Below are 144,179 nucleotides of genomic sequence, written 5' to 3'. Positions count from 1 at the left end.
AACTAGGCTCGTCGCAAGACATTTTCTTTGATACGCAAACTTCAATGGAAGACATTCAAGTGCAAACACAAAATTCGTTTGAAATTCTAAGCTACAATTCTGATGATCAAGACAGCGAATCAATAGCATCAGAGCTGTCAGACTTATCAGAAATATCAGAGTACAAACTAATAAAACCAACCGCCCTTGTAGAATTTCTTGAGGAAATAAAAGGGTCCAAAAAAGTTATAGAAAGATGCCAAGAATACTGCGAAGATACAAAACTTCTTGCGAAATCATTTCAAAATTTACGCCGATCTTCACTCCTCTCCAATCAACAAAAAATGCGTGTTCAAAGAGTTCTTGTAAAACTTCACATGTTCTTAAAGACTCAACGGTCAACCCAAGTCAAACCATAGTTAATGGATCACAAACTCAATAGAACACTTCTTAACCTAGCTGTTACACTACTCGTGATGAGCTCTATATCTGCAATCACATGGAATGTTAACGGCTGTCTTGACCCACTGAAACGCTACAATATCTTCTCACACCTGAAATCAAATCACAACAACGTCGACTTTTACTTTCTTCAAGAAACACATTCAACTTTAGTAAATCAAGCTCAGTGGCAACTAGTTTGGCGCGCACCGATTTACTTCTCACATGGAACAAGTAGCTCAGCTGGTGTGGCAATAATGCTAGCACCAAATAAACAGTACAATTTGATCGCTTGTAATAACGTAATCGATGGTCGCCTACTACATTTACACTTAAACATCAATAATCAGACCTATCATCTTATCAATGTCTACGCTCCAAACGATGGAGAGGAACGTTTACGCTTTTTCACACACCTTAAAAAACTCGTTAGTAGCATTGAAAACGACACAATCATCATTGGTGGAGACTTTAATTGCACTCTGAAACCAGACTTAGACAGAACCTCAGAAACCGAAACTCACCTAAAATCATCACACTTGCTATCATCAATAAATCATCGCTTCAAATTGTCCGACGCCTGGCGTCACTTTCATAAAAACAAACGCAACTACACTTGGAAGCGGGGGGAACACAAATCTCGAATCGACACCTTCTATATAAACAAAGCCTTGACAACAAAAATAAAAAATGTGTCCATAGCTACATCAAACAACTTCTCAGATCACTGTATAGTTACACTCAACCTCTCCCCACAACATGTATGCAACAAAAACCCCGTGTGGTGCCTCAATACAAGCATACTTGATGACGAAGACTACTACAAACTTATCAAACAATTTTGGGAACAATGGAGAAATGAAAAAAATAGGTTCAAATCTATTCAATCTTGGTGGGATATTGGCAAACATAAAATTAAAGAACTAAGCAAACAATACAGCTTCCAATGCACCTTAAAACGGAAACATCTAAAACAAAACCTCCTCTCCGAAAATGAAAGACTAGAACCCCTTCTACATGAACATCCTACACTGACTGAACAATTTAATCAAAACAAAGAGATCCTTGATGGTTTAGCCAAGATTGAAACAAACGGAGCAGCTATTCGCTCACGTCAACAACATATTTATGAATCTGATACAAATAGTAATCTCTTTTTCAACATCGAAAAACACAAAGGTCAACGTAAAACAATTACTCAACTAAAACGCCAAGATGAATCAATTACCGAAAACCCAAAAGAAATACGACAAATTACTAGAAATTTTTATGAACAACTTTTCCTACCAGAAACAACTTCTGAAAGTGCCCAAAAAAGTATCCTCCACAACCTTCCAAAATTGAGTCATGAAAAATCAGAATTCTGCGAAGAACAAATTTCTTTTGATGAACTCACGTACGCCCTTAAACACATTTCTACAGGCAAGAGCCCGGGTATTGATGGAATACCAGGAGAGTTCTACAAAAAATTCTGGCCTATCCTTGGTCATGACCTCCATGAAATGTTTTTGGCCTCAATCTCGGACGGTATCCTTCCTATTTCCTGTCGTCGTGCAGTCATCACATTACTACCAAAAGCTGGTGATAACTCGTTACTTAAGAACTGGAGACCAGTAAGTCTATTGTGCGCAGACTACAAAATTTTTACGAAAGCATTGTCTTTCCGCCTGCGTAGCGCATTAGGAGACATCATCCATATTGATCAGAGCTATTGTGTACCTGGTCGTCAGATCTACGACAACATTAGTCTAGTCAGAGATTGCATATCTCACTGTAATGAGTTAAACCTTCCTTTAGGTGTCATCGCTCTAGATCAAGAGAAAGCTTTTGACAGAGTGCACCATGGGTATCTTTTCAAAGCTCTTGAAAGTTTCGGTTTTGGAAAAAACTTTAGAAACTATATCAAACTTCTATATACTAATAGCGAAAGTCTCGTTCGTGTCAACAATACAATCACCAGCCCAATTCAATTTTTACGTGGGATAAGACAAGGGTGTGCTCTATCAGGACAACTATATACAATCGCAATAGAACCTCTACTAAACAAAATAAGAACCGAAAGCAATATTACAGGTCTCAAAATACCACACTCTGAAACCGGTAAAATAAATCTCTCTGCCTATGCCGACGATGTTGATATATTTATCACTCGAAACGACGATTTCTCAAAACTACAACGGTGCCTCTTAATATACGAAAGAGCAAGCAATGCACGAGTAAATTTAGCCAAATCGAAAGGTTTGTGGGTCGGAGAATGGCGTAAAAGAACAGACCATCCTCTTGGTATAAATTGGAACACTATAGGGTTAAAATTTCTCGGCACTTATTTAGGTAACACCGCAAACCACATACAAAAAAATTGGGAAGAGAGTATCGACAAAATCAAATCTAAACTAACATGGTGGTCCAGGTTCGCTCCAGCGATGTCATTTCATGGACGAGTCACCATCATAAATCAACTGATCGCTACCAAACTTTTCCATCGAATAGTTTGTCTTAGTCCACCACCAGCAACAATACAGGAAATTCAAAGAATATTCCTCGACTTCTTCTGGCAGGGCAGACACTGGGTATCAGCCGATCTAATTTATACCCCTCGTCAAAACGGTGGGCACAATCTAATACACATCCCCAGCCGTATTAACGCCTATCGTTTGCAATATATTCAAAGGTACCTATATTCCGGCCTTAACCACCCCGTTTTCACCTTTACTAACTACTTTTTCAATCGTATTCATAACCTCCACTACAGTGAAAAACTCCTTGCCATAAACATTCCCCAAATCACTCAAAACATTCCAAACTTTTACAGCGATCTTTTGAAAACCTGGACCAGTACCACAATAATAAGGAAAGACGGACCCAATACAATAGAAACTATCCTCGCTGAACCACTCTTTCACAATGACCTTATTAAACACTCTCTACATAACGAGCCTCTCATTCTTAAGCACTTTATCGATGGTGGCATTACCAGAATTGGCCACCTGATCGACAATGTGAACAAAAATTGGAAAACGATCGATCAACTACATAAAAAGATATCAATTCACTCTACCAGAATACTCGAACAATACATAAATACTTTAAAGTCTTCAATTCCAGCTAAATGGACAGAAAAAATAAAAATGTCTTTCCAACAAGACGTTGACCTTAACGTAAAACAAAACGTATCTCCAGACTACTTCGAAATAGTGTTCGACGATCCTGAACAAGACATCCTTCTAAACTGCCCGCTATATAAAACTGCAAAAGGATCAATATACAAATGTCTCATTATGATTAACTTCTACACTAAGAACCGAAGTCGCATTGACACGGTCTGGAGAGACATCCTCTCCATACCAAAAAACGTTAAACCAGATTTCAAATCCTGCTATACAAATCTTACTACGAAACTTGAAGGCGATCTACAATGGAGAGTGTTACATGGGGCGTATGCAACAGGTAGTTTCATGCATAGATTAGGCATCACCAATACTGCAAACTGCGTATTCTGTAATGACAAAGACGATCTTCTTCACATATTCCTCGAGTGCCCTCGTCTGATACCTCTTTTCAAACTTCTCCGTAACATCTGGCACAAACTTATGGGAAGTGAAGGCAAAAATATTCACTGGTGGTTCGTTTTAGGCCCACCCTTTCACAAAGGTCGCACTGATAAAAACACTCATGCTTTACTGAGCTACATCCTCACTACAGCTAAAACCAGCATTCATATCTCGAGAAGGAGGGTAATCAATGAAGAAACCAAAGCTTCGAATATCGACGTAAACAAACTATTCAAAACACGCGTGAAACACCGAATTTCAAATGACTACGTGTACCACAAAATTTACACCAGTATCAATACCTTTGAAACTAATTGGTGCATAAATAATGCAATCGTTTCGATCGAAGACGAAACACTTGTATTCGCCGATATCATTAAATAATATCAATATGTTCGTTATTTCTCTGCTCGTCAGTACTGCTTCCCGACAACCGTGTACGTGTACCTCCGTGTATTTTGTTTACTTTTATGCCTTGTTTATTATTATTTTTATTCAGAGAACATTCACACACACTCTGCGCAATTGCTTAAGTGGCCTGTACATTTGCATTTTAACCTACTCTTCTGGAAAAAAACAAGCTATCACAACCAACTCAGCTGTTGTCTCGAATCAACACAACAAATGTATAACTTTCACCTGCTGTCAAGTACAGGCCACTCGCTATTGCGGCCTTGACCAGAAAAAGCTCTGGGCATCGTACTCCTCACGAGGCTGTGCCGACACGTTGAGATTTGTTCCCCCCTCCCACCTCGCCCTACCCATGGAACTAATCGTAACTGTCACTGCAGTCAGCCTAATGGTCGGCAGGGACACACATACTTACCATTCTGCTTTCTTACGGCTCAAGTCAAATATTTGGTTGTATATATATATATATATATATATATAGAAGAATCGTTGGATGTACATTGGAATACACAATGCCGACAACTACAATAAACCTGTCCTTTTTCAACACGACATGACTTGAAGTCATGCCCCCATATAATTAAAAGCTGAAGATTACAGAGCCAGCTGTATATACAAGAAGATTCCTTAGATGTACATTCGAAATAATGACAAGTTTCATGAACACTTTCTTCACAATTGTCAATTTGTTTTGACTTGAACCCAAGACTTTGAACATTTCTTTCCATGCCATTGAAACGGGCACTTTGTTTATTCTTTTGTAAAGTATTTTTAACCAAGTAAATAAAGGTTTTTGTGAAAAGTCAAAAAAAGTCATCATCATCATCAACATCATCATCATCATCATCATCATCATCATCGTCATCGTCGTCGTCATCATCATCACAACCATTACCAGCACCACTACTGCCAGCACCAGCCGCATCATCCACCAGCAGCAGCAGCAGTAGTAGTAGTAGTAGCAGCAACACCACCATCATCATCATCATCATCATCATCATCATTCATCAACTGTACATCGGGTGACCAAAGGTTTTCTGTCATTGGCGAGTGCAGCAATTTGATCTACTCGCAGCATGCTGCATGCCCTCACAATCCCCAAGTAAATGCTCTATGCATTTGAGATATGGTGTACATTGACTCCGTGACAAGAAGAAAGAAGAAACAAGAAATTAAGGAGCAAGATGAACAAAGTAGCAGAACACAAATAGACATCAAACACAGATGAAAATCTAGCAATCAAATAGGTAGGCGATGTATGACAGTTAAGCTAACTATACGTATAGTGTGAGAGTGAGTTGATTGTGAAATATTAAACTTATAGTTACTAATGGATGCAGCAGTTGTAGCAAATGCAATCCATATAAACGGGGTTTCACATTTTGAGTGAATACTTTTGAACTAGATGATGGTTTTTACGATAACTGTGTGGACAAGTCACGACCACTTGTGAACATAATACATTAAATGTTATTCGGTACTACAATATGCTTCACAATATACACGCAATTTGATTGAATAACAACCTATTTGAAATATACCCCCTCCCCCGCCCCATACTGGCCATTTAATCTGGGTTAATGTGCCATCTTCAATATTCCGTCGAAATTACTCTTTAAAGAGAAATGTTTCAACGTTTTAATTTTATGTATAATTTGAACAATGGTTGCCTTGCCCATTCTGAACGATTGTGCTGTAATTACTTTGAAGTTGTAAAAACCATGTGCAAAATTATGCCTACAATATCGTTACAGACATTTGACGACCCTGAACGTGAATAGGTAGCCACAGCATAAGCATGTGCGAGAAAGGAACGGGATTCTTGGCGTAAGGGATATATTTAATAGTAACTTTATTTACATGGCAATATCACACTTCTTATGGATGAAACACAAATCATATAAACTATATATATATATATATATATATATATATATATATATATATATATATATATATATATATATATATATATATATATATATACTATTACGCTCTGCCACTGCGGTATAGAGCACTGTCTTAGCAGATTGATACTCACCGAGTTATATATATATATATATATATATATATATATGTTGAGGGTAGAAGAAAATCAAGTCGGGTTTTTCGTCTCTACAAGCCTGTTTCGTGAGTAAATCACTCGTCAGGAGATGTTGATGTACTGAATATACCTCGTATAAATCGTGTGGTGTAAGGCGGGATTTACCTAGGGTGTTGAGTGGTGCTTTTGTTTGTACAATAGGTGTCAATTATGTGTGCGATGGGTCAGGTGTTACACAACAATGTTTTATTTCGATGGCGACAAGAGGATACAAGTTCATTTCGTTTATTTAATGTGGATAGTTCGGGTCGGCAGATAATAAAGAACTTTTCTTTGTACAAACAAAAGCACCACTCAACACCCTAGGTAAATCCCGCCTTACACCACACGATTTATACGAGGTATATTCAGTACATCAACATCTCCTGACGAGTGATTTACTCACGAAACAGGCTTGTAGAGACGAAAAACCCGACTTGATTTTCTTCTTCCCTCAACATATACTCCGCTCTGCGTGCAGACGTATCGAGCACTGTACTACGGACAAATCTTACCACTGACTTCCTATATATATATATATATATATATATATATATATATATATATATATATATATATATATATATATATATATATATATATATATATATATATATATATATATATATATATATTGGTAGTACTGGAATTCTTTCATGGTTGTAACTCGGAGTTTCACGCATTGTGCGATCATCAGACAACTGTTTTCTAGTCTCTGGATGTGCTGTTTATATAGAGTGCAGACAACAGAAATATCATCACTATTGTCTGTGTAGGTGGGTCGGTGTTGTGTGTGTGGAGGTGTTGGTTGTTATTGTGTGAGTTATTGGGTGCGGACACCTCCACACACACAACACCAACCCACCTACACAGACAATAGTGATGATATTTCTATTGTCTGCGCTCTATATAAACAGCACACCCAGAGAGTATAAAACAGTTGTCTGATGATCTCACAATGCGTGAAACTCCGAGTTACAACCAAGAAAGAGTTCCAGTACTACCAAAACTATTGCGCTCTGCCACTGCGGTATAGAGCACTGTCTTAGCAGATTGATACTCATCGAGTTATATATATATATATATATATATATATATATATATATATATATATATATATATATATATATATATATATATATATATATATATATTATTATTATTATTATTATTATTATTATTATTAATCTTTATTTATTAATCTCGATAACTCCATAGGTTATTAAACCTCTTTTCGTGGAGGTCGAGATAATATATATATATATATATCCAAACTTCTTTTAGTGATTAATATACCGTTTCATAACCTTATTATGATGATGTTTTTCGTTCTGTTTTTTTTTCAAACTTACATCATAGTTTGACCACTTGACGTTTTTACATGAATACATCACTTGCTTGGTGGGGTTGATGAAAGGTATGCGTATATTGGGAATGAAACTCAAAGTGCAGACGTATGCAACTATTTTAGTAGCCTAACTATAGACGTGCAGACTAACGCTATAACACTATTTGTTCTATCACAGGGAACCTTGCACACTCCTGTAACATTCAGATACCTAGGACAGGGTTGTGCATATAGCTGTACCATCTTAGTGGAGCCACGGAGGCTGTATAAGCTATGTGTACAATATCCCTGTAACAACTCTGGCCGACACACTAGGTTTAACATACCTAGATTTTACAGATGTGTAACTGGTATGCCAACATCACTGTAACTTGGATGCGAAAAATAGCAATGCAGCATAGGTTTTTACAACATCCATGTACAAGAGCTTTTTCCCACAACCATGTACCAGCTATGCGAGCATAGCTATAACATGGTATTTCCCACAGCCATGTACCAGCTATGTTACCATAGCTGTAACAGCGGTATTTCCTACAGCCATGTACCAGCTATGTTAGCAATGCTAGGCGGATATGAACAACAGGGTTGGTACAGTGTGTTATTTTACCATAGCTGTTACATGTATGTACACGAACTATGTACCAGGTATGCAGTACACAAAACATCATGGCACAGGTGCGGTATTCCGCATCCATACAACAGGCATATTTCTCACAACCATGTACCAGGGCTGTGGAAAATTATACCTTGTAACGGGACTTGAGGCACACGTAGTACATAGCTGTGCTCTTCTTCCTATCACTAGGATGTGGCCACATCCTAGCACTAGGATGTACAAATCCTAGTGCTAGTGCTAGGCTGACATTTTGATTATTTTTTAATTTTCGCTCAGTCCAACATTATTAGGCCCATCCCCGCCTCACGTAGTGCAAAAAATTAACATAATTTAGAATAGAAAGCAGTCAGTTTCCCATGTAACCTTTCAGGAAAACACCTAACTGTGGTTTCATTAATGACGTCATTGCAGGATTTATATTTAATTATTTTTGACCAATCACGCTGTATGGTGGAATGCCATTCGAGACCTGTGTAAGTGAAGCGTCAGAGTAGACTTGTTGGACAAAGCGAAAATTCATGAACTCAAAATGTCAGTTAGGATAGCGGAAATAGTGTTGTGACGTTAGTGTTACACGTCTAGAGGTGGGTTGCTATTTTAGTGTATTCTTAGTTTCCCATGATTTTGAAAATTAACTTTGGCAAGAAATAAGTAAACAAATAAATAAATAAATAATTTAAAATAAATTAGAGGTAGACACCATATTTACTACCGGCCACCGTCTCGATTGGACCTCCAATGTTAATATTAATTATCCACACTATCTCATTCTCTCCACAACTCTTTTCACTTTTACAACAAATTGTCATGTAAGAAGGTGCATCGTCAAGTTGTACGATCAATGGTCCTGACCAGGTCAAGCGGCGTAGACCTGATCACCATATTCCCTTGCATGTACTAGTTTCTACTACAGTGCCCAACAACTATAGTACACGCATACGCCATTTCCATACAACATGACGTGACGTTGACTTTGTCGGGGATTGCAAAGAAATGTGTTTCTACCTTCGAACTGTATCTCTGTCATCCTGCCAACTGCATCCTCGTAATCTTTCTTCTTCAGAGTGCCTACATTTAGACGGAGGTAATCATTGCAAAAGTTATAAAAACATCTGTTGTTTATAACGTTAAAATGACATACCTTTGATAAAAAAAACAATTACTACTAATGTTTCTTGTCAATTAAGATGCTCGCTAGCAATTCATATACTTTAGTATTGCTCTATAACATTAATATTTTGTGTAAAAAAATATACGTATTATGTCAATAACCTTCAATATTGAAAGCTACAATCTAAAGGCTGGATATACTAATATTATGTTTTATTCATGTTCTTCAAGTTATTATATTCATATTATAAAACCCATATTTATAATTGAAACACATGTAATTACTATATGTTTACTTCTGTTTAGACATACCTTGGTTTTCAATGGGAGGTATCCCACACAGTATTCTATATACTCCATTTTCTCGTTTACTTGGACGTTTTCCTTTAGTGCGCACCGGCACAGTTAGACTGTCTATGAGTACTAAGAGCAAACGAAGATACAAAAAAGATGTTTTCAAAAGAAAACGAATTAAACACCACCTCCATTTACATGTACTCAGTTGTATTCCACTGTCCCATGGTGATGTAGCAAAGTCCTTTCGTGTCAAACTTATGCCAAATCAGCTTTCAGGTCGTCATTCACTATACATTTAACATAAAATTGAATTAAGACCGTATTGTAATTTGTGCACATTATTCAAAAGACTGTAGTGTTTTAACACACAGCAAGCAGCATAATCTACTGTTTAAAAGCTCCATACTGTACTGTGAACTTACTCATATTTTCCTCATTGTTGCAATTTTTGTACAGTTCAAAGACAATATTGAAATGACGAGCTTTCCCGAAGAACCGAAACCAAAATGGATGCATCCAGGATTTATATGATTCTGGTCGTCTTCCAACTAAATCTGTCTTCATTTCGCTGTTAAGACCGTCCCATACTCGATAGAATCTCGTTGATGAACGGATATTGTCTGCACAGACTTCTGACGCGTTGTTGCTGTTGTTAACGATGTTAGACTGCTTCCGTTGGAATGATGTTTTCTGTCCAGCGCATTTCTCCATGGGTGATTCTTTATGATCTATTTCCATTGGTCTGTTGCAGATTACTTCTTTTAATTTGATGGCATAATCGCAATTCTAAAGAGAAATGAAGCATGGACATAGTTTTTGCATAAATAATACACATAAACACACAAGTCTCACATTTGTAGCCAAACTTGGTTACAAGATCTAGAAGCATTTGAATAAAATAAGCTTAAATTATGAAAAATATGTTTTTAAACGACTTTAAGTAACTGTTACAGTATATAATTCCAACTTCAGTACTGTCATTCAGTGATGCTTGTATTCCTAATGTAGAAAGACCAAACATACATGATATTAAATAGACACCAATATGTCTTCTTGGACAAATACTTGAACAATAAAATGAAAGATGTTATTCACTGTTCTAATCACCTATCGATTCCTCGTTCTCGCGGATTACGACTAAACGCACCCATAGGCTACGATTTCACACATGACGGTTGAACTCCAGTTAGGCAAGTCCAAATCCATCATGAAACATATCCCTTTATGATTGGTCCTCTCTACCTTCCTCTCTTTTCAATAGCTTGTAATTTTTCTTTTACCTATTTCCTAGGGGACTAGTTACAATCAAAGTGAAACATTAAAAAGAATCTTAGTAAGCGTCTTTTTGAGAGGAGGGATGCTATTCAAAATCCGCCAATGCGAGGAATCTAGGCTACTGATTAAATATACAGTGGAAACCTTGTAAATAGATTGTACTGTTTTTACTATTCATGGTTAAATTTCATATCTTCATACAAACCTTGAGAGTAAAATCATGATGGGCCAGTTCATCTGTATGTTCATACTCTTGAATACCAAGTACAATACAGTGATCTGATTTAGGGTGTGGATAATGTGGTGTATGGAATCCTGTACACACAGGTCCATCTGGAGCAGAGACGATCTTCAACCTGGGTCTCTTTTCTAAACATGAAAACAAGAAACAATACTTTCTACGGAAAGTTATCAATTCCTACGGAAATGACTTGCATATCAGTGTCAATTTAATTAACCCATGCAACTTCTGCCCCACCTACAGAAATGAACACCTTAAAACCTGTAATACACCTTTCATTAAAGTATATATCCTTATTTACAAGATCTTACAGGGTATTCGAAAGCAGCTTCATATTTGTTTGATTGTGCTTTTTTGATAGCGAGGTTATATATGTTTACTAAGGATTAAGAAATTGTACACAAGAGGTCTTTAAAAAAATATTATCTCACTAAGTAAATTATGTATATTTACAAGGTATACAAGGAGCACGGTAACATATGTAAGTCACCTAATCTATATCAGACATTCCTCTCAGAATATAGGAAGTTTTCGGTATTTCACTTGAAACAGGGAATATCCCTTATTCTCAATGGACACGATTACAAAATTAATTTATCCTCACGGTAACTGATACGTATCACGCCAAAATGTAGATGTCACAAAACTTTGCGCATTATCAATCTATCTCCTCCTTGTCTTTGGTTTTCAACAACTGGCGTTTGAATGGTCTTTATCTCAAGTTCTTCCATTAGCAGTAGCTTATTACTAAAGACATGCGGATTATACCAGACCAATCTTTCATTCAGAGCAAACTTTTTTATATCTGATCTAGTCTAGTTCCTGACGACAGTACTCCGATTTTACACTATTTTATCTATATAGTCAATCTAGTCAATCTCGTTACTCGAGCACAGAATTCTGTGCCCCCACTACAGCATTCATATAAACATGATGACGTTGTCGCGTCCAAACATGATTTTAGACTGAAGGTGGAGCATGTAAAGTTCTGTCGGGCATTTGCATATCATATCAGTCCTAGAAACATGAGAAAGGTAAACTACGTCAAAACAGCTGTACCAATGAATATTTATGGTCAATGAAGACATCCTGTGAATTTGTGATGGATAACTACTGACATGAGCCATTTTTTGGAAGGGGGGGGGGGTGAACCACAATTAATGCATTGAGTAACGAGATTGACTAGACGTAGTATGAAGACAACAGTGTGTACAATTGGATTACGGTCGTCAGGAACTAGACTACTATATCTCTGCCTGCCACACAACAGTAATCTAACTAAAATGTTTATCTAATTTCGACATCCGCCTTGAAGTGGCCCTGATAATCTGAAATTTGCATTTAGTGTCGACTAATTTTAATACTTTTAATTACATGATGGTATATCTAGCAACTTCGAACGTGTACCATTCTATAGGGGGAAGAAGTAATATTTCTTACCTGCTATTTCGTCTTGGTGATGGCGTCCTATGGTGGACGAAAGATAACGACTGTTGTCTGACAGTGCAGAAATAAAAGCAAAACACAGTATGTGTTTTAAGGTTAGCGTAAAATGACGTCATTAATATGATTGTGTATTTCACTTAGTGTAAATTAACTTTGTGGTTCTCCCTTATTTTATTAAAAAATAACAAAAACGACAAGTTTTATAAATCCTAGGTTGACTATAAGTTACTATATCGTGGCCTAAATAATTACGTGACTATTTGGTAGACTTACAACACATACAAGATCATTAGACATGTGACATACCGTTAGTACTTAAGGGCACCTTCAGTAATTACATGGGGGGGGGGATCAAGTCCGATCTGCGGTATAATATATGACACCCCCCCCCCACTCTATCGTGCTAAAGTCGTTGCTAGGACCAATTGTGTTTAAATATTTTCATCAATGCCTGCAGAATATCACCTCCAAAACATCCCCACCAAGTTTCAACCCCATTCACCATGCAGTTTCAAGATACAAGTTTTTGACCAAAATTGAGAGGGATTTGTAGACCTAAATTGCATATCGCTGATCATCACGTTGTAAGTACAACTTCATCTACACATCCCATTAAATTCCTTCAAATCTACTTGGTAGTTTTGGAATTATAGATTTTAGACACATTGTTATACCTAATTTGCATATCACTTATGGGATGATCATGTTATGAATATTTCTTAATCTAAACACCCCTAGGAATGTTCCCACTAAATTTCAGCCCGATATGCTTAGTATTTTTGGAATTAAAGATTTTTGCTAAAAAAATACGTAATTTATACCTAATTTGCATTTGCCTTTTGGGATCATTATGTCAAGAACAATTCTTAATCTAATCACCCCTAAAAATGTTCCCAACAAAGTTCAGACCGATCTGCCCTGTAGTTATCATATCATGGCAATCAGTCCAGCGGTTTTTGATTTTAAGTTGTTTACACACACACACACACACACACACACACACACACACACACACACACACACACACACACACATACATACACACAAACAGACAGACACTTTGTCAAGCCTATATCACTACCTTTTTTTTTTAAACATGGCCCTCCCCGAGGACCACTTTGTAAAATGTTATCCCCTGGCTCTAGATCTACAACACCCTTCTGAAGGATTCCTAACGAAACATGTTTAATATTGATGTGGCATTGACATTATAAAACAAACAAACAACAAAACACAAGCATGCAGTGAGACGGACGGACATACATACATACATACATACATACATACATACATACATACATACATACATACATACATACAGACAGACAGACAGACACTGCCAGACAGACAGACAGACAGACAGACAGACAGAAAGACAGACAGACAGACAGACAGACAGACAGACAGACGGACAGACTGATTACTAAATGACTGACTGACTGACTAACGGATTGGGTAAATAACTAACTGGCTAATTACCTAAAAAAACTTCAACTACATTAAATTCTCAACAACATTGCCATATGTAAGAACTCTTAATCAGAAAGTTATTTCATACCAGACTCCAGGGCCTCAGTAAATCGATTCCAGAACGTTGAATCCCGAGTGTCAAGACAGGTTAATGGCTTGATCGACTGTGGAATATCACAGTCCTCCAGTATGATTGGAACCAAACACTCCATACCCATGGAGATATACTCTTCAAGAGCGAGAAGCATTTCATATTCACACCACGAACTGTCGCAAAATGCTTTGGACAATACAAATACAGTCTTGCTACAATCCTGAATAGACGATATTACATTGTTTATCTTTGGTTTCCCGCCTAAATAATCTCTGATATCCAAGAGGCAATGAATACCATGATCTGTCTCTAACGTTTCAACCATGTTTGTAACTTGCACTCTGTCCGTGTCACTGTAGCAGAAAAATATATGTTTCGTATGCTCCATCTTACCTGTATAGAATAATAATATGAATATAGAGCAGCTGTAAGTTTTAACACATATACATACATACATACATACATACATACATACATACATACATACACACACACACACACACACACATACATATACATACATACATACATACATACATACATACATGCATGCATTCATAAACACACACACGCACGCACACGCATATACATACATACATACATACATACATACATACATACATACATACATACATACATACATACATACACATATACATACATACATACATACATACATACATACATACATACATACATACATACATACATTCATAAACACACACGCACGCACACGCATATACATACATACATACATACATACATACATACATACATACATACATACATACATACATACACACATACACACACATACATACACACACACACACACGTACGTACGTACATACATACATACATACATACATACATACATACATACATACATACATACATACATACATACACACATACACACACATACATACACACACACACACGTACGTACGTACATACATACATACATACATACATACATACATACATACATACATACATACATACATACATACATACACACATACACACACACACACACACGTACGTACATACATACATACATACATACATACATACGTACATACATACATACATACATACATACATACATACATACATACATACATACTGGCAGCGAGCCAGAAAAAAACTCTGAAATGGAATACTATAAACAAATTCATAGTCTCAGTCTTAAACAGTTCTCGAACGAACCATTGTAACACTATGTGCATACACTGATAAGAGAATTCGGAAGGAAATGACTAATTCGTATGTAAACCACGTGCGTATGCATAACGCAGAAATCGAAAGTAAATGCAACCGAGATGTTGACATAGTGTATAAGTGAACAGAGTTGGAATGGAAAGACATCGACTCTGAATAAAGCAGACTATTTTGACGAATAGGCACTTCAGTGATGTGTACAGACAATTTGAATAGAGAGCAATATCGTTTATTTTACGATTACTTTAGAAACAAACTCATACACTCTGACCCCGTGCGTAGGCATAAAACTCAAATCTTCACATTGCATTGCCGCATTTAGTAGAAGCGTAATCTTTAAAGTATTTCATATTAGCAAGTTGTACGCACAACGTACAAAAAGCAGAACAGACATTGACATATTAAATAATGTTCAAGGAGATTGAGGTATCCTCACTTACAGCCATCAGAAATCTAATGATCTTTTCAAAGAAATTCGCTAGCTAACCTATGGCTAATGGATTGTTATACTACTCCTAGTAATCTTATGTTGTACATGATGCAAGACAAAATTTAATTCCTTGTAGTCTGTATATCATGTATGTTATAAACAACATAATGTACGACTGTCTTTATATTATAAGAGTAGTTATAAATCTTGTTATAAAGTTATAGTACTCTATATTTATGTCAACCACGTCATAGTAAATTCGTTCTTACCATTCTTCACCGCACCTAATAAAGATGGCGTTCGCTTGCAGTCGTCGCCAACAGTCCGACTCTCTGAGTGTTATTACAGTGTGTCAGTTTTCTATCCGATTTGATTTGTTTATGTTCTTCGGCGCACGTGGATCACTCTTATGATGTTATTTAAACTGATTGTGGTGACTAACTCCAACACCTGTCAGGTCCTTGCCAACCGTAGGTTTCACCATAGTCCACAACTATGTAAATAACTGTGTTATGATGACTCAACTTAGGGTCGCGTATCTTTCATATGCAAATGTCTAAACGATGACGACACAGCAGAAGGGGAAATCCCAGCCTTGAGGGTAAGAAATGCGAACGATTGAGACACTTAGGCCTAATAATCTGTAAAGGCGTTTTGGGCGTTATGTGGGGTACGGGTAGGGATGGTGGTGTTCGCGGATGTGTATGTGTGTGTGTGGGGGGGGGGTCGCAATAACGTTATAATTCAAAAAATAATAAGGCAGCGCGGTAGATGTATAGAGTACACGAAGAAGCAAGGTGTTTTTAACGTCTCCCTGCATTATTCTTAGTTAGTTTTCAATCATCTTGGTATGACTTTCCTAGCTATTTTTCTCAAAATTTGAACGAAACTTAGATATCCATACCAGCTGAATAAAGTTAATGTACAGAACCAACTCGAAATATTATTTATTCTGATATTAATAAGTGATTACATAATAATTTGACCTTCCAAATATCTATTTTCCGTACTTCAAATTATTTTAAAACAAATATACACACAAATAATTGTACAAAAGTATAACACAAACTTCCCTTACGAAGGGTAAGGACTGAGTAATTCTAGCTATATGTGGATGTGACGACATCAATTCTTACATTTATCATGGTCACGTGACTGACACGAATATATATATATATATATATATATATATATATATATATATATATATATATATATATATATATATATATATACGTTAACAACAATACATGGAGCACTAATATTATTCAAACAATTCCATCTGTTTGAAAACAAAGCAATAAATATCGACCAATCGTATCAAAGTATTTCCATCTGTAAATATCTGTAAATGTGACGAGTAGTATAAGGTCGTAATTTGTACACTTAATTACGTATTCAGATATAATTGAATAAACATATATGTATTATATTTCATCTTAGCTTTCAAATGCGGCCACAGGAAGATTAGTGAGATTGATGACAATGTTTCATGTTGAGATAAACACAATACAGATAACATAGACATCCCTTATGTTGTATCTGGGCTGTATTTTGTTATAGTGGTATTTGTTTTTGTTATCATTAAAAAAAAGTACGGAGCAGACCACTGTGTGATGGATGTTTGTGTGTTATCTTTATTGTGTCTATCTCAACATGAAACTTTGTGACCAGTCTCACTTATCTTAATAACGTCCAATAGCATTTGCAAGCTAAGACGAAATCTTCCCTAAGAGCGCAATAAATTCGACTTACTGTGACTGTGTCTTTGTCTACATGTAACATTCACATAACCCGATATAATCAATCATTTATGGTTGATACATTTATTTCCTCCGACTTCAAGCGTCCCTTTAGCCTAAACATTTTAATACAACGTACATAAATTTAAACTTTGGTGAGAAATCTTATTACAATAATTGCCTCTGAATGATTATTTGTATACATTGACGCAGTGAGGCACGTGAAACAAAGGAATCGTCAAGTTGGATTGTGGTGTTATAATTCTATCATTTCTATTACACCAGTATGTAGCCATCGTACATTAACCCGATACTGTAACTTCGGTGTGGATTAGGTGTCTAGTAACTTTAATATATATAGATGTTTCAAGGTGTTTTCTCCTTTGGCATTAACTATTTCTGTGGCCCTCACCAGATATATTATCCAATCAACCTCCTTTTTGAAATGTAAATAAAAATGTTATCATGTTTTATATCTGGTGAATAAACAATTCAATTCAAATTCATGATCAATGGAACCTTTAACCCTGACCAAATGTGAGTTTATCCAGTGTGTGCCAACTTACGATTATGTGTAATTCGAGCTGCCAAGTTGAGTGCTTCCCCTTATCACGAGTTATACCCCGAGAGCGCCGTCTATTCCACCCGACGACAACATAGTATTTTTACAGTGGATTTAACAAAAAAAATATCATTGAACCGATAGTTTTCCCATACTCCAACACAGGAAACTGGAAGGTTGTCAAAACTTGTCAGGGTTATATGATTGATCGACCGCATAGGGATACTCTATAGCTTTAAATTTACTCTATTTTTTTATGAATAGTTGGTATAACTGAAAAAAAACGGTAACACATTCACGATAAAACTCAGACATGTGTAGACACAGACACAGACACACACGCACGCATGCATGCAGCAAACGCATCCCTCAAAACATCATGTAGAAAAAAATAGCCGTTAATTCACGTTATCACTTGTTAAATAAGCAATGCAGTTTATGTTTTATCGCGTTGTTTCGTCAGCTCAAAGTCCTCCGTTAACGCATATAATCTGTACAGATCAATAATTTCATCATCGTCCAAGTCTTCAATAGTGCATAACTTATCCTCCGTTTCATTGACAACATTCTCCACCAGTGCACGTGCACTATTGAGACAGTCCTCTCTTGGCAATAGCGGCAGAACATCACATTTAATATTACTGATGGTTATTCCTGGAAAATATAAACAAAAGTGAATAAACACTAATGGTTTATAAACAATGTCTCGGTAGCATTTCAAGTGTTAGGAAAATACAGAGGTTGACCTGATTACTTGTCAACAGAAAAGACATAAATATCTTGATTATTACACCCATCCATCCCCCCCCCCCACACACACACACACACAAACACACATATCCAATGTCCCTGACGTGTAAATGAACAGATCATCTCTATGGTACAAGATATATACCGATTACGTCATCAGACATCATTTTGGCCTGCTACTACCGCTCGTCCAGTATTCGTCCTCGGATGGTATCTAAATTTCACTCTCACTGCCCTTCTTCTAATAATACATTACTATATATGGAGACTAACATTCATGATAGGGGTTCTGTCAACAAACTAGTACAAAAGGTGATATTGTACACTCAGTTGATTTTCCTGAATGCATGTAGAATGGCAATGCCACACACGATAATAATATCATTCTATGAATTTAGTACGGCTTACCCACTTTGTTCCGTATAAACTTCTCAAGCTGTCGTTTTACCGAGGCGTGATGACTACTATCTGCATAATACCATGAAAATAGTTTTAAGTTGGGGCGGAGTACAGTACACTTCTTTACTCTCGTGACCCGGAATCCCTGCAACACGTTCCGCAATGACCGTGGTCCATTCTTCTTCTCTGTATTTTCATTTGCCTTTGAGTCTTGCAGTTTACTAGTATCTTCCTGCTCTAGATCTGCTTTGCTTTCTTCCGTCGCTAGTCCATCAAATAATTCTGGAACATCGTCACTACATAAGAAGGCTGTCTTAAGTACTTCATTCTCCTTTTTGGTGCTAATGAATGACAAGTTTCGTATCACTTGTACTTCTTGGTATCCTTTCGCAGTTTCTTGCTCAATCTTACTTGACATGAATGGGTGTTTTGCCAGGTAATTACATATTATGTCTTTTGAATAATTTTCTGTAGCCTTGTCGCCAACAACCGCTTTGAAACGACTGCCTCGGCATTGAGGAATAAATGGAAGAAATTTGATATATTTCCTCATTTTCTCTTTTTGAAATTCTGTAAACTCATCATGAATAGAGAAGCAACGGTTCTTTGCGACAAGACTTAAAGCTGTTTCATCGTTGAATTTCCAAACAGTCTGCCACGACTTTGCAACCAACTCCTTGCCAGGGAGGTCTTTGGACCACTCGTCTCCATATATCATGATTAAAATTGAACCTAATGGTGACAAAAAATGAAAGTATTGTGATCAATTGATGAGAGATATCTCTGATAATCATGACATACCAGTCAAATGTTATGAATACCGATTAAATAAAAAAACAACAAGAATATTTTTGAAGAAACGTCAACATAACGTCACATATATAAACAACAGGAAGCTTGGTAAACAAAGGAAGACTTCATTTGTGAAATTCTACAGGTTGCATGAGCTTTTCAGAAAAAAAATTATCAAACATCGTCGAAGCTGTTTACACGTACGTCCAATACGTTTAGTATGAAAACATGGGTAGTCATGGAAAATACTTCAGACATGCTGACTCCTTCCAAATTAAAAACTACAAACTACACCAGGTATAACCTACTGAAGTTCAAACAAAATCCGTGGTCAGAAGCCAGTGAGAGTTGGTAGAATCTGTTAAAAAATAGTATGCATGCTGTTACTGTTTTAAGACATTAACTAAATACAAAGCCTACACGGTGTAAGGGAGCCTTCAGTATTTACAAGAGGGAGGGTCGGAGGAATCAGGGGGTGGGTCACATTTTACAAACCTATTCTTGGGGGAGGGTCATATTTTGCATTACAATATTTGGGGGAGGGTCACATTTTAAAATCCGTAGTTTTGTGACCAAATTGAAGATTCAATTATTCTAAATTTGTTTTGTGTGTTTTGATATGTAAAAATGAGATGAACACTCAACATTTAGTTTTACGAGTACTTTACATGCCTAAATACAAAAATAAAAATACATATTTTGTAAGAGAATTGTTTAGAATTTTGTTGAGTGTACCATCTCACTTTATCCCACACACTGTCCGTGAATGTTGTTGTTAATATACGATGGTGATCATAATCATCATCATCATCATCATCATCATCATCATCATCACTGCTACCATCACCATCATGTTTTAACAACAACATTCACGTACGTACAGTGTGAGTGATGAGGTGAGATGGGTACACTCAACAAATTGCATCGTTTTATTAAAAAATGTTCTTACAATATATGTATTTTAATTTTTTGTATTTTTGCAAGTACAGTACTCGTAAAAATAACTCGAAACACACAAAACAAATTTACAATAATTGAATCTTCACTTTGGTCACAAAGCTACGGATTGTAAAAGATGACCCTCCCCAAAAATTGAAATGCACAATATGACCCTCCCCCAAGAACAGGTTTGTAAAATGTGACCCCCCCCCCCGATTCCTCTTGCCCCCCCTGTAAATACTGAACCCTCCCTTATCATGAGAATCAATAAAGGTTTACCTTTAGGTTTTGTCTTTTCACGGTAAAGCATATTGAGTTCATCCCAATGATCGACGTTAGGGTCGCGTCTTTCCGGAGTTATTAGGGTACGAGTTTGACGGGAGTCGATGACGACTATAGCAGTGACGGTGTAGGCACTGTCGAGTGTACGTTGGTTTACTCCGTCATAATCCAATACTTCAACGGTGTCTTTTAAATCGTCATCGTCGTTAACTACGTCCGAAATGGATTGTTGGACATCAGCCGAGGCTTGTTCGAAAGACTTGAGTTTCCAGTACGTATAAATTATGTTTTTTCTTTTCTGGTGTGTCGGTTGCCATTGTGGTCTGTTAAGAATTAAAACCACTGTTATGTTATAACTGGAAATGACGTATGCAATGAAAGAATTTGTAGGCGGATACATCAGAGTGCGGACTTTGAGATAGAGGCAGTGCGCGCGTTGTCGAGTTTGCAGACATGGGAGTTGCCAGTAACGCATGTGACTGGTAAACATGGACTTTGAGTCATGAACAGTCCGACTTTGCGGGTATTGTTTGAAATACAGTTGAGGGCAATATGCTATACTATCGTCCCTTAGCTTAAACTCGTGAGGTCCACGGCGTACGTCCGAGTGGCGAAGCCGCGGGAAGTGAGGGACTTTCTCACTTCTCGCAGCTTCGACGCTCGGACTGCCTTCGCTCTTCGTAGTCACGGGTCTGGCAGCGAGACTAATTGTATCCCAAATCATGCACTTGAGGCGCACGGGGGCGGTTATCGCTATTATTTATAATCATTCATTCCATTTCACTCACCTCGAACTACATCGAAAATAAAAGAAAAATCGTTCATCTCGATTAATGCACTTGTCCGGAAACGATCATCTTACCCCTTTGATCATTATATAAAAGTGTGTTTACAATTATCTAATAAGGCCCGGAATGAAAATAATTGATCTGTTCCGGTTACCCGCCCCACCTAGTTTTTCACTGCAAACCCTAAACCTTTTTTTTTTTTTTACATATTCGAGAAAAAATAATACAATCGCGAAAAGTGTGAAGTCTCACCAGAAATAGCGGGATGGACACATAAAACTGTTCTTCCGAACTGTAATGGTTGTACATCTGATAGGAAGAAATGCATAACACAAGAAAGACCATTTGAAAAAATAGTGGAAAACTTGAACTAGATACTCACACTATAAAAAGGTAATAAAATAAAAATAAAAAATCTACCTACCCTACATATTCTAAACTTAAGCGTAATCGGAACCACACAGGCTTAATCAACTCCGTAAACTTGGAGTTGCATCGATGTGATAATCAGCTGAGTGTGCTTTATGTCTGTTAAAGCATAGCGAAAGTATAATATGCTGTGAGCTATGACGATATCGTAGAGGTAGAATATTGTATATTGAATATTCTATATTGTAGATCACTTTAAGTAATTTTAAGTTTTTCCATAATTTACTGGTTTGGTAATCTGAACATACAAATCAAATAAGGCTTTGTAGAATTGTTAACATTTGCAGCAAAAACATTGGTGTACTATAGCCGTGTCAAGTTGTTGTACGAAAAACAAGTTTTGAGCAAAGCCAAGACCATACTAAGCAACAATCAGTACCCCCTTCAAGTTGTACCATCCCGTCGACGTCGGCTATAGCGTTCCAAAGTTAAACAAAAACAAACAAAAACAGAGCTAAATATTTATTCATTCCGAAAGTAATTTCAGTAATTCATTGTTCTATTGTTTTAATGTGTCTGCCTTTGTTTTAATTTGTGATTGTCTTTTCATTTGTAATTAAAACTGTATTTATCGTACTCTCGTTATTGTGACCTTGTTTTCAACATTTTTTCATGTATGGTTTTTATTCTCTACTGTCGCACAAAGAAATGTTGGGATAATAAAGATATACCGAATTGTATTGTATTATAATAGATTGTGTACAGAATGCAGAATACAGTTGTTGTTGCTATTATACTTGTACGTCACAGTAATGACATCAACGGGGATTTCCATTGCATCAACATCGAAGATTTACATAACAATAACTCCATTTTCTTCGTTCGCACTTTTGTCAATAGATCAGTGTGTCTCGTTCGTGCAGACAGCGTCGTCTTTCAAATGTCACTCTGCCCTTGGAAGTATCACCGACTTTCACCCTATGCCACATTTTAAAATCATGTCGCGCTATTAATTTGGCTTTGACATACGTCGATGAAACGCCAGAGATCGATTGGGAATTTACCCAAACTGAATATCTGTGTAGTTTTGACGTGATAGTTGTACAACCTAAGCCGATCTGTGCGATACTTGATATGGCGGAATTCAAAGGGAATGGTGAACGCAACGTTCAATACAAAGTTGGCCAAGGTCAGTACGTCTTTAATATAATACATTACTCTGTGGTGATTTTCAAACTTGGAATCTGTGTAACTACACGGCCATCTTTAATCACAAGATCTTATTTAACACGTGATTTCTCAACATTATGATAGTGAAGGTACATATTTTGCACATTGAATAATGTACAATTTTAAAACATTACAGAACTATGAATACACTCTTTTAGTGACCCACTATATAGCTTGTCAGATCACGTCAAAGTAATTGTATTATACACACTTTACAAGTAAGAATAATGAGTTATTAGGAAATGGTTTGCAAAATAAAAGACTACATAGTCGGCCACAGTAAATATAGTTTGACATTGTCTCTACGTCTGAAAGGGAAATACCCCTCCGCAATCTGTAAAGAAAAGGAAAGTACCAACCTAGTAGATTGCTACGACGGGGGATCCCATATAGTAAGTGCAACTGAGGCCATCAGAAGGGAATGAAGACAGTGCATTCTATATGAGAGCTCGCCTTCTGATTAAAACTAAGCGTTTATGTTCAATTAAAATTATTATGAAGTAATAAGTCATATATAAGTTCACTGGAAAAATGGTTAATTTCCACCAGCTGTATTATTAGACAGTTACGCATCTAAGTACATTTGCATGAGAAAATCTATAAAATTATGATGAGTGTTGCCATGGTAACAATGTTTTGGAATAGTGATAGTCCTAAGTATAATCCATTTGTGTTTTCCACTTTCGTCTATATTAATGTTATGTCGTAAATGAAATAAAATATTCTAAGCGCACGAGTTCAAATTTATGTGGATTAACAAGTGGTCGTCTTTGCTGCGTGTCACTAAACATGTTATTTGAATATATTCACGTGTGATGTGGAATTCCCCGTCGTAGCAGTCTACAAGATGGGTACTTTCCCTCTCTAGGGTATTTCCCCATCCAGACGTATAGACCTTATCAAAATATATAAACTGTCACCGATAATACAGTCCACTTTTTTTCAGTCTCATAAATTTGAACTCAAGCGCTTACATTTTTTTACAACAGTGGTTACCATGGCAACACTCAACTTTATTTTATATATTTTCTCATGCAAATGTACTCAGATGTGTAACTGTATAATAATAGCTGGTGGATATTTAACCATTTTTCCAGTGAACTTATATATGACTTTTTTTTCCAAATGCATTAAATTGAACATAAACGCTTAGTTTTAATTAGAAGATGTGCTCTCATATAATGCAATGTCTTTATTCCCTTCTGATGGCCTCAGTGGCATTTAGCTTATAATTGATTATTATGAACAGATTTGTAAGTCAGTGTCTTATATACAACTAAGTAAGAAATATGTTAATGTCTTTACACATATACAGCTCCTGAGATTGGTGTGTCCGATTTCTCATCATCTGCAGACGTTACGATAAGTTCCAAGATCTTCTTCTGTTACTGTTATAATGATAGGTTAAAAGTAGAAAACATCGTCGAAAATTTAGAGATCGAGTATGGTATACCATGTCTACTTGACGTCAGAGATTTTGTAGCTGGCCCACCTATCATCGACAACGTGCTAAGCGCCATCAGGAACTGTCGTAAAACAGTACTCGTACTATCGCAATCATTTTGCGACAGTGAATGGTGTAAATACGAGATGCTTCTTGGTCTACAAGAAAATATAACCAAAGGGTATACAGTGATGGTTCCCATCGTACTAGAAGATTGTGCTATTCCAGACCAAATTACTCCACTGACCTGTCTTGACCTCAGCGATGAGTACTTCTGGGGTCGGTTTGTTGAAGCTCTTACGTCAGGTATGATGCACATTTATACGAAGAAAAGCAACCGTTTTGTTTGAGATTTGTGTGCTTTGTATATATGTGTACTGGGATGTTTAAATCAACCTTCAATATCATTCATTCGTTAAGACATGCTTAAAAGACTGGGTTTTAAAAAAATAAACATAGACAAACAGGTAGGCATTCAGGCAGACTGACAGACAGAAAAGCATGCATGCCCGCATGCACACTCATACGCACATAATACACACATACATACATGCATGCATGCATACATACATACATACATACATACATACATACATACATACATACATACATACATACATACGTACGTACGTACGTACGTACGTACGTACGTGTACGTACATACATACATACATACATACGTACGTACGTACGTACGTGTACGTACGTACATACATACATACATACATACATACATACATACATACATACATACATACATACATACATACATACATACATACATACATACATACCAACTAGTCTATTGGCTGTCTGAGTGACAGAATTGATATGTGAGTCATGATTATAAAATATGTCAGTTATTACAGATAACATGTCGACAATCGAACACTGATAATGCAATACATACCAAATGTCTATTAAATCGTCTGAAATGACATTCAACCTTTCTTGTATCATTAGATGGACCGACTGGTCAAAACAAAATAGAGCACCTATCTTCGAATTCATCCTGGAGAAAACAACATCAACAAGCAGGTGAGATTAGTTGTTTTTGACGGCCAATGTTATGTTGGATTAGCATGACAAATAAAGGTATGACGAGTGAGCAGTTGTCAGACAGAGCTATAGACAGAGACAGAGCTATAGCAAAAGTTCTGCAAAAACAATGATGTTATCTAACCCTTACGGATACATTCATATTAAGAGAATACTAATGTGGGAACCTGGTATTGGATCAAGGGCTTTTAATAACTTTATTATTTGTACTGAAGAATTAATATGGCAGGCAGATACAACAAACGTGGAATATTATTGTTCTTGCATTGATTTTAAAGATTCACCATAGAGATCATGAGTTGATCTATCACAATCTATAGAAGTACATTACTAGGTTGATACAAATACCTCTGAATTCATTTAAAGTGTCTTCAGACATGTCAAATATTGTGATTTCTGCAGTATACTTATGCTTGATTCATCTTCAAAGACAAACGTTTAAATTACTCTAAGGGCAATGTTTGCTTAACAGTCAATAGATATAGAGTGTGTACATTTAGTGACTTTATAGACAACAAGTAAAATACAGAATTGCACAATTATCTTTAGGTTCATACTGTTTTTCCGTATACACCATTTAAAATGTATTCAAATATGTTCCAAATCAATTAAACAATTAATGTGTCCATATTGCATTGTTTCAGAAAAGAGACCCAGGTTGAAGATCGTCTCAGCTCCAGATGGACCTGTGTGTACAGGATTCCATACACCACATTATCCACACCCTAAATCAGATCACTGTATTGTACTTGGTGTTCAAGAGTATGAGCATACAGATGACCTGACCCATCATGATTTTAATGAAAAGGTTTGTCAATTCCCAACGATGTTATAAGATGTTGACAACATGGTCTATTTAGCAAGTCATTCGGACTTCGGATCGGAGATTATATTTTGCTTTTCGATTTTACACACCACTCCTTGATACATTCTTGCTGGAGTGTTATGTGTTTTGTTCACTTAATTTAAAAAAACATGTATTGCGGTAATGTTTATTCAAGGGGTGGGGCATGATTTCTCATAACTTAACTCTATTAGAGCTATTTGTTATGTTCCCCACTATTGTAACTTTAGTGTTTGTGAAGTGTACGTTCAATATTCATACATTCTGCAATTATACCATACCAAGCACCATATTACAACTTAATACAACCACAAAGTAACGCGACACAACGCAAGACAACGTAAGGGAACTCGACGACACGATACGACACTAGACAACGCAACACAACACAACACAACACAACACAACACAACACAACACAACACAGCGCAATGCAGCGTAACGCATCGCAACACAACACAATATAACACAACATAATAAGTTGGACTGTAAAAGGAAATATTCCATTCATGAAGTTTCAGAGTTACACAAGTTACGAAACCACAATAATAAGGATTGTGCGTCCCGGTGTGTGGGTGGGATTGAGGTGTGGATACGTGTCAAATGCTCTGACATTTGCTGTTATTCAAAGAAAGAAGAGAAAAAAAATACCCAATATTATGATAGTGATGTACACTTTTTTTTTGCAGGATTGTGAATATTGTATAAAACTATTGCAAGTAACAAGCTCGACATCAACTTGCCTGGATTCGTGTTCGGCCGATCAGAGAGAAGTAGTGCAGCATCTTACTACCAACTCAACGCCATCTTTTAATGTGGAAATTTCCAAACATTCAAAGATATCAGAGGACACCAGTGGACAGCCTGCGACTGTGTCCTCACGCTTCTACCGTATGTGGGATGGAAGAAAGCACCAAGGAAGTGACGAGTTATTATATGTGGGATCTGACTTCATGAAACCATGGATGTGTACCTATTGGTTCCGGTTCTTCGGGAAAGCTAGACTGTTTGAGTTGACCTTTGGCCTATTCAGAAATGGAAAAGATGAATCTCCCGGTACGTGTGATATGAATCAAAAAAATATAAGGGGGTGGGGGTTAAGTTTTCGAATACATTTAACGTATATTAGAACATGGCGGTTAAAGAATTTTAAAATAAGTTGCACAGGTTGTGTCACGCACACGGATGTGAGATTTAATCAAATCAGACGTCTTGAAATGACTCAAGGCGTAGTGTCCAACTTAGATATGAATTGCAATATGTTTTGCATCTATTATGTATCTCTCGAAATGTCAAGTTTCTATAATGCTATGTATGTTGTGTTTCTACGGTGCCAAGGTACTCTTTGAGCTCCAGCCCCCGATTCCATCGATCTCTTGCCCTGACACCTGTTGATCATGAGCTTGTTGACATAAATCTTCTTGTATCCGGTATCGTGTTGGCCAATGTGCATTGATTTCGAATGAAAGTACCTCTCGACTGAGTGACTCCCTGAGTGAAGTAGATACCAGCGACTTGTAGAGGAGCTGTAGTAACAGTTGTATTACTCTAAAGTTAGCTGTGTAAAATAAAATAAATGGAAGTAACTGTCTTGAAGGTAAATGTCTATGAAATATACTAACCATCTGTACATGCATAAAAAAGACAATGGGTGTCACACTAGTAATCACGAAGAAAATATATTCACGAATGTACTACTTCTATTCTAACAACAAGCTTGATTCTTTGACGAGTAGTTAGCAGGTTAACTATCACAAGATTTACTCCGATATTGCTTTTACAGATATGGTCGATAGTCTTACTGTGGAAGTTGTCACAAGAGGAAAACGACCAATTAAAGCCAGAAGTGTTACAAACAGTGTAGTTTTTGGGATGTCGCTCATTGATCGTCAAGGTAAATACACCAATTAAAACAGTTTAATATTGTTCGATATCGGGAAGAGAACATTCTTCATAGCCTCAGTAGTCATTTCTTTGCAGCAGAGTAAACAAACAGAATCAATTTTAAAGCCTAGTTAGAAATCACATAATACATTATGGATGGTTTTAATCTCGTAAAGTGTTCTGTGGGAAACTTGTCCTTTCATAAACTTTCATAAAGTGAGAAGTGAATAATTTGTTTTAATTTGGCAGACGATAATCAAATGATGAGTTATGTAAGTGGGCGCTTCATTTCCAATTATCATTTTTTTTGCTCGGACTCTGGGTATGCTTTTTTTTTATTCTTGTAAGTATATTATATATTTTTGTATCAAAATTTAAGACATTAAAAACAAAAGATATGCTAATAAAGAGCCCCCTTACTTCAGTGTACAGTGTACAAACTTTGAACATCAAGCTCGTCTCTTTGACGAATTACCCTGTTAATTATCACAAGCTTTACACCGATATTGATGAACACTGAAAATTCATGAGTACAAAATGCTATACACTTCAGTATGAAACAACTGTCATGAATATTCAGTGTTCAACCATTGAATAATGTATTTCTGCTACCTCCAATGATGCAAAAGCCCACAGCAAAGACACCCTATAAAGACACAATATCAATTTGATTCTATGCTTGATTGTAGGTGATGTAAAATCATGGAATGAATCTCCCAAACCCATATTTTATGAAAATGGGAAAGAGGATGCATACTTGGTGTCAAGAGGATGTATTTTGGGTTGGGGGAATTCATTTTGGATGAAAAGCATTCGGTGACGTAATTTTTATCGTGACAAATATGCCACGTGTTCGTTATTATTTGATCACTTACCTGAATGGAGCAATTTCATCAAATTAATTATTTAATCAGATTAATTAATTCATCTTCTAATTATCGTGTCATTGCTACTGATTTAGGCATCTTTAAAAAGAAGGTTTACAAGGATGTTGTTAAAGAAATCTATCAAGCAACATTTACAGGTAGGATGTATGTATGTATGTATGTATGTTTGTATGTATGTATGTATGTATGTATGTATGTATGTATGTATGTATGTATGTATGTATGTATGTACAGATATATGTATATATGTATGTATGTATGTATGTATGTATGTATGCATATCAAGAACTACACTAGATATTTGAGAAGAATATATCATATTAATGGCTCTGATAACATACGATGTGTTAATGTCAGCAACTATATTTTCGTAGGTGATTGGAAAGAAATGGACAAAAGATTTACATCTATATACAATCATTTCAAAGGAAAGTCTGCTGATCTACAAATTATACTTCTTTGTCAGGTATGTAAAATTTCATAATCACAAAGAGTAGCATCTTAAATTCTCCAAACTGAAATCTAACTGTAATTTGGTTAACAGAAACTAAATTATTTGTGACATTATTATAATATTTCCTTTTTTCTATCTTTGCAAAGAGAATAGATGCATATGCAACTCATGTTTGTGATCTGAAACTAACAAGACACATGGTCCAGAAAGCCAAAAAACTTCTCCCAAAGGCCGAAAATAAACAACTCTTAGAGGCGAAGATTTCTCAGACCCTTGGGTATGCTTACCGAAAACATGGCCAATTGGGTAAAGCACAAAAACATCTGGAAAGAGCTTATCAGGTAAGGGAACATATATCACGGGACTATGTAGTCTCTGGTCGGTGAACTGTTAATAGTTCTATGAGCTATCAACATTCAACAACGATAATGGAATAAAGCAAAGTTTAAAAAGAGCTCAAAATATGATCTCAATTGATTTTGTATTATACGAAACGTAAGTGCAGCGTTACCATGGTAACCAATAACTCAGTACGTGGATGTAAATTGATTTCCTTGTGTAAAGAAAACTACACAGTCTAGGAATATTGAAAGTTCTTGAATTTTAGAAAATAATATTGCATATATGGAATAATTCAGATTGTCATTTAAGTATTTACCTATGATAATTCAGAGTTGCATACACATGCATATATTTACATACATAATGTGTATTGTATATGTGTCTAATTATAATCGTATATTGTGTTGATTTAAGGTATTCAACTAATTCTGATCAAACTTCACAGGCAATGATGCTCGTCAAGCCTTGCTTCTTCCGGGGTGAATGCCTATATCATCTAACGATTTTGAATTACGAAGCACTCAATGGTCAGACAATTCCTCCTGACCAAGTGTACAAGGTTGGTGGCTAATGTCAAATTTTTTGGATTGGAAGTCATCTTACTAATAATATTATTTAGTGAAACTGTTTGTCTTCAAGATCTCTGAATTTGTGTCATCATTTAAATAACCCGGAGGTAAACTGAAGATAATTGTTTACGAAATAGATCATACAATAAACAACAGTTACTTACGGATTGATCGCATGGAATCGTACGATCATAATCATATTCGTATTCGTATTCGTATTCATATTCATATTCATATTCATATTCATAGTCACGTTCATATTCATTTAATGACGAATTCTCCAAAGAGAACATTCTCAAATTAAAATAGAGCAAATAAATGCGTGGGAGAACAAATTAGTTACACACACACACACACACACACACACACACACACACACACACACACACACACACACACACACACACACACAATTCAAACATACGTTAGTTACAATTCAGAAGTATCATGTGATCTAAAACGATGATCCTGTAGTTATAGACATGAAATTTGGCTTCTCCAGTAATATGGGTATATTTTTAAATACTTATTTTATATATCTAAAAGTCATAAGCTTACTTTTGTACTTTTTTTCCAGGATATATTATTTAACGTTGATAAATCCATTGACTTGATGCAGTTAGAATCCAAGATGGTTACCGCAGTAACACTCCGTGTAAAAATAAAAAAGGCCCAGATTCTTGCTGAACGATCTCGTAATGCGCTTTGCTACAACCAGGGTGACACACAAATAAACGATCACCTGAATTCCGCGGAAAATCTTCTTCAATTGATCGAAAATTGTGACGACTTCCAAAACAATTCTTTGAAATATATTGAGTGCTGTTTACTCCAAGGAAAGGTATCTGTCTGTTTAGGGAAGGGGATGTTTGGTATGGCAAAGCGTCACGCTTCACATGCTCTTGATATTGCAGAAGAAACGGGATTTGACAAAGAAACAATAGCAATCACAAAGATACTAACTGATATTCAAGCAAAGAGTGCAGTTGAAAAAATCAAACCAACTTTAGAAATATTGGAAGATTGTTTAAGCGATGGGTATTTCGGTGACTGCAGCTCAGGACCGGATGAAGATCAAACGAGTTGTCGTCAGTGTGAACTGAATCATTTGTTGTATAGGAAGAAAAAAACACTCATCAACGATGAAAGCATAGGTGACATGAACCTTGCAAATTGTAATATTGGACAAAGCAATTTTAGTATCGTTGACTCCCAAAGTACGAGAAATTGCAGTGATGACGACAGTTCTAACTCATGCACTAGCACCTTCAGTCTACCATTCCGTAGTAATACCTCCGGTAGTGATATCCCAAGTACATGTAGTGAATGAATGTCAATCATCCAACCATTCCCATATACATGTACAATAGAAAACAGTTACGTACCCTGAAACAGAATAACGTCTGGGTCCACAACACTTTAAGTACAATTTTTTATCATATTACTTGAATGATGTATATCACCTCATGCAAAGTAAATGTAGCGATTTTAGTAAATTTTCTGTCAAAGTTAATCTACTTTTGTTCGATAATACTGCAACATATATGGTTTACTAATTCAGATAGATGAATTTTCATTCAAAGAAAATATTTCATCTAGTATATATTTCAGTTGGTTGAAAATAAATTTAATTTACAAATTAACAATTACATTCTTCAGCTGTCACAGTGGTACTTCCGATACATTCAATTTCGAATTTACAATATTTTTTTTATCAAATGAATGGCTGTGCTAAATAAATGAGATAACACATTGTGAGATATTAGCCCGTTACGTGTATCAGTCGTATAATGCACTGCAGTCTCATCATGACAAACGAGATTCGTGAGGCAAATATGAAGTCAGGGAAACCATAGCAACATTATCAAATTAAACAAAAACAGTCTATTTACACGCATTAATTGGCCAAGCTAATGTTTGCCGGTGTGTTAGTATAGTGTGATTTACATTAGGAGAGTTAAAAAATCTCGCGATGTGGCGCTGAATCTATGGGTGCGATACTATAGCTCTCGCTATTACATGTATAGTAAGCTAGCATCGAGAGACGAGGACAAAGGAAACCACACGAACGAAATTCATAAGAGAGCATCGAGTTTACAAAACACACATGGTTTGCGGTTCGACTGCTGACTTCTAAAATAACCAATTTACACCTGGATGAAAGCAATACACACATACAGATTGAATGAAGAACTATTTATTTCATAACAACTACACACAATCACAAAACAGTGAGAAATGGTATTTCCTTAACTTAGTTGGATCTGATTTAATTTGTTAAACATTATTTTACCATGTACTGAAATATAAAATATACGACAATTTATCCCAAATAATCGATTGAAAATTACATAAATTAGTTACATCAACACAGAACATAGTTCCTTATAAGTTATAACTGTAAAGTATACAATGAACAGACTGTTCCTGTGCATTGCTCACAAGCTCTCACGATGTTATACTTCAATACATACACTCCTGGAATTATGTACCACGACATAACTTGATGCAATTAAAAACGAGAGTATTGGCTTCTCAAGGGTGGCACTCTTCTTTGAATGTTCTCCCACCGAGAATTGAAGAACATCCTCGGGAAAGGTATACTGATACTGCCGTAGCATTTGAGAGTTCTAAAATCTCAACATTTCATTGTTCAAGTATCATACCTGAAATTGCAGGGTTTAAGCTATCATATACGAATAGTTCACCAATATCATACACTTGTAATATGCTCACCAGGACGAATTCATAGTGTCTGGAATTATCGTTAATTGTCCGCAAGTCATGACGTCAGCACAGTTCAACATTGGATGGTGTTCTATATGTAATCAATGAGTCGACAGTCATCAATTGCGGGTACAGTATACGACATACACAGCGACAGTCCTGTTTGTCAGCTCAACACGATTGATATGATATGAGCAGTCCTCAGAAACAGTCACACTCTCTCAGAAGAGCATAGTTCACAGTGAAAACGTAGTACATTTGTATAATGTACTGTTATGCATATTTCAAACGCATCGCAATGCATACATACAGTATCATTCACAATCACCACAGTTCAGCAACTCAAGTTGTTCACTTGAAATTTGCAAAATCAGATTTAAACTGAATGCCTCCCGTAAGGGAATCACTAATTATGCATATAACTCATTAAACTAAAAAAAAAACTATGGTAACAGGCTTTGTTTTTTGGACAAGCGTGCTTTCTTAGGTTAATGTATGTAAGAGTGTATGATACTGCTTAATGCAGTCTTAAGATATAGCCTAATTACCGACAATCATTAATCATGCAAATTATTCATTAACACTGTAAGGTACATCAACTAACTTTATAGGACATACACAATTTGTTATGGTTAATGTATGTACTGAATTGTATTGAAATTGAAGCATGCAGTCGTAAGATATAGCCTAATTACCAAGAATCATTAATTATGCAAATTATTCATTGACACTGTACGGTGCATCGACAAACTTGATAGGACATATGTGTTTTCTTATGGTTAACGTATGTATTCTTAAGATATAGCCTAATTACCAAAAATAATTAATTATGCAAATTATTCATTAACGCTGTAAGATACATCAACAAAATTTTATAGGACAAATGTATGTTGTTATATTTAATGAATATACTAAATTATATTGAAATTGAAGTATGCAGTCTTAAGATATTGTGTAATTATTGATTTCATTAATATGCAAATTTCTCTAATTTAACATTAACAGATTTGGCTCAAAATCTAATCAGGTCTAGCTATTACCCTAAAAATTATATATTCCAAATTTCATTACAATTGAGGCAGCCGATTTTTAGAAAATGATGACACAGACAGACAGACAGACAGACAGACAGACAGACAGACAGACAGACATACATACATACATACATACATACATACATACATACATACATACATACATACATACATACATACATACATACATACAGACAGACAGACATTCCCCTTTTAATACCTCCCGTACCCTTACAGGAGGTAATAAATATGGAATTCCACATAATCACAAAGGCATAAGCAGTACTTTAGAAACTAATATATCAACAATGTCTTTAACGATTGTTGTAAATGTTTAGATAATTATAGAATTCAATATATTTTGTTGATAAAGACACGCGTTTTTAAAATGATTATTAAGTGACATACTCCAGTCTTTGGGGTTTAATGAACGTGAAATGAAGAGTGATGCTTTAAACTAAATTAACCCCAACTTTATATGGTGAACCATTCATAAAATTGTCAAACAACACAACAGACTCATAATGTTTATCGACCTTTGAAAATAATATATACAAAGGCAAAACTTCTAAAACTTCTACAAATTTTAATATCTTAATACTTTATTTTAATATTTTAATATCTGTCAAACTCACCAAGGTTTCAATTAAACCGAATGTGCGAAAATCCTAAAAGAACACTTCTGTATTTACTCTTTTTTCACTTTACTGACAATTAAAAAGAATGTGATATACTGATCTAGCTAGTGTGAAAATAGATATAAAAGCTTCAATATCTGTATTTGCTAATAAGAATACAGTCTTGATATCCATAGTGGTAGCTCAAATGGCTAGAGTGACCGGCTTAGAATCTGTGAGCTACTTGTTGGAGCCTCACCACTGCCGATGGTAGTTTTGTTTCCGAATCATTGGATAAAATATGAACCCACAAATTTGTCTCTATAGACTTGAGTTAGGACCTGGTAGTGAAATTGATACACTGTGGATGCTTAAATAGTACACCTGTCATAGATGTTTGATTCCTTTATTTGTATTGGTTACTGTCATTTTGGTTTAAGACATTGTTATTTATTTAGCCAAGCTAAGAAGTCTAGAAACCATGTCTCCATAAGCCTGTATATCTGAACTGTATGGCAGCCTTGGTGATTCATTCCGTGTATATCTGGAACGTGTCATATCCATGAGAAAGGCGCGATTGATTTTACCCTAGGGAAAAACCATATAAGACAATAACATGAATTAATCGATGCCATACAGTATTTGCATAATTGCGCATCAGGATTTGCGTTATGATTATCCACTTTTATTTTTATTCTAGATGATTTTAGCTCGACTAGTCAATCTTCCAATTATTCGAAAGTGAAAGTGTACACCAAAAGTATTATCACAAAATCCTTGGGAGGGAACAGTGACATGAAAACATTTACTATAACAATGTAATGTACAAGTACTCGTACTCGCAGTGATGAACTTCTTGTGTAACTATGTACGTGCCATCAGTAAATAAAGTTAGTTACTTTAGAGTTGCTTCATTATGACAGATGTTGCACATTTATTCATAAAGATCTGTGATAAATGTAGCGATCACAAAGAGACAGTCAGTTTAATTCTTTCATGGCTTGCAGTTTGAAATTGGCAGTCCAGTATCATAATGCACACTGCTTGTTGTTGCAACTTTTTTAGCCTCTCCATGTCCTTTAAAGTAGAGCTACTACTACTTAGTACTAGGGCAGTAGTCAATATGTGGTAAATATATGATTGTAGAAATTTAACACATACGTAAAGTTAGTCATACATAATAGTTTGGATGTAACACTTGACATTGTATGGTCGGTATGACCGATCGAGGTGAGATTGTGACTTATGTGAGCCCCTCGCAACTTTAGAAACAGAATACCATTGATAATAGATCAGAGTTGTTTTATTGATATTTCGTCCTGTTTTGTGCTTAAAAGTAACATTTTTGTTTAACGTTTAAAACCATTTTATTACGTTTGCACCATATAACCCCTACGTTTTGCACTGTGTTGGTAAATCTAAGCTTCTCCAACATGATATCACGGCCAACAAGATCAAATTGCCCCAACAAGTTTAGCGTCCACACTAACTAGCAATAGCTCCCAGTAGTCAGTATACACTAAACAATAACATTTTACCAAATAATTCATAGCAAATATACGTTGGTGTATATGTACCCAATAAACTTACTTCTGTATTAGTTGTTATCAGAATACTCTTTTCACAGACACATCCATGAATGATTTTTCCACCATGTAGAAACTGCAAGGCCTTAGTTACTTCAACGGCTATGGCGTGAACTTCTCCATTGGTCATCCTTAAATTCACTCTCCCAATGTGCATGGATAACGGTGTGTAAGTTGACGATCCCTCTAACGTAACAACACGGCTGGTGGGCATTTCTTCGATAACCAGAGAAGCTATTATAGGAATCACAATACAATATCGCTTGTCAGGTCAAGTGTTGCGTTTTTTCTGTTTTAGCTAAATTATATTTGGCAAACAATATACTCCAAGTGCAAAAGCTGTTATTCAAAAGGAGTTTTTTTTGAATTTGCAATATAATTAGTATTGATACATGTTATGGTATATCATTCCGTTACTTTAACCTTTCCGAACATTGTGAAATTACCAACCACATTGCTAATACTAATTACTTTCATTTACACTATGCGTATTAATTGTCGTGTTTCAACCATGGGAAACAATTCAAAAATACAATTCAAAACTAAAACGATAGAAAGAGACACATGGGTAAGGTATATTAGTGTATTAAGTGAAAAAAACAACCTCTAGAGACATGAATATTCATAGTGACAAGTACAGGAAATATGGATAGACAGCCAACGGAAGCAGCCTAATTTATAAACTTACCCATCAGGCTGACAGGTTGAATTGCTTCTGGGTTGGGATGTTGTACTGCATTGGTGGGGGTCTTCTTGAAGTCTATCGTTGATATGGTATATAGGATTGGATTCATAGCAGAATTGAAAGGTAAAATAAAGACAGCTGTCCAAGCATAAACAATACCAGGAACTGTGACTGTATTAGTCAATGCCAATATACCCATGATAGTGATCGGTACCCAACAACAAAAGTATGTCAATACAATCAGTGTCATACGTTTAGCTATGGTTGCTGCTTCTTTGGAACTTTTAGATAACTTTAACCCCGAAGCCTTCCTTGATCGTCGTACAGAAACGTACATTGACAAATAACAAACGAAAATCACAATGAATGATAGAAAATTCAACACCAAAAAATAGTGATAGAAAACTCCCAGCCAGGAGTACGTTCATTAGTGAGATGCAATGACAGACAGACGACTGAACGACCATAGAAAGACTCACCAAAATACGGCATACCCACCAAAGGTACAAAGCTAACCACAGCAACTAATATCCACCCGACGACAATCAAGTACGCACAAGTTTTCACTTCCAAGTGAATAAATTTGAAAGGAAAATTAATAATCACAAAACGATCTATGGTCATCACCGTTAAAGTGAAGACAGACACTTCACTTGACTTGACAATGTCGACAGAAACCCGGCAAAACAGCACAGGGAACTGCTTCGCCAGTAGTCATCGTGTTGTATGTACTCCCCTCTGTAGCACACGTCTGCTGATGCAATAATCATGAGATAGATCCCCATCAATAGGTCTGCTACACCAAGATTCCAAACCAGGAGATTTGGAACATTTTTAAGATCATTTTTCTTAATCCGCCATATTATGACAAAAATGTTGCCAAGGAACGCAAGAAGCCCCAATATCCAAATAAAAGATCGTTGCATCGTGTTCGCCATAAGGTCCTCACATGATGAGAAAACGTCAGCATCTGGAGTGCAAACATCTACTTGGTGATATTTTCTTACGAGACAGCAATACTTGTAAGCCTCAGTATATCTGTAAAGAAGTTCGAATTATAAGATATATCAAACTATTGCCTAATGTAGATCTCGCCCATTATCCTCATCAAACTGGTATGTACAAAATTTGCTAGACTGTCGAAAGTCGCTCGCGCCTTTTTTTCCTACGTTTTATCTAAACTTAAGTCGTCGCCGCGCTCCGATCCGGCGCAATACTTCTATAATTGCATACTGATATCGGACGGACACACACACAGACAGACATATCTAGATAGACAAAAACACCCCTTTCTTAGAGGAGGTAAAAATGGAATAGTCCACACATACACTCACCGTCATATTCGCTATTGAAAATGGTACATGCCATATACATTGCGGTAGACTTTCGAATAAATTATGTACATACATTAACGATGACAAAAATGATAGCAAGTTGACTTACATTTGCTTTAAATTCTCCAATGGTTTAAACAACGCTAATGACTGTACACTGAACAGATTACCAGTTAAATCCCTGAAAATAAGAACAGTTGGCATTTCTACTTTTAAACGTTATTTTATTGTATAAAAAATCCGAAAATAAACTAAAGCATTTGAAGTATAAAGTTTCATATATGATTAGTACTTATGATACAAATAAACATTTCACACTTACAGTAAATGTAGTTTGCCAAGGTCATCAAAGGTACATTCGCCTATTTCGATTGTTAAATTGCTTGACAAGTACGTAAATAAGATTAAAGTAAACAGTCACGAATAGGAAATACGACTGTTGAAAAAAGAACATTTATCTACAAAAAGAAACAGACTAAAACTATTGTCGCAACATCTTTATAGACGCTTTTCCAGGACATTGATATAATTACACTTACAGTAGGGTGGCATTTCCGATAGTGGCGTTTTTCTTCTCCAGAGCTTACATTTTGAGAAACTTGCAATATTTGATTACAGGTTAATTATATCCGCATAACTGAGACACTGATATCATCCCTTACTGAATATATTATATTGAACTATAATAATTAGCTTTTATCTACATAGTATGCTGAACGCTTGGTTTCAGAAGAATACATGAAAGTATTTGTAATGACGTCATCTTTTGTTTATTTCAGTTAAAATGAAATATAATTCATTCAGCCTCGTTTTGACAACAAATCAGCCATGACGGTAGTTTTTTTGCATTTGTTTATTTTTTATATAGTACCAGACCTGCTGATAATAATTATAGAATGCAATGGCAGTATACATAATGTACTACTTACAATTTTTGGAGATTTCGTAATCCGAAAAACATAAGTTCAGTTAATCTTCTTATCATATTGTTTGTCAAATCCCTGGATATTCAACAGAAAATAAAAAGTCACTAAATAAATTATTAAATATCGAGCGAAAATTACGAGGATAGAGTTTTCCGTGTGATAGATATATAATCGCCGTCAATCAATGTTAGTGTTACGTCATGATAAAGCCTAAGAAATGGTTTGCTTCCGGTTACCCAACCCCACCCAGTTTTCCATTGCCGACCCTAAACTTCGTTTACGTATTCGAGTAATAAATAAAATCGCGAAAATGTTGAATCTCAAGACAAAATAGTGACTATAGAAACTGACCAACTTAAAAAAAAAATAAAACTTCCTCCACGCTGTATGTACATCTCATGGGAAAAAATCAATACCACAGAGACCATATTGAAAACAACAGAAAACATAACTACCTGATGAACTAGACACTCACACATAAAAAAATCTACCTACCCTACCTAGTCTAAAATTGCGTGTAATCGGAACAACACAATTTGTTTTAGGCCTAAGATTGGTATGATAAGATGTATTCATCTATGCAAATTATCATAAACCACAGACAAGCTAACACAGCGATATTGAGCCGACAATATTCCAATGGTTCATAAATGTTGTCTATGTGTAAAATAAGTGAAGCTGTGGTTGCCTGTTTCCAATATAGGTGCGACAGATTAAAAGTTAAGTATCTATGATGAGATTTAGTCAAAATGTAATTCGGTAAAAATGACAAAAATCATAGTTGAAAATACCATTGAATTAATATATCAATGGAATGTGAGAGGAGCTGTGGAGGAAAATATGATATCAAATGATTTATACCCACAGGGAATATAAGTTCATCAATTGTCTGAAAGCCATTGTTGGTATTCTCTCTATCCCATTGTTTGATATATTGCTGAATTGATCAATAAAATTTGTTCAGTTCAGAAAAGTAAAAGTAATATAAACCTTTTTGCAAAATATTTACGAAGTAATAACCAGATGGTTTCATTGCACACAGCGATAAATCCAAAGGTAGATAAACGGACATGTCTGTAGTAGGTCAAGCGAAGATCCTGCCTATTATGTTACCAATCATATCAATGTAAACGTAACCACACAACTGTTGACTGGTATGTGTTATCTTTACTTATACAGACTTGTTGCTTGAATGTTGCTGGATATGTTCCAGGGGCGAAATTTATTTGATGTGTAGCTTCACTTCATTCAATTTTTACTCCCATGATATTTGGAGCTCTATTTATCGAGAGCTAAGTTCTTCTAAAACGTCTTAGTACAATTCTGGCAAATTGAATAAGAAAAAAGCAAGAATAAGAAGGACCAATGAAAATAAAAATGAAAACTCTCTTCTAAAACACTTACAGTTCTCCTAGATATTGGCAAGTATCAAAATTCACTTCGGACATATTCAAACCATTTCCTGTGAACGTTCTGAAAGATAAAAGATAAACCGAACTTACTCACACAGATATGTATAACGTACTAAAATATACATTCTTCCACATAATCACTGTCTGCATTGATATTAATAAGTCTAACACTATTTATATTAAGTTGTGAGTTCTACTTTTCAATGAACCGTGTATATTAGTGGGCTAGCAAGGAGGTGATATTCCCCTTTGTCCGATTTTGCACAATGGACGTCACACTTTGTGGAAGTGGTTGAGGTGGAATATTACTAATTGGTTGGTAATATTTCTTTGAAAACATTACGCTACTTTTGTAATGACGGTAAATGTTTTGACATCGTAATGTACAAATAATAGCACCAATGATAACAACTTGAATTTGATAAATAGCCTTATTTCCTTTAGAAGACAGGTTCTCCTTAGCAGTTGACCAAGAAAGCCTTGAAGAAAAGAGTATTCCACGGTAATTATAGTGTTTGACAACATTTACCAACGATCCCCTATAAAACCATTTTTCATACTTTTTAAGAATATCCCCATTCCTAAAAACCATAATTTTTGACTTGTCTAAATTTACTGACATAATCCAATGATTACAGAACAATTCAAGTTGATTCAATTTCCTTTGTAAATATATAGACAAGTCTGCAACATCAGCGACGCCATCAACATACATATTGATGCCTAGATTATTGGAATCATTATTTACAAAAATTCCTCCACTGTTACTCTTTTTCATGTAAGCAGTGAGCTCATTTAGAAATAAATTGAAAAGAAGAGGGCTAAACATACACCCTTGCCTTGTGCCAACCTTACAATTAAAATAATCAGTTAGTCCATCATTACAAAGAACACAAGATTCATTATTTTCGTACATAGATCTAAGAACTTTCAAAATGTTTCCATGCAAGTTATAAAATATTAATCTATGCCACAGGTACCTGTGGGTTACACGGTCGAACGCTTTAGAAAAGTCAATAAAAATACAATACATACGACCATTTTAACTAAGATTGCAGTGTGAAAATATTGTCAATTGTGCTGTATCCCTTTCTAAAGACAGCTTGCGCTTCTTTGATTATGAATGCTTCATCCGCCTAACTTACTAAACGCTTATTAATAATTTTAGTGATAATCTTACTCATGGACGATAACAGAGAAATCCCACGAAAATTATTAACTTTGGTCAAAGGACCTTTTTATGAAATGGATGAATTATTCCTTTTCCCCAACTACTAGGAAATGTACCTGTTTTAAGAATTACATTAAACAGATCACATAAACATTGGTGGAGAATATCATTACTGTTTTTGAACATTTCATTTACAAGTCCATCGGGGCCTGGTGACTTGCAGTTTTGTAGATCATTAATACACTTGCTGACTTCCGTTAATGTGATTTCTCTATTGACATCCAATGGTAAGTTAAGGTTACATAACTCACAAAAATTATCAAAATTAAGAAGATCTTCTGTAATTTTCCTATCAAAAGCACAATCTACAGTCAGTGGGGGAGTGTTCAGTAATTCTTTAAAATAATCTAACCATACTTTTGAGCCAATCTTGTCGGTTGGAAAACAATTTTTTCTAGCACCTCTAATTCCTCTGATATTTTTCCAAAACTTAGAAGGGTCATTTGCATTAACTAATAAAATGTTACGCTGTTTTGTTTTGTACCCTTTACTTTGGTTCTACAAATTATTTTATAACCTTTTCGTGCTTCAATTTATTGTCTTAGGTCACTTTGAGCATTTGATCTACGGTAGTTATTTGATAGGTCAAACTTCTTCTCTCTTGCAAATAAACAATCTCTATCCCACCACTGTTTATTGTTATCACTACAACCCCCACGTTGTTCATATCCACTAGATATCATCATGCCAGCCCTTGAGTAAATCTCAGTTAAAGTATTCAGTGCTTTGTCTAAGTCAAAGCATTCTATAGCCTGATAAAACACATGATGCAACTGAGTGAACAAATCATCATGTAATCGCTGTTGCTATGGGTGAGTTCCTGTTGCTAGGCATATTTTCCTACATATTTTGAATCTATTCATTTACCTGCTGTTGTCTTTGTAACATGCATCATTTCGCTGTTGCTAAGGACATGTTCACGGTTGCCAGGCTCATTTGTGTCCACATGTTTCAACAATAACTGCAGAATAATTCCAGAAACATACCCACCACGTTTCAACCCCATTCACCACGCAGTTTCAAAATATAAGTTTTTAGACATTTTAAACCTTATTTGCGTATCGCTGATTGTATCATCAGGGTGTGAATACAGCTTCATCTACACATGCCCTGATGCATTCCCATTACGTTTCAGCACAATCTGCTCCGTAATTTTGGAATGGTAGATTTCTGACCAAAAAGACAAATGTTTAGCTCTAATTTGCATATAATTGATGGGATCATACAATGGAGAACAAACAGAGTAATCGTACAGTCTACAATTACAAGAAAGCGGACTTTGAACATCTTCGTCGTCTACTCTCATGACATCGTATTTTCGATTGCGATCAAATCAATTCAAACCCATACGATTTTAGAAGAGATTCAAACGATTTAAAATCTCAAAATTGTATCGCAAGTAATGCGAAGATAAAAAAAAAATTAAATCAAGCGATTGTAGGAGTGCGAATTTGACATTTACTTCCAAATACTATGTCAGATTTCCCATAGAAAAACAATGGCCATGTTCTTTTATCACAACTGAAATTTGCTCATGTTCAACTTTTTCAAATGCGCACTAATCGGTCTGAAGATTCATAAATAGAGACCAAAGAGGTTTTGTAAAAAATCTCTTGTTTTTTAGATTTGTCATTTTTTCAAAGGTCTACACTGCAAAACCACATAACTTTAGTAGCAATCAACTTCTGTGACTAGAAAGAATCAACAATCGAAACATTATACTTGGTTCAAATTATTACTAGTAAATACATTCTAGTTTATATCATTAGAGGCATTTTGATATCGACTTGTAACAGCAGTTGAGCTCCGTTTTATCAAGGGCTAAATAGGCAATCAACTTGAACCCAGTATAGTCTCCAACATCACTAGCATTTTCACTATTGTTGCTAATTATCGTAGGACATGACACCTACATAAAAGCCAAATCTATCTATCGAACATGGTAAAATCGTCATTGAAAGAAGATTCATCACTCTCAGATTTAGTCTGATGAGTATCAAAGTCAGAATTGCTACCTGTTTACCATTGCTTAGTATACTAACTGAGACGAAACCGTCCCCCCTCTATGACGTCGTAATCCCCAAAAGGGAGAACAATGGGCAGTGTAACTTCAAGTTCATGGCTGCTCAGGTCGCCGCTGGTCGCCAATATTAACTCTGTTTTTCTCACTTATTATGTTTGAATAGTCAGCTTTCCATTTACTGGTTATGAGACGTATAAAGAACATTCAAGGTTGCGGTATGGGGCATTTTGAATCACCTTTAAATTAAGTGATGTCAGAGTTGCATCTTCCGTTCCCCTTCGAGCTTTGTAAAGCACCTAAGACAGTCGCCTGACAATAATTTCCATGAAAATCAGGTTAAAAATTAACTACCACCCAACAAAGATTGTTTTTTTCTTTTTCTTTAAAATAGACTGTACAGTAAAGGTTTTAGTGAGGTTGGGTGGGTTGTTGGTTGGTTGTTTAGTTAGTTAGTTAGTTAGTTAGTTAGTTAATTAGTTAGTTAGTTAGTTAGTTAGTTAGGTGGTTGGTTGGTTGGTTGGTTGGTTGGTTGGTTGGTTGGTAGGTTGGTTGGTTGGTTGGTTGGTTGGTTGGTTGGTTGGTTGGTTGGACGGATGCTTGGTAAGTGTTTGGATTAAAAATGCTAATTATCGTCATGTTTCATACAAGGCTGATTCACAAAAAATCCAGGCGTCAAACACCTTCGCATTTTCTGCACACATTTTTAATTTGAAAAGTTTCCTACACTATACAGACATCGGCGATTTTTTTGGCTATAAGCAGCTTGTCATAGTTTCTGTTAATTGACAATGATTCCCCTTCCCAAAAAATATAAAACAACAACAACAACAACAACAACAACAACAAACATGGTGTGGGTTCCGGAATGGGTCTTAGCAGATATCGTTATTCATTACATACATACATACATACATACATACATACATACATACATACATACATACATACATACATACATACATATGTATTTGCCAGAAGTCGAAACGAAAACCAAATCGACATATCAAGTGAGGAAAAGGAATTAGTTAAGTAAATACATCGGCAATGAAAGGTAAATAAAAAAATAACTTTAAACGCTTGGCTGGACCACAAAAAAAAATAGTTTGTTCAAACTAGTCGGGTTTGTGGCCCAAGGAAAACATGTACAGTTATGTATATACATATAACATAAAACTGCACACTGAATATCCATGATTCCTAGCTAATAATTTATTTCGTTCAGATAAATAGTTACCCCACGCCCTGCCCCTTAAAAAATGCACTAACTTCAAGCCGGCCAAATTGATGACATGGTATGATGACACCAGAAAGAAAACACGTCATTCTAACACAAGGGTATTAACTCATCCCACATGTAACCTTCTCTCATCTAGCGAATGAGGGGACGGGGAGTAAATTTGTATTTCGCGGAACTAGTCGTTTGAACTAACGTGGAGAACGCCGGACAGACCGTAGTAATATGGTGTCTCGGGATAATCACAGACAAGTAAGAAGGGTGGGATAATGAATCACTTTGACAAACCGAAGAGAGTAAACAAAATTAAAACATAAAAAGGAACGGAAATAAATGAAAGAATAAAAAAGTCGTAACTGAAAATATTTAAAATGACATATCCGCTTTAATGAAAATTAACTTCCGGATCCTGTCTAAACGGCCTAATTTGTAGAGAATATCATGTATACTCATAGCAAACCAGACATGTTACTCTTCAACGTCTATAAGTAAACAAGACACTTCATGACACACATACACTCATATACATATAAATAGAAATGCTGTCACTGTGGCAGAGATCAAACCAGAATTATTTTAAGGATTATATATAATTGAAAGTCAAAATATATTTTTGTTAGAGTTTTTTATTTTATTTTTTAAATCTAAAAAAAAATTTCAACTTTTTTTTTTCTTCCCAACTTTTTTTTTTTTTTTTCCCAACTTTTTTTTTTTTGGCCGAGTCTGCTGACCAGCGCCTGTCACGAGTACGTCGTGCTCGTGACAGGCATGTCCTTCGACATCCATTACAACGTGTTTCGGCGTCAAATACCTTCGAAATTGGTCGCTCAAACATTATATAAGATCTCAAAACTGTTAATTTACGTGTGATAGTATCTGTTTTTTCCAACAACCGCGACTTCAGCCGCGTACACACATGTGTACCGTCACGTTAAGGTTATCGACCGCGTGTGTGATGTATTACATGATGCAGTACGTAGGACACGATCCATGTGCAAAGGGTAAAGGTAGTTAATCTAAAACAACCAAAGTTTGTTGCATCAATAACAATTACATTCATTCTTGTGAAACTGACCAGAATTGAAATAAGATGGTACACTATACTGTGAGCGTGAGCAAAACAGCTTTAGGAACAAAAACGTGAGGAAAAGCGAACGCGTATTTCCAATGGGTCAGGCAGGTACTACTTCTTGTACGAGCGCACATATTGACGTCGACCTGTTGTATTACGTATCAACCTAAACAAGCTTTTATCGCCTTGTTATCATTGTTGTTGTTGTTGTTGTTGTTGTTGTTGTTGTAAAGATTCAGTTTACTTCATCGTACATTGTAGTATACATTCTCTCGGTGTTCTGAGTACACATGCATATATCATGAAAAGTTGAGAACAACACGTGACCTACGTATGTAATACAGCAGGTCGACGTCAACATGTGCGCTCGTACTAGAAGTATCTGACTGACCCATTGGAAATACCTTTACCCGTTGCACATGGATCGTACGCGGCTGAAGTCGCGGTTGTTGGAAAAAACAGATACTATCACACGTCAATTAACAGTTTTGAGATCTGATATAATGTTTGAGCGATCAATTTCGAAGGTAATAAGAACGTGTATTTGACGCCAAAACACGAGTGTGAAGCTATCATCATATTCATATTCATCTTCACTTTCAAAAGTTGACCTCCACGCTCAATGTGAATATATGACGAATAGCTTCACACGTTCATCATCAGTAAGATTCGAAGTCTTCCGAATGGGTACGAACACGCGTTCGGCAAATCACATATCCTTAATTGACATGTTGAAATCATGTGATCGTAATTACTTTCCCTTGATTTGCGTGGATTTTCATGCTTTTTTTTTATTTTTGCCAGAGTATCAAAGTATTGTCAAAGAAAAAACTAATTTGGATGTTTATGCCTTTCCCATATCTTTGAAAATGAAATATCAATATATCATATGGGTGTACAAAACACCTATATGAGTAATGTAATAAAATACGGCCTGGATGGGTGTATTTTGAATCCGTGACATCAAGTGACAAGGTGTTATCACTTGGCCACTTAGTGTCATGGATTTTTTTGATTTCCCGCAGTGCCACTATCTTTGAAACTACTTAACACTTAACACTTACACTGGTGAAATTTATACAAATTGTCAAAATAGTGTTGTCAAGACCACAATTATCACAATGTATATAGTTCCCTTGATAAGGGAGGGGCAACGCAATTGATTGTAAAAAAATATGGTCCATGACAACAATAGTTCATGGTGCAAATTGGATACTCTGGCAAAAATAAAAAGAGAGCATGCAAATCCACGCAAGTCAAATGAAAATTAATTACAATCACATGATTTCAACCTGTCAGTGAAGGATATGTGATTTGCCGAATGCGTGTTCGTACACATTTGGGAGACTTCTGATGATGAACATGTGAAGCTATCATCATATTCACATTAAGCGTAGAGGTCAACTTTTGAACGTGAATATGAATATGATGGTAGCTTCACACTCGTAGCCGAAACACGTCGTAATGGATGTCAAAGGTCACGCCTCGTACTCGTGACAGGCGCCTGGTACGAGCACGACGTGCTCTGCACCGGCGCCTGTCAGCAGACTCGGCCAAAAAAAAAAAGTTGGGAAGGAAAAAAAAAAAGTTGAAATTTTTTTTTTAATAATTTAAAAAATAAAATAAAAAACTTTAACTAAAAATAAATTTTGACTTTCAATTATGTATAATCCTTAAAAAAATTCTGGTTTGACGAAAAGTAAAACAATATTCTCAAATAAATGAAAACTTATTTCGATTAAAATAATGTGAACATGGAATAAAAGTACATATACTGTTAAAATTAGTTTGTAAGTACGAAAAATATAAAATACTACAGCTAAAATAAAAAAATACTTTTGGCCTGAACGGCTTCCCATAGAGAAGGCACGTAAGAAGTAGGTCATATTATGGCGTTTCATTGGGGCCTTTATTATGTACATCTTATTTGACTCGCCTCGACAACTTATTTGGCAACTCGACATCTTATTTGACTCGCCTCGACAACTTATTTGGCAACTCGACATCTTATTTGATTCGTCTCGACAACTTATTTGGCAACTCGACATCTTATTTGATTCGTCTCGACAACTTATTTGGCTCCTCGATAACTTATTTGACTCGTCTCAACAACTTCTTTGGCTCCTCGATAACTTATTTGCCTCGACAACTTCTTTGGCTCCTCGACAACTTATTTGACTCGCCTCGACAACTTCTTTGGCTCCTCGATAACTTATTTAGTCAACATGTATGACGTTCTCTTGTAGGCGATATTTTAGCATCCCTAGCTCCCCTTCAGTAAATATGTGCTCTCTTGCGCAAACGTCACTTCGCGTCATACAAAATCTGCTGTTACGTCAAAGAGCGTCATCAAAGTTTTGTGTAGTTTTTTTTGAAGAGTGACTGGTGGGTCCTCACAATGTTGACCCGGAAACGCGGAAGTAAATGTTATATAACCAAAGTATACGTTCTAAATATGTTGGAGAAAGAGATCAAACAGAGCTGTCCGAGAGGAGAGAGGACTTAAATGGCTTACCGCTTTATCTCGAGAAGGAAACAACAGAGTATCGGATACGTCACGCGTGTCTAGTCTGTGGAGATTACATGTACTTTGTCACAGGTAGAGAAATTTAAACTTTATCTAAATATTCAATACGCTATTTATTATTTTATTATTTGTTGTGATCCCGTCCATTATTACTGTCTGACGATCGTTCTGTGTACGTTCACGGTGACACAGCACAGTCAGTGTCACTTGTGAGCTAATAGTTCTATTCAGGCATCGTCATATTCAAAATATACCGTCAGCATTGATAATAGTTTTGAATATCGTAAATACCAAATAACACCATTACTTATGACCCATCACCATTCTTGAATAGGATTAAGGGGTCGGTCAGTTCCTTCGGCCTGGGGGTGGGGGGAGGGGGTCACCCTGTTTTTGAAATTGGCAGTGGGGGGGGGGGTCATGCTGTTTTCAAAATTGTGGATAGGGGGTCATTGTGTTTTGGATTGTGATGGAAGAAAAAAATCCTCTTTCTACAATGGCATATAGCCTTGTCTGAAATGTGGTACATGTCAATATTTGTTCTTCTCCCTGTTTCTTACATGATTTCTTTAATATTCCTTATTAGTTCACGCATAACAATAAATATACATATACATGTATTACCTAGCTACCACACTAGTTACAGAACATGTCATGTAAATGCTTGGCTGTTTCACAATCAGTGCTTCACTTATATTGCACTTTGGGGCAAAAGTGAACTTGAAGGTTTTGTAATGGTAATCTTCATAGATAGTTTATAAAAGAAGTTAATCTAAAATGTTCCTTACTCGTCACTATGAACTTGTCAGAAGGGATTAATACACTTTCTATTTTGGACACTACATGTTATTGACACTACAAATCACCACATCTCATCAGATTCCAGTTTCTATTATACACTTGGTATGACAATTCCTAAAGTTCTCTAACATACCAGTGACTTTACTGTACATGCAATATTAATGCCACTATACCAATGTTACAGGGCCATTTTTATGTGACATGGGAAACTCATTTAAAACTTACATTTACGTTAGCTATTCGAAGCTTGGAAATATTACCTCAAAGGCAATGAATAACCTAAACATTGTCTTAATAGAAGCCAAAAACTGCAGATCTGCCAGGGGGAAAACCCCAAGGACTCCCTCACCCCCAGAGGCCACTCTTGCATTCAACCAACAATCAGATGCACCAACAACCTGTCATAATGGTATTGAACTTTTCTTAAATATTTTCACCCAATTGTAATTTGAGATGATATTGTCTTTTAAAGATGTGAAATGTTTGCCAAGGTAGTCTAACATTGCCTTAAACTCCAAATCTCCCCTACCAATGATACTACCAGTAGATGTGCTGACCTTTACTACATGTATTTAATGATGCCATTTAACTGTTTAACTTTAAGAACATATTTCAACCCTATGTAAGTTATAAAGAATAGTTTCTGATACTTGATGGTACTGTCTTGTAAAGCATGGATTGAGTTATTGCTTGAAAGGGTCTGAATAGCCTAAAAAATGGCTTTTATAAGAGTAAAAATCCTCCAGGGCTTCTAGAGGGAGACCCCCTTGGACACCCCCCCCCCCACATGAGATGGACATATCCCAGTCTCAAGCTCTTCCCCTCTTACTGTCAAGATGTAAGTAAAAAACCTCCAGGGCTTATAGACCCCATAGGACCCCCCTCCCCCCCAATGAGATATACATATTCCCTGCTAAAGTTTTCCCATACCTTTCACTGTCAAGATGCTATTAAACTTCTATATATATATATATATATATATATATATATATATATATATATATATATGGGGGCGGGGGGTCAGCCTGTTTTTGGTTTTACAGATAGGGGGGTCAGTGACTTTTTGTCGGCCCAATTTAAGAATCCCCCCCCCCTTCCAGGCTGAAGAAACTGACAGGTCCCTAAGCTCACAAGTGACTTTAAACTGTAATCATTAGCACATTCCTGATGTTGACTAAATTGTGTGTTTTGTTTAACTGTTAGTTGTCAGCCCCAACAATTTTGGTTGAATAGTCTGCACATACTTTAGTGTAGTTACACGAGTATTATACTGAGGCTCAGTACAGAGTGCAATAGTGGCAAATGTTTGAGTGATAAATAACACAAATTATTATGATATATGTCATCAGTGACTGAAAGTGAAATAGTGTTTGGAAGTTTTTATTTTTTCGAACCAACAATTTTGTCTTGACCCTTTTGAACTTTTAAGGTCATGTCCCCAGATAACCAGCTGTGAAAATGTAACGAGATTAATACATGCGATACTGAGCTGCCAAGTGAATCTGTTTACAGGGACATGATGATGATGAGTGATAAATGCCAATGTTGTTATTTTGAGTTGTTATTTCCCTTTCCATTTTGTAGAGTGTAAAGTTGTAGTAGTGTTTATTTTCATTTTTCAATTCCAAAATGTTTTACATTCATTGCAGGTAATGCAAGCAATAATATCCAAACTGAAAGTTGTCAAATTGAGAAACATGTAATTCTACTTATGTTTTTTTTTTAGCCGGGGGGGGGGGGGGGGGGGGGGGGGGGGGTGTAAAAAGTGACCCTCCCTCAATTTTCTTTCTCCAACAAATGACCATGCCCTGTAAAAAGATTTTAATGAAAAACATTTTTAACTGCCTCTCTGTGGCATAGTTGTTAGAGCTCAAGATTAGTCGTCAGGAGGTCCTGGGTTCAATCCCACTGGAAACAGATAATTTTTCTGTAGTAAGATCCCACCACATTGATAATTTTTAAAGGCATCACAGTTTGTGTTTGTATCAAAGCCTGTGTTTTGATCTATTGGCTGAGCTGAAGGCCGGAACTACCAAAGCCTAGATGGAGTGCACAACTGACAACCCCAGGGCTGATTGGTCAACATCTCAACTCCACCACATTATTACCAATATCTTGTAATGTTGTTCCCCCATTACTACTGTGAGACCCACTCTGCTCCTCACACCAATTTCCATTTTCTAAACTATGGCCCTCCCTGAGGACCCATTTGGAAAAAGTACCCCCCCCCCCCCCCACACACACACACCTTATTATTTCTTAGGGCTCTATTACATAGCTATTCTGTCACCAATTTCAACTATTGGTTCCTATGTTGAGTGTTTTTTTCATGTTCATTTTGAGATTAAAAATGATGACTCAACATTGTTCTGTTTGATGTTTTATGTTGACAGGTCAGCCTTCAAAGTTGTATTACTCGACAAATCCAGTTCCTTCTCTACACATGAGACATACAGTGTCACAATCCCCATCCACAGGCAGAATGGAAAGATATGAACAAACCATGCAGAGGTCAGAAAAAAAACTCAGTGGACATCAGAGAGGTTCCCTTCTACATATTTTCCAGCAATAAAATTAAACCAGTAGCGAGTTTAATAGACACCGAGACTTTAAAAGAGGGACATCGCACCATTTCAACACAGACAGTGCAGTGGTACAGATATTTCTCATGCAGAGATAATGAGACTTTATATATAGATATTAATAATTTGAGAAATGCACCGAGACGGACTCAACAGAATTTACTGTTTTTACTAAACCATTGATGCTAATAATGAAAAGGTGAAGTTTTATACCGGACTTAAATTTCACGACAATAATGACTATTATATTCAGTCTGGTTGAAAGGTACATGTACAGTATTTACTAAATTTCAATAAGTATTGTTGGCAATGACAAAACTTGGCTTGAATTTTTGATTAGCTTAAAGCATAATTAGAATCGTTTGTGGCAAAGTATCCTGTTTCATCCTACTGCACTTCAGTTTTGTATCCTTTCATGGATGCTTCTTCAGGCTGACTGATGACACTCGTGCCCTTATAGAGGTTGTTTTCATTACTTGTGTAGTGACTCCTACTCACTCACTTGTATTCTCTTTGGCTGAATGAAGAATTAAAAAAATCTTTGGGAATTTATAAGTAATGGCCACCTATGCCTGAGTCCACTGTATTTTGAGACCCACATTTAGTAATTAGAGTCAACTAAGGGTAGCAATATTTGAATAAAATTGGGCATACCTATTAATTTGTGTTGTTTTGAAATATATACAAGGCCAAAGTACTAAACACCTATCACATCAGTATGTAGACATAGTAGCTAAGATGAAATGTAAGTCACCAGGCGTTCATCTTATAAATAAATATTTCTAGTTAATCACAGTTGTAGTTGTTGTTCTAAATAACCCCTCATTATCTCCTTTTAACTTTCTATTTTCACTTGTGGCCCATTGTCTTAACTTACATGTACACACAGTTATACATATGAGCATGTGTCCATAGGTGGATGCATGGTTAGTATACTCCTTTTTTACGGATTTCTCTACAAAATCATTGTTTCAACCACTATATTTCCATCATTGGTCTCACTCTTAGATAATATAGTACTGCCTATGTTTCACATTTTACTGGCTACATTTAAAATTAGCTACATCCCTATGTACATCCATCCATCCATCCATCCATTCACCCACCCACCCACCCATACATTACATTACATTACATTACATTACATTACATTTCATTACAGTACATTACATTACATTACATTACATTACATTACATTACATTACATTACATTACATTACATTACATAATGTATAGAAACATGAAATAAATCAAATTGAAAATTATATTTTAATATAAAAAACTTGCATACCCAACAAGGTAAGTATTACATCAGAATATTACATGATCATTCACAGTCAACAACAGTAACACATGTCAAATTCTCAGGATATAAAGCTGCAGGGCAGCAACTCAATATTCCATTCAGATGTAATGAAGGAGTTTACACAAGACTGGATCTTTCAGTCTACAGATCCTCAAGTAAAGTACTGTAACAACAGTGTAGAATGTGCTGCTCACACTAATATACTGAGGATAAATCATATGAATTCAAATTGTCCACCATCTTGATTTCCATAGGTTCTTCTTATAGAATTCTTTGAATACAGCAGATTACCACTACCTTGAACATGCTAGACTGTTTATAGCATGGAAACGGTATGATTGCACTAAAGAAAAGCATACACACATATCTGCTTTATAGTGATGTGACTAAAATACACAGGAAAAGACTCTTCAATTCTTCAGTCAAGCTATTTTTGTCTATAATCATACACACTACCTTAAAGTGGCCATACATGGATGAGGATTTATTTTGAATTGTTAATTTATGAAACAATGTTATCATGGCTTCCTTCAATGTGAAATAATACTGACCAAGTCTATGTAAGTCATTACATTGTAAAAAGCTAAAATAATGTGTAAAAAGTTTGATATTGTACATACAATAACAAACATGTTATACATTTATTAATCTTTCAGAATTTGAGTTACAAACAAAGGACTTAACATATGTTGTTTCACATTGTTTTATAAATTTAAAATCCAAAATAAATAGCTAATCCTCATATCCATATGGCCATTTTAATCCAGTTCAGTGACTGACATGGGTAGAGTTTCAATGATTATCAATGACTGACTATAATATATACTTTTTACATAATGGATACAGCAACTGTCTTACACCGATTTTCATTGATTAACTAACACATACTCTTTTAACTGGATTCATAGACTGGGATTCAGAGACTGACATACACTAAGTTTCAATGATTGTTCAGTGACTGTCTGACTTGCACAGAGTCACTAATAAAGTAACCAGTAGGCATTGTCCCAGTCTAGTCTACAAATGTAGCTGTTTTTGATTTTCACAGATGCCTCAATTCAAGCTAAAATAATAATGCAGCTAAATTGTTACACACAAAAAACAACTTCTTACAAATAATCACCACACAAAAATATGCAAAACACAATTCACAGACATGTCTGGTTTTGCATAAAAATGGGGTGCTTTAATAACCAGCAAGATCAGAACTAAATGTATTAAATTGATTAAACAAAGCACTCCACCTTTCTATTACAGTGAAAAATGGCAGAAAGGTACTGAAAACGGTGAGCTAGAAAATGATAAAACTTTGGAATTGCAAAACTTGAAAATTGTCTGTACACTGAGTAACTGCAACCCTGGTGAGATTGTCTGTAGACTGAGCATGTGTAACCATGGCATGATAAGATTGCCTGTGGACTGAGTAACTGTGACCATGGCAATAAAATATTGTCTGTACCCTGATTAACTGCAACTGTGGTTGCAGTTAATCAATTATTATTGCAGTTAATTAATTTTGGTTCATCTAAGGCTTGTTTAACACCATGAGCACAGCATTCACCAAGACCAGCCATGTAATCAGTGAGCTGCTACTATCTTTCCACCAATCTCAACAATCACTCATGGATTCAGTGGTTTCTTTATCAAGTGCTGACAATACAGGACCTAAAATAAATAGATATTTTGTTAGCAGGTTACTACAATACTGATTAGATATTTTATGCCTATATCAAAATAAGCTATGGTAAAATATTGTTTCTATTCATCTATGGCATGTTTATTTCTGTTTCACATGAAAACACTTGGCACAGTGAATCTCAGTTTGTTTTACTCAATAATTTCTAGGACGAGAATCTCAAAATCAATTAAGATTAGGGACAATTGATTTATCCTCAATATTATCATGCAATACAAAAACATTACAATTAATCAGCATAGATTAGAGATGATTAATTATATAGACTTCTGTTTATATTGTGCATGGAGTGCAAAGCATATTCAAACACTAGACTACACACATGTATTCTATATTTGTTTCTTATAAAAGTGATGTGATCATTATGGGATGTACGAATGTGTGTTGAATCAGTGCCAGCTGTTTGTGTATACATATGACATGTATCTTATCAACATGGTTTTTTTTTTTAAATGATAAACAACAGTGTGATACAACAACTAAGTGAGTTCGTTAAAGGTATATTATCTGCAACGGGGACTATTTTTTTACTATTTTTATTCTTTTTTTCAATATGATTTTACTTTTACACATGGCATAGCATGTAGAATGACCTCGTGTTCAAAGCCAAACAACCTTCCATAAATATATAAAATGATTATTAAAGAATATTAACTACGTTGCTTTTAAAATTGTAAACATTCAAATGCCGCGCAAGAATACATCGACCTTTAAACGACCTATGACGTCAGTGCGGTATCAAAGTAGACTGCGCATGCTCTATTTCTCCACGAGTTATGTTGTTGTCAGAGGAGAGTTGAAATTTGTTGATGACTGGACGTGACATGGCTTAGCAATTTGCGATGCCATGGCGCGGCTAAAGCTAACTGGAAAGAAACGTGCTCGGATTCGGGAAAACGAGGGGAAAATTAATATTCGAGGGGAGAAACATCGTTGGAAGGAAACAGTCGAGATCGCAAGGACGGTAGCAAAATCCCCTGATCGGCAGGTAAGTTTTCACAGAGTTAGATTGATCACAACTGTATGTTGTTGTTTTGACTGAAAATTTGCTGTAGCGTTAGTTTCGATTTTTGAGTGTTTTCATCATTTTTTCATACAAGAACTAAGAAATATTGAAAAGTATCTTTAAGCCATTCAAAACAGTCAAAATAGCGATGTATCACGAAATGTTGAAACGGGTAATCGTACCTACAGACTAAGTAAGACCATGGCGGTCAGTTGTGAATAAGATGCCTCATTTGACATGTCGCGTTGCTAAAATTTGTAGCGTGCTCTCGCTGTCTCTTTCAAAATGTTAGTATGCACAGAGTTACTTTATCATTTTGACAGCATTGAGGTAGTTTGAGACATCTTTTGGGTCATGAAGGGGTCCCGTAATTATATTCAAGTTTGGAAATGTCAGATTTTGGGGCAGGCACATAGGCATTTGTTTCCCAAGTTATGTCTCAATATTTCTATCAGAATACAATAAAATGTCGGGAGTATCGTAATATTGACGTTTTTAGCCATCTATATATGAAAGGGGTAAATCACACTTGTTTCTGTGATCGCACAGGTTCACTCGCTGCGAAAGAAGACACAAGGTATGAAAGGCAGCCACCATTACCGTACATAAATGATAAACATGAACTTTCAACCGGCCGTTGTAGTGGGCAAACATTTCGAACATTTTACCTTCCGTCCCTTCCTAGTTCCCAAATTTAATAATCTTCCGATAAATCGTTGTCGTTGATACAATCGGACCATGACTTCCAAAGATATAGACCGATTTCTGACGCCATGTAGGGGAATTGGAGCAGAGAATTTTTTTCTTTCGCGGTGAGTGGACCTACGCGATCACAGAAACAAGTGTAATTTTACCCCTTTCATATATAGTTGGCTAAATATGTCAATATCAATGATACATGTATTATCGACATTTTATTGTATTCTGATAGAAATATTCTGAGACATAACTCGGGAAACAAATGCCTGTGGGCAGGCAATGACATAATAACTGGGTCTGAACTTTGTATGCAGATCGGCTCCACACGCTGGGTTTGTTTGTGCTGGTGTAGTTTTCCAGAGGTCTGAACGATAGAAAGCTTCTTTTTTTTTTAAATCAAGGCGGAAAATAAAAACCCAGTGTTACAATTATTGCAATTAATTTTGAGTGAAAACCCCAGAAATATAAAAAAGCTTTGGAAAAGTAATAGAAATAAGAAGTTGAACACAAAATAAAACAAATGCACTCTATTTCCATTTCAAATTGATTCATAATTATCAAGTTTGCCTATACTATAGCTCATGGATCTATTCTTTCTACATATGGTTGAAAAATTATCTACAGAATACTTTCTTCAATCAATCAATCAATCAGTTCTATATTACACATATTTGACAACTGGTCTAAACATCCAATACATACATGATGTAACATGACATTAAATTCACTTTTGTATGCTCAGAATTTTCATCTGAATCTATTCGGGTAAGAGCCTCCTTTTAATAAATTACAGTGTACAGTCTAATGTATAACTATAAGGGTGCTCGACATAAGACAGTACTAAAAACTGGTGAGGGGCTACATGGTACTTGCAGCCCCTCACTTGTTTTCAGTACTGGTAAGGACAATACACAACAAACACATTATTGCTCTATAAAATATGACACTATCAAGCCAACGGTGAAGTCAATTATACTTTGTGTTTAGACATCACAGGACAGCATGTGATGGATGCAAGTGGATTTCCCTAATTTTGGTATTGTATTTTAAAATAACATGTTATGTACATTTGTATACTAAGAATGTCCACCATTTGTTTGTTTCAAAATAGGAGCTGCTGGTACATGTCTTCCATCAACTGTAACTCAGCAAGAAATTGTTTCAAGTAAAGTAAGGGAAATTGAATGTATCTGAGATTTCAATGGAATCCAAATTCAGGTAATGCATCTGGAAAATTAGTATCTGTATGATTTCTACTGTCCTTGGATGTGAAAAGAGGGAAAATATAAATTGATATTTAAAAAAAAAAAAATTCACTGCATTCACAGTAACGATGACTAGTAGTTGTGTGTCGACACGTCATGTGTGTGTGTGTGCGTGTCTGTGTGTAATTATGGTGTACAATGTCACATGTAATCGTATGTAATGAGGTATATTACTGTTTCTACCACACCAGATATTAATATCCATATATAATGTGTTATCAATTCTTGTGTACATTGTAGTGTCTGAGAGGTGAGAGTACTACATCAACAACTGTCTTGGGAGTTGAAGGAATCACAACTGGTGATGATGGAGGTGAAAGAGCTGGAGAGGGTGGTGGCGGTGGTGATCAAAAAGAATGACAGTAGGTAATATTATAAATACATTTTGCTTTGAAGTTTAATGGTTTTCTTTTCACATATGCAACTAATAATTTCTTTACCGTATTGATCTTGCTTTCACTTTGACCAGGAAAAGTGGAAAGGGAGACATATTGGTAGCCCTAATTGCCACGACAGGGAAAGTCATGCGAATAAGAAGGGTGAACTGAAATAGCATGTAAGTAAAATAACACAAATCTACATACAAATTCTTGTTTACTGTCATGTTTTTGAATATGTACAAGTTATAGAAATAGTTCATAATTGTACAACATAAAGTATATATGTTTGCATGCATGCATGTTGTCATATTTGTGTGTATACATTCATGTCTGGTGTCCAAGTCAATGTATGTTATACGTATAATATGTGAGTATGTCTGCATATATATGTTAAGTGTATGTTCATATGTATGCCGTATGCTATGTGTATATATAAGTGTATGTATGTATGCATGTACGCATGTATGCAAGCATGCAGAGACATACAGAAAGACATACAGATACATGATTCCATTTACATCCATATTTATGTATACATGTATGCCCATGTGTCTGTAGCATACCAGCATGTATACATAACTGTACATACACATACAGTTTGTACACATGTATGCATAATGTTTACACATACATACTCAATGATATGTACGTATGTACGTACATACGTACATACATACATATATACATACATACATACATGCATACATACATGACAAACACATGTACATGTCGTTATGTATGTATCATGTTTAGGCACTATGTACATATCATATGTATGGATGTATGTGTGTTATCACTGTTTATATGGGCATATATGGTGTAAAGTCAATATGTATAATATAATACAAGTTTTTACACATATGTACAAACATACTATATACTATACAGACATGCATACATACATTAAGTGTTTTTGCTCAGGGCGGTAAGTAGGTAAAATCAAACAGGGTTCCCATCTCATTTCACCTTTGTTCAAAACAAAATTACCATAGACTCTACAGGGAAACAAAGCCATTTATACCACTTTCTTTTACCAAGGTTCCCCAATATTAGCATACATGTTGTAAACACTGCATGATAAAGACAAAGACGTTCATAATTTGATCTATCCATACACATGCATATTTATATATACATGTATTCCTATGCGAGTCTGTGAATTTACCATACAAAAGTTACATGCACATTATACATACACACATGTACATCTTTTGTATGTCTCTATACATGCATGCCTGTGGTGTGTGTGTGAATGTATGGTGTATGTTGACTGGACAATCAAAATGTATACAGTGTACACACACATATACACAACCATACACGTAATATATAGATGTTATACCCATTACTTTTGCACCCCTATGTATAATATTTGCACATACATGGCTCGATATATGGATAGATGGTTGCATGGATAGATATATGTGTATACATGGCTAGCTGTGTATGTATATATGTATGTATGTACAAATGTATGTATGGATGGATATATATATATATATATGTATAGATATATGATGGGTTGATTTGGGGTGCTATATTGTCTTAGTGATAAGTAATCAGATATCACAACAACAGTAATAATTTCTTTCTTTTTATTGTAACTGTAGCTGTTTGGCAAGACTAGAACAGAAGACGTCTGTATGACTATGACATCTGAAAGATCAGTTTTATCAGGAAAAAAAGCTGGTGGACAGACAAGGAATGTAAAGGGAGATGGAACTGGTAGTAAAAGACCCAAAGTGACTATCAACATCCCCATCACCTAAAGCTTCTATCGTACAAAAGAAAATTCTAGAAGATTGAATATGACCACTAATGAATGGTCTTTCCTTGTATAAAGTGAAATAAGGAAAGACTTGTGCAAAGATAAAATTTGTTACACAACAAAATCACATACAAGACCAGCACTCAAATGTTGTTTATCATGACACTCTTATCAGTTTGTTTATATATCTTAGAAAAGTAGTACATAGTAAACTGTTTGCTTGTCTATCACAAACTCAAATTTGTATATCAAAGTTGTCTCATTGAAGAAGGCGCAAAGTCAACTGTATTCAATCAATCTTTGTATCATCGATCAATAACAATCTCGGCAAGCCTTCTCGGTATCCTTTCAGGGTATTGACCAAATGGATCAGGGCTGTTATCCCCAAATGCATACACCCAGCAATTTGGGATGACTCGTCTGTCCCAGATTTTGGACAACTAAGCTGCCAAATGGTAAATTGGCTATATGAAGCAATGTCTTTGTGTGGTACCATCAGTATGTCTCATCTGTGAACTCTTGTCAAGGCAAGCACAATGACATCTGGTGAAAGAACAGAAAAATTAGATTTGTACATTGCCAGTGTTTCATGATTTCATCATAGTCATAAACTCAATGCCCAGTGATGGTTATTCTCAACCTATGTGAGAATGTTTATTTTTATGAAAGGTCAAAGATGATGTGTGCTGAGCTGATGTGATTTTAGAATAATACATGATTCTAGATACTGATCCTCTGTATAATTGCATTCCTGTTACCCACAACAAAGTAGCTTTTATGGTAGTAACAAGTAATACTAGCTCTCCTATTTATGTTTTGAAGACTCAGTGACATAAATATACCATGTTTCACCATCCATTGATTTGGCATTGTAAAGCTTGGGTTTAAAGCCCACCAAGTAAATCGATATAGATTGAAAGGCTCACAGCATCAGCATATTGCCAGACTAGTCTCATAGATTATTATGAATATGTTAACAAATTACAGATGTTTGAAGGCCCACTTCGGTTCACTTATGGTTCCACTGACTATTGCAGAAGTGTAACAGGTTGTATCTGTAGTACTAGTTGGTTTCTATATTTGGACCAAGATTTTAATGTTTTTTGTTTACCCTTGCTAACATGCTTGTAATAAAGCCAGTTTGAGTGGGATGTTATGCATGCATCAGCAAGTGATCTAACACACAATGGTAATTGCTGTATTACATTGCCTATTAATACACTGGGGAAAAAACATTTCATGACCAATATTTACAATTGTGGACAGCATTCAACAAGATAATGAAACATGATGACATACCAAGTATGGGACTTTGTATTCATGCAGGGTAATAACATCCAGGTTATGTTGCAACAAGTATGATGTCATGGTTGAACATTAGACCTGGCTCGGTCGCTGGCTATCAACCTTTCTCGCCATCTTATCCAGAGACTGTAATTTCTCCACTGAGATTATTTATTTGAGTCTGAAAGAGTAAAAACATGATCATATATATCAACACTATTTTCATGCTAGTATTTAGTGATGCCATAATTTGATTAAAATAAGAGGAATTTATTTATTCCTATAATTGGCATGTAGTGTGACTTGTCCTTTCTGTTCTTACTGTAAACCTCAGCTTGAGAGCTACTTTCAAATATTCTACTCACTCTCTATCTTTATTTGTCAGTCCCTATCTGCAATGCCTATACCACATTCTGTACAATCGAACTAAATCTACCAAGTACTTCTACTTTAACTTTAATACTACTCCTACATGTATGTGCTATATGTACCTATATGTAACAATGGAATCACTTTCATTGGTAAATTCTCAACAACTATTAGGGTAATGAAGGTACACATTTGAAATCAATAAATTTAGTGATGGCCTTTACAGGGAGAGATCTGGCACTGGACTATAACATATACATGTACTTGGAGTTAATTAGCCGACAGGGCTTTCCATCACAGTCTTGATTTGGGCGAGAAACAGCATCACCATGAATGTTAGTGTCCTCCTCCCATGGTGAGCATTCTTTTAAAAATGATGACATGCTAGAGGCCATGCTGTTGAGGCTAAAATTTCAAACCATACACATTACTGAAAGCCATAGTATATTATCAATATTGTCTTCAATTCCCATGAAGAGATTTAGGGCATAAACAAACACATTCTCGGGAGTTGCCCAACTCATGATAATTCAAAATAGGTTTTAGAACTTATTATGGTGAAGCCACAAGAAATGTTGGAAATGCACTTGGTAAATGACTCTTGGGGTTAAACTTTAGCTCCCTCCCCATCAGCCGATCTCAATTTTCAAAAAAAAAGCACATTCACCAATTTCATCATGTCCCCATTTTCTAATACGCCCCCCCCCCCAAAAAAAAAACAACAACAAAACAACAACAACAACAACAAACAAAAAACAATCTGCTGATACCCCTCAGGAGCAATTGATGCTGGACAGTAAAGATCTGAAGATATGACTAAATGATTGATATAAATAATGAATGACATATTGAATAATTAGTAATCCAACTGCAAAAAATTATATGTAATGTATAGTAAATAAGTCTTTACTAGACTGTACACATATTTTTTGAATTCATAACATGTATAATATGGAAATTTGACGGAATATGTATTTCTTCTGAAATAATCATGAAAGAAATCTGCAGTGCACATGTTCCAGGCCATTTTGTTTTCTTTTTGGTGTTTTCATTCGAAATATTGTTCACTGAAATTTAGTTCGCGTCCGGGGGATAATACACCAATGGTATTCAGTACTTCTACATTGGTACATCTCGACATGCAGTACGCGTTGTTGTGTTCGAGGCATCTACATGTAATATTGTATGCAGTTCATGGACTGCAAATTTGTTTTCACATGGATTAATAAGTATTTAGTTCAGCCCTTATTTCTATTGATCTGTTAGTAATATCTTCACTCTCCGGCGTCAAGTGTTCATAGTTCTGCTAGTAATTGTATCTCACTGTTTGCGACTATACCTCAGACCACTAAAAAGACACGGTGTGTATCAAACTTCATTGATCGCCTAGCTGCAATAATTGTAGTGTTTGCTGCGATTTTGGGGGGCTTTTTCGTCTGTTTTTGTGCCTTTTTGTGTTCCGGTGTTTATTCGGGTTAAACATTGTAACACGAAAAGGCACACAAACAGATGAAACATCCCTCAAATCACACCAAACGCTGCAATTATTGCAGCTACGGAACGCCTTGTCACTCACTAACTGCAATCGGCGTGACACCGGCGTTTAGACTCTTACAAAACGCAAAATTAATGTGGTTTATACTTACATCGTATTCCAGAGCATCGCCGTCGCTTATCCATGCCATTGTAATACATATTTCAGCACTAAATCAGTCCCAAAACCACTTGGCCTGGCTATCCCACGCGTTCCGCCCGTGTGACCCTTAGCGCTGTGCATGTCATTGTTGACATCTCGTGCTGGCACGCTCGCTCAATATATCGCGTAATGATGACATCACTATCACATGACTTGCCTCTATCGATGTCAACAAGTATGGCGGGCGGTTTGAAAAGAAGTAAACCGGCCGAATGTTTTACAGCTCCCTAATGTCACTTTGGAGTAATATTGACGACCAGTAGACAGGTAAATTTTCTAATTAGATGGATTGGACCATTTACAGTTTAGTTTTAACGTATTTTTCAATGAAAGAAATTACCCAAAAAAATAGTCCCCGTTGCAGATAATATACCTTTAAATGTGTGCTACATAGCAATGATGCTTCTTTCAACTTCAAAACTGCTGGCACAATGTAATACTTGATTGGGATGTGGGAAGGCGGAGGGTGGTCCTTCAAAAATAGTGTCAGCACCTTCGTTGACATTGTGAAGTGACGCTACATATACAAAATGTATGAGGAATAGTATATAAATTCTATAGTTTATGTAAATATAACCACTGCACTTCAAATTAGTTTTCAATTGAAAACATAGGCGAAAATCTTACCTGTGGCAGTGCCTCGCTACAATTACTAGTAGTAGTAGTAGTAGTCGTCGTCGTACGAGTCGTAGTTCATTGTGGACATACGAACGTAAACACTTCTTTCAAGTTTCACCCATCCTGACACAAATTGATTGAATGCCTCTAGGATATTCCACAGATCGATATCTGATTATTGATATAAATATGGATAATGACGATGTGTCTTGTATTGTGAGATTTGTGATACTCTCGAGCAGCAACGTATGGTTTCTGAGTGGGGGTAGGACCAACTCGGCCCATTGCCAACTCGTCCCATCGCCAACTCGGCCCACGTTATTGCCAACTCGGCCCATTCACATGCCAACTCGGCCCATTTACATGCCAACTCGGCCCATTCACATGCCAACTCGGCCCATTTACATGCCAACTCGGCCCACGCACGTCATGACGAAAATGTTTGTGTCATTTAAAGCCAAGGTCTTGAGTCGATGACGTGATAATATCAAATACTAGTAATATTCATATAATCAGAGAAAAAATCCTTTGCTCCAAGCACCGACATCGGTATACTACTACTACTTGTAAAGACACTATGGATTGACATACTAGTACATATACAATGTAGATCGCATGAATTTACTGAAGGGGTTGAGGAACACAGGACTCATATCGATCAAATGAAACAGGAAAACATTAATTCTGTGTTCACTATACACGATGCATGCCATTTCCTAGTCGCGCTTGCATACAGTTTGTCGTCCCTTCGGTGTTGAGGGTACAGTAACGTAGACCCATTCACCGTCGGCAGGACGGGCTACCATTACCTATCTACATGTATTTCAATATAACAACGTGTCCGTTTGACGCACCGTTCACACCACTGATATTAACGCGATTTGACTCGCCCCTTTTTTCAACTCTCCCTAATCATGGATGTATTATCTTACTAATACATCCATGCCCCGACACGGGCTCACCCGAACATCACTATGAGAGATCGAAATTTACATGATTTTTCGCTGGTGGTGCTCCTGAGATATGTGACTGATCACAACTGCTTACGGGTTTGGAGGCGTGGTTCCGGGGTAGTCTAGTTCCATGCCCCCTTTCTGCCGGGGATAGGCGTGTCGCGCTGTTTACAGGATGTGGTACATGTGTGTCATGAAATCTTTTATGAATTGACTGTAAGATACCATTGACCTTCCGAAATGTACTACACCGTACTACCTTTTCATCTAATATGCTGAGATGAATTATCTTGTAACTGATCACAATACTGATATTCAACCAAAAAACTACACTGTTATATTGTTATTTGGGAACGGAAATAAATGTAATAGTAGTGTTTTCAGTCACGGGATTTTCTTGTCTGTGGTACAGGGAGGTGTCTACATTTCCTGTTTATTTGTGTAATTGAGAGGACGATGAGCGACGCTAATTGAGTAGGTGTTAAGTGCCAGTTGTCAAACGCCTTCATAAAACGATATACTAGTACTGTATTTTCAAGTGATGATCAAAAATTTGAAATGGGCAGACTTTTCAGTTTTCACAAACTATTATCGAGAGAAAGAACGGAAAGTGGACGAATATCATACATATGGTATTAAAAGTTTTTTTTTATGTTTAAAATTGACTTCCCACGAACAAGTTATTGGCGTTTTAATAGGTTGCCGCATTTCTTATTCGGATCCGGTTCGATCCGCCGTCAATTTGTCAAGATTGTTCAATACATAAGGGAAAAGATCAATATTTCATTGTCTGAAAAAAACGAGAACAACAAAGTTCATTTAGTATGGCGGGGGGGGGGTGTTAATTTTATATTGAAATTGTGTCAGTTTATTTTAATGCATACAGATGACTCGACCGAAGCCTGTCAATCATCCGTAGATTAGTCGGCACACCGGACAGTTCGTTTGCCTTTTGACACCATTTGCAAATGGTCAAAGTTATTCAACAACTTGACACTTTAAAGAAAAAATAAATTAACTTTACCACCAATGTTATATGAATAGTTATAAACCTTTATTTATTTTCTACGAGATAAAAGCATATTGAAATGTCTCCATCAAACAAACCGAAACAACATAATTCCAAAATAATCTGACACACTACGCTTGATCGTTTCTCATTCAACATGTAGCTACCCGATACGGGGGTCTGCTATAACAGCCTACGCGTGTCGATCGTTGCTAACTTTTAATAGTTCCAACAAACCATGGAAGTAAAAGCGCCTTGTACTTCCATGGACAGGCCAAGTTTCACGAAATACTTTAATTTCAACAGTCGTCTTCCCAACGATTAATAAAAAAAAGATCAACCCATTTTAGAGTGCATGTCGTGTCGAAGTGGGCGATACGTTAGTAATAAACGCAATCGTTTATTTCAAAGTGTTTCGGTTTTGAAGTTACAATCACATCGAGTTGTACATCTTGACTACTTAGTATTTACGAATTGACGAATAGGGGACAAAATATCTATAGTCAAGTTGGCAGAGAGTGGGCCGAGTTGGCAGAGAGTGGGCCGAGTTGGTGGGCCGAGTTGGCAGACGGTGGGCCGAGTTGGTGGGCCGAGTTGGTAGACGGTGGGCCGAGTTGGTGGGCCGAGTTGGAAATGGGCCGAGTTGGACGTGTCTGAGTGGTATGCATACCGTCTGATGTATTTCCGGGTCATGATACAACGGTACCTCTAGCCTACTGAAAAGTATTCGAAGAATAATACATGCCACATTTGACTCGACTCCTTTTTCTGATGCTCGATAACTTATTTGGCATGGTAAACATCTCCAGTGACTTGGGGTGTTCAAATTAGGTCTACCAGCAGAACGTGCGATAGAGTACTTGAATGAGATGTACACATGGCGAATATGCAGATGACGACTCAAATAAGTTGTCGAGGCGAGTCAAATAAGTTATCGAGGAGCCAAAGAAGTTGTTGAGGCAAATAAGGTATCGAGGAGCCGAATAAATTGTTGAGGCGAGTCAAATAAGTTATCGAGACGAATCAAATAAGATGTCGAGTTGCCAAATAAGTTGTCGAGACGAATCAAATAAGATGTCGAGTTGCCAAAGAAGTTGTCGAGGCGAGTCAAATAAGATGTCGAGTTGCCAAATAAGTTGTCGAGGCGAGTCAAATAAGATGTACATAATAAAGGCCCCAATGAAACGCCATAGGTCATATATTGGCAGCTTTGTACACGTAGAACAAGTTAACGACTCGATAAATTCACAACAACCAAAATATGTGTGTACGGGAACCGAGACCACACTAAACCAAGATCATCGATAAGAAAACAAAACACAAATTGATAATCCACAAACACAATAAAATGTCAATGTTTTTATTTCCTTAGTAGGCATCAAGTTTTGTATAGTCAGGATGCATGGGCCTGCCTGTGTGTGTGTGTGTGTGTGTGTGTGTGTGTGTGTGTGTGTGTGTGTAATTTATCATACTTATCAAAAACGTACAGGAAATCCCTAGTATGCAATCATCAGTTCTAGCAATGCCAGAATACACTTGTAATATTATAGAAGGCACGCATTGACATTAACATTATACTGGAACAGTTTAATCGAAGTTGTTCGTAAGTATTTTCTCTTTGAGTAAAAAGCTTATAAACTCAGCATGTGCCAGTTTAATACTGTCTCATAGTGGTACACTCTGTAACACTCTCTGAAATCTGTTTAACGTCATGATACTAATCCTGACATCATAGGGTTGCAGATATATCAACTATTAATAGTTGATATATCTGTGTGTTAACACACTGGTTAAAAATTTCTGACATGACAACCGCCGAATTGGAATCGACCATGTATTGAATTACAAGCCACTTGCCTTCCCCGAAGTTCAACCATCACGACACGACACCAGGCAGCCATTTGTCCAAATTACCGTTGGCGTGCTTTCATATTGTTTATATATTTGATGACGTCATCACTGTGTCCTATCTTTCCAAATAAAGTCTCCAGTGCCATCACACAGAATGACTCCCTTACAAAGGAATGTTCATTTTATTAAATTTCCCGTCACCCGATACAACAATCGCTACAATAGTTCATAATATGAGGGAGTTTCATATTGACAAAATAAACCAAAAGGAAGTATATAAACCCAGCAGTTTACACGTTGTTGAGCACGCAGACCCGTATTGGTGCATCAGTCAATACCATTTGGTAATAAAAGCGATCTGGTAACAGTGTTTTGTCATTTATGGTCAAGAAATACTACTACTAACTCTACGAACTGTGACTAAGATCCTAGCAATACACGACGACGATATATATACAATATACCCCAAAACGCTGGCAGTTTGTTCCTCTGTGTGGCCGAAGAAAGCGCATCTGGGCTAAGGCCGTACTTCATTTAACTCAATACAGGTTGGTAATGTATTGTCATATTGTTAAATACGACAAACAAGATATCAATTTTACGTTAACTGATACGAAATGCTGTGATGACTTTTTTTTGTTTGTTTTTTAGTTTCTTTTTGTTTTGCTAACATGACATTATGCCGTACGTAAGATATGAACTTTGTAATGACATATATTGTGTTTGTGTTTATCATACAAGTGATCATATTCAAACTGCAAAATGAGTGTGCTATAACTTAACATTGTTTTGCAATTTAGGTGTGATTCAATATTATGCTCGTTGAAATCTCTCTCTCTCTCTCTCTCTCTCTCTCTCTCTCTCTCTCTCTCTCTCTCTCTCTCTCTCTCTCGTATTTTGACTCGTCATTTATGTTAACTTATATGAAGTTTCCTTTAGCTGTTGAGAGTATATATATATATACTCTGCCACTGCGGTATAGAGCACTGTCTTAGCAGATTGATTCTCACTGAGTTATATATATATATATATATATATATATATATATATATCCTTAGTTTTGTGTATTAAACTGTATACTTATATTCTTATATTCTGGTCCTAACGTAGCACATAACAACGCTTCATCACTAATGGAGGGTACTGATAACCCACAATACACTAGCAGAAAGCTCAAATCCGATGAAAGTTACTCGTGTAACGACAGTGTATTCGTCTGCTATAACAGTGACGACAGAGAAAGAGTATTGGAGGTGGTCAACCAATTAGAATCACAGCACAACATCACGTGTGACTTGGATATTCGAGACTTCATGGGAGGTGTCTCAACTGTCCAAAATGTTTTGATGTGTGTCAAACGAGCCCGTAAAATTGTAATCGTGTTGTCGAAAGCTTTTGTCAAGAGTTCATGGTGTGAATATGAACTGGTCCTCTCTCTTGATGAACACTTCTCACGAGAACAAGATATTTTGGTTCCTATTTGCTTAGAGGAATGTGCCATCCCAGACTCCATTGCGCCACTAAATATTCTTGATACCAAAGATCCGTATTTCTGGAGAAGATTCCTTTGCAGCCTACGACCAGGTGAGTTATCACTATATTTTGTAGTATATTTAAAGAAGAAAGCAACTCCTGGAAATAAAAGGCATTAATTTTTCATAAACTATGGATTCTGGATCACCTACAGTTACCTTCGGATTTCAGAAAAACTTAAGTTGATCTTGTGCCAAAATAGGGTCTTGTGCTGTGGGCCATATCACCTAAGAAATGGTAATTCATAGTAACTGTTGAACAATAAATATGCAAGAATCCTAAGTGCTTATTCCCTTCAGTGTAAGAAATCTCTCATGACTATTCATTCCTCTACCCATTATTCAATTATGACATAACGATCAAGAAGTATGTATGCGGTATATAAAACGAAAATTAGTATTCAGACATGAAAAAGAAGACTTATGGTCGTACGATCGAGTACACAATTATATGTACGTATGAATACCTCTATATACTTTGTTAAAATACTATTTTTCGTTTGTGTTATAGATTATGCTGATTTCAAAAAGAAATGCGCTTCTTCCATTGTGAAGCATGGTTTTTTGCAAGATGGTGATGGTAAGTAGCTACAAACAAATCAACATTAATAGCTAATGTGACACTAAAAGGGGCTTAGTCTGAAACGCTATGGTTCTTGCGTAGACACCTATATTTAGTAGTGAAATATCCATGCACTAGTCCAACTAATACTGCAAGTATGTTGACTAACATCTGGCAACAAGTACACAGCTGTCACCAGTGATTTAATTATGGCGTGTATGAACGTCATTTTGACGGACATTTTTGGATCTGTACCAAGAAATTCGAAAACGACAATCTCACTCCCTAGCCTCCATATAACATATATTAATCCACCTCAAGCTGTGCCGACATAGAGATTTATTTCTAAATAAGTTTTAGTGTCTTCTGATGTAATGGTTAATTGTAAACACTGACTCCAGCCAAAAATGGGTAATGAATTATAGACGTTTCCATCAACGATTCATATATGATTGACATCTGCAGATAACTTATTTTGTCAAAATGGTGAGGAATATTACATGTATTTAATCATTAAACCACAGACGGACAGATTGGTTATTAGGACGTCTCTATAGTTTGATTGCAAAAAACGTTGCCGCGACCTTAGACAGTGATAATATGCTCTCTAGTTCAATGTATTCGGTCTTCAGGGTACAAACATAGCATCTTATCAATTTTCTTTCCAGAAAGAAGTGGTCCAAACTTAAAATTGATCTCAGCTCCAGAAAATCCCGTCACCACAGGATTCCATACACCACATTATCCACACCCTAAATCAGATCACTGTATTGTACTTGGTGTTCAAGAGTATGAACATACGGATGATGTCATCCACTGTGACTTTACAGATAAGGTAAAATGGGGTCAAGTGTGATCAAATCTGACAATTTGTTGTATAAATCAATTTAATTTTTATCTCTAAACCTTTCCTGATGTCAGCAAGCTTTCTCAGGCGGCGAACAAGCTACTTATGTTTTATGAAGTATATATATTCTCAATTATCGTTCGTCACTGGAATACTACGTGTACGTAGGCTTGCAAAGGTCCGTCCCGAGTAATGTTTTCTTCAAATTGGCTGTTAAAAAATAATGCATAGCTATGTGTTCCCATGACATGTGGTTGTTCTAGCCATTCTTCAATCCATAAAACTACATATTTACATAGTGTATTCATTGAGTTCATTAAGTACAACCCCAAGATGTAGGTCAAATGAGTGACTCAGTTCTGCTTACTACGATTACAAAAACTTAACGGAAATGCCACTCCAGGAATTTAAAATAGAAACATGTTCATAAGTTCTGGAGAGTCATTTCATGGTTTTTTTTTATCTCACCTACAATTACTTGCAATTTCGGAGAAACATCAAGTTGTTTTGTAAACACTGAAGGGAATGAGCACTCAGGAATTATGAATATTCATTATGCAACCATGAATATATTATTTCTGCTGACTGGAAGAAGCATCTGCGTGCCCACAGCAAAGATACCCTATAAGGGCATACAATCAACTTGATGTTTTTTTCTGAAATCTAGGTGATGCAAAGTCATGAAATGACTCTCCAGAACAAATAGCTTATGAAAACGTCGCTATTTCCAGGAGTGGTGTTCACCTTTAACAGCATCATATTGCGTTCTATAATTATGAAGGATATTCTGACGTTATTATCTACAGTAGAAATAACGAAAATACACTCAGGATTCTCGTGTTTAGGAAGGGGTGAATATGGGGTGTGTCTCTTGGTGTGTGTCAGTGTATACATTATGTATATGTCTATGTATACATCGTATATGTGTGTGTACGTGTGTACTCGTGCGCTGTATTAAATGACATTACTTTTTTCTGCATGGCTAAACCAAATAGTCATTGTGTTTCTCGTTACTCTTTATAGGAGTGTGAATTCTCCATAAAATTACTGGATGTTAAATTAACGCAAGAGCAAACATCGAAACCATTAACATGGGGTCAGACACAAAATGGGTCAAATTCACCAACCCTTACTTCATCAAAGTTCTACCGTGTGTGGGATGGTATAGATAATTCCCTGAGTACTGGCGGTGTCGTTGAGTTATCACAATGGCTCACGAAGCCATGGATGCATCCATACTGGTTTCGTTTCTTTGGCAAATCTCGGGAATTCGAATTATCCTTTGGTCTCTACAAACGTGGGGAATCTGGTGAACACGTGGGTAGGTGTGAACAATTTGTCCGAAACGTTATTGACGCATTGAACAGAGAAAACAGAACGTGAAAACGAGTTGTCAGACTTTCAGATGTATTAGTTAATATAACTTCCAAACCTGTACATATTGTACGCCTGCCTGAAAACTCAAAAGGATATGTGTCGATAAAAGGTTGAAAGATTTCAGTCTGCAGTGATTTGGTGTACCTGGTTTTCATACAGTTGGCAGCATATAGGAGTTTACATGGGTCATGTGATTGATGAATCTTGTTCTCAAATGACATGAAATTATTTTTAAATGAACAATAGTGGGGTTATCACTAGATAGATAGATAGTATATTTGCAATAGAGGCCACATGCCCAAAGAGCTTATACAACACAAAATATACAGTTCAGAAAAAGTAATAATGGAAGCACTGTATGAAACGTAGGTTCTCATTTTGAAAGAATAATAAATGAAACATGCGAGCTCATTTAACTTTGTGACATTTTGTGAGCTTACCAGTGATATAAATTCATCAAATGAAGGGTTTTCATAAAACCATCTTGGGAGGAATTTCCTTCTCAGTTCATCATAACGAGGATAGAATGCTAAGAAATGATTCTTACAATAACTTAAGTTTTCTGGAATGCTTTGGTGTCTTCCTTTCTCAATATTCAAATCATGAGAGGAACAACGAAATTAAGACATTGCAATTCTAAATTTACATGGATAAACACAACTTATAAATATGTCTCAGGTCGCAAAGTTGACTAGAAAGATGAGTAAGTTCGCAAGTTTTGGGGAGGACGTTATTTCATCATGCCAAGTTTGCATTGCATAGTCTTTTATTATTTAGGTTAACAGTGGTCGTTATCTACTCTATGTATTTCATTTCAAGATATGTATCACATATTGGGTAAGCATACTTAAGCTTGAAATGGACCCAAATAGATACCCACACAGATGCTACTTAATGTTTTAAAAGATTAGGAGAAAATAGGGAGATAAAAAAAGTCAATTGGGTTTACCATGTGCACAGTTTGTTATTTCGTTTTGGTTTTGGACACGTGTGGTTCAATCAGGGGGTTGTCTCAACCACTGATTTTTTAATACTATATTTTTCTGGGAAAATTGTAGTAAAAGCAATTCTTCATAGGCTTATCAGCCTAACAAAAACAAGACTAAAACCTATGCAACTCCGTTACCTATCGTCAGTTTATTTACAATAATGTTCTAGACAAGTGTACTTGTTCCTTACGTTCATCTATATTATAATGATTATCTCCCATAGATTTAGTCGATAGTCTGACTTTACAAATCGCCACACGAGGAAAGAAACCGACAAAAGGTAAACAAGAAAGTTATAATACCAGAGTGATGCAAATGGTGCCTTTAATTGAATGTAAAGGTGAGTATAATTCTTTGATGGTAGTTATATTCTTATTTTTGGTGTTGTTGTTGGTGGTGGTGGTGGTGTTGTTGTTGTTGTTGTTGTTGTTGTTGTTGTTGTTTTCCTGTGTTCCGTTCTGCTATATGTGATCTAAGATAAGTAACACGTGATGTGATGTTTGTCATACATGTGCTTGCATTGCCTGTTCTGTGCTGTTCTATATATTGCTGTTCGATGCTGTTCTATTTATTGGTGTTCGATGCTGTTCTATCTATTGCTGTTAGATGTTGATCTGTGTGGTGCATATGTTAAAAGTTTCCTGTGTAATATGTAGCATAGTAATATATTTTTTATTTTAAAAAAAACTAAAATGATATTGCTATTAAAATATTAATAATATCCCATGTGACTAGTATACAGACAGGCAGAAAGACATACAGATGGACAAACAAACAATCAAACAAACAGACAGACAGACAGACAGACAGACAGACAGACAGACAGACAGACAGACAGACAGACAAACAAACAGACATTAGACCATTGCTATAGCATGACTGAACATCATACTTCGGTTTTGCTGAAAGTGTGTTATCAGGGAACCTTATGGAGTGTGTAATCATGGTGCCATAAACAAATGAATTCTTGACATCAATAAAACAATGAAATTCTAAAAATAAAAAATAAAAAACCTAATATATTACTAATTATAAGTACATATCTTTCCATGTTGGATTACATTATAAATTATATTCCAACAGTTATTACTTGTAAGAATCAGTATTAAAATGAAAATATTATGTAAACGTCTTCATTGTTTCCCATTTTCTGTCTTACTTACTTTAGGTCTGTTTGATAAGAGGATTTATAAAACCATCGTTAATTCTCTCTTTGACATGCATGCCAAAGGTAAGATTCTTTATAGAATTCGATGATGAAATATCTAATTGTGTTTTCCTTCGGTATTTGGTTTCTTGATATCACTTTTAGACTTTGCTACTAAAACTCTACAGCTTTCCATTGCCACTGTCATCTTTTATCATGGCTTCCAACTTGAACTATCAATATGAAACGACATAGACCAAGTCTGTGTTTGTAACTCAATACAGTGCAAAAAGCTAACAAATGTGTTAGAAGTTTGTTATTGTACGTACAATAACAAACATTTTATACATTTCTTAATCTTTTATTACGTATAGATATTACGTATACTCATGATGAAAAAAAAGTTTTGTCACTACGAATCTAATACGAGGTATAACAATATTAACACTCCTTCGATCATTTCTGTTACCTTCGGCTGAAAGAAAACATCGAGGTATGCTATCAAATTGTTCTCTCTTTTTAGGATATTGGCAAGAAATCGACCAATGCTGTACAAATATATACGAGTACTTTGAGGAGAAATCGACCGATTTCCAAATACTTGCCCTGTGCTACGTGAGTATCATTATTGGTTTTGTAATCGTTCTATGTGAATAAATCATCTCATCAGGGAATATGCATTCAATTTTAAAGCTGCACTAGCTGCAACAAGAACGTTTTCTTTTCTTTCTTTTTTTGGATTTTTTATTATTATTTTATTTTTTATTTTATTTTATTTTATTTTTTTTTTTGGGGGGGGGGGTAAAACACTGTTCTGTTATTATAAATCAATTGTAATATCTTACGCCTTGCACAGTATAGAATCATCTGTAAGTATACATAGTTGTGTAGTAGTATCCACAGTATAGTGCGATATATTGAATTGAATTGAATTAAAATTGATTTCCCACAAAGAATTAAACATATAAATAAGAAGTAAAACATTAACATCGATTTGTGGGTGAGAGACTAGAATATAGTTTTGAGAAAACCAATCGAGCCTAGCCACTCGATTTCAAGAGTGTCAATTGCATATCAAATTGCATATGTATTTCAGTATAAAACAAAAGTAACCACCAGTCTGAAAAACACAGAAATATCGTCCTTGTCTATGCAAATATTTGTATTATGCTTACTGTAGTCAAGGCTTGCCCTCGTTTCATCACGACCTTTCATTTGCAAACGAGACTACACGTACGCGTCAGGCAATTTTTGTGGAAGTAACGCCTCGCCATTTTCGGTTTCGGTATACGCGGTAATTTCCATCAACGTCTTCCTGAAATCACAAAACTACTGATGAGGTACAATTTTACCTTTCTATATCACATTTGGTAAAAATAAAATGTTATTTTCTTTTTCTCGCTAACAGCAATGTGGCGCAAACTCAACACACGAAAACAATTTACAGACGATAAAACAGATTGCACAGAAGGCTAAAAATCTACTTCCAATGGCGGAAAACAGAGAACTACTTGAGGCAAAGATCAATCTTCATCTGGGATATGCTTATCGTAAAAATGGGAAGCTAGGGAAAGCTCAGGAATACATCGAGAGTGCATACCAGGTATGATAGCTTACCTTTACGGAATGTTCTAAAAGTAGTTCTACTACTACTACTACTACTACAAGTACTACTACTACCACCACTACTACTACTACTACTACTACTACTATTATTATTAGTACTACTACTACTACTACTACTACTACTACTGCTACTACTACCACTACTACTACTACTACTACTACTACTACTACTACTACTACTACTACGACTGTTACATGACCCCCATCAAATCTAGTGCCCCTCACCAACCATCTCCCCTTCTGTTGTATTGAGTCACGATTTAAAAAACAGAAGAATATTATTTCAGGCTTTCATCAGGCAATTACATATCACGAAACCATAAATTAATTCGACAGATATTTGATATATTTTTTCCACTACAACCATCCACAGTCATGTGTGGACTGTGACTATGTTACCAAACAGTGAGGCAACCGAATTGAAGCATTTGCTAGTTCGAACACAAAATATACCACTACTAGACAAGTCCTGAAAAGATAGTTCCGTGCTCATTACCGTACTCCATTTCATAATTTGTACTAAAACATATATACTTTGTACTTTCGACGAAAGAAATTTGGAGAATAAATGTCATACATTTTGCAACAAGGTTGTTAAATCACGTCCCACATGTTACCGTAACTGAGCATTCGCCATGTACGTATCTCAAAGAATCACTCTGATTTTCTGATCATGTGATCTCGTAGACTAAAGTAACTTTCTTACACACATTCTGAAAGAATACATGTGTCATTTCCATGCATGTTTTTCCTTAAACAATGATCATTTGTTGATTAAAACTCACCTTTGTTTCTAAACACATATATAGGGAATGATGTTGGTTCGGCCCTGCTCTTTCCGAGGTGAATGTTTATACAACTTAACCTGTATCAACTATGATACGTTGAAGGGACAGACAACGCCCCCTGAAAGTCTGTTACAGGTTTGTACATCTACCTTTATTTCCGTTACTCAGGCGGAGTTCATGATCTCATTTGTAGGCTGAGATTATGAATGTGTCAGTTTGAGTTTAAGAAAACTTTAAATTGAGCGTAATCAGAACCACGCAATTAAATTCTAAAAATAACGTTATATAAGACCTAATGAAAAAAATTGCGTGGTTCTGATTACGCTCAATTTTAGAATAGGTGGGTAGGTAGATTTTTTTATTTTATTTTATTATATATTTTCTTTCATGTGTGAGTGTCTAGTTCAGGTTTTCCATTGTTTTCCAAATGGTCTCTGTGTTGTTTATTTCTTCCTATCAGATGTACAGCCATTACAGATTGGAAGAACAGTTTTATTTTGTCTCGGAATACGTAAAAAAAGGGGGGGATTAAGGGTCGGCAGTCAAAAGCTAGGTGGGTTCGGCTAACCGGAACCAAACAATTATTTCTTTAGGCCTAATTGTGTGTATGGGGTAACGAATGCACTGTAACAAAATATAAGGATGGGGTGTTTAAAGAAATTATCTTTTACATACACCTTTTACTTTAAAAAAAACAACAATTTTTACGATGTATTTTGCGATATCATCCGAAGAGTTGCAACATATGCAAAGTTTGAAATTGTGTACAATTGTTTTCAATCCACAGAATTTACTGTCAGAGCTTGATAGATCGATTGATCTCATGACGAGTGATTCAAAAATGACCGTGTACGTCAGGCAGCGAGCTATGATTAAGAAGATCCAGATGCTAGCAAATAAAGCATCGTTCGTTGACAAAGAACGCCTCGGCCCGGGCCTTCACGACAAACAATCTATCGAGGACGCCAAACAACTTCTGCAGCATATCGAATTCGATGAAGAATTTCGCCAGTATTCGTCCTTCAATTACCACGAGTGTTGTCTGATGCAGTGCAAGGTGTATATTTACATTGGGATGCAAATGTATGATATGGCAAGACAGCAAGCTACTCTGGCTCTGCAAATGGCAGAAGACAACGAGTTTAATCAAGAGACCAAAATGATTCGAAGATTGATTAACAATATCCCGGCGTGTGGTGGTGCTGTACAGATTCCCCCAACAGCTAAAGGCGCTGTCGAAGCTATAAATGACTGTATTTTCGACGGATACCGGGCAGACAGCAGCACAGAGAGCGACGAATCATAAATGATTCTATACATCTATTCAATTTTTTAATATTATTTTCGTTTTCATAATTTCATATATATTAAAGTGAGTGCGTTTTACATATTTACGTAATATCTAGAAATTTTACTATAATAACATTGGAGACTTTACATAGGTATTCGAAAAACAAATATCGTCCAAAGGAAAAACAAAAAGACCCACAAAATCTATATTTCATATTCAATCAATATTAACCAGTTGATGGTATAAGAAATACAAAACTTTCCAAGTAGTAAATATTATCACGTGATATTATACACACGGGTACAGTAGTGTTTCACGAATGGCAAATTATTGAGAATCTCAGGAATATATTTATCTTCCAACCAAAAGGGATGGGCTTCAATACACATCAGGGGCGCGTTCGATTTGCCCAATCATGATTGTGATTTATCTGATGACGTCATTTCTCATAACGAGGTTGTAAACAAAACGCCAGATTACTAACATGTAAACATTTTTAAAAGTTTCTCACATTTCCTATAAATTTAAATGATGACATCATCAAAATGATTGCAATGATAAACAAATTATCATTTCTCACCGAACACAAATTTATTTACGTCATGCTTTCCGTCATTTCCTACTTGCCGCCAGCCACACGCACGTGATCAACTTTTATCACGTTGTCCGCCATCTTGTAATCACGTCAATCGGTTCGGGACATGATTACTGTGATTACAAATCATGATTGTGATCGATAAATCTTGATTATGATTGGTCAAATCGAACGCGCCCCTGGTTTGGAGTAGACTTGCTAAAAGTCTGTTGTTGTTTTTCATTCTTTATGTGAATAAAATATTTTAATGTGTGTGAAATGACAACCTGATTGTGAAACCGCAGTTGGGAGATGAATTGTAACTGGGGAAAATGAAAAATAAATAAAGTTGAGGACAACGTTTTCCTTTTTTAAAACAAAAACTGAAAACATAGGGAATAACGGCAAACCTAAAATATTTGAAGATTGTAAGACCTAAAATATATCTGGCGGGAATGGTGCCAGTCTAGGATAGGATATGAGTGGATCCGGAAAAGGGTAAACAATCAATTGAGAACTTAGAAGTCTTGATAGAACACATTTATATAGTTATCAATTTATCCATATAGTAATGTATCTATATCGAATATATTGTATTTTATATGTTGTGTATATTGTTTATATTGTGTAATTACATTTATTTTTAAATGGTTTAAAAAGTTGTGAACAATTTTGTGTAGATATGACAAATTTAATGACAAATTTAAAGAAGTAAATACATGGTATATTTTTTGGACTTTATCACTATTGTGAATAGATGATTAAAATATGTAATTATACATAATGAAATGAACCAAATGAATAGCTTTCCTTACTTATCGGTCCATTCGTAGGAAGACTACACCATCCATCAATCTATGCCATTCCATTCATATCAGCAGGTATATCGTCCACCTTTCACTAGCAGATCAAACAACCAACCAACCAATTCATTCATTCATTCATTCATTCATTCAGTGATTAATTCATTCATTCATTAATTCATCAATTAATTAAATCATTAATTCATTCATTCATTGGTCTGTCGGTTGGTCAGTCAGTCAGCAAGTCAATCGATCGATCGATTGATCAATCAATCAAGCAATCAATTAATCAATCGATCGATCGATCGATCAAATGATCAAAAAGACGAACAATCAATCGCACGTTTTTAGCACATTTAATTAATAATTCATCTAAGCACACATGAAACAAAACAAAACGGGAAAGATTCTAATGATTCCACTATTGAACTCCCCCCCCCCCCCCCACACACACACACAGTAGCGAAACGATATCGAAAGTCAAAAACCGAACACAATAAATTGTTATATGTGCAATCCATGTACACGGTACCTACACGGTTTGTTCATTTAAATGCCCACCTGGAAAGTATCAATTACATGCAAATAGAGTCGCATCCATGACGACGTGCCATGTTTCCGACTCGTACAGTCGACGATACGAATGAGTGAGTGAAGGCTTCACAAAGTTTCACCATCATCGAAGACATTCACAGACATCAAAGTCTAGGTAAGATTACAAAATGTACAATTTTTATTCTAGTTATACGAGAATTAGTTGTGTGCACTGGATAAATCAACGTAGCATAGACATGTATACTGTTTAAAGATATACAGTTGTAAGTACGTCCTGAAATAAAATAAATAAATATCAGGGGGAAAGTTTGGTTGAGTTTGGAAATATGCAACTTTGTCACTACAAGTGGAAGTAAATGATAATTCAGATATACGTACGATCAAAGTAGTACTCTTTTATTCCTGGAAAAAGACGACAAAAGTGACTTTATGGAAACACTTTTTTTTGTTAGTTGACGTATAATTTATGCATACGGCATACGCCATAGTACCTAGCCTGTGTGACCGCCATGGATATATACTAAAGCAATCTGACACTGTAATTCTATTTAATCATCAACAATAGAAAGTTAACAGCAAACAAAAGTATCACTCTCCTGTCTTGATAAAGTTGAAAAGATGCTGATGATATAACACCTTGGCGATAACTGTGTTCAGTAATCCAGTCCAGCCTATCAATTACATTTGTAAACATATAAGAAGTGTACCATGATAGTTTGCTACAAACTGTACCATGTGTACTAAATACATCGTCAAGTTGTGAGCTTCGAAAAAATACAGAATTGGATTCTGAATGACAGAGCCCAGAACAATGTTCGTCAGGCAGTGACTCGAGCAATAAAGAATGTTTCGCCTTTAGTTATTACACAAATTACTTACCATCTTTTTCATTAAAGGCAATGTCTATATATAGTAAAAAAAAATAATAGCGTTCCATTATTACGTGTACTGCAAGATACGTCGTGTCGTTCCGTCCTCATCATCCCCGGATGTAATTAGGGCGCCCGGTAACGACATACATTACAGTCTACACACGACGTCGTCTGAAATATGCGTAGGATGAAATCGTTTTCTGAATCCTTTGGAAATGGTTTTGTAAGCTTGTTCGTTGTTATGCTATACCCTTCTAACTTGACCACGTAGATCAGGTTACAGTATGATTGCCGTTGTCTCTATAACTCTGTACGTTTGGTGGAATCAATATTTGTAGTGAAAACAGTTAAGGTCAGGTATTCATGACTTGCAATGTATTTGTTTTTTCTTGACAGTAAACGTTTGCCGATGGAAATGAGAACGTATTTAATCTACTAATTAGATGTTAGTCCCCAATATTTCTGTTCGTTCAGTCAATGAAAATTCTAGTCACCTAAGGGGCCTCCCTCTCTACTCGTCTATCGACTAGTGTAACAAATTTGAGGGGTAACCTCTACTGTTAAGGTAACCCTCCTCCTATGTTACTCTCTCTCTCTCTCTCTCTCTCTCTCTCTCTCTCTCTCTCTCTCTCTCTCTCTCTCTCTCTCTCTCTCTCTCTCTCTCTCTCTCTCTCCACTCTGTACACTCTCCACTCTCCACTCTGTACTCTCTGTACACGGGATCGACTTGGACTTTTAGGGAATTAGCTCAGACTACACACAATGTTCATGGTTAACCTGGATCACTTGGAAGTGGCCACGGAGCAGATCGAAGCTCCTGACCTCGGACTGTCTCTTCCAAAAGCTGAATCCATAATTTTATTATTCCACTAAATTCTTATAAACATAAAATATACAATACTCAAATGATTGGGTGATAAAGTAATCAGCACCATAAATGACTAAAACGGAAGTATTGCCGTCGCCTTAATTCAATGCAAATGATATTGGCAAATATGAAAACTAGCTAAACAATGTGATCACGTCATTGTTCTTCCAACTGTCTGTAATCAGTCATTATTTGACACTGTTGATCTTATAATAACTTAAAGTTGTCATCTTACAGAAGAATACTATTCGCGATATGCAAACATTTGTTCTAAGTATTAATTCATGACAGCTGAGAGTTCACGGTGACCTCGCAAAACATCAAAACTTAGCGAATATCAAAAAGTTGTATTCTGTCATCCGTGACACTATCACCTTTTCCCAAAGTGTGGCGTCCCCGCCACACATTAAAATATTCAAAATAATTGGCCTTCATAAATGAAACACTTTCTATGGTTTTGTAAATCGACAGAAAAGGAGAAAAGCACAAGCAATTAAAGAAGTTAAACTTGGAATAGTATGGACGTCTGCTCATTTCTTGAAAAACGGTCTGGTTTCGAGACAGGCAGTTTACTTTCAAAGATTGGAATTGCAGCGATTATCTTTTTCAACATTGACGATAATGCGAGTGGTTATTCAAGAAGTACCTTTAGAGTCATACAGCTCCTCTACCATACAACGTCTGGCCAGACTATACAATCACTCACACAGCCGTGCCTATCTTTTACCCAGATAAAAATGAAACCCTTTTGATTTTTGACTTGTAAAATCTATCATACAGGTACTCTTCAATGACAACTCAAAATCATGAAAAAGATGACATTTTCATTAAACAAGTGATGTCATTCTTTTTTTGTGAAAAAAACAACAACTTTACGTCGTGTACGATTGAAAAAAGTTGGACTAGCAGTTATCATACGGATTTTTAGCATCTGGGGAATTTCAGAAATTCTTGCGGAATTTGAAAAGAATTTTTGCATAGACAATAAAATACAGCTCATTTCGGTCGGATCTCTATTTTACACTCAAATTTGAAAATCAAATATTTATCTTGTACTGCAGATTCAATAAAATACTATATCAACATGGTTCCTTCCTTTACTGTGTAGGAACTTTAAATCACACAGTCCGACTCAACGTGTGAGCAACGCATTTCTGTAGCGTTTTCGGCTCACAATAACTCAGAGTCAATAAGACTTCGGAGTTTCCAATACTCCATACTTCAAGAAATATTCTTATTAAAACTAAAATTTCTCCATAGATAAATCATCAATAATATTCTTTCTGCTTGTACGCGACTGTTGAGGTGTAAAACAGCATCACTGAAATGGTTGTGATAAGAAAATAGATTTCAAAAGTGTTTGTCGTCAAACTAAATCGAGCATACAATTATTATTTCTTACACATTTCTCTGTACACACAGTACAAAAATTGCTGATCATGAATAGAAATAAATTCGAGGAATAAAATAATGTCAATCTTTAGCAAATCTCTACTACCGTATGATTAATGAGTTGTTTGTCCTTCAAAAGTCTTAAACATGTAGTTCACACGCGAACTGCTTCGGTCTGCATCAGCGTCCGATACGCGATATCTCCAATCGCACGGCAGCTGTTCGGTCCCCGTTGAAGGATTCACTGCTACAACGTTTGTCAAAGTCTCTATCGCTGTCTGTTTATTCACAATTCCACGTTTTGAAACACAATCCCGCCTTCTGAGATGTCTTAGTCCATCACTGCAATATTTACGAGTTCTAGTTCGAGTTGAATTCCCACCATTGCAACATAATCATTAAAAGTTTCCTTTCGAAAAGTTCTCGAGTCATCGATTTGTCACTCACCCAGCGGCGTTGTTTTTTTTCTTCTCAAAGGTTGTCAATTATTCTTCATAAAGTTTAAATTTGTCTCATTACGCACACAATGGTCCTTCTAGTCCAAGGCTGGTTTTTCCACCAATTTAACAAATTTTAGAGGGTTACCTCTTCTGTTAAGGTAACCCCCTTCAATGTTACTCTCTCTCTTCACTCTGTACTCTCTGTACACGGGATCGACTTGGACTTTTAGGGAATTAGCTCAAACTACACACAATGTTCATGGTTAACCTGGATCACTTGGAAGTGGCCACAAAGCAGATCGAAGCTCCTGACCTCGGACCGTCTCTTCCAAAGACTGAATCCATCATTTTATTATTCCATCAAATTCTTATAAACGTAAAATATACAATACTCAAATGATTGGGTGATAAAGTAATCAGCACCATAAATGACTAAAACGGAAGTATTGCCGTCGCCTTAATTCAATGCAAATGATATTGACAAATATGAAAACTAGCTAAACAATGTGATCACGTCATTGTTCTTCCAACTGTCTGTAATCAGTCATTATTTGACACTGTTGATCTTATAATAACTTAAAGTTGTCATCTTACAGAAGAATACTATTCGCGATATGCAAACATTTGTTCTAAGTATTAATTCATGACAGCTGAGAGTTCACGGTGACCTCGCAAAACATCAAAACTTAGCGAATATCAAAAAGTTGTATTCTGTCATCCGTGACACTAGTACTCGTAGTGAGAACCCTTAGGTCACGAGTATTTTCCGACTGAGTGAAGATATTCAAGCATTCATTCACTAGTTTACAAGTACTTGTGCTGCTTCTAGGGACTGAAAACGCGATCGACTCTCTCTTGTTGGATTCGCAATGCTGGGAGGACTGTTCAACATGGCTGCTCGACCATCCTTATTACGTAAGACTCTTTGTCCGTCAAGATTCAACCCTTTCAAGTTCAGACCGCGAGGATGCAAGGCAGGACTGAAACATCCAAAGCCAAGGTACTGTATTCCAACGATTATAACAAATCACCGTGTCGAACAATCCCCAAAAAGACTTTTTCGAACAAGTATACTACGCCAGTTAGGTGAACAGAATACTTTCAATAGTGAACCAAAACCTATTCAAAGTTACTTCAACCATCGTACTTCTAGTTTTCAACCACCTGTTGCCAAACGAGAACCTGTACTTGTGAAAATTCCAATGACGTCAAGCTGCCTTGAAAAACTGCAACTGAAATCTGCTCTCTGGAATGCACGTTCGATTACCGGCAAAATCAGCGCCATTGCAACAACTCTACTTGAGGAAAAACTGGACATTTTAGTCATTACTGAGACATGGCTTAAAGATCGTGCTGATCCCACCATCGCAGATTTTCACTCTACCATAAATGGCTATGTAATTCATCATAAACCTCGGCCAAATAGGAGAGGTGGTGGAGTAGCTGTGATCGCACGCTCAAACCTACAGGTTATCGAAACACGATCTGCCACCTTTCAATCTTTTGAAGCTATAGACATTACCTTTAAATCTGGTAGTCAGTTATTACATATTATTGCTATTTACCGACCTCCCAAATCACCGAAAAACAAGGCGACCATCAATGACTTCATCACCGAATTCTCAACTCTTCTTGAAACTTCTATACCTTCACCAGGCCATCTTGTCATTGCCGGGGATTTCAACATCCATGTTGACGACACATCATCACCGGATACAGTCAAATTCGTTTCGTTGTTACAATCGATGGGTTTACAACAACACGTCCAAGGCTCAACTCATAAAATAGGCCACACTCTCGATCTACTAATCACACGGACATCAGATCAAATTATCCACTCTGTTAAAATCGGACACCTTATGAACTCTGATCATGATCTGGTGCAATTCGGATTAAGTGTTCAGCGACCATCGCACAATAAGACTAAGATCCTGCGACGGAATTTTAAGACCATCAATGTCGACGATCTGCGAGATAAAGTTACGTCAAAGCTTGTGGACTATCCATGTAATGCTGACGTCGAATGTCTGTCTAAGTTTTTTCATGATGGTATCACAGAAGTCTTAGATAATCTTGCTCCTGTCACTGAAAAAACCGTGATCGACAAAGTACGCGCCCGATGGTATTGCGAAGAACTGTTATTGTTAAGGAAACAGGTGCGGCGGTTGGAAACAAAGTGGTGTCGTACAAAGCTTGAGATCGATCGCCAGAATTTCGCGGCAAAGCGACATGAATATTTCCGTAAGTGTGATGAGCTGAAAGAAACGTACCATCGGACCCGAATACAGGAGGCTGACAGCAAGAAATTGTTTAAGATTATTGCAGAGATGTCCAATACTAAAGCTACCAACTCAAACACCTTGCCTAGTGACATTCCTTTGGTTGAAATTCCAACTCAATTCATCAACTACTTTGAAAATAAGGTATTGAAGCTACGCGAAGGACTTGGAACTCCTTGCACTGATCCCAATGACAACTTACCAACCCACACGTTTACACATTTTCGTCTCGTTTCACCAGACGATGTCACTTCAACAGTTTTGCGATCGCCATTAAAAACATGCGACCTCGATCCACTGTCAACAAACTACGTCAAAAAATTCATCAACACTCTAGCTCCCTTCTTGACCCATTTCTTCAATACGTCGCTTTCTTCCGGCACAGTTCCTAGTCACTTTAAAACAGCCATCATTCGACCACTTATCAAGAAACCTGATCTGAACAAGAACATCTTCAAAAACTATAGACCTGTTTCAAATTTGTCATTTCTATCCAAAGTCCTTGAACGAATCGTTGCATCGCAATTAAACGGCTATCTCAGCAAATATAAATTGTTTACAAAATGCCAAAGTGCATACCGTGCCAATCACAGTACTGAAACTGCTCTCGTACGCGTACACAATGATATCATGCTTGCCTTGAACGAAAAAAAGGATGTTGTACTCGTCATGCTTGATTTATCAGCCGCATTTGACACCATTGACCATGAGGTGCTTCTACATAGACTTGAATTTCGGTTTGGTATCACCGGTACAGCCCTGTCTTGGTTTAAATCGTATTTATTGAATCGTAGTCAACGCGTCGTAGTCAACTCCTGTACATCTCCGAATTCACGCATGAAGTACGGTGTCCCACAAGGTTCAGTGTTGGGCCCGTTACTTTTTACATTGTATACTGCTCCTTTAGAAGATATAATCCTTGCTCATGACCTTGATTATATGATGTATGCAGATGATAGTGAAATTTATGTAACATGTAACACCCCCAGTGACATAGTAGTATCTCTTGAGTCATGTGTGAAAGAAATTCGTTCGTGGATGAAATGTAATTTGCTAGCACTGAATGATGATAAGACTGAGGTCGTCCAATTTTCGTCACGTTTGAAATCAAATGCTATAGAATTAGCCAGTCTGCGAGTTGGTGACCTCAATATCACTCCATCTGTTTCCGTTCGGAATTTGGGTGTTACTCTAAGTAGCGATGGTTTTATGTCCAACCATATCAGTCAGATATGTAGGAATGGCTTTTTCGCGCTTTCTAGAATTGGCAAGATTCGCAGATTATTAGATAAGGCAACAACAGAAAAATTAATCCATGCATTCGTAACATCTAGGCTAGACTACTGTAACAGTCTCCTGCATGGTATCTCGAAAGACCAGCTTGCTCGCATTCAATCCATCCAAAATGCAGCCGCTCGCCTTGTCAGTCGCACTCGCAAATTTGATCACATTACCCCCATCCTAGTTGATTTACATTGGCTGCCAATTGATGCACGGATCAAATTCAAAGTCTTGTTACTTACGTATAAAATTGTACACGGAATCGCACCATTGTATCTGAAAGATTTAATTGAGTTGTATGTCCCAGCTAGAGATCTTCGATCATTGAATACATTACGCTTAGTACCACCAAGAGGCAAATTCAATAGAATGTATGGCCAAAGAGCTTTTTCTGTCTGCGCTCCTGCTTTGTGGAACCTTTTGCCCCTAGAAATTCGCACCGCCGAAACGGTTGATTGTTTCAAACGCCATTTGAAGACGCATCTTTTTGTGCAATATTTCTGTTAAACTCATATTTTACAGGTACATTCATGATATTTTCCCAAGGCTTTTAATATTCGACCTCATTCGTAATTGGACATGAATTTCTGTTTTAATTTTTTTTTTTGCTCTTAGCCTATTTTTGATATGTTCTTACCTCGATCTCTTTTTTATCAGTATTGACTGCATTTTAATTCCCTTTGTTTCATGAACATTAATTATGTTGTTTTTTTGTGTGTTTTTTTTACTTTGTTGTGTACAATGCACTGAGACGTATGTGTAGTGCGTTCTTTAAGAATTAAATAATAATAATAATAATAATAATAATATATATTAAAGAATAATATAATAATGAAACCCCACCAAGCATAATGTATGAAAACCGGAATGGCGATTTGGAACGTTTTGACTCGTATTTCGAACACTACAGAACCAGTGACGTAAACACGGTTTGTCGTGACGTAGACAACCAGGGTATATAATCTATATTTTCTGTTCAAAGAGAATATGTTATCTTGAGTATGGTGTAAATAGGACTATTGACTGACACAGTTTAATTAGGATAGAATGTGTCAGTCTGGTGACGATAGTCGACTGAGGCTGATCGAAAGCTTTGAACTGCTTGTGTGTAATAACTTCTGTAAGTTACCTGTCTACTACGCTAATGAATAGTTTGGTCAGGTAGAATTATTATTACAACATCAATTCTTACAAATATACCCATCTTTTGTCGTAACTCACTAGTACCCATCTTTGAATCGGTACACCTTCGTAGAAATACCCTGTACGTACATACGCAAATATTTGTACTGGTATTCCCAGCAATCTAATTTGCATACGTTTCTTAGATGATGCCAGACTTTCATACATGTACATGTTGTGTCACGTGATCAAATTTAGACTGTCCCAAAATGTCACTCTTGGACTGTGTACATCGTAACACAAACACGTCTGCAATATGAACGTGAAGATCAACTAAAAGTTAAGTTATGTATTTCTCGAATCAAGTTTCAGGTGCTAATGACAATAATTGTGAATGTTTTTTTTTTCCATTTTCACTTTAAATAGATCATAACCTAATTTGACGATTTCACATCCACGTTTGTCATTGATGCCATTACGATGAGTTGATTGGTCCATTGATTCAACACTGTAGCCAATCATGACAGAATTGATTTGTGACGTCAGCAACAAAGAACTTTCTGAAGTCCCCCGCGAAATCTTTAGAAACCATGACATCGAAATTCTGAATCTTGAACACAATAAGTTGTCGACCTTGCCGGATGACATCCTTAGACTTCGAAATTTAGAAGTACTTATTTTAAGAAATAACAATTTTGAAATTATTCCTCCGGTTATTTACAAACTGTATACACTTACTGAGTTGGATATTGGCGGAAATAAACTGACTTTTGTCCCATCTGATATCTATGGACTCCGACATCTTGAACGACTTTATGTTGATGATTGTCATCTAACGAGATTCCCACTCGGAGCAGCAGTTTCAGCAAGGCAGGTCAAGAACGGCAGCACTGCAATAAGCACCCTCGAAGCACTCACCTTGCAAGCAAACTCCTCCCTTCGTTTCTCACTCGAACCAACCTTACCAGATCATGTAAAACGGCTAGATATTTCGGAAGGGAACTTTCAAAGTATACCATTACAGATTTTTAAATTGGTCAGTCTTGAAGAGCTTTACGTGAGTAGCAATTCTCTAACTGAGCTACCCCACTCCGTAAGCGCCCTGAGGAAACTGAAGATCCTGTGGTTAGATCGCAACGCGCTGAAAGATCTGCCTCCTGGTCTTGGAGAGTTGGAACATCTAAGAGAACTAAATGTCCGTGCAAATAGTCTGAGAACGCTTCCCAATGAAATGAGTTCATGTCGAAAACTAGAGAAGTTAAATCTAGGCGAGAATAATATAACAAACTTGCCAACAGCTGTAACAAAGCTCACAAGATTGAAAGTCTTAGGACTTGCCGGGAATAGAATCCGAGACGTGCCAAGTACCATTAGTAATCTTCGGAGGTTAGAATACATCGATTTGAGTGGGAACCGTCTAGCTGATCTCCCAACCAATATCTGTTTGCTAGATACGCTCAAGTGTCTTCACCTACATCACAATACCATCGAGGAGGTACCTCAGGAGATCGGCAAGCTTGTGCACCTGAAGTACCTAGATCTGTCTGCCAATCGTCTTGATAGATTGACGTCAGCAGTCGGTAAGCTGAAGGAGCTTTGTCAACTTCGTTTAGACAACAACGTCCTGACAGATATCCCAAGCGATATAGCTGAACTTCGACAACTCAGAGAACTCGGCATCAGTAACAACCAATTAGTCGAGCTCACCGATGACATTGTTGAACTTGATGGACTCAAGAAATTAGATGCGTCTAATAATGACATTCGTAGCCTCCCTGTAGAGTTCAGCCGACGTTTACGAAAACTACAAATGGTTAATTTTGACGGTAATCTTCACTTCCAAGCGCCCTCAATGGTGAGTGCTAAAACCCGACCAGTGACCGACAAAAGCAGCAAACCTCGACCCACTGTGAATAGGACACTAACTATAACTGAACACCACGTGGAGAAAGTAACACCAGAAGATAAGATGCCAACAGGTATGTTTAACAAACTCATGATCACTGAGGGCTTCTCTGGGATGAGTCACTCACTGATTTGATTAAAGAGTTGACAAATTAGTGCAGTATGAAAAACAAAGATCTTTTAAAATTTGAACCCCCCCCCCCCTCTCCGCCACCTTTCACAAAAAGTGGAAACTACTTACCTGAGTTAACTGAAGATTTCAGTCCACGTTCATTGGATTGGATACAGTAATGGAAGGGGTCATGTGAAATGGAAGGTGAACACTTTGTTTGTTGTATGTTGAAGTACTATGTAAAGAAAAGATGGAACAATAATATTAATCATAAAAATCTTTTATTTTGTCAGATACAAAGGACAGACAAGATGAATGCCATTGGGATTGGATTGGTCACATAATTAGAGGTGTTGATAATGGTAAATCTTATGCTGATACTCCCTTAGCCAGCAGAGATGATAATTTGGCAGTGAGACGAAGTGAGTAACTTTAATTTTTAGTACATAGGTTCACTTTACATATGAGAGAGACAGACAGACAGACATACAGACAGAGGCATACATACATACATACATACATACACACACACACATAGACCGACAGACAGACAGACCGACAGACAGACCGACCGACAGACAGACAGACAGACAGGCAGACAGACCGGAGGGGATTGTGTGCGTAATCATGCTTTGCTTGTTTCTTTATTTTGGCGATTTCTCGATTTCGAAATGTTTCCCACAATGTGATATTCAAATATATTAGGCACTAAGCTTATAGCATATTGTTCTAATTTTACAGAGAAGAAGAGAGTCCTCAAACGAAGGAAGGAAATTATAACTCCGGTGGAAGAAAAGAAACCTGGTAAGGGATCTCCTAGATGGAATTCAAGTAGACTGAGGTGAACACTCTTAGTCGGGAGGACTAGTAGACAAGTAGACTAGATATTTAATATATTTTGTACCTCTCACACAAATGTCACAATAGAATCGGAATGACAAGCCATGACGAACGATAATAAGTTAGTAGCAGGTAGGAAAGTAAACGGATGACATGGATTGCTGACATTTTGAGAAACCTTACATTTGATTGGTTCACTTATTAAAATATGAGTATATTAATGTACCTATCTGTGTGTCTGTCTGTCTATCCGTCCGTCCGTCGGTACGCCACTCTGTCTCTGTCTGACCGTCCGTCCGTCCGTCCATGTGTCTGTCTGTCTGTAGCAAATCTGCAAAGTTAATATCCATTCCTAGCGTTCTGTTCTTTCTATATATACTCTATTGGAAGTATCGATCGCTGTTTTGCACTTGTATTGTAGAAAGAACGATGAAGGAGATAGAGGCAGCTGATCGTTTAAAGAAAGATCGAGAAGATGAACTTGCAGGAATCATACCAACAAAAGCAGACAATACAAAGGGTATATGTATAATTACATATTATATATGTATATATCCGTGTGTATGTGTGTTTGTTTGTGTTTGTGTATGTATGTGTTTGTTTGTTTGTTTGTGTGTGTGTGTGTGCGTGCGTGTGTGTATGTATGTGTGTGTGTGTGTGTGTGTGTGTAGATTTTCACGAACCTATAATTGGGGCAACCTGTTGGTTCATGAGTGAGTAAATAAAAAAATAAAATAAATAAATAAATAAATAAAATATGTGCATGTATGTATGTATGTATGTATCTATGTATCTATGTATCTATGTATCTATGTAGTCATGTATGTGTACGTGTGTATGTGCGCATGCGTATATGCGAAATGCGTTTAAGTGGGTGAGTGAGTGAGGGAGGGAGGGGGGAGGGAGGGAGGGCGGGAGTGAGTGGGTGGATGAGTGAGTGAGTGAGTGAGTGAGTCAGTCAGTCAGTCAGTCAGTCAGTCAGTCAGTCAGTCAGTCAGTCAGTTTGTTTGTTTGTTTGTTTGATTAACTTGATGAACTATTCTCCTAACTTGTACTAATTGCCTCATTATTATTTACTGCAGAAAATCTAACGAAAGCCTGTGCTTATCTTGCGGAGCATTTAGACTCAAAAGAATGGCGGCAGTTTGGAATAAATCAACTCAACTTATCCCACCCTGTCATCAGTGCAATTCTCACCGACGTACCAAAGGACGAAAGAAAGCAAAAACACAGAATGCTACAGCTTTGGCGTAGAAGGAACGGTAAATATGCCACGTACAGAACGCTGGTGAGAAGACTACGAGATGCCTCGTTAGAGCAACTAGCTGACGGTGTGATGGGGAAATCAACTGATATAGCGAATATATAGACCTGCTTAACCTATTTCCGAAGCTGTGTTGTTGGGAACAGACACAAACAATTCACCTTTTCTTGCCTTTAACTGTTAGTTTGGTGTGATAGTATTAATTGTGTACCAGAATTGAGAAGCAAAGCAAGTGATTAATCAAACAAAACAGTGAATCAATCGATCGATCGATCAATCGCATGACAATGAAGTAAATAGAATGAAGTTTTAGTATTGTGAGAAATGCACATATTTTCCCTTGTCATTTTGATGATGTTGAATACATAAATATAGAGAGTACACTATGCTCGAGTATTAAACCCACAACATAGCTGGCAGCATACATGTACGTGTTTGCATTTGTAATGTGCTTAGGGAGGAGATAACTTGTCTGCCTGGATATTTCTTGAGGATTCAACAATAGAACGATGCTATTCATGTAATTATGATTTGTTACTGCACCTACGTCACACTTTCGATGGTTATAATATTCACTGGTTTGGGGGGGGGAGATATTTGAAAAAAACAATACAATGAGGATACGGAGAGAGAGAGAGAGAGAGAGAGAGAGAGAGAGAGAGAGAGAGAGAGATAGACAGACAGACAGACAGACAGACAGACAGACAGACAGACAGACAGACAGATAGAGAGAGGGGCCGGGGAGGGAGGGAGAGAGAGAGGAGGTGGTACGGATCGCCAGAGAGTCTGGAGAACATTACAATTTAGTTGATGAGTGTTGTTTGTGATGTATGTGTGATGTATGTCTGCGTTAAATATATATGACTGAGGTTTCCAAACATAATATAAATATATAGCAAGTTCATCAGTAGTCGTGTTTTTATTTCTTTTGTTTTCACCTATTCTTGTGCATGTCAAATAAAAAAATATTTAAGGTTCAAGCAAGATGTTCAAGTTGTAAATCAATTAATTAATTAATCAATCAATCAATCAATCGATCGATCGATCGATCGATGGACCACCCACCCACCCATCCATCCATCCATCCACCCTCCCACCCATCCATGAATTCACATCCGTTCAGTTCGAATAAACGTAGTACACTAGATAGATAAAGTGAATTTTGAAACCGCCCCAAATGTAAGGAGAGTATCTTTATCTCTCACTCTCATTTTTGTTTTCTCAGTTTCTACACATTTGAAAGTTTGTTTTACATTGTTTCATATTCCGGTCTAGTCATTGTGATTTAGGGCGATAGAGCGTCACCTTGTATGACAATATTTACACTAACTGCATAAGGTCATACAGAGTTGATGGACTTTGATAACCATTTTATTTTCTTGACAACAATATGGCAGCGAGCAGAAGTCTAAGGTACGTAAAGATAGTCGTCCACTGCACTAATGTCATCCCAGATGACGTCATGTTATGCAGTATTTAATGTGTCATGATATAGGGAAGAAATACAGTAAACTATTCCTGAAATTTGGTTGAGGAAGACCTCAAATGTTTACGATCGTATTTTCAGTGTTCGATCGTTGACCTGTGTGACGTGATGTGATCGTATGCTGGTCACCTAATGGCGTCTTCATTTAACCCTCTATAGCATTTAAAACTTATGCAAATATCATAAAGACAGTTGTGAGTAGTTTATTTTAATCGCGAGGTTAGTTTTGTAGAACGACCAAGTATTCCCAAACGGCAAATCAGGTACCCTCGTTTGTGAGATGTGATTGAACAATCGATCAGTTATATATAGAGCGAATCATTAGCACCCATAGTCAGTATTATGGATCCCCTGATAAATTAATTTCTCGATACGTTGTACCCAAATACTAATAGCTCTGACAAACTATATTAATATGGATAAAATAGGTAACAAATGCTAGATTTTGATGTTAACAAGACCTGGCAAATTTTCACAAATCACGAGTGACTGTGAAGCCAGGGTGTTTTTCACCATTATTTGTGTATGTGTCAGCTTGACAGAAATCCTAAACTTGTACAGAATATTAACTTTTATTAAAATACATTATATTACCGAGTTGCATCACGATCGGTTGCTGTTGCTTTAAAACAAGTGACGGAATAGATTTTATTTATGTACAGTACCAGCGAATGTTTCAATGTTTGCCAACGTGTCTGTTTTGCATATTATCTTTGTTGTCGTCTGTTCCACATGATATGGTCAGTGATCCGTTGGTACAAAGAATGACCTTAGAAGTATGACCCCCATAGTAAGGTGTAACCCTACCGTTACTATTTATAGGGCTCTCCACCGACTGAGATTCATCGTTGGTGGAGCTCCTGTTAACCATGATTGTACGATGAATCATTTTGACTAACCAAAACGCAATAGATGTCCGCAACTGATACCCCCCCCCCCCCATCCCATCCCATTCATTAAAGGGATACTCTCTGTAACTTGCAACTAGGTGTGTTTAGGGATTACTTTCCACACGTCAGCCCATCTACTAAAATATGTTGGGGAAAAGGTCCAGCAACTGGTAATGTATTCGGATGTGTTATGAAAATGACATAATGACGTCATGTATTATGTAATAATGAATTTCACAATGTATTAGGTACTCATAAATTTGAAGAAAATAAGACACTTCAATGTGAGGTTCAAAGTCTGTGTGTGCATGATATGCTAATATGCAAGTGTATTTCACACACACCACCTCCAGCGAAAATGGAACCTCACTAACAGGACTGGTTGAGTGGTTTACTCTCTCAATGCACATACGACTATAAGACACATACGTGCATGGTGATACATATAGTATGATTCTTGATACATATTTGTTGTATATGTATGTGCGCGCACAAGCTTCCCTCCCAACCCCACCCCCACCCCACCCCACCCCACAAATAATGCATATCTCCTATATAACGCCCTTTAAAAATATGAAACTGGCTTGGCAACTGTTTTTTTTTTTTTAAAGCCATTTATTTAACCCAGACGATAGCCATGTTATTTTTGTGTTTAGTTTCCCAGGCTGACGAGAATGGAAAACAGTAATTTTGAGAATTATGATAATTAGATATTGTTCAATCTATTTATGTTTTCAGGTAGAAAGAGGTCCTGCCATTATTTGACCAAATACATCGCCATGAGACGCAAGAACAAAATAATTGTTTTCCTTGTGGTACTTATTCTCATCATTACAGCGTTTCAATTCAGCAACTTTGACAAAAAATGGCAACTTTTTGAAAAATCGAAAAACGCTGAGTTGTTCGAAACGCCGCATAGGATTGGCTATCCCATCAATTTTAAAGCTCCGCGAGCCAAACTTGGTTTATTTATCGACAAGTCGACCACTGATGCTAACTTGGATGACAAATGGCTAAAAATAACAAAACTGGACAAAAGACACCGACCAGAGTTTGTGGAGAGTATTATTGGACTGAATAATGATAATTTGAGACTTGTCGCAAATCACTCAATTCCACCATGGTTTTCAGAAAAGGACGTTTTACGGCTTGAAATGATGTCGCAAAACAAGGTTTTGGGACTGAAGCAGATCCCATACCGTGTTAAGATCAGTAGAGTGGTTTACGACACTGGAATTCAATACACCTTACCCATTAATACTACAAAAATAGAATGCCGCGAAGAATGTGCTGTTGTCAAAACACTCAAAGACACCTATGAAATATTTGCATTTCACCTCGACCGGGTGCTCGGCATCAACCGATCACTTCCGATGGTCGCCCGAACCAAATTCCCGAAATTTCCCGAAAACCCAAATATCACACTTCATGATGGCCTAATGCGTCCAGTTGTGTGGTTCGAGCCGAACATTGTGCACGAAGGGCTATACCAAGGCGACCAGAATTCGTTCGATATTACGTGGCCGGGATATCTACGTATTCTGAAGGCGAGATGTTTTGATCAACAGAACACCAACAGAGATCCGACGATATGTGTAGTACCAATTCGACTAATAGAGTGGGCTAGAATGGCTATACTTGACTTTTTAATTCAGGTAAAAATAACTATATGTGTATTGATGTGGCTCACATAGACTGTCAACAGTCGTCTTGACTTTTTGTAATTTATCTTTAATACTATTTTTGCTGCTGAAATTAATAAAATTAAACATAACATGGTGTGCGTTGGACGTTCGATGAAGTCAAGACAACGGAATATATGTTATGTGTTCGAATCCCCAGTGAGTAGCGCGCGTTCTGTATCATGTATAGAACAGAGAATGTGCATTGTACATGTTGATTATTATATCGCATGTTATGGGTTACATATGTGTACATAATTAGTAATAAAGAAATAAAATATTTCCGGAGGGTTTATTTTGGAATACGACAAAATATGATCCGTGTCTGAATACTAGGGGTCACAGTGTATTTCTGTACCGGGGCGGTGCACCATGTGTTCGCGCATCGCGTGTCAAATGTACGTAAGGCCTACATAGGTACTGGAAAACGTAGGTAAGGAGGGTTAAACAACAGCCATAAGACCATACCAAAACCCAAGACAATAAAGAAAAAATGCATGAATATACGGGTACGTAAATTGAAAGCGGGTTGGAGAAATAAACAAATTAAAAAAAAAAAACATACATGAAATTTCATATAATTCGTTTCATCGTTTGGACGACTGTTCTACTTTTGGGTGAACTCACTGACAAAGGATTCTGACTCGTTTATAAAAAAATATAGAAATACTGAGATAACGAGGGGGGGGGGGGTTAAACGACCGACCGAAAAGACACGTCACAATGATGGGGAATATTCGCGTACATACACGTATACTACAATATCTTGTCATTACATATGCTGAGCGCTTTGCGTTAACTTTTTTTTTTTGTCATCCATATTTTTGTATTAAACAATCATAGAACTACGACAGAGTGGATCGGAATTGTTGTGGCTATCACAATAAGAGTGAAGGCGAGAGTTGCTTCACACAGAAATTCAACTTGGAATGTGATGATGACCCTGAAAAATTGATGTTGGTTCACATCATGGCGTCTTATACCGACAAGAGTCGACTGGTACTGATTGACAATGCTGGTAACCCTGGAAGAAGTTTAGAAAATCTGAACTACAAGCTTCTTGCTGGTTTTGAAGAGTAAGTATAATACGCATGCGCAATGCTGTTTCTGTAAACTTGACCCTTTACCCACTTTTGAAGTATACAAAACAGCTTAGTTATGTTCAGGCTAATTTTAGAACATTCACAGATTCACAGAGGGGGTTACAATATCTGTATCCAGGAACGAAAGAGAGAGAGAGAGAGAGAGAGAGAGAGAGAGAGAGAGAGAGAGAGAGAGAGAGAGAGAGAGAGAGAGAGAGAGAGAGAGAAAGAGAGAGAGAGAGAGAGAGGGGGGAGGGAGGGAGGGAGGGAGGGAGGGAGGGAGGGAGGGAGGGAGAGAGAGAAAAGAGAGAGAGAAAAAGAAAGAGAGAGAGAGAGAGAGAGAGAGAGAGAGAGAAAAGAGAGAGGGGGGCTAGGGAAAGAGAGGGGAGAGAGAGAGAGAGAGGGGGGCTAGGGAAAGAGAGGGGGAGTGAGAGTGAGAGAGATGGAGGGAGAGGGACAGAGAGTCGTTCACACACACACACACACACACACACACACACACACACACATATATATATATATATATATATATATATATATATATATATATATATATATATATATATATATAATGCGAGAGTGGCAGAAGGGGGAGGGAGGGAGGGAGGAACGTTACATCTCTACGTATAACTATGACTATGACTATTAGCCTTTAACAAGTACCAACTTCAGGTCAGAATGTCTTCATATCTGAATTGTGTTTTACCACACAGGTTACCAGAACACAGCATTGCTGTTATCAAATCTGGCCTGCTGCAGAGCATGTTACAACGGTCACTGTATGCTGATAAACTATACTGGGATGCAATAGGACTGACAAAAATGAATGATATGATCAAGACCGTGGAACAAAGATCACTGAAACTACTCGATTTTATGAAGGAACAAAACATTAATACAGTCCCTGACTATTAGCTATAGGCTGTTGTAATCAGTTCAAACGAGACTGATTTACAAGATGGATATGGCCATGGCAACAGGCCTGTTGATTCCCAAGATACATTGCGCAACAAAGTACACAACTGAGACGGACAATAAGTGTTGTTGTTTCATCATTTTTCCACATCGATTGGAAGATATTTGTTTGTAATTTTTTTTATAATAATGTTAAATTTGGAAGAAGAATATCAACAATCGTGAAACACTAAATTCTGCATGCAGAGGATCATGGGACGAAAAGTCGACTTTCCATGTGAACTTCCACGATGCATTGCGCGGGGTTATTTTTTTTAAGTCGTTCTATTTTGTCTTTATCTCGGTTAAAATATCACACACACCGAAAAGAAAAAAAAGGTAGTGCGTCTTGTATGTACCCTTGGGTTTTAAAATGTAAGCCTCGCTTGAAATAATGTTCACTTCTGAAAGCACTTACATTTGGTATTTTGGTTTATTTACATTTAGTTTTTCAGGGGACTTTAAAACCTCTACGAAATTAAATCTTTGAATTCGTAATTTCTTGTCTGTGATTGAAAAAAAAAAGCATAAACTCTTTTGAAAAGTATATATGTGAAATACAGGACGTACATTTTCGTGTTATTTTTCCGGACCTGAAACTAAATAAGCATCTCTGAATAACCGTAGGTATGGACCGGAAAATTGAACTTTTAACATTTACGGAATTAAGTTTAAAATTAGTCATTTTTGTTTGATTTCCTGATTGAAATTGGAACAGAAACTGAAATAAAGAGACCACCAATACATTGATATTTCCATCGAATCAGTGTTTAATACCCCATATATTTGCATTCATTTTACAGAGCTAGCGAAATTATCAAACGATTTATATCCACAAAACTGTAAGAGTTTCTCTACTTCAATTCTGTAAAACTTTGAATAAAGCTTGATACTGTGTTACACAATTTATTTTTCTGATAAAACTAAACTTAAAATCATTGCATTGATTAAGGATCGTATTCTTATAAAAATTGCAACTGTTCGCTGAAGAATGATTTGAGTTTTGAAAGTCTTCTGTGTTTTCCTGTAATTCACTGATAATTTTAGAGTGATTATCTTACTAAAGTCCGTTATTTTCTGTTGTAGAATAGATCTATCGGTACTTCTATTTCTGCTTTTCTCGTTTTGAGTATCATAAATTCCTGACGATGGTTATTTGCTCCGTTCACCGTTATTTTCTTTGGTCGCGTTTTTTCCCTCTTATCGTTGACTCGACACCGCGGTTTCTTATCCCATCTTTTCCATACATCAAAACGTGAGTAGCATTTCCTCAACTCCAGTCGATCAAGGTAAGCGTCAAGGGAAATGCCATAAATGTCTTCTTCATAGCGAGTTGCAAGCTCATCCAGATTTTCGTAGTTACATGGTGGGTTTGATCTTCGAGGTTCAAATTCCTTGGGTAGTTTATTTACAGTGCATTGCAAGTGTTCATAAATGGCGTCCAGGCTTTGTCCGTAGTGGTCATGTTCCTCTTGGATACATATCTCATACCATGACTGATCAGCCAGGGGGTGACAACGTTCTCCTTCTTCTGGTTGCAGCTGAATATCATTTGCAGATGCAGGCACAGTCAACGTATTTACAGTAGAAAACGCCTTTCTACAACTTTCGTGGCCAAACTTTATTTTGTTTCCAAGTAACGTCGACGGGTTGTGGGTTTTCGACCGCTTGTAAAACGTCTTTGGGTTGTTAACGTGCAGGACGTGACGTGAAATTTGTCTGCCATCGATGTCGTCACATTTACGGTCGTATTTACGGGTTTCTGATTTCCGTGCATTTGGTTTTTGCGTTCCAGTAACATCGTGATGTCGTTGCCTCGAAGCGCAAACGCTAACGCTGGCCGCTCTGTATTTTTGATCACGAAGAGTCATCTTCTACTTTCAACCGATGAGTTGAAGACTGTAAAAATGGCTTACCAACGGACAGGAGCCAGGGAACGGGTCCTCGGTTCCTACCGTAAAGGTACTCTGCCGTTTCCGTCAGAACCTCGGCTGAATATATCTGAAAAAAGTCGTCTTTAAAGCTTATCCCATGATAACTAGAAATGTTGAAGCGAACGAGTTCGAAGGAAAACGGTGGTGCCGAGCTTCAGAACATTCGAATGCGCCTTTGTATAGCGCCCTCTAACAGATTCGACGTCACGCGCTGTTATCTTATACACGTACGCATGTCAGTGTTTCGCTTCCGAATTTGATGGAAATGCCGGCATTATTTGAATTAACATTATAGCACGAATGCTACTGTACTTGTACTCATTTCGACCACGGTAACTGAAATAATAAAAATGAAAAGAACAGATTGGTACGTGTGCAATTGACTGCTAACATAGGGCCACGAATACATTAGTGTGATCAGTGAACACTGAAAATCTAAAAACATTGGCGAGATTACAAGTGTCTTCTACACAATCGGTAATTGTGATAAAACGATAGTCATACGGTTTAATTTCGTGAGTTTTACAATGTTTAGTGTAAACTAAAATTTATTCATTTTTCATCTGAACATGCAAGATATCGTTGATTAAAGTTTGTACAAGTAGTAATTCTCAATGAAATCAGTAATACACTTTATCGAACGCGAAGCGCCACACCCCCCTCTCCCCTACCTGCCTCTCCCACCCTGCACGTGACCCCCGGCAAGCGCACTGAATTGGTTATCCTGTTTTAGTAATTGTCATTCCCTTCATTCAACATTAAACGTTAACGCTAACATGCGCAGTCTTCTGCGCAGACACTTGACTTCGTGTGAACTATACAGTCTATCTCTGGTCTATCTGTCAATTATCATGCCATTATGTATTGTTATATAAGACGGTGAAGACGGGAAACGCACCTTGCAACAAGTTCCCCGGGTACAAGCTACACACACAACTCGCTGCTAGAATTCCTGTACGCCACCAAGGGGTCTATTATACATCATAATAATTAGAAAACTATGGTAACTTCGAGTACCTAGCAAACGTTTTCACTCAACTTCAATCAGTGTGCACACAGCTAAAGCATCGCACTGCCAAGTTGAACTATCGACATGTCGTCCAATGATAAAGAGAGCAAACACGAGGGTAAGTACGTTCGCCATGTACGTTACACAGTTGGCATTTAATACTAGATCTCGAACATCGATGGGAAAATACAAAATCATGAGTGAGCAAGTTATGTCGAAAACTCCGTATAATTAATTAGTCCCTGGAATAGTTAAGTACGTATGGAGTATTGGACGTAATGTTGTAATGTTAACGGCATTGTGACCCATATATATAGTGATTTATGAGTTATTGTATTTACTTTTATTATGTGTAATAAGTTTACTAACTAAACCAAAGAATAAGCCATATTGAAGTCATAATGCTGTATCTAACGACAATTGTGGGAAAATACTAGAACGATTGACATGAAAACTTAACTTTGTTGAAGTGTCCAGTTGGAAAAAAAACAACAGCTGCAGTCCATACAAACACTTGATATATCACTTATACATCGCCCACCCTATATACTGTAAGTCAGCACGTGTCGTAATGCCAATAATGGTGATCTTTGAACCGTCCTTGATCCATACCAGTGACGCGTCAGCGAACCAATTTAAATATTATAATTATGTAAGAACATCAAAAATGCTATATCATTTGTCTTTTTTTCTGTTTTTGCTTGTCTATTTAATTTCGGTTCTTTAAACAATTAAAATGCATTAATTTGAGAACTAGGACTCGTACAACGAACGAACAAACGAAGGAAGGAACGAAGGAAGAAAGGACGAATGAATGAACGAACAAACGAATGAATGAATGAATGAATGAATGAATGAATGAATGAATGAATGAATGAATGCGAAGAAAACCACTGACTAGACATTAGTGCTTGTTTTTGGTGCATAAGATGTCTCTTATTTGACATTTAAAATATCTCTCTCTCTCTCTCTCTCTCTCTCTCTCTCTCTCTCTCTCTCTCTCTCTCTCAGACACAAAGGAAGCCATCGAACTTGAAATTTCAAATCCACCAGGAAGTGATGAGACAAATTTAGTTAACGACAACAGAAAATGGTGTACTTGTATATCAGTGTCTGCACAGAAATGGTTGATTGGTTTCTTTATTATTATCGGTATAGCAGTGTCATGGGTTGGAGCAACACAGTTTGCTCAAAGTAGCTTGTATTCACCAAATTTCAACGCTCCATTTTTCACCGTTTGGTTTAGTACTGTCTGGATGATAGTTTGTTATCCAGTCTACTTTGGGCCAGCATGTCTATTCGGATCTAAAAATGTCAAGGCGAAAGAAATTTTCAGGTAAACTGCTTTAGACAACCGTCAATACAGTCAACTACAACCACTGACATCAGACCGTGGACGAACGGCGGAACCTGTTACAAACAGGGAAAGTAAACAAATGAAATCGATGTATATAACACTTGGCACAGCATGTTAGAACTACAGAGACTTGTGTTACACACCATGGTCTGATAAGAACAGTTTTATAGCCTTTTTACATGTATTTGCAATGGCAGGAAACTTGAAATTTGTTTGTGACCGTGATCAATTTTGACTTGACAGCGGTATTGTTAAATCATGAATATTCTACGGTCAGACGCGACGAAGTGCTTCGTTCGGCCGCGGTCATGAACGGTGAGACGGCCACTTGATAAACGACTCTTCACAAAGTGGCCATAAAACTGTTCTTATCAAATGATGAAATGGAATACATGTCTCTGTGGTATTAATCCAGTTCATTTTGTCTGTGTGTTTCATGTTCCGTTTGTCCTCGATGTGATGTCGGCAGTTGTATTAAACACTTAAACATTGAATATATGTTCATCAGAGGGCGATTCTCTGGGTGCAGTAACACGTTTAAACTGTGTGTGATCGCGTTGCGGGCTCTGATCTTTGGGTGCGGACCTAAAAATCAATTTGATTGGATTTATAGTACCATGTTATGTTACGTTGTACAGCTACACAACTATTTTACCCACATGTGTTTTAATAATGTGCATGATGTGTAATATTATGAATACAGTCAGTATGAAACATCTCATCAAAATCATAAAAATGCAATACTATACACTTCTGCATGCACTTATATTTGTATACATTGCTGTCCTATGAGGTGTGAAATTCAAACAAAAATTTGAATGTTCAGAGTGGACAAAAGCGGTTATTTTCAAATATTATTCATTGTTTACTTTTCAAAATGTTTGCTGTGATTGCCTACTTGCAGACAGAATGAAGCCATCTTTGGCACAAAGGGACTCACGTGGTGGTCTGTTTTAAAATTGGTTGGTCCTTTCTGTGTATGCTGGGCTGCCTGTAACTATATGTATGTGTATGCCCTGACTGTTATCAGTGCCGCTGACGTCACGGCATTATTTGCATCTAACACAGTCTTCATTTACATTTTATCATGGATCTGGCTGTCAGAAACGTTTACTCCGTTGAAGGTGAGGAATCAAGTTCATACAGGAATTCAGTTAGACTGAAAGATTGGCCGTTAGTGGCGCTCCAGATAATTAATCATTTGCTGAACACGACTTAGAGTGATGACAGATCAGATATTTGACCATGGGCTTTTGTTTATTTAAACGACTTCATTTGATAAATTGTCAAAATAACTAAGCAAATAAGTTATTTATACATGCGATACATCATGCTACTTTTATTTGGCAAGATCCACAGTCTACGATAACACATTTTGGTAACATTCCAACGAAGGTACCCCGCATTTACAGGAGCACCACTATTGACCACGTATAGTGTCACATGGGCTTCAGTCAATCTGAATAAAATGTATGAAATACGGCTTGATTTCTCTATTTCGTTTGTTTTCGCTAGACGAGTTCAAGTCTCTGGACTGTTGTCGCTCTTTATTTGAAAAATTAACAAAAAGGCGATTTTTTGTGTGAAATACTGACGTTATTGCGAACAGTCAGATGAACAATGGAAGGCTACTAGTAACTGGGGGAAAAGTTGACCACATTTTCTTTCACAAAATTTGAGATGAATAACAACTAAATTCAAATATTGGAAGATTATGGGACAAAAAAAGTTACTCTCCCAAGTGACTTGTTAGAGGCAGTCACCATGATTATGAGATTAAATTTCCTACCAAAAACAATGACGTTACAGACTGTACCCTCCCCTCCCTTTAATGGCAAAAACACATGAAATATTCTATGTATATTTCAGTTGCTGGCAACCGCTTGTTCCATTTCTGGCGTTGTAGTGATGGCATACTCAGAGGGATTTACCAGTTCTTCAGCAGTGGGAGTGGCATTATCACTTGGAGCAGCCATTACGTCAGCCCTGTATAAAGTGCGACATGTCGTAATGTTTAAAGTGTCTTTTTGAGTTGAAAATATGCTGATTCATTGTATGTGTACTTCCACAGGTACATGTATTTCATGTACCAGGTAACCACAGTGTAAATAACAAGAAAAAACACGGTGCTCAATTTTGGCTGGGGAAACCAAGACTGTAATAAGCTTATATTTGGTTATATATGCTTAGATGTGTAGGACTCGGTAAATTTGACTAGATATCACCCTAGTCCAACTGTAGTCGTAGTATTGTCTCTCATAGTACTGTTTATTGGAAACAAAATGTAATGCAGAAATTATCATATTATTATGATTTATGATATTGGCTCTTTCTGCATATTTATTTATAGCTATTCATTATTCATATATTAGAGATATTGATACACTGACATTCAACATTACCACTTATATGAGAAACAATAATCACCTTTAGATTGTCAACATCGGTCAAGATTACTAATTTTTAAAAACAAAGACCAATAAAATTTCGTCCTAGAAGCGGGTTTTCACCTAAGCACTTATACCGACGGTCAACTACGATCCCCTCGTTAATGAGATATTCATATGCAAATACGGACGTTAACCTGAATGAACACGACCTAAACAACAATACAGACTCATTAGTCTTTTGACAATATTTAACGTCATTGAAACCATCTGTAATTCTATATGCAAATCGTTAGATTCCACCAATCAAAGATTGTAGTATTGCTCAGACACTGCAGCAGTAGCTGGCGGTTTTAGAAACAGGAGTTCTCTCAACTTGAGAATATTGTATCGTCATTGGCTAACGTTGGAAGACGCTGGCATGCAAATCATAATGAGATGTCCATTGAAATATTGAAGTATCGGGTTAAATCATTCTTAACGGAAGACAAACTTTGCACTGTATCTAGACAAAGAGTAGAACTGTGTTGATTGGCAAGGGCATTTAGAGACTTCTCTCTAAGATCTAATATTTTACTGACTTAATAATTAGAAAGTACGAACCATGAAAATTAAAAGGTCGAAATATTCACGGAAATAAACCGTTAATCCTCATTTGACATGCGTTCGTAGGTTGTCTAGCCTGGTTGCTTTCAAAGTGGAAGTGAAGAACGGTAATGGTGCTACTTATGTTCTGCTTTAATTCCATGAATTTGACAAGACATTTTTTGTGGCAACCTTTATTTGTCAGAGGTGAAACTCCAGAGTAAAAGTAGTAAAACATAGTTATAGTTATAGCTCAACAGAGCTTGTTGAATTCCAAGTACATGTATAATATACATGTACTTGGAATTCAACAAGCTCTGGTGATTCTCCCCAGAACGTAGTCGAGCAGCACAGTTACGCAACCATATCGTACCATTACTTGTACTTACTCTTTGTCATGTTAATTTCCATACATCAACTTTCGTTGGAGACAAATATGTCAATTGATTATTGACCTTTTCGTTGGTCATTTCGATTTATCCGTTGCACGTATTAGCATAACAATGGATTTTCGTCGGCTTTCGTTCTAAATGTATTCGTTCTAAAATTTGCATACGTCCACTTTCGTCGACGTTAAATATTATCAATAGATTAATGAGCTTTTCGTCGGCCATGTCGATTTATATGTCGCTCTGTATTTGTATAACAATAGATTTTCGTCGGCTTTCGTTCTAAATATTTTCGTTCTAAAATTTGCATACGTCCACCTTCGTCGACGTTAAATATTATCAATAGATTAATGAGCTTTTCGTCGGCCAAGTCGATTTATAAGTCACTGTATTTGCATAACAATATATTTTCGTCGGCTTTCGTTCTAAAATGTGTTTTCGTCTGTTTTCGTTCTAAAATTTGCATACGTCCACTTTCGTCGACGTTAAATATTGTCAAAAGATAATGAGTTTCGTCGATTTATACGTCGCATTTTATTTGCATAAGGATATCATATTTTTGTTTCTATTTGTTTTCCCTGTCTGCACAGTCAAGTAACTTGTTTTGTGAATGCATGAAACCAATGAGGCGAAGGAGCCGGGAACAAATAACCGATTTCCAGTCCAAAAGTGTTGCAAAAAGCTGTGAAACTTTAACAAACGTTGATGTAGTCATGACTTATGTATTCGACGATCGGGTTGTTGTGTTATTGTCGACCAGCACCATTATGAAACCCACTATACTTCCTTTATAACTGGCTATCAAGGTATCACTAATCATAACGTGTTCAACATGATCACAATATTCCGAGTCCACCCTGTCATAAATTCTGGTCGTTTCCTATTTGTGCGAACAATTACTTTTCTGATGACGTTGGACAACATCCCTTATTCTACGTCTTACTACAGTAGCAGAACGAATAATGTAAATGTCCTGCACATCTCGAGAAAGAATGCGTAAATTTGCACGGACATGATCTGCTACCAGTTGATAATTGTTAGCATACTGACCTATAGCTTCCAAAATCGGACGTTCGGTACGTGTCACAGGAACCCGGATAACACGTCCGCACCCGGCCATTTTTTCACGACAATTCCCTGGAGCACGTGTTCGAATTACTTTGATAACTAATTCTAACATATTACATGAATTCTATATTTAAAAAGAATCAGAAGGAAAGTGAACAGATGGTTCAAATCATGCAAAATCAATACGTTCTCGTCTCAAGCTTGCAATTCCAAGCCCATCAACCAATCGCCATGTTCTTTTAATTCATCAAACAGGTGTACAAGAAATGTATTGACAAATCTGTAAGCTTGTGATAATGAAATGCAAGTTACTTGACAAAGGAAACATTCTCTTTCACCCACTCGAGCTGAAGACGTTAAATATTGTCAATAGATTAATGTTTTAGTCGATTTATACGTGGCATCTATTCATGCTTACGTTCGTATTTGCATATCAATAGTTTGCCGTCTGCATATATCGTTCGTCTACGCTTAGGTGAAAACCCACTATTAAAATACAAAACACTGATATTGTTACGTATGATTGGTCTAAATTTATTTACATATGATGAATTATTCATGAAGTTAATCCACTTTGCTTTCCTTAAAAGGTGTTGTTCAAGAGGTTTGTTGGTGATGCCAATTTGGGACAAGTGTCTCTCTTTCTGACTTTGTTAGCAGTGTTCGATTTATTTTGTTTATGGCCTATTATGATTGTGCTTTACTTCACTGGAGTTGAAACTTGGGATTGGAGTGATATGCCATGGGATTACCTGTGTGGGTCTGCTGCATTACAAGTGGGTAAGTATATTCATTTGGTGGGATTACTAAATATTCCCGTCACTGATGATGATGATGATGATGATGATGATGATGGTGGTGATGATGATGATGATGATGATGATGATGATGATATCGATACTTCTCGAGTGTACAGAATGATGTTAAACGACTCCAGGACAGACAGAAGGACCTAGGTCTCTGCTCACGAAGGAAGGGGGCTAACATTACATGACATTATCACATGTATGGCAGCACATCTAACTGTTGCTAACGATGCACTAGCCAAGTTGAAATAAAAATAAAACATATATTCTCTGGTCGTCTACGTCAGGACAACGCGTGTCTACGTCACTGGTTCTGCTGTGTTCGAAATATGAGTCAAAACGTTAAGAATTGTCATGACTTTCTCCGATTTTTCTTTGATATTACTAGCAGTGGTATAATTGTGTTATTAACCTATATTTTTCTTCATTCAGCCGTGAAATACACGTCTAGCGACTCGTAGTGACAGAACCCCCTTAGGTCACTCGTATTTTCCTTGCATGAACGAAGAAAAAATATTAATGTTCTGTTTTCCACATACAGTCTATAACTTCTTGATAAACTTTGGCATTGCCTTCACCTACCCACTATTTATTGCTGTTGGTACAGTGCTAGGAATTCCGCTCAATACAGGTACGTGTACTTCAAACCTAGCTTGTACTAGAAGCCATATTACATATTATTAGACGAAATAGCTAGAAATAAAATATTGATAAAATGGATAACGAAATATAAAAAAAACACCACAGAACATATGGTACAACAAGAACAAGGGTGAGAGTAGGTGTAAATCGTTAATATATAGATGGACTATTTGCGACGGTGGATGTCCATGACCTTTGCTGAAGGATCGGGGATGGGTATGAAGAATGTAGAAGTTTGTTCTTGTGGTGTGTTTATGAACACTGCATAATTAGTTGTCATAAGTTCAAAGATTCATAAATATTGTATTGTATTCTTATTGTACATTTATTATCTCTTTTCTCCGCCAGTTGTTGACTTTATTTGGCGTGATGTGGCATTTGGTTACATCAAGATAATTGGTACAGTATTGATTATTGCTGGTTTCATTCTAATGCTGGTACCACCTAGTTGGCAGGACAAAGTCAGATGGCCCAAGTTTATGAGATGTCAGAAGTGTTGTGATGACAACCAGAATGATAGCAAGGAGGCTCATCAATGGACAGAGGATGCACAGACACAAACAGACAACGATTGAAGTATAGACGTCATCATAAAGAGAGATTAAAATTATAATCTTGTCATTAGCATGCAAGACTCGATAACTACAGTGAATCTCACAATACCGTGCTAGCTTTACTCTTTGATATAACCACTCAAAAAACAAAATGAGAAACTGGACATGTTACACTTTAAGATAGCAAGATTGAATGAGTACAGTTTCTTGCTACATTTTGTCTAAAGTGAAATGAACTACACATGCCACCATACAGACATCAAATGAACGCCTCAAAGGAAACTTACATGCCCTTCATCGGATGCTTGATACTAAGAAAAACATTGGCGCCCGAATGTCTACATGGAGTTGCAATACATTTAAATGGTATATTTCATTTAGACTAAATGTAGCAAAAAATGCGATCTTGCTATTGAAGTGTGGCATATGCAGTTTATTGTTGTTTTCTGCATGGTTGTATCAGACAGAAATAAAAAAACTGCACAGTATTGTGAATTTCACTGTAGATATATACAACTCAAACTATTAAAACACGTCCTGTAATCTTGAAAAGTACGAAATACAACATTCAAAAAATAAATGAAATTATCAAATGTCATTTGTGATGAGATTTGAAATATTTTCTGTTTTTATGCATTTATACTATGATTATTATTTTCTGGAAAATGCACGTTTTTTTTTAGAATAGATCTGATATTCTTGAGTACATACACACCAAATTAACATACCAAGAACACTTGAGTACATGTACAGCAAACAAACACACCAACACGAGTACATACACACCAGACAAACAAACCAAGAACACTTGAGTACATGAACACCAAACAAACACACCAAATATCATTAAAACATAGTTCAACAACACATGTACGTTATTTCTCTTATTTTATTTTCTGAATTATTTACTTTATTCTACAAAATAAGTAGAAGTATTGCTAAGTATGTTTGAAAGTCAAGGTATATCATTAATTATGTCTTTTGTACACTGAGACGGTTTTTAAATGTCATATTTTGACAAATAAAGAGTAGTTGAACTCAAAAGTACATGAAAAGAGGTTATTGATATCGTCTGCACTGTTATTGAGTATGGAGCACTCAAAAGTGTCATTCTGGTGGGTAAAATTAGATATTAACATATTCAAAAGATTGGTATTTAATAGATCTAAATATTTGGCCAGCATACTGCGAACATGAACATGTCTGTTTAAGATGGATTTTCACATATTTTGTTGTGGAAATAGCATCTTTAGCATTTAAAACATCTTGCAATGCCATTGGGACTGCATAACGTCTGGAATTAGATCCTGCCATTGATTTTACTTGCTCCAGGGGTGTTGAACAATTATCATAATAGCAATGATGATTTCAAATGAAATATAACAGCCAATGTAGTAGATTGTAAAATACAGTCATTGGGTAGCATATTGATAGTCTGTGTATGCTATACCATGCATCAGAGCACCACAAATGGCTATATTTTATTACAGTCTTGTTCAAGTCTCCAAATTGCAGTTATATTTAAACATTGAAAGTTAACTTATTTTAATTTCTACACAAAATTCTCAAATTTTGAAGTCAATACAGAAGACATAACCGATGACATACATGAATCCAATACTGTTGTCTACCACCTATAGACATATCAACTGAGTGTATATATATTATGGGATAGTTAGACTAGTTAGCAGCTGTATACATTTGAATCTGTACGCCTTCAACTCTAAACGTTGTGTTGATAAATACAAATCTGTACTGACGCTGTATGACAAAAACATGGGTTTTTCCAGTGTTCACAGTTGTTATCATGTCTAAATCTATAAATCTATATATTACAGCTAATTGCACCCAACCTCTTCAGTTCCAAAACAGTGTGTGTCACAAACATAATTATTTTTTATCTATGATCATTCAATATTGCTATAGATATGGACAACATTTCAGACAAACGGACTCTTTACAAATGAAAACAAAATACAAGTCATTCTCATAATGTAAACTTATTTAAATAATTTAGCTTCATTTATTTATTTTGCAATGAAAAACAGAGAGGAATCTCCCTCTGTGATCTGAATTGTTTGTAACATTGTTTGCTCCATGGGCCTGTGGCCTTATTGTTCTGAAATAAACTGATTGATTGATTGATTGATTGATTGATTGATTGACTGATTGATTGACACTTGACCCATCACAGCAGACTATATAAAGTGTAACATGTTGTATACATTTTCCCAAGATTTCTGTGGCAACAATGTTACAATTACTTGTATTTTGTTTTCATTTATAGAGTCAGCATGTCTGAAGTGTTTGTCCTTATCTACCAACATTGCAAGATAAAAATACATTAGTCACACACACACACACACACACACACACACACACACACACACTGTTTCGGCAAGTTCGGGTGAAATTTGCCGTACAGAGAGTATATGTACTGTCATACCATCATCAATTATATTTCTATAACCATTATTTACTCTCTTACATTTTAATCAAATGTAATGTTACTTATATACATAAAATTATTTTTGAATTATTTCATAGAAATCTTATTTTCTTTTGTCAATTTTATCATCATTTCTAGGTACATGATTTGTTGTCTTTAAAAAATTCAGATTTGTTATTTTCAATATTTTATTTTCCTTGGACTATAAAAAATTGATGTCTTGGTGTTACCCTGATGAAGGTAATACAAAGTGAAATTGATCAAACTTTATTTCTCATACAATCTGATGAAAGAATTGATGAAGTAAAATTCTCAATTTTAATTCCTTTTTCATTGTTCACCTGTACTGTATTTGTCTGTCACTATAACTCTGTAGTTACTCTGCAGGAAGATCTGCAGGATGCGACAAAATCATCCTCCAGGAGATGAAACGGACCATACAATAGGCATTAAACATGGGTATTTAAAGCAAGTTTGAATCTTTTCTTCATCACATTGTCGTCAGTTTTGCTCCCGATATAAAACTGTTATGGTGAATGTGTTGGGTAAAACACACCTGCATGAAAGGGTGAAATTTCTGGTTCCGTATACATGGCGGTCACACAACGGAATTGGACCAAATCTGGAATTGCCACAATTCTGTTGTGTAACTGTCATGTACATGGTATAAGAAACGCCACCCTTTCATGCAGTGCCGGCATTCTGAATATTACATGTTTTGTGATGATATAACACTATGAGGTTTAAAAACCTGAACATACAAGCTTTGACAAACAGCGTACTATACATCAATAAACTAAAAGATTCAGACATTGTTGTCATTCCTGTTAGTCATTCACTAAACACTGAAGTGAATGATAAAAAAACACCCACAATGACAAACCTTTCAGCTCGATAAATCAACTACATACAAAGTCATTTTTCTTGAAAATATTATTTACATCCGAGAGAGAAAAATATATATAAAAGACCAAAAGACTATAAACAGTTTACACCCACCATAATATCCTATAAATAGACAGTAGGTGTGCCATGTTACCTGTAATAAATTAAGTTAAATTTTTGGCACTAAAAAAAACTAGACATACAGATATTGATTGTGAAAATAGACAAACACAAAAACTTACAAAAAAAGGCACTTTAAAATTCTTCCATGTCTAATAAAATCAACACATCATGAAATCATGTCCCTTTATCAAATTCAGTCTTCTGAAAGAAATTGTCAGTTATTCATTCCAAGAACACAATTCTACTGTATTTCATTTTCTGAATGATTAGTCGATGCAGAAATTATACCTCTCTAACTGCTAGAGGGCACTATAACAGGTGCATGATTGTTGTTTGAAAATATTTTATTCAAAAATCTTAAGTGAATTCTCGGGGGTGCTATATCACGAAGATACATGTAGATACTCCCTGAGGAAATCAGCTCGGCATGCCTCACCTGTCATGTACTCTTTGGACTTATGTCAATATAAAGCTATGGATTGATGAAATGTTTATTTTATATAAATACTATAAATTTTAGTCTAGACACAATCATGATTAACGTTACACAAACATATTTTTTGACTACAATAACTACTTTTACATTATTTAACATTTAAATGGCACTTTTAGAAATTCTGAGTCTACATAATCTGTTCCCTGAACCCAAGTAAATCTAACTACCATCAGAACCCCTCTGATGTTAGTGCAGCTGTCTAATTTGTTGTCAGTACCCCTTTGACGTAAGGGTTTAATGTATGATAAACTGAAAGACTACTTTGCAGTATGTATGATATGGAAGCAGTTCACAGTGAAAAGACCTCCGATATGTGACAGCAGCAGTTCCATTTACTGAGAAAACCCCTCAACTGTGAAAATAGCAGCTTAATCCACTGTCAGCACCCCTCATGTAAATCAAATTGCCGTAACACTAACATTAAGAATATGTTAAGTAAATTTTCAACCAACTTTGCTGTCTCCTTACAAAATCTTCCTCCAGGAATGTAGCAAATATTTTTTGCTTTATCCAACTAATAAAAAATAACAATGGGTTGACAAATTAACTTGAAAGTTTTGCTAACAAGACTTGAATTTACATACAAAACGCATAACTGTACAATGAACTTAGTTTAAAAACTTCTACATATTTATGTACTTTTACAAATATATTATTTAAGACAGCTACAAATCTATAAATGCATGTACTGCAGTATTATGAACTGGTATAACAAGATCACAGTTAGAATGGGCATAAGCTGAGTTTATACATTAGTTGTTGTTGTTGTTGTTGTTGTTGTTGTTGTTGTTGTTGTTGTTGTTGTTGTTGTTTTAAGGTGGAGGTCTTAGTTTTACTGCATATAAAAATGTACCTGTAGAATTCTATTTACTGAAGCATACTTAACAAAATGTAAAAAACGGCATGATACAGAAACACATTGGTGGCATTCATTATTGGTAGTATGCAGTGCATATACCAAAACTGTTGAGGGAAACCACTTCTATGTTATCAAATACAACACCAGAAGAGGAGTTTATACCATTGAGGGCATGCATCAATATTAACATTATGTTACAACAGTTTAATCAAGACTTTTCTTTTAAGTAAAAAGCTTATAAACTCAGCTTGTGCCACTTTAAGTACATACAATCCTCAATCCAGGGTACGAGACAATCAAGTCTTTTAGACAGTAAATAGAACATCTTTTGTTGTGCTCATGAGAAGTATAAACAATAAACATATTTTTTAAAAAGCACTAAATTTAACATCTCTTGAAATATCTAAAATATCTAAGTACAGTTATGAGTAAAAAAATACTACGCAGGTAAAATATTTCATGTGACTCTCTGATACGATGAACCTGTATAAAATAGTACTGGGGGAAAGTAGGTGAAAGTATGTTGACGTATTTCCATGGAGTTGTGATGTCGACTTGCAATTTATATACATATTTTGTGTGTTAAGTAAAATGTACAGCCATTGTGTTCACAAACATGTAACGTCTATAGTTATTGTATGTGCTGCATTCATTGAATGTTGAAGTTTAAGAAAAATCCAGCACTTTACAGCAACGCATACCAACTTAAAGTGTCCAATATCAAATAGCAAATGCAAGCGAAAATGTTGTTTGCTCTTGACTCATAATTTTGTATTAGTTCCGAATTTGTATTATTTTCGAACTCGGAGCATAAATAGTATATTTTAGTTTAAATCATTCACTCTTCTTCAGCCGTTATTGTACTGTATTTTGTATTCATCTTCATAAACCACAACCTCTTTTACGGCACCACCTAAGAGGATTCGTCAATTTGCAGTGGCGCAGAAGAAATATAAGCTCTGGTTTGCGAGAATGGTTGTATTATGCTTCCAAGGCATTGACCATTCCACTGACCCACAATAACAGCTGAAGACAGATAAGTGATATAGTCAAAGTATACTTGGTAAATAATTTATTTATGTTCTGAGTTTGGCAATAATACGAAATAAAATGTACCGGTATTTGAAAAATGTCACATTTTAAAATTAAGATATTACATTGTCTTGGTATCTATGGTTTATATACAAGAAAATAGGTTGAAAAATACAAGGAAATATCTTGAATATTTTAGTCATTATCTGGAATGTCTGGTCACAAAGTTAGTAAATCTATAAATGCCAAAACTTCATAATTTCTATACCAATGGCATCAGCATTAGAGATCTGAAATAAATTCCACGAAAATATCGTACATGTTGTCATTTTCTGAGTAAATTACTGCAAAGTTTAGCTTATATTTAAAGCAATTTTTAGCTTTCTTTCGAGTAGTGTTAAACAAAAAAACTTCTTTGGTGTAGATTAAAAAGTAACTTTATTCAACTGAGCTTTAAATGACCATTGTTATACAAATTAGCCAACTACCGTATTTTGTATATATTTGGTTTGTTGTGATAAAACTTAAATGATATCTTTACTAGACAACTGAACTGCTTATTTAATGTACTGTAAAATTGTGAATCAGAATGACCTGTAACAGTGTAAGCCCGAAAGGGTTGGGTGGAAAATGGTTCTTTTTGTGTATTCCTATTGTAAAATGTCACAGGTCACTATAATAAACGACGACTGTACACTGAAGATACATTTACCGCGATAATGTACGTATGTTTTGATTGTTTACGACTTGGATTACATAATGTTTTTTTGTCTAATGAAGAATTATCAGACTTTTTAACATATAAAGTGTTAAATTGAATTCCTGTTGGCTTAAGGACCCCATAAAAAATAAACTACCATAGTCTTGTCAGTGTTACTGTATTCCCATGGTGCATGTGGACAATTCCATTATTAGGAAGGTAAGTGACATTACAGTTCTATAGTCAGTCATAGGTGATTCCATTATTATAAAGGGAAGTGGCATTAGATTTTGTAGTAGGGTGAGGCCATTACTACTATTTACTATGAAGGGAAGTGATATTACAGTTCTACAGTTAGTTATGGATGATTCCATTATTGTGAATTTACAGTTCTGTGGTTGGTAGACCTGGTTCTGATAATGGGGGTAGTCTGCCACTGGCTAGTTGTGTGTAACCAACTTCTGGATCAGTTTCTGAGCTTGTATCGCGATGTTTTCTACCACGGTGGTGCTTCTTCTTCTTCTTTTTGTGTCGTCTACTGTGGTCGTGATCATCACTATTGTAGCGGTCAGCATGTTTGGGGTCTTCCTGTTCTTGTGTGTCAAGATGTTTACTACCATCATATTCTTTATATTGCTTTGAATTATTCATGTCTAAGTTATCGTCATAGCTGGATCCTGTAAGGGAATGATATTTCTGAGTAAGACACCAGTACTTCCAATCTTTTTGTAATTTACAAGTTTGACAAAAACAGATTATAATCAAATGAAAATCCTGGTTATATTGAATACCACACACGAAGAGACAGGCAGTCAGACAGACAGACACATGATAGACAGACACATGATAGACACACACATGCACATTTTAGACAGACACACTCAGACACATGCACATGATAGACAAACACAGACACGACAGACAGACAGACAGACAGACAGACAGATGCATTGTACATGTACTAGCCTCACAATTAGATGATGTTCTACTTATATTTAGCAAAATAACAGAGAAAATGATATTTGATTGAATTAAACTTCTCACCATTTTTGACTGGACTGTGTGGTTTTATATTATATTCTTTTTCAGGTTCTCCTCTAGGTGTAAGTGCATAGCCGTCGTTATCTTCACCACTGTGACCAGAATCATGTTTAGGCTTTTTCACTTTTTTCTTTCTTTCTTTCTTTGTCTTATATGTTGTATTTGTAGCAGGATCCTTCTGGCCTTCTTCCATACTACTAGGTGATGGACTTACTTTGCTGCTTTTTCTTATCTGTTCAAATTCATTGTTTTCCTCTCGTGAGCTGTAAAATAATTGAAGAAACATATGATTATTCAATAAACATTAATTTAATCTATCAATCAATCAATCAATCAATCAATCAATCAATCAATCGGTTAATCAATCAATCAATCAAACAATCAGTCACAAATTCAATTATTACACCTGTACTCAGTCAGTCAGTCAATCAGTAAGTCAGTCAGTTAATCAATCAGTCAATCAATCAATCAATCAATCAATCAATCAAGCAAGCAATAAGTCAGTCAGTCAGTCAGTCAGTCAATCAGTCAGTCAGACAGACAGACAGACAGACAGACAGACAGAGTCAGTCAGTCAGTCAGTCAGTCAAACAATCAATCAATCAATCACCAATTCAATCATTTCCTCATTTACTCACTCACTCACTCACTCACCCACCCACCCACCCACCCACCCACCCACTCACTCACTCATTCAGTTAATGAATTAATTCATTCATCAACCAAGACATTTTCTATAACACTGGTATTCCATGTTGAAATAGATAGATATATCATTCAACACTTAAGTATACCGATCCCTTGCAATCAACAGTAACTACTCAATATACTCAATACTCAGTATACACAATCACATAGTCTATCTTTGTGTTAACATCAAGCTGACACTTACATACCTATCAAATGGTGGTGGTAAGGATTCTTGAGATGTACTTTAATCAACTGCATATTTTATATACATATTCAGCAAAATGATAACTGCATGTGTGTTTCCGATAACATGACCTCAGAGAATAGGGTAGGCAAGTCAGGATTTTTGAAAATCGTATTTTATCTCTAGGTCAGAATACCCCTTCTGTGATAGTTTGATGAACTATGTACAGACATCACTGGGGAAAGGATTTCTTATCTTTTCGTTTTGAATGTTTAAAAAGTGTTTAGGGTTGGTGGCTTAGACTAGGGGGTCAATTGGGTTATCAGAAACACACATTTTTGTTTTATTTTTCCTTATTAAAACAGAAGTGATACTCACTGGCAGCAAAAGAGTATAACAGCAATAAGAATAACAATCAGCAGTAAACAGAATGTTATCGGTATCATGATGATATCCATAGTATGATCTATAGGGGGCAGTACAAGTGTACTACCAACATACATCAGTTGGTAACCCAGTACATCCTGTAATCTCTCTTGACCAGATATCAAAATGTCTGCAGAGTAATGAAAAATGATGAACATTTACCACTGTCATACAAATTATTCCATCCCATTAATATGCATCACTGATTACTTGCACCAGTTACTAGCAGAATTTGTGCTGCAGTATGTGCTATACCGAAAACATAATAATTATACCTGCATACAGATGAACACTGGGAACACTGCAAGCCCTCCTGCAAATACCCCAATTATATGATGTACACCCCACAATTGCACGTTTTGGGGTTCTAGCTGTCATAAGATTATTTAACATTATAATCTGAAGTACTTTGTGCATGTGGGGTTTTTTTTTAATTAGCGATGCAATTCATACAGCACATGTACTGTTTCAATCATATAATGTTTTTACTCTGATAAATTATGTCAAAAATCATTTATAGTACATTGACCTTTCATGAGGACGGATAAATCTTACGCAATATTGGTTATCACTGTTTGATGATGTAATTTGTCTGCTCTGATAAATTATGTCATTGCATTGTTTTCACATTACATATATAAGTACCTTTAATATAATTTTATAAATTCAAAAATATATAAATACATGTAGTTTGATAAAAACAATTGTTCATGTAGTTTTTACATGAATTAGGGGAAAACATGAAGCTCTAAAACCTTTGGATGTACCTAGCCTGATCGAAAGATCCAGGCATCGTTTCCACTATGTAATACAATCAACGTGGGTAACGAGTATTTACATACGTGGACGCAATGGCTGGACCATTCTGCCTAATACATACCTTTAATTTCAAAAAGATAGTGAAAAAATGTATCATACCTTTTAAAGTTTCAATACCAATGACATGGTCTGTGCCAGCAGGTCTGATATCTGTTTGACCAGCCAAGGTCACATAGAACTTCATTTCCAGATCATTTCCTAGGATTTCTTTGGGATAACTAGGATCAAGGATGACGTTACTTGTTGTAAATGGACTGGAAGAAAAAAATGGAAAATACTGGTTGGTTAGAATAAGTCAAAACAGGTGTATAATTGTTATTATTAAATATTACTGGTTGGTTAGAATGAGTCAAAACAGACTGTGTATATGGTCAAATATTACTGGTTGGTTAAAATTAGTCAAAACATGTGTATAGTGTATTATTAAATATTACTTGCTGGTTAGAATTAGTCAAAACATGTGTATAATGTATTATTAAATATTACTGGTTGGTTAGAATTTGTCAAAACAGGTGTATAATATAATTTATTAAATATTACTGGTTCATTAGAATTAGTCAAAACAGCTGTATAATGTATTGTTAAATATTACTGGTTGGTTCGAATTTTAGGTAAAATTTTCAAAGTTGTGTTTGGAACAAAAGTTAAATTAAATACTATATTGAGACTATATATTAGTTCTTTATAGAATTAACTGGAGTAACTTACATGGTATCATTATAACTATTCAATGAACAGTCCGCTGGTACTTGTGAACAGTGAGAGTTTGTCAGATTGGTTACCTCATCACGAAATATTGCACCAGATCCATCTTTTGACCACTGAAAAATAAGTAAAAAGACATAAAATACATCTTTAGAATTACTTTGAAAGAGAAAAATATGAACTCACATCTTGTGAAAAGCCAGTACACCTGAGTCCTGGACTTCAGGTGTGTTGTATTTTATATAATAAATAGAAAGTAATGCCAATATTAAAAAATAAATTACCTTTAGTCTAGCACTTCTTTGGAGGCTTTTTATAATATACTACTTATATTTTCCTTTTTCAAAGTAATTCTAAAGATGTATTTTAGGAGGAAATATTAACTAGTATTATTATAAAAGGCCTCTAAACCAGTCCAGGACTTCAGGCATGTTGTTATTTGTACATTTGTGTATATAAATTGACATGTATTTTCTATTAATTACTTAAAATAAAAGGTTCTAATAACAGATTTCATTTGCACATGTCAATTAGAGGTCTATTTTATCTATTGTTATTAGTATAGTAAATTAAATACTGGTTCAAATTATGATTCATAAGCCGGGGTGCTGATTTGTAGGTGTGTATTTGATAGGATATATGTGTACTGCTACATAAATATGTTAGATGATTCAATCCTGAGCAATGGTGTACAAATTACAATATTACGATTTTTATTAAATCTTCTTATATCTGACCTTTTTTTTAAAAATGTCCAAGTTACAACTAGTGCAGCTTGAATATCAAGCCATGTCCTTCAAGCTTACAAATCAATCCATTCAATAGTATTACATAATTATAATACAAGTCTATGGTATAAATGGTTTAATTTCATTACAATAAAAGACATATTATAATCAATACTTTTATTTTGTCTAAATGACCTTGAATGAATTAAAATTACTGAAAAAAAATGGACCAACTAACTCAATAACAGACTGATTGACAAGACAACAGCAGGCAATTGAAGAAAAATCAACCAAGGATAAAGTAAAAAATCCTGTATACACAAACTAAATGTAATTAATGCTAAAAGACCAAAAGCTAAGGCTTGTTATTTGATCTGATAATTTATACTAACTGAATCGGCAACTGGTACATAATTACATTAAATTAACAAATTTAATCGACAAGAAAAAAGTACATGCAGTGTGTTTTTCCAGTGTTTATTTGAACTTTGTAATTGATATACATTTTTTTGTATTTGTTTTGTTCTTAATTTGTCATGTGTTCTGAGGCTAATACACTGTACTACTGTAATACTTATTACTTGATATTTATACTTAATACTTATTACAGTATCAAGTAAGAATACTTATTAGTAGAATTACTTGATACTGTGTTATTTATACCGCTCTACATACATATGTATTGAGCACTGTTTACTCCAGTATAGACATAAATACATATATGATATACTGAGTTTATATACATATATAAGTGTCTCCCTGGAGAGAACAGAGCTCGATGCAATATTAATAGCAGAGCATTATAGACTTAATCCAAAGAACAGACAAAAAAACAACCAAGAATTTGATCCTGATGATCGCTGAAGAAGCTTGAAACTCTGAGAAACGACTTATAACATACATATATGTATACATGTATATGACAGACAGATATAAATATATAAATATTTCATCAAGTCCATTGGCAATTGTCTTGCTTGAAATTTCTGATGTACAAAAACAAAGATCTTGATACTATAAATTTATGGAAGGCTAAGTGTAAATTTTAAAAATTCCACAATACTTCTATATGGCTTTCAGTAAGTATAGTTATGTAACTGTGAACTGTTAAGTTGTCCAAGTACTGGTACTATAGTTACAACATGTGTATATTGTTTACAGCTTAGCAGTGTAGAGTGAGACATGCTAATTATGTTTGCAGTGTGTGTAGAAAACAATGTTAGATGAAGGACTAATATGGTAAAATAGGATATACATGGTCCAAACAACTTGGCGTTTGGGAATAACATCCTTTGATCTCTTTACTGAGCTAATTTTTAAGTCATCATACTTTTTTATTTTCAATGTGGGAAATTTTATCTTGTTTTCGCTATTACAGCCTAATCAGAGTTTACATCATTACTAAATGAAGTATAATTGCATACTGGTTTAAATATTATCAGTGGGATCAACACATGTAAAAGACAGAATACTATAAAGATATACATGTGGGTATGAAAAATTACACCAATTAAAGGGACAAAAGCTAAATTTTTACAGATTTTGGAATACTCTTGCTGAGTATTTAATTAAAAGTTACTGGCAGTATTGTACTTACTGAAGCACCACTTGATTGAACTCAAACCTGGTATTAAAATATAACCCATAAACGATCCTAGGACATAATTTATCATATATATCAAAAAATGTTCAGGAAATTCATACTATGCAATAAACTGTTTAACCATGCCAGAAGACAATTTGTAAATATGTTATAGAAGATGTCATCGACATTAAAAAACAATAATATCCCGGAATGTGGTTTGTTTAAGTATTTTCACTTGGGTAATATGCTTACAATAAGCTTGTGGCCACTTTAAGTAACTTAAATAAAGTGTGAAACAGACTATCTCAAGGAAAAAAACATGAATTAAAATTCTGGAGGGAATAGGAGGGGCCTTGCCAGATTTGAATACCGACACCCTCCGGCAGAAAAATATGTGTAGTGTACATATTGTGTTCCTGTACATTTTTACTGCAGGGTTACACCTCCAAACAGTAATCCTAATTGTGGTTTCAACATGATAGATTTCATGGCCATTGTTTAGGGTTTAATGTAATCCTGTATAGAATACAGGTACACAGGATTGAACAATGGCACACAAATGTCTGTGAAAACACAATCGCAAACTACACAATGTACCTAAACAAAACATTGATGCCTTCAAGTTGGTATATTTCACTACATGTAAAATGTACTATGGAGTTCATCATGTTCTTCACATTCTCGCAAACCAGGGCTATTAGTTTTTCCGCTACCAGTAGGGACCTGCTCGTTAAGAACAATACTGATGGTTCTTCAGTTCTTCATATAAACATATGTTCAGACATGAGAGGCTTAATGAAATTAAAAATGGGTTCAGTATCCCTCTTAACATCCTTGTAAACCATGGCTTCTTTTATTGCACCGTACTTCACGGTGTCGCTCAAGAAATATCAGCTTTGAAATGCCTTCTTAATCAAATGTACCAAGTTTAAAGAGAGAACAATGAAAAAGTGAACAATCTAACTAGATAATTTATATCACTGTAATAAAACTTAAAGTAGGTAAAACAAAATATTTATCTATCTCTTCAATTCTCAAGGGTTATAATCACTGAAGTATAACATAAAACAGTTACTATTTAGGTGTTTTCTTTTCATTGGGTACCAATATTGAGAGAACTTTAATGTTTCCTATTCTAGGTCATTGCAGGCATTTCATAAAGAGTGGTCTGTGTTGTCCAATTTTAATTAAATTTATTTTGGTAAAATTATAGTTACATACAATTCTACCATATTTTTCAGCCTTTCTTACACTACAGGGTCTCTCATATCCTTAAGCAAAAAACACTGAATTAGATGCATCCGTCCAAAATTCTTTTTAAATGACATGAACAACTGTATAATTATACAAAGCAATTAACTGATTAGGAAATTTAAATTCCAGGTGCATATGCTCAGCAGCACAAAATTGTATGGTTTAATTGAATGAACTGGGAATAATTGTTAGACATAAAAACAGTTTGGTAAATTGGCTTGGCTACACAATACATTAATATTATATACATGAAAGTGTGCAACTGTGATTTAGCTTTAGAGTAAGGCTATGAAGAGGTCAATAGCCTTTTATACAATTGGGTTGACACCCCACCCCAAGTCAGTTTATACCAGGTTTGATGTTTTCCATTACCCTGCAGGAGTTACATAAAACAAACAATTTTATCAATCGTTTTTTCCTGTTACATGTCATCCATATGGTATGAATAAATAATTAGAATTGTATATTTTATTGACATCGATCTGCCATGAATTTCCTGTGATGCATGTATATAATTTCCACTTTGTACAAATATTTGAAACATTAAAAAGGTGCCTATACACAAATATATATATATATATATATATATATATATATATATATATATATATATATATAAAGATATATATATATATATATATATATATATATATATATATATATATATATATATATATATATATATATATATATATATTCACACCATGTTTGAGTGATTGATTTTTATTCCAGTGAGATAATAGTTCTGTACTGTAGACACCCTGAATACAAACACTAACACAGAATGCACAGCAGAGATTGATAAATGGTTGTCATGACAACAGCGCCATACAAACACATACTGTAAATGGAGTCATAAGGTTGATAGTGTCAATGCAAGTCATTTCTTGATAGGTCAGTTCACAGACTACGCCTAGGTCTGCACCTTTTTTTACTTATCAACACATACACAAAAACAGGTTATTATTGACTACCAACATAATGCTATTTTGACTGATACTGATAGCATTTACAGTTAAATGCCTTTTATGTGAATTCATTACCTATCGTCTTTTTTTAAATGAAAAACTGCAATAGGATGTAGTGGTTAACATTTAAAGTGTGGTATTACCGTGGTTGGTTGTACTACATGATAAACGCGACTCTTGTTTCATTAATGGAAACCCTTTGTTTTGAAATTCAGTTGACAGGACAGTTTTAACTTAACAAGTGGCCATATGGATGTCGACAAATCATTGAAATCATAGGTATCTATTTTGGATTTTTTTAATTTGTCAAATAAATAACCTTACTATATTTTTCTACTAAGAAATACTAATCCATGATTGTAACTCAATAAATTGCAAAAGACTAAAAAGTGTGTGAAAAGTTTGTTATTGCATGTACAATAACAAACACTTTACAATTTTTTTTCAATATTTTGCAATTTATTGAGTTACAAACAAGGACTTGATATATGTTATTTTACATTGTATTTCCTACTATTAAAACCTAGTAGAAAAATGTAGTAGTAAGTAGGTTTGTTTTATCAATTAAAATTTCCAGATAAATACCTGTTTCTCATCCCTATGACCACTTTAATGAAAATGTTAACAAATTTGTTAAAATCCTGTTTTGCTCAACTTACTTTTTTTTTTATAAACCCCTCCCCCTTACCCCATCCCTACAGAGAATTTTAACAATCAATGAAACTGCACAAACTTGTTAAGATGCACACTGAAATTGACTGTCAACTCATAAACTTTACACATATGGTAACAACTGTACTGGGGTATCTATATACAAATGTAGTTGTTATAACAACAGTGGGGTAAATCATAAATTCTCATGTTTCTATCTACTCCTTTAATCTAACATAACTGTTTTTATTTTATATTAAAACACATTTTACGGATATCAGTTTTACAATTAAAGCACATGCTGATTAATTTCAAACAATGCATACATACATACATACATACATACATACATACATACATACATACATACATACACACACACATACATACATACATACATACATACATACATACACACACACACACACACACACACACATACATACATACATACATACATACATACATACATACATACATACACACACACACACACACACACACATACACACATACATACATACATACATACATACATACATACATGATACATGTATAATAATGATGATGATATAGAGTTCATAAAACTGACAGTTTGCAGTCATAAGCTCTCAGCTTATCTAATTATGTTATTGGTTCAAAAGCTTCTCAAATTATGTTATTGGTTCAAAATTAAGTACTCAAAATGCATACATTCTAATAACAAGAGCGTTGCCAAATCTCACATTATTTCAATCCTTTTTGTGTCTTTCGTAGAAATTCTATTACTTCTTATATATGAACAAAAATAGATAAATATGGATTATTATTCACTAATTCAAAGATATTAATTTCACATTCATTCTTTTGTCATGGGATATAAACTATTTGTATTGACGAGTGACAGGAACTCATTTAGATAGCTGTCATACTGTGTTGCCAAGGCAACAAAATGTTAACATAACAAAGGAAGTTTATTCCAGCTAAAGTGATGAATATTTGGTGATGGAAATATAAATAATTCAAATTTTAATCTGGAATATTCCAATCAAATGATGGCTTGAATTGAAAGTAGGAATTAAGATTAAGATATAATTCAACCATTAATTTATGAACTAATTAAAAGGACTCTGTGACTGAACTGGGAGTCATGATGGGCAAATGGTTAGATTGGCCAGCTTTGAATCTGCAGGTTGCAGTTTGAGCGCCATTGGTGTTGTTTGTTTCTGAATTGCTAAACTCCTTGGGCAAGATTTGAACCATGATTGTGCCTTAGCCAACCCAGGTGTATAACTGGGGACCTTGTAGGATAGAGGTTGCAATGTGAGTGCTTTAATCTTATGTACTTATAAAGGCTACAATGGATTGTATGCTCTCCGGGGAGTTGAGGAAGTATACAGGGCCGTTGTGTTGCCAGAGATCCGTGCCAGGGGTACTAATTGTGTAAAGTGCTTTGAGCAGAGTGGGAAAGGCTATATAAACACCAACATTATCATTATTATTATTATTATTACTAGCGCTCAGTCTACCAGAGTATTAACGGATCATCAGTTTATTCAACAAACAGTAAAGGTACTTTGATGTTCATCAAACAAATCTGACTTCTTACATAATTTATAGAATCCAGGCAAATTGTGAAATAGCAAATTCAAAAAAAACCCAGACGAACAAAGAACCACTCTGACAATCTAACTTATTCTATTTTCTGTAACAGTATTTCTCATCAAGGCCTGTCAACCGTCTTGATTACAGCATTGTTTTTATTGACATTTCAAACACAAATCAAATTTTACCTTTGTACCATGTCAGACTTTAGATACAAACAAGATAAAAAAAAAAGGCACAGCTTTTAGGTTTTAGTTTACAAGATGGAAGATAAAAACATAAAAACACATTATATGTAAAAAAAAAAAAAAAAAAAAAATTAGAAGATAAAATATCTGAACAGTGCAATTTGATAGTCCAGAATGAAAGACGAACATGATGAATAAATTAGTGCGATGTGGAGAAGAAAATATATATTCATATACAAAATGAGAAATTATGACATTTTGTCCAAGGATTAAAATATATTTTGTTAAAGAACCAGTCATTTCAATATGAGAATGGTCGAGGATGTGAAATTGTACAAAAGATATCTACTAATATGCGAAATTCTTATTTGTATGTATTATTTTACCCTACAGCTATCAGTGAAGACATACCTGTAAGTTGTTAGTAACAGTAGCAAACATTCAGTAGTCTCTGTGTATCTCTACAATGTTCTACATGTATAGTGTATGTTTAGAGATCAGATATTGATCAACATTTACAATGTAACTGTAAACATTCAACTAGTATTCATACTTCTGTACAGTGCAGAATGTCTTAAACAATATCTAGAAGATTGTCATTCTTTTTACAGTAGCACAAGCCGAATTTATAATCTTTCAATTTACTCAAGAGACAATTGAATATTTATAGTTATAACAATCATTATGATTGTCTTCTGGCATTGTTAGAAGAGTCAACTGCATAGTACATTTTTTTGGTACATACATTTATCATAAATTACATGTACATTATCGGATCATTTATGGGTTATATATTCATACTTGGTTTGAGCACAGACCCTCCAATGAGGGTCTATGGTTTTGAATTCAGTCAATTGCAAGTGGTGATTAAGTATGCTTAAACAGTAAGTAAAATACTGCAAGTATGGTTGAAATATGTAGCAAAACCTTCAGCTTGTGCCCCTTAAATAAACTTTGTGAATGTCTGTGTGTTTAAATAATTAGTATGACAAGTACGGTGTGTATGTTTATACATGTCTGGGCATGCGATATTACTGAGCATTTAAAAACAATTATTCGTGAATGTTCTAACTCTAGGACCTACAGTGTTTTTGCTAAGGGCAGTAAGTAGGTAAAATCTACCAACAGGGTTCCCATGTCATTTTACCTGGGTTCCCAAACAAAATTACCATACACTCAATGGGGAAACACAGCCATTTTTTACCTCCAACATTAAACAAAAACACTGACCTCTGTATCTTGGAATGTCTTAAACTTTTTAGCATTCTGTGTTTGTTTCCAGTAAACCATGTCAGTTACTATGGTGATAGCTTACCACAAGGTAATTAGATAATGGACAATTGATATTGGTTCAATAATTACAAACTATAGGAATTCATCATTTGGTCTATTTATAACTCCCGCACTTTCATGCAAAATGATACACTTGAAATGCTATGAGAATGTTTGCCTAGATACAGTTAATTCACCTTGCTACTTACCCTCTTTTTGTCAATATTTTGAAATGTAACTTTGAGTGTGTTGTCAGGAATTTCCTCTGTAAATAACAAAAAAACAACATATTGTTATAATTTTTGTCATATTAAGTGTCATGATGAAAAGTAATGGGAATGGTTAAAAAGAAGTTAAGTTGAAGCTTGAGTACCACTTAATTAATTGTCTTGTACATCATATTACTATTAGACTAGATTCTGGATTGTGTTCACAGAAGTGCAATTAAGAATATTTTGTAGGTAATTACAGAGTGAGGATAAGTAATAATATGGAACAAATTTTGTAACATAACAACATGAAAAGCAGAATTAACAGACTAAAGAAAAACTAATTCCATCATAAACAAGATTAACTTATTTTAAGGTTACATAGTTGACATGTTAAATTTGATGGTGAATGGGTGTGTGTGTGTGTGTGTGTGTGTGTGTGTGTGTGCATGAGTGTGTGTGTGCATGTGTGTGAACGCGTAGTGTTCACATGTATGTGTCTGTGTGTGTGTGCATGCGTGGATTGTGTGTGCATGCGTGGATTGTGTGTGTGTGTGTGTGTGTGTGTGTGTGTGTGTGTGTGCGCGCGCGCGCGTGCGTGCACATGTTGTTGTTTTTTTATCTCCAAAGGATGACAGCCTTGGATCAGTACAACAATTACCATGTACTATACTCTAGTTTTTATGTTAATTGTCACAACAATTTATGATTTAACATGTTAGTTTACTTTGAATTGCCACTTGTCTGGGTGTTAAAAAAAATCCTAGCCAACAAAACTGTAACTGTTTCTTTGAGTTCTAGCTATTTTTTGAAAAGAAAATCCTGGGAGATTAATACAGAATATGGGTTAATACCCTTGGTATTTACTTTTACAGCTATAAACTGTTGCCCTATATAATAGGTACAATGATGCCTGTGGATCAAAGTGTGTTGAGTATTGCCAAGGAAATCAAGTGATATAATGTAATTATTTTTAAGAAGCATTAATCAAAGGCTAATTAATTAACTGATTGTTTATTTAAATTAAAGTATATTAGTTATTGAATTGTAAATGAGTTTTAATGGTTTTGTATAATTTTCTAATAATGTATTTTTATGACTTAGGAAATCAATACACATGATAATTTGGTTCCACTTTAGCTAGATCTCAAGACATATTAAATACACATACACCAAATCGTGGACGTTGGAGAGAGAATTTCTATCCAACGTCAGCTATTGATCAAATGTAAAGTTAAGATTATATACACTTATTTATACCAAAATTATTATTCTAAGTAAATGAGTTATAACCATTTTCAAAAGAACATATTTCAAAATTCACACTACCACTGTCGTTTATCCAATAACCCTCGGTGCTGTAACGGCTGTAAAAGTGTAAAGTTGAACTTGACAATATACTAGTAATTAAAACCTTTGGTTTGCATCAAGAAATATATTCAAAAATCTTCATGTACGGAAACAGATGCATGTGCTTGCGAACTATGGGGGAACAAGATTAATTATTAAGAAAGTCACTTCAGCAATTCGGTTACGATCATTGCCAGGACAATGTGAATTTGAATAGACTGTCCTTACCTTCTAGTGTCATTGATATTGCACATGGTAGAGCACACACTAGTAGTAAAAGTAACGCAGTCATCTTACTTTTACGACCAACCGAACTTGGTACGACTATGAGAGATCCTCCAAAATTCCCGACTTTCACCGCCCTTCGTTTAGACTACGAAGCCCCGTCGTCAACATACACTATTTGTCAATGTTTGTGACGGTTAAGGTGTTTAAAAGACGAAACCATGCGTGATACCTAAGGGTAAACTCCGCTATGCGATCAAAACACAGCGTTGCTGTTTGTATGTCTTCTTCCCTGCCAACCATCTATGCACAAAGCGAGTGAAATTAACATAAGAATTATGGGCGATCGTGACCTGCAGGTGACCCAAAAATAATAGTAAGGATTATGGCAGAAACCATTATTTGTGTAGGGTCGTTTGCAGTATTGGTCAAATTGAACGACACATTTTTTCCCGCAAATCAAGAGATAAGAATATCAAGAAAGCTGCTTACTGCAGCAATAAAGAAATTTTGTAAATTAAGCGCACTTTTTAGGCTAAACAAGTACTCATTTTATTTCATAGAAAATGTACCCCCCTCCTTTTCAAAAACCATCCAGTTCCCATGATCCAAAGCAAAGGATCCAACATGGCGCTGTCCATGACACTTTTCCGTACAATTTGCAGAAGAGTTTGCACGGTAAATACATTTTGCATCCTAAACTGTAGAATTTTATTTGACGTTTGGATATAGTTCATTCTGTGCGATGTGGTAGTTGCCAACAACCGATGTCTTTTCTTTCAACGTACGTCCGAAATAACTCTTTTTAATGTTTACACTAGTGGAAAGCAAAGTTTCTGACAGGCAGCTAGCTGCAGAGGGTGTGTACGAAATCATACCGTCTGTCAGTCCTTCCAAGGTGCATGTATCATGACTGTCGTGAAATACAATATGAATGTATGAAGTGTACTCTCCAAAGTGATTTTTTGATGGCGGTACACAAATGCAAATGCTTAAAGTTTTCACCAATACACTATCACAGCTGGGCCGATATGTAATCCCCCCCCCCCCCCCATTGTTTGACAAGTCGCTCTTTTTGTGTGTTATGAAATAAACGATCCAATTTGAAAATTTTAACACAGCCTTTCAAGTTGTTCTATTAAAATAATGATGGCCATTAGACAACCTACACTGTTTACTCTTTGCAGTTATATTTAACACACTATTCAATTAGCACTTGAATTAAATGGCATTGTTGTGAACTGATAATCATTCACACCTTCCCTGAAGTTGTCAGCAATGCCAATTTAACACAATCGGTATTTGCAAGTTTGTGAACACTAACATTGAGTAACAACATGCATATATGAAGCATACATTGTTGGCTTTCCTGTGAACTGTGATTTGTTGTATACAATGTGTATCAAGTGCAATTCACTCTGCCCCAATTCAACTCGTCCCATTTCAACTAGTTCTAATTTCAACTCGCCCCAATAATGGCAATATTAACTCATCGTGTTTTCAGCTCTTCTCAGTCCCTTTCAAAATCATGCAGTAAAGTAATTTGCAGATCTTTTCAATATGATTTACATGTACATGTATGAGAATTAGGAATGCACTGATAGATGCCTACATGCAAAATATGCATTAACACGAGGTGAAAATTTTTTAGGCCTATACCCAGGCTACTTTTGCCCATCATTCATTTTAATTTCCATCATAAAATAAAGTACGCATTTTGGCTGGATCAATACCTGGAAGCCAGTGAAGTTGCATTAGGATTACTGTAATGTGGTCATAATTGTGTTTCCTGATTTTGATTAGTTATACATGTAGAAAACGTTACAGTATAGAACACTGTGCGTCCACTATCACTTGACTTTCAATGTGGTTTTTTCCTCCATCTTTTTCATAAGAACACCAGATTTGTTATGTGAAACACAGGTGAAAAATAAAAACTAGTAATCAGCCCACAAATACAATGCTCTGAAATTGGGGTGAGTTGAAAACGGGGCGAGTTGACACCAGGGTGAGTTGAAATTGGATCGAGTTTAGTTGGACGAGTTGAAATTGGGACGAAGTGATCCATCACTGTGTGTATCCTTCTATCTCCATCATGTGGTGTGAGTGTGAGTGTGTGTGGTGTGGTGTGGTGTGGTGTGTGTGTGTGTGTGTGTGTGTGTGCGTGCATGCACGTGTGTGTGTGTGTGTGTGTTACAATTAAATGTAAATAAAATGCTGTGTTTATTGTGTCTCTGTCATTGTTAGTCTAGAGTTGAAATATGTCTAGGTCTGTGTCAAAAAGATAATGTCCCACGACTGAAACACCAAGCCTACATCATTTTAGCTATAGTATATCATTTGTTACAGCCAGTCCAACAGTTCCCACCATGTCTTGGTTCAATGGCTGGTATCGCTATCAAAACTGATGGAGGTACATTATGCAGGAAATGTTACTCAAACACAGCTACAGAGAAAAGAGAAGAACCATACACAATACGAACACAGGAAAATGGAATCAGAAAAATCTTTTTAAATGATCCTAAAAGGAGGTTAGCATTTTTCTGTCTTTTTTAAATGATTATATACTAGAGATGTATTCACTTGCAATTGGCAACATGTAGGGCTACAGAATTATATGAACACAGATATGGTGTACATGTAGTATATTGGTATGAAACTCCAGACAATAATAAGCTCAAATGTGATGCTTCGGCTGGTGTGTCCAGTATGTGCACTGGCCAAGGAAAATACTAGTGACCTAAGGGAGGATCGCACAATGTCACACAAGCTCAATAAGTGAACTTAGTTCATTTCAGGGAGTGGGTCTGGAGTCAATGCAATTGCTAACCCAAATTTCAACAAAAAGTTTCACTCCTTGAATGATAACAGCTGTTGTATTTACTACTCAGATGTTGATTAAGTTGATAAAAATTTACTTCAAATGTGAGATATGGTGCGATCATAGTGGTGTGACTGCTAAAGTTTTCATCATAGTTTACATCATATATAATCGTTTGATGTCACACTTGTGAATGTTCGTTTAGGGGGAGGGGAAGGGAGTTTTGAACTAAATGAATGATGTTCCTTTTTCGAGCTTCTGCGACATTGTGTGAAAGTCCCTAAGGGGCCTTTGTCACTACTCATTATTAAATCACAAGTATTTTCTAACTAAATGAAGAAAAATATTTGAGAATAACATCATTATAACAGCGCCAATAATATGGAAGAAAAATCGGTGAAAGTAATGGCAATTTTTGAACATTTTTATTCATATTTCGAACACAGCAAAACCAGTGACGTAGATATGTGTTGAACAACCAGAGTATATATTTTTTTGTTCAACTTGGCTTGTGCATGGTATAATAGATTGTACGCTCCCAAAAGAGTTGAGGAAGTGTAAAGGACTATAGTGCTATTAAAGTATTACACAAAAATGTAGATCCATACCAGGGGTATTATTTGTAAAGAGCTCTTAGCACAGTGTAGGAAAGTATTTTATAAAAGCTAGCACATTTCAATTATAGTAAAAACAATCGACAATGTCCCTAGTAAAGCCAGTATGTGAGGTGACTTTCACCTAAAAAGTTCTGATCGATACCAGCTCTGTTCTGATAAGTGAAAGCGAATGAAACCAATGCATTTGATTTTGTTTAACATTCGACTTTTTATTTAAAAATGAGTTTGTGTGTTTTTTGGTTAAATTTTGTGTTTTTCTTTGTCATGAAGATAACATTGTAATACAACGGGACGTCTGTTTTGTGTTTTGTAACATGTCATCCGTAATCCTCATATATTGCAGGAATGCTCTGTCATTAGCCATGTTGGAGTCATTGAGGGAAGATTTATTACATGATGTTGATAGCCATGATCTTAGAGTAATCATCATCTCCTCAAGAGGTCCTGTTTACTCCTCTGGCCACAATTTAAAAGAACTGGTAAGTTTTCACGTTTTTTTTCATCTTTAACATTTATTATACAAGTGACATAACGCCTAAAGAATATTGTTTGGTTCCATTTACCTGGCACCACCTAAATGTAGTTTTTCACTGCCAACCCTAAACTTGTTTTTATATGTTTGAGAAAAAAATTATAAAATCGCGAAAATTGTGAAGTCATGTGAGAAACAGTAGATGCGGAAACTGACGTCAACTTAAAAAGACAATATAAAACTGTTCTTCCAATCTGTAACAGCTGTACATCTGATGGGAAGAAACCATTAACACAGAGACCATATGATATGGAGAACAACAGAAAATATAACTACCTGAACTAGATACTCAGAAAAGAAAAATCTATCTACCCTACCTATTCTGAAATTGAGCGTAATCGGAACCACACTATTTTTTTTGTTAGGCCTATCACAGCATGTAATTCTAAAAATATCATTTGTTTATCAATGGTTCATACTCCAATAGTTTGGTTCATACTCCTATAATGAATGTCACATTGTCCTAACTTTTGATATGTTTTTTTTTTTAAAGACACCTAAGGAAGGTCGCAACTATCACTTTCAAGTTTTCAAAACTTGTTCTAGTGTCATGAGTCTAATCCGAGAGTTACCAGTTCCAGTTATTGCACAAGTCCAAGGTAGGGTATACCTTTTTTTACAACTTCCTGTTTTGTTTAGTTTTGATTAAATATTTTTAAAATACTGTGAAATACATAATGTGTAAGCTTCTTTGGATCTGACTAAGATTCCAGAAGTTGTGAAATTCATATTTGTAATTACTTGAATTTATAAACTAGATGCTTCATTTTTAAAATATGCAGACAGTCTAAGAAATAAAGTCTTTATTTGCTGAATTATTGCAGTATATTCCCTTGATCATATTGATTTGTACATCTATTGATTAATATTTAAAGACTTTTAGCGAAAAATTATGGATCCTTTTCTATGTGTAAGTAAAATGAGTGAGAGAGAGAGAGAGAGAGAGAGAGAGAGAGAGAGAGAGAGAGAGAGAGAGAGAGAGAGAGAGAGAGGGGGGGAGAGGGGGAGAGAGAGAGAGACAATACAAGGCAATTTCCTAAATGATAAGTGATCTTGAATATATTTAGAAAGCGTAGATTGCCCACACATTTGTATTGTAAAGTATAACAATGTCATGTTCCATGTTTTTGATATACTGTTTCAGGTTTAGCCACAGCTGCTGGATGTCAGCTTGTTGCCAGTTGTGATATAGCTGTTGCCTCTGAAAATTCACAATTTGCAACACCAGGGTAAGAAAAAGGTTGACTTAGTACAGTGAAATAAGTAAAATTATTCTTTCCTGTACAGTAATACTCACTTAAATTTTCTTCTTTTTAAAATAAGTTTGATAAATTCAAAATTAGAGCGTATTGTTCAAACATATTCATGAATATTTAAAACATCATTTTTGTAAAGAATGGTAAGGAGGTGTACATGAAAGTTACATTTTCCTGAAATTCTTGGCTGCAAACTCACCCAAAATATTGGAAAGTATTTCAGTATTTCTTCTACCTTCTTCATTGCTAGGTTTTTTCTAGTCTAGTTCAATTCTTTAAGACCATGTTCCAAAAACCTCTATCCTACCAGGTCCCCAATTATACAGCTGGGTTGACTGAGGCACAATCATCGTTCAAATCTTGCTTAAGGAATTAAGCCATTCAGAAACAAAGGAAGTGATGGTGCTTTATCTCAAGTTATGGTATCTTCTTGGAGACTATCACACTCATTCATGCACAAAGTAGTGTAGAAGAGAGTCTCTCTGTCTTCCTTGTTTGTGCATGTTTGAGTGTTTGTCCAGTGTGATAGTCACCCAGTAGACAAGACATAAAGCAAATTGTTGTGGTACCTGACCCTTGCTAATTATGAAATTAGGGGTGTTTTAATTTAGATAAGAGGAGAAGAATGGACAAGATGTCTTTATTTGGTCAATAAAGAGAGAATTATATACAGCTGAAAGAGAGAAAAGTAGCCGGGGAAAAGAAGGAAATATCACCACAAAAATCAATGAGTCAATTGATCAATTATCACACACAAAATAAGTTTTATTTCACCACAAAAATTAATCATTCTATCAATCAATCATTCAATCAAATAATAAATCAATCACTCTATCGATTGATTGATTGATTGATTGATCAATCAATTACATACTCGCTGCACCCTGTGATCGAACCTGCAACCTGCAGATTCAAAGCCAGCCATGCTAACCATTCGCCCATCATGACTCTATAGGCTTTGTGTAAGCAGTTACTCTTTGTCCTTGTTTGATATAGCACCTTGATTTTGGGTTTACCAATTACATCATATTTCATAAATAGTACTATTTATTGAACCAATCACTGGGCAGTGTAGATAGTCTCTATTGAAACAAGTCTCTCTATTGAGAAGCATGTGGAATGGAACTGTTTACCAATCAACATCAAGGAAGCGCAATCTAGTACTGCTTTTAAACAGTGTCTACAATCCCTGGATGTCATGTTCAACATTCGTATTATTACTAACTTGCTCCCTGCTACCTCTACAGTGTATTACATACCTGTATATGTGATAATCCATATGCTGATATTTACACAGTAGATCTACAGATATAGATTGATACAGATGTGCTCAACTCTACCACCCCACCACCTAGCTAACATTATTTATCACACTGTACCTGTAAGGAAACTGTGTTATATCGTAGAACTGAAAAGAGCCAAATGTGATGATATGAAAATATCACATTGGTCAACCATTTGATTAACTTTTATTGAAATTTATTTTAAAAATTGATCAGTGATACATTATATCAGTTCATATGTATCTGACTTTCCAGTTCAGTTGTTTGTTGAAGTTGTAGTTATTGGTATACAAAAATACATCCCCTGGTAGAGAGGATGAACAGGTCATCACTTCTTACTCCATTATCTCATATTTTGACAGAGTCAAAGTTGGTCTATTTTGTTCAACACCTGGAGTTGCTCTAGGTAGAGCTGTTCCTCAGAAAGTTGCCATGGAAATGTTATTTACAGGAGAACCAATCTCTGCTCAAGGTAAGCAAAGCATTTAACAGTAAAGCAATGTTTAAATCCCACACTTGGATTACTAATACTGTCTCATATGTGTGCCAAAGGGATAAAATATGATCATTCTTTTGTTCAGGGTCAATTTTTTTCTATAGCTCTATCAGACAAGTGTATATCACACCAATATTATAATCCGAATGGCTAAAAAAGGTCGGTAAGTAGGTAAATCTACCTGATGAGTTCCCAAATCAGGGGTCCTTCCACAGTGTGTGAGAAACTATGCAAGTTTTACATGATTCCTTTTTCATTTACCAGGGTTCTCCCACCTTAGCATAAACACTGACCTCTGACTTTGTTTCACAGCTAGTCTGCTAAGTAAGGTAGCCCCCAAACCCCCCCCCCCCCCTTCCTCCCCTATACCACAACATACCACCTCCGCCCCTTTCATTTACTACAGTTCATCCACCTTAGCAAAAATACTGACTTCTGACTTTGTTTCACAGCTGCTGTAAAAACATAGTCTCCTGTAGATAGTCCCTGAACCCCCCTTTATTTTACCCAGTTCTCCCACCTTAGCAAAAGGACTGACCTCTGATCTTGTTTCACAGCTGCTCTAAGGCATGGTCTGCTAAGTAAGGTAATCCCCGAATCCCCCTTTGATTTACAGTACCTAGGTGCTCCCACCTTAGCAAATTTAAAAGACTGAACTCTTACTTTGTTTCACAGCTGCTTTAAAACATGGTCTGTTAAGTAAGGTAGTCCCTGAAGACAAATTGGAGGAAGAGGTGAGATGACAATACTCTCTTTAAGTGATCTTTTTATCAAAGTTTACTAAAAAATTAAACATTATAATAAGTAGTGCTTTCTCACTGTCTACTTTAATTCACCATCGACTGTTTTCAGTCTGGGTCGCTAGATGTTCCTCTGAAACACAGAATTATACCATTTGTGTAATTTCTGTAAATTTAAAAGGGAATGGCACTCCGAGAATTACATGTGTAGTAGCATTTTCGTAAACTGTGTCCTCTAAGAATCAAATCATCATTTTACATCACATACATTATGCACAACTTCCATGAAACACTGAGTAGTTACAACTCGTTCCTCTTTCATTTTTTCAGGGAATAGTTTTATATGTTCTACTATAACAGATGAATGTCAGTTAACGTTCCATGAAACAATATGTGCCCATGTCAAGGACTTCCACTGAGATGACTGAAATTTTGTTTTTCTTTTGATGTATTATTTAGTATTTAATAATGATGTATGCTATGGAAACTGAGTCACTCATTTTAAGATATTTCTCTTTAAGTTTGAAGCTGCACTTGCTGCAACTGGAGCAATTTTTGAAACTGTCTTGTTATAAATAATGACATAATTGTGATATCATACACCCTGAACGGTAATAAATCACCTGTGGGGGTAAACATTTTCATGTAGCAGTACACATAGTATGGTGTAATCCAATCAAATTGATTTCTAGGTCCGCACCCAAAAATCAGCACCCCAATGAATCACAATTTCAACTTATTACTATACTACTGACAGATAAAATGGACCTCTAATTGACATGTACAATGTCAAATCAGTGGTATTTTAACAATTTTCAGTGAATACTTTCAATATTTCATTTGTTGTATGATCAAACAAATATTCTGCACTTATGGCTAGTGCAGGTTTTAATTACTGACAAAGTTATTAATAATGATTAAAATAAGTACAAAACAAGTTATGTTATGTTATTTGATAATATTTTCTCTTTAGACAATGGCTGTGGCAGAGAAGATTGTTGAAGCCAGTAGATCAGTTGTAGCCTTAGGTAAATCTACTTACTATCACCAAATTGACAAAGACATTCCAAGTGCCTACAAGTAAGTTTCTTTCTTTTTTTCAACTAATTACTTAGGCTGACAGATCAGCCATTGTGGGCGTGGTCTAATCTCCCTTTCCCCATTAGGACAGTCTGATTAGCCCAGACCGATGACATCATTACACTGGCTCTGTAAACCGACAGATCAGCTGTTGTGGGTGTGGTCTAATCTCCCTTTCCCCATTTATAGGACAGTCTGATTAGCCCAGACCGATGACATCATTACACTGGCTCTGTAGACTGACAGATCAGCCATTGTGGGCGTGGTCTAATTTCACTTTCCCCATTTATAGGACAGTCTGATTAGCCCAGACCAATGATGTCATTACACTGGCTCTGTAGACTGACAGATCAGCTGTTGTGGGTGTGGTCTAATCTCCCTTTCCCCATTTATAGGACAGTCTGATTAGCCCAGACCAATGATGTCATTACACTGGCTCTGTAGACTGACAGATCAGCCATTGTGGGCGTGGTCTAATTTCACTTTCCCCATTAGGACAGGCTGATTAGCCCAGACCGATGACATCATTACACTGGCTCTGTAGTCTGACAGATCAGTCGTTGTGGGCGTGGTGTAATTTCCCTTTGCCCATTAGGACAGTCTGATTAGCCCAGACAATGACATCATTACAGTATACTAATTACTATGAAAAATAACTTCAAACTGTGACAGGGAGAAGTTTATTCCGATTATCATATACCTATGCCCATATCAACAATACTTTATGATGTTTATTGCCTGTTAACTTGGCTGTGGAGATACCTCATTAGCTGGTTGTACCCCTAGCCCTCGTGTTCTCCACTTGTGTTGAGAAATTTTCAAACAATTCACTTAGCCACACCATCAAAGTCATTCCCATGGTTATCCAGAATTTACATAAAACAGAATTATATTTTTTATGTAAATAACATGTACATTACCACATCATGTAGCGTAACAGGTGTGTATTTATGTACTGATTCATTTGAATAAGAACAGTCTGACTAGTTGTCATGGTAGTAGGGACTGCACACTGTCATTGACCAGGCTATCAGGTGAAAATTTGCATTTTGTTATAATCAGTTTTGATAATTTAGTCATTGCAAGTGGAGAATGCGAGGGCTTGGAGGTACGACCAGCTAACAATGTATCTCAACAGCCAGTAAACAGGCTATAACGTTTTACATTAAATATCACAAGTGATATGAGGTGTTAATGCTATGATACTAACCATCATCAGGAAGCGTGTGTCTGATCGAACTTGTAATAAAGACGACTGTCGATTGTTGCCGTCACTGGTACCACAAAAATGATATAAATGTCAAAGTGGAACATGTTGTCTTAATTGTCCATATTTCAACAATTGCATGTACACTTAGTTAAACACATCAACAAATTTGTAATCAAACATGGATGTTGTATCTCACTTAAAAACTCACATCTTTCAGAGAGCACTAGTCTTTCATAATTCTAAGTGCCATTAAACATTGTTTAACTTTGGATATTTGGCACAATATAAGTTTGTTAAATACATAGATAGATCTCCAGCTGCACACTGTATGTATGCAGTGTAATGTTAATGAAGTTAAGTCATTTACAGTCACTGATACTTTACTTGACCAGTTTTATTCACCAATTGGTGTTGATTAAAACATGGATGACAAGAATGGTTTGTTTATTTGTTGACAGACAAACCAGTGACGTGATGGTATTTAATCTATCCCTTCAAGATGGACAAGAAGGAATTGATGCATTCATTAACAAAAGAAAACCATCTTGGAGCCATGGATTTGATAACGGAAAGACAAATAATAAGAAGTGATGATATACAGCAGAGAAGAGGGAAAGATACTGTGTTCCCGCAGAGGCTTATTTGCACTCTAGCAGTGCATTGTCATTATGATGTGATGCAATACTTGTCAGTGAAAATGATGGCTAAATTAAAAATAAAAGTACAGGGGCAGAAAAATTGACCTTGATTATTATAAGTGTCTAAATTACCTATTCTTGACGAAGAGCAAGTAATAGTGTTGAAAATTAATCTAAACAGACAACTACACCCTATGTGTTTCAGAATTGTATGTAAGGTACGCCATGATGGGGCGCCCTCACACATCAGTCAACCCTTTCATAGAGTAGGCTAGTGAGGGCAGAGTGACACAATGTATCTTACAGTCTAGTTTCAGACCTACCTCATGGCTGCATCAGCCATCTGTTACCACATAGTCTTTATTCCTAGATTTGAGCAACCTCTGAAAACTGTAGTAGGGGAGATACAGACAATTACACTGCTGATATAACCATAATGTATGTAAAGATAATTGTCAATCATTGTTGGTGGAGTCAGAACAACTTTTTTCATTGAAAATACTAAGCGCAATAACTTAAAATGTGTTATTAATGTAAAATGAAACTTGTCCTACTGGCAACACTTACTTGTCTCAGTCATTGCAACAAACAGACTCCCTTATCAATTACATCCTATTGTGTATAGACAATAAAAGTAGTGCTATCCAACTGTGGCAATAAGGTGTTGCAGGTTGATAGAATAAAATTTTATTTCTATATGCTCAAATTGAGGTTTTATAATTATACATAATCTCCCAGTATTCCGAATGAGTGCTACGTCATTGAGGACGAATGATTCCCCTCATGTCGGTGATTCCCCTCATGTCGGTGCATGGAGGGATACCGACATAGGGGAATCATGAGTCTGAGATGATGTAGCACGATTGAGAAATACCTGGAGATTATTTATTTATTATATACATAGACCCACTATTTTTTTCAATTGTGATGACAATTTTAAACTAAAATATTATCATACTTCCGCTGAACACGCATTGCATTTTGAAGTCACACCCTGGGAATACGAGGGTCTATGTTTATAATAATAACAAGAGAACAGTGTAGATAAGAATTTAGATGCAGACTAAATTTACTTACAGCAACAATATCATAACTCAGACAGGGTAAACAAGTAAATGATACGAATAAATGAAATCATAATGTCAATGGGTTCTTTTTCAGTGTACCACATTCCTTAGTAAGAAATAATGTGCTTGAAAGTGAACTGGAAAGTGATATATCTGCCTAGTTCATGTCCTTTGGCATAGCATTGCACACATATGATTTGAGGTATATAATATAAAAGCAAATGAGGGACAAGCTGAGTTTATAATAAGCTATTTTACTCAAGTGAAATTGCTTACATAATAACCTCAATTAAACTATTTTTTAAAATGATTTTAATGCCTCTGCATGCTTTCTATAATATTACAATTTGTATTCTGGCATTGTTAAAACAGTTGATTGCATAGTGGGGATTTCCTGAACATTTTTGATATGTATGATAAATTATATCATCAGATCGTTTATACTTGATACCAGGTTTGAGTTCAATTAATTGAAAGTGGTGGTGTGCCCCCAGTAAGTACAGTACTGCCAGCATAAACTACACCCTAGACATATAAACTCAACTTTTGCCCCTTTAATTTGAAGATGTTTTGAACATATTCAGGGTATACACAAGTAAAATAGTAAGTAACATGAAATATGAGGTACACTCCTATGCTCATTTGCATACATGTATGTAATGATGTTTTTGATCTTGCAGTAGAGTGCAGTACCAATAGCATACATGCTAGCTGATGCAAGCAATCATTGGTGTGCATATATCTAATAATAAAGATATTTACATCATTACACAGCTTCTGTTCCACTATTTTCAACTTGTGTGCACTTCAAAAAGTGTACTTTTACCATTTGTGGGTTCAGTGGATGTTTACACTAACTGTACAATGAGTTGATTGGGCAATTAGCCCACTGAGTTTGTTCTAGGATTAGCAATCTACTAATTAATGCAAAATTGGTAAACTCTGATAAGACAGCAATATGTGAGTTATGGTGGTAATATTTAAAACTCTATTTGAAATATAGAGAAAATAATATTCAAAGAAATCTGGAAAATCGTGAGAACAAAATTGATTATTCGTACTTTACCCTGTAATCCACTTGAACTTACATACAAACTTGAAGGTTATGATGTAAACATAATTTGTATATCAATCAGGATGTTGTTTTTTGCGAATGAATTACTCAAATACAATCGCCTGTCAATGTGTGATGGATTACTACTGACATACACTGTTCTATTCATACTTTTGTCAGCATGTGGTCTAGCTAGATTTTCACTTGGTTAGATCCATTTGACTAGACATGAGTCGCGAGATCTTCAGATTCAAAACAAATGGATAGCATCTAGTTAACAACCACATTACTCCTCGGAACTTCTGTATTTAGAATATGTGAACTCTCAAAAGGGTGTAGACATGAATTAATAAGAACCCCATTAACCATCTATAATCATGTTGAGATATATAGTATGATTTTGATATAAATATTGAATAATTTGAATAACTCAATGTCTTGCCATTTTTTGTTGTGTTTGTGTGTGATGGGGTAGAGACTAAGTGTTGAGAGAGAGAGAGAGAGAGAGAGAGAGAGAGAGGGGGGGGGGGAGTTAAAACTTTGAAAACGCGACCTCTGACACAATTTTGTAGTGCTTTATGAATGAGTGTTAATGATAATGTATACGTTGTCAACATGGTCAATCGAA

The 144,179-nt window shown here is 35.9% G+C and overlaps 9 protein-coding genes and 2 long non-coding RNA genes across 16 annotated transcripts; 7 read left to right on the top strand and 4 right to left on the bottom strand.

Moving 5' to 3' along the window:
* Positions 1-7,739: 7,739 nt before the first annotated feature.
* LOC144444667 (uncharacterized) lies at positions 7,740-16,520 on the bottom strand. 3 transcript variants are annotated; one of them, XM_078134169.1, is made up of 7 exons: positions 16,286-16,520; positions 14,357-14,755; positions 12,793-12,849; positions 11,317-11,480; positions 10,259-10,622; positions 9,852-9,962; positions 7,740-9,497 (listed from the first exon to the last, which is right to left on the bottom strand). In XM_078134169.1, the coding sequence occupies exons 2-7, from the start codon at positions 14,748-14,750 to the stop codon at positions 9,337-9,339; spliced, it is 1,251 nt and encodes a 416-aa protein (XP_077990295.1). In that variant the 5' UTR covers positions 14,751-14,755; positions 16,286-16,520; the 3' UTR covers positions 7,740-9,336. The 3 variants fall into 3 exon arrangements, with proteins under 3 accessions (XP_077990295.1, XP_077990296.1, XP_077990297.1); XM_078134170.1 differs by having other exon boundaries at positions 12,793-12,819; XM_078134171.1 differs by lacking the exon at positions 12,793-12,849.
* A 2,212-nt stretch (positions 16,521-18,732) lies between these two features.
* Positions 18,733-21,882, bottom strand: LOC144444343 (uncharacterized). The gene is made up of 3 exons (XM_078133755.1): positions 21,480-21,882; positions 19,479-20,201; positions 18,733-18,974 (listed from the first exon to the last, which is right to left on the bottom strand). The coding sequence occupies exons 1-3, from the start codon at positions 21,880-21,882 to the stop codon at positions 18,757-18,759; spliced, it is 1,344 nt and encodes a 447-aa protein (XP_077989881.1). The 3' UTR covers positions 18,733-18,756.
* Positions 21,883-23,556: 1,674 nt separating this feature from the next.
* LOC144444626 (uncharacterized) lies at positions 23,557-33,020 on the top strand. Of its 2 annotated transcripts, XM_078134120.1 has the most exons (11): positions 23,557-23,828; positions 25,185-25,619; positions 26,277-26,351; positions 27,017-27,180; positions 27,906-28,272; positions 29,000-29,110; positions 30,062-30,124; positions 30,362-30,453; positions 30,588-30,782; positions 31,229-31,342; positions 31,930-33,020. In XM_078134120.1, exons 1-11 carry the CDS (start codon positions 23,774-23,776, stop codon positions 32,680-32,682), a joined length of 2,424 nt encoding a protein of 807 aa, XP_077990246.1. In that variant the 5' UTR covers positions 23,557-23,773; the 3' UTR covers positions 32,683-33,020. The 2 variants fall into 2 exon arrangements, with proteins under 2 accessions (XP_077990246.1, XP_077990247.1); XM_078134121.1 differs by lacking the exon at positions 31,930-33,020 and having other exon boundaries at positions 31,198-31,260.
* Positions 33,021-49,587: 16,567 nt separating this feature from the next.
* On the top strand, positions 49,588-53,936 carry LOC144444463 (uncharacterized). The gene is made up of 2 exons (XM_078133886.1): positions 49,588-49,832; positions 52,955-53,936. The coding sequence occupies exons 1-2, from the start codon at positions 49,658-49,660 to the stop codon at positions 53,131-53,133; spliced, it is 354 nt and encodes a 117-aa protein (XP_077990012.1). The 5' UTR covers positions 49,588-49,657; the 3' UTR covers positions 53,134-53,936.
* Positions 53,937-56,908: 2,972 nt separating this feature from the next.
* Positions 56,909-62,803, top strand: LOC144444465 (uncharacterized). Of its 3 annotated transcripts, XR_013481839.1 has the most exons (5): positions 56,909-57,133; positions 58,962-59,068; positions 59,356-59,477; positions 59,585-59,671; positions 61,106-62,803. It is a non-coding gene; the product is annotated as an uncharacterized LOC144444465 (long non-coding RNA). The 3 variants fall into 3 exon arrangements; XR_013481840.1 differs by lacking the exons at positions 59,585-59,671; positions 61,106-62,803 and having other exon boundaries at positions 58,962-59,020; positions 59,356-59,478; XR_013481838.1 differs by lacking the exons at positions 59,585-59,671; positions 61,106-62,803 and having other exon boundaries at positions 59,356-59,478.
* Positions 61,094-64,822, bottom strand: LOC144444466 (uncharacterized). The gene is made up of 3 exons (XR_013481841.1): positions 64,563-64,822; positions 62,563-62,728; positions 61,094-61,806 (listed from the first exon to the last, which is right to left on the bottom strand). It is a non-coding gene; the product is annotated as an uncharacterized LOC144444466 (long non-coding RNA).
* A 5,534-nt stretch (positions 64,823-70,356) lies between these two features.
* On the top strand, positions 70,357-79,217 carry LOC144444341 (uncharacterized). The gene is made up of 10 exons (XM_078133754.1): positions 70,357-70,627; positions 71,087-71,155; positions 71,806-71,972; positions 73,008-73,305; positions 74,574-74,690; positions 75,519-75,581; positions 76,021-76,112; positions 76,906-77,100; positions 77,933-78,046; positions 78,699-79,217. The coding sequence occupies exons 1-10, from the start codon at positions 70,357-70,359 to the stop codon at positions 79,215-79,217; spliced, it is 1,905 nt and encodes a 634-aa protein (XP_077989880.1).
* Positions 79,218-94,892: 15,675 nt separating this feature from the next.
* Positions 94,893-100,423, top strand: LOC144444457 (Golgi-associated kinase 1A-like). The gene is made up of 4 exons (XM_078133881.1): positions 94,893-94,922; positions 96,624-97,540; positions 98,411-98,643; positions 99,363-100,423. Exons 2-4 carry the CDS (start codon positions 96,665-96,667, stop codon positions 99,562-99,564), a joined length of 1,311 nt encoding a protein of 436 aa, XP_077990007.1. The 5' UTR covers positions 94,893-94,922; positions 96,624-96,664; the 3' UTR covers positions 99,565-100,423.
* A 2,003-nt stretch (positions 100,424-102,426) lies between these two features.
* Positions 102,427-110,449, top strand: LOC144444459 (solute carrier family 35 member F4-like). The gene is made up of 7 exons (XM_078133883.1): positions 102,427-102,664; positions 103,558-103,882; positions 104,808-105,027; positions 105,773-105,898; positions 108,923-109,112; positions 109,680-109,769; positions 110,129-110,449. The coding sequence occupies exons 1-7, from the start codon at positions 102,631-102,633 to the stop codon at positions 110,353-110,355; spliced, it is 1,212 nt and encodes a 403-aa protein (XP_077990009.1). The 5' UTR covers positions 102,427-102,630; the 3' UTR covers positions 110,356-110,449.
* A 4,646-nt stretch (positions 110,450-115,095) lies between these two features.
* On the bottom strand, positions 115,096-131,055 carry LOC144444460 (uncharacterized). Its single transcript, XM_078133884.1, has 7 exons — positions 130,761-131,055; positions 129,183-129,238; positions 120,747-120,859; positions 120,138-120,292; positions 119,172-119,349; positions 117,923-118,182; positions 115,096-117,555 (listed from the first exon to the last, which is right to left on the bottom strand). The coding sequence occupies exons 1-7, from the start codon at positions 130,822-130,824 to the stop codon at positions 117,263-117,265; spliced, it is 1,119 nt and encodes a 372-aa protein (XP_077990010.1). The 5' UTR covers positions 130,825-131,055; the 3' UTR covers positions 115,096-117,262.
* Positions 131,056-131,389: 334 nt separating this feature from the next.
* LOC144444461 (enoyl-CoA hydratase domain-containing protein 3, mitochondrial-like) lies at positions 131,390-143,674 on the top strand. The gene is made up of 9 exons (XM_078133885.1): positions 131,390-131,435; positions 133,107-133,288; positions 134,539-134,674; positions 135,221-135,326; positions 135,872-135,956; positions 137,629-137,738; positions 138,438-138,496; positions 139,476-139,582; positions 141,251-143,674. The coding sequence occupies exons 1-9, from the start codon at positions 131,397-131,399 to the stop codon at positions 141,381-141,383; spliced, it is 957 nt and encodes a 318-aa protein (XP_077990011.1). The 5' UTR covers positions 131,390-131,396; the 3' UTR covers positions 141,384-143,674.
* The last annotated feature ends 505 nt before the right edge of the window (positions 143,675-144,179 follow it).

This window comes from Glandiceps talaboti, chromosome 13, assembly GCF_964340395.1.
Source record: "Glandiceps talaboti chromosome 13, keGlaTala1.1, whole genome shotgun sequence".
In the NCBI taxonomy this organism is placed as follows: Eukaryota; Metazoa; Hemichordata; class Enteropneusta; family Spengelidae; genus Glandiceps; species Glandiceps talaboti.
Note: the sequence above shows the minus strand (reverse complement) of the source record. Positions and strands in the feature narration are given on the sequence as shown.

Excerpts from the sequence above, each read along its gene's own strand:
- LOC144444343 (XM_078133755.1), bottom strand. The coding sequence starts at position 21,882 with ATGTATCCGCCTACAAATTCTTTCATTGCATACGTCATTTCCAGTTAT. Across the intron at positions 20,202-21,479 it reads TGAAAAGACAAAACCTAAAG|GTTCAATTTTAATCATGATA; the intron begins GTAAACCTTTAT and ends TGTCACCATTAG. Across the intron at positions 18,975-19,478 it reads GTTTATACGGAACAAAGTGG|GAATAACCATCAGTAATATT; the intron begins GTAAGCCGTACT and ends TATATTTTCCAG.
- LOC144444461 (XM_078133885.1), top strand. The coding sequence starts at position 131,397 with ATGACACTTTTCCGTACAATTTGCAGAAGAGTTTGCACG. Across the intron at positions 134,675-135,220 it reads GCCACAATTTAAAAGAACTG|ACACCTAAGGAAGGTCGCAA; the intron begins GTAAGTTTTCAC and ends TTTTTTTTAAAG. Across the intron at positions 135,327-135,871 it reads AGTTATTGCACAAGTCCAAG|GTTTAGCCACAGCTGCTGGA; the intron begins GTAGGGTATACC and ends ATACTGTTTCAG.
- LOC144444667 (XM_078134169.1), bottom strand. The coding sequence starts at position 14,750 with ATGGAGCATACGAAACATATATTTTTCTGCTACAGTGACACGGACAGA. Across the intron at positions 12,850-14,356 it reads TACTGAGGCCCTGGAGTCTG|ACAACAGTCGTTATCTTTCG; the intron begins GTATGAAATAAC and ends CTGCACTGTCAG. Across the intron at positions 9,963-10,258 it reads CAACAATGAGGAAAATATGA|TACTCATAGACAGTCTAACT; the intron begins GTAAGTTCACAG and ends GTTTGCTCTTAG.
- LOC144444459 (XM_078133883.1), top strand. The coding sequence starts at position 102,631 with ATGTCGTCCAATGATAAAGAGAGCAAACACGAGG. Across the intron at positions 105,028-105,772 it reads AAACGTTTACTCCGTTGAAG|TTGCTGGCAACCGCTTGTTC; the intron begins GTGAGGAATCAA and ends TGTATATTTCAG. Across the intron at positions 109,770-110,128 it reads AGGAATTCCGCTCAATACAG|TTGTTGACTTTATTTGGCGT; the intron begins GTACGTGTACTT and ends TTTCTCCGCCAG.
- LOC144444463 (XM_078133886.1), top strand. The coding sequence starts at position 49,658 with ATGTTATATAACCAAAGTATACGTTCTAAATATGTTGGAGAAAGAGAT. Across the intron at positions 49,833-52,954 it reads TTACATGTACTTTGTCACAG|GTCAGCCTTCAAAGTTGTAT; the intron begins GTAGAGAAATTT and ends TTATGTTGACAG.
- LOC144444460 (XM_078133884.1), bottom strand. The coding sequence starts at position 130,824 with ATGACTGCGTTACTTTTACTACTAGTGTGTGCTCTACCATGTGCAATA. Across the intron at positions 119,350-120,137 it reads TGGTATTGAAACTTTAAAAG|ACATTTTGATATCTGGTCAA; the intron begins GTATGATACATT and ends ATTACTCTGCAG. Across the intron at positions 117,556-117,922 it reads ACACAGTCCAGTCAAAAATG|GATCCAGCTATGACGATAAC; the intron begins GTGAGAAGTTTA and ends ATTCCCTTACAG.
- LOC144444626 (XM_078134120.1), top strand. The coding sequence starts at position 23,774 with ATGGCGGAATTCAAAGGGAATGGTGAACGCAACGTTCAATACAAAGTT. Across the intron at positions 25,620-26,276 it reads TGTTGAAGCTCTTACGTCAG|ATGGACCGACTGGTCAAAAC; the intron begins GTATGATGCACA and ends TTGTATCATTAG. Across the intron at positions 28,273-28,999 it reads TGGAAAAGATGAATCTCCCG|ATATGGTCGATAGTCTTACT; the intron begins GTACGTGTGATA and ends TTGCTTTTACAG.
- LOC144444457 (XM_078133881.1), top strand. The coding sequence starts at position 96,665 with ATGAGACGCAAGAACAAAATAATTGTTTTCCTTGTGGTACTTATTCTC. Across the intron at positions 97,541-98,410 it reads TACTTGACTTTTTAATTCAG|AACTACGACAGAGTGGATCG; the intron begins GTAAAAATAACT and ends AAACAATCATAG. Across the intron at positions 98,644-99,362 it reads CTTCTTGCTGGTTTTGAAGA|GTTACCAGAACACAGCATTG; the intron begins GTAAGTATAATA and ends TTTACCACACAG.
- LOC144444341 (XM_078133754.1), top strand. The coding sequence starts at position 70,357 with ATGGGAGGTGTCTCAACTGTCCAAAATGTTTTGATGTGTGTCAAACGA. Across the intron at positions 71,973-73,007 it reads ACTGTGACTTTACAGATAAG|GAGTGTGAATTCTCCATAAA; the intron begins GTAAAATGGGGT and ends TACTCTTTATAG. Across the intron at positions 75,582-76,020 it reads CTTTGACATGCATGCCAAAG|GATATTGGCAAGAAATCGAC; the intron begins GTAAGATTCTTT and ends CTCTCTTTTTAG.